We start from the raw sequence: 144,179 nt of genomic DNA on the forward strand, positions 1-144,179 counted from the left end.
CTTGGACTATGCTAGCATCAGTAGTGGAAGTGATGTGTTGGGTCGGGGTCTTTGCGAAACGGGCTTCCTTGCCATCCTGAAGTCTTGGACAATTTCTTTTGTAATGTCCGGGTTCACCACAATTGTAGCAAACCTGACCCATCTGTATGCCAGGAATCGAGGTGTTTGGCTGTGCAGGTGCCCTACAGCATCGTGTGGTGTGTCCTCGTCTATTGTAGTTTTCACATCGAAGTTCGCGGCACTTTCCTACGTGGTGGAACTTGCATTTCTCGCAACTTGGAAGCTTTCCAGCATACTGCCGCGCTAGCATTGGCACCGGTTGGGCGGATGTGGCGGTTGTAGAAGTTATCTCGAGTTGTCGTTTCTTGGCAAGTTTCTGAGACGACTTGTCCTTCCTCTCGGACCAAAATTTCCGCTTGGCGCTCTTAGGTTTGGGAGTTGGAATGTTCTCTTGGACAAACCCTTGCTGATTTCCTGGTGTGTTGTTACAGCTTGAGGTGTGGGAGTCCTTCCCATTCCCATTTAGGTTGTGAGTGTTAAGAACAGCTAGGGCGGCTGCTACGGCTGTGGTGACAGTAGCTTGGAACGTAGCTGATTCCATCTCGAGGATTGGTGCCTTACTGGTGGATTGGTTCTGCTTTTTCGAAGGCATGATCTGCTACATGTCAAGAAAAGAGTTTGTGAGCAACAATGGTTGCCTCTGGATGTATCTTAAATGTTTGTTTATGCATTGATATTTCCCGTTTTGCTAACTGACTCTCTTTGATACGACCCACATCCCCATGATGTGGTCTTAGCAAGGATAGAAAAGATTTGAGTACACAAGATCACATAAAATAAGTTTAAGAGTTCTTGTTTGCTCAGCCTATCGAGCTGGCTGAGTAACTCTCCCATTTCTTTGGCTCCAGATGAAATGAAGGGTTAGTTATAAGAGTAGTTACGGGTATCAAGTCGACACGGGATTCAACTTGACGCTCGGGAGAAATCCCTGGAATGTCTTTGGGGAAGATATCGGGAAAGTCGCGGACTTCGGAAATGCTCTCGGGGTCTTTAACTTTTTGCATCTTATCGACAACACGAGCCAGGAATGCATAACATTCCTTTCGTAGATGCTCCTAGGCTTTGACGCAGGAAATGATACGAAGGTTCGAACGATCTTATCACTGAAACTAGTGAGGACTCCGTCGGAGGGACGATCGAGACGAATTGTTTTCTCGAAGCAAGGATATTGGCACGATGTGAGGCTCATTCGTCCTATACCGATTACGACATTGAAGCTTTTCATGGATACTGGTATGAAATCGATAGGGAAATGGAATGATCGTCTAAGGTAAGATCACATCCTATGATGCATGATTTAGCTGAAATATGATTGTTGTCATCATAACTGAAACTGAGGTTACATATTCCAGAACTCAGGACCTAATAATAGGTCTAAGTCTTAATAATAAAGAGAAAATTTCGGTAATATGGAAGACAGAGATGTTTACGGGAAATAGCTACTCAGAACATAAACATGAAGGTTATTCCTTAGACGAGAAAGGAAGAACGAGTAGAGTGTTCCTCTATTGGCGACGGGCACTCCTCAAGTGGAATCCCTGATTCGGCCAGCTGTCGCTCTGCATAAAGCAGCCATCCTTCATACTCTGACTGGCGGGCTTGGAGTTTTACGACCTCGGCTCAAGTTATAGCTAACTCTCACTGCAGAGTTTCATTGTTTCTCGTAGTTCTCGCATGAGCAATCTCGAAGCAACGAATGCGGTTCGTGCTAGTGTTCGAATCAGCTTTGAGCTCCATAGTTTGCTGAAGGGTTACCATACATAGCTCCACATTACGAGCCACTCAGCGTATCAGGATTGGAAGAGCCCTGTCTGCGGGTCCTCCTTCATTCAGATTGTAGAAGTTGCGGTTTCCGTCGTATAGGAGGAGTTGGTCTTGCTCGTGGCTCCACCTATTCAACTCCCGGCCCACATGGGCGTTGGACCTTGGAATTCAACTCAAGAATTAGGATTCAGTATTGGAGCCACTGGGGAAGTTCTTGACTTCGGGTTCTGAGTTAGTCTCTTTAGGAAATTGTTCGGCAAAGCCATCGCGAAAGGGATTTCATGGTTTCCTTCTGGCTCTGGTTCGATCCATCCACCATCTCCTTGGTTGGGAGAATACGGGTCGCCAAGGAGATGGAATCCAGCCATGCTATCTACGCGCGGTGAGGGTAAAGGAATAGTCAATAGGCATCAAATCTAATAATACTTCCCATGTATCATGGCTACGTGCTTGATTCTTGAAGGATGGGTCCTTGGGTAAGTTTTCGGTTTAGTTGCTATAGCATCCTAAAATTCTCCTATAGTATTTTAATCCTTATGTTTGGCTCTAGAACTCCTCTAGTATCTAGGTAAGTTTTAGACTTGCTGTGACACCATAGTCACTCCCAAGCACATATTGTTCATGTCTCGAATGAATATAGTTGATCAGGCTATATTGATCCTAGACATGATTACATAACTGCCCAGGTTTAACCACAGTGTCCAACATCCAAATACTTTTGTTTCATCTACTTACGACACGGATTCTGATACTCGGGTACACTTATATACTTTTATAAAAATACTTGTATTTTTGAAAGTATACTTTTAGTTTAGAGCACTTAGGCCCCTTAATGTTCATAGTTGTATACCATGTAAGGTTCGGTATACTTAGTTCACTATAAACAATAGCTCTGATACCAATCTGTCACACCCCGGAACCGTATTGGCGGAAACATTCCGGGGCGGAGGACGTCATGCGTAGTATCACAACAATTGTATCACATCAAGCATAGTAAACACAACCAGACATTGAATACATACATGAAAAAGGTTTACATTGTTTTAATACATAGTTTTGTTCATATCAAAAACAAAATAGGAAGACGCGACTCTAACACTTTGACTTCTCCGAGCTCCTGGAAGTACCTGTCTACTAATTCCCTGAGAATACAAGCAGTTTTGAAGAATATCAGCATAAAGCTGGTGAGTTCATAAGCATTTAGTTTTGGAGGAAAGATGTTCTTTGATCCTTTTTTAAAGCGTTCCTTAAGAAAATCCTATATTTTCTTATTAAAAAAAACGTGTTTAAAACCCATTCCTTCCGTGACTTCCAGATTCGTACCATAGATGTACAATCCTAGGTGTCGCGGAGGGAATATGAATATCTATTAATTACATGTTGAACAATTTGATTTTTGAATAGCCGGGTTATCCCGGGAAAATCCTATATTTTCCCTTAAAGGTTGATAATTGATTATACATACGCGAGTATCTACCATACTCGGACAGCAGTTTTCTTTTCGAAACTCTGGTCACACCCAGAGGAGTATATTAGCCGTATTATCGAAACTCTGGTCACACCCAGAGGAGTATATTAGCCGTATTATCAAAACACTGGTCACACCCAGAGGAGTATATTAGCCGTATTACATAAATAAAAACTAATAAAATAGGAAGTGAACTAAGACCTAAGGGCGTTATGGACGCCCTTTAGTAATCAAATCGGATATTACTTTGAAGTTAGTTCACTCGTTTCATTATCACAAAAGTAAATTTTCGTTACCTAAGTTGTGAGTGCCATAATCGTACTTAGACTGGACAAGGCACGAAACGGGGGCGAATATCTTTTATGACTTTGTCACCCCTGAACCTAACGGTTCCGCTGTAGCTAGCAGCGAGGGTGTGGGATAGTCAGTCCCATATAGATCTATACACAATAGTCACGCTCTCCCTCCAAGAGATTCTGGTTATAAGTCGTAGTCCTCCACTCACGAATCCGAGGGAGTGTTACCAAGGACAAGTCTCAAAACTAATCCTAACAAATTTACAAGTAATAATATAGAAAATCCTGTTTTTCGTTTTGAATGAATCCTTTTGTAAAATATCACATTTTATGACAAGATTCACAAGTTCCTTGCTTTAGATTTGAAACTGTTTCTACGAGTTGATTTCTTAATCGATTGGTAAAATGGTTTTCTGAGTTAAAAGCATACTGAACATATAATTATTTTAAACAAAATAATATACTTGAGTACAAGTTTCCTTGTACTTTTGCTTGTATTCCCCCCCCCCCTGAAACGTGAAAAACTCAGAAAAAGCGTAGGGGTATGAACTCACTGTTTGACGTAGGATCTGGGTGAATGATCGGTTACGAATGTTGAGTGCTAGCCGGTGTTTCGTACGCAAGTGGATCCTATTAACATGTGATGACACATATACGTATTAGAATTAGAGTTTTTCATGACTAAACATGACGGGAAACCACCCTAAAGGCTCGGAAATGCTTGTCGGGACCGTATATGATCAAACAAGGGAGGTGTACGGCTATTTGAGTGGGTGTACGGCCAGGGTGTGCGGCCAGGCTGTGTGTGCGGTTGCACACAGGAGTTTACGGCCGTACAGAGGGTGTGTGTGGCCGTACACAGGAGTGTGCGGCCGTACACTCCTCATTTGTGCCCGAAATGTCGATTTTTAGGTATTCTTGTGCTAATACCAAGTCCTACTAGTGAATGAAGGCCAAACTCTTCACTTTGGAGAGCTTTAAGGTGTGTGTGGCCACCTTATGAAGGTGTGCGACCGTACACCTTCAAAGGATGAAGAACACGAAGAACACTATTAGTTTTAGGCTTAGATTCAGGTGTCTTACCACTATAACAAGTTGAATGATGGAGTAGTTCATGTTTTTTAGGCCTTTTGAGTGTTCTTGGACGAAGTTTGTAGAGAGAGAAAGTAGTAAGAGAAAGTAGAGTGCAGCCAAAAGGAAAGGAATGAGTGAAGGGGTCCCCTTATATATATAAGGGTGAGTGTGCGGCTGGAGGGTGGGTGTGCGGCCGCACACCCATGTGTACGGCCGTACACACCTCCCAAGAGGGTGTATGGCCCGGTTTTAGCCTCTATACGACTTGTTGGCTCATTCCGACTCTCGTTCCCAACTGTACTTAAGCTTAAAATACTTAAATGAACCCTCAAACAGTGCCAGAAGTCAACAAAACATGTTTAACTTTGATCGAATTGACTAAATGTGCGAGATAAAAGTTTTGGGATGTCACACTAGCTGTATTGTGTGTTCTTTCTTTGTCTAGTATGTATGTATGTTCTCTCTGTATGGTATTGTTTGTTTCTCATCATAGTATTCTCTATCTATATGTTATGTTCTCTCTGTATGGTATTGACTCAAGTATGAACTGACTCTTTGTATGTTTCATTGTTCTAGTAATAGTATTAGTATCTTCCTAAACTATACCTATTATAGATTACTAGTAATGTTGTTTGGATGTATGAGCATGTTTGTATACCTTTGCTACCCAAGGGTATTGAACTAAATGAAGGAACTTTTATATCTATATACATATACATAATATATAACTAGGATTCAAACGACCTTCGGACTAACAACCGATACCCTAAGTCCACAACCAAACAAGGAACAGGAAGTAAGGTGAGCTATCAGTCCTAAGTCCTTTCAATCCTACTTATATAACTATATCTATATAGATACACATTTAACAGAATATAAGTTTAAAAGAGTTTAATAAAAGTATTTGATATGTAAAAGAGTTTAATAAAACAGTTTGAAGTAGTTTTTTTGATAACACAGTTTGAAAAGTAAGAAATCCACTTGTTTGGTAGTTATTAATCACATGTGATTGATATAATAACTATAGATCAACTTGTATCCCCCCCCTAAAAGCATTTAAAATCATTTAAAAGGTTGATTAAGGGGTATGAACTCAACTGTAGTGAGTGGTTTGGATGAACGGGTGGTATAGGATGCTAAGTGTCAAGTGAAGACTTGAACACACACAAGGATCCTATTTAACATATAATAACACATATATGTATCCAATTATTCATTAAACAACTAATTAACCAAGTTAAGACATCCTAGGACATGATTAACGCTTTATTTAAGTGTTATAAGTACTAAGGATTGCATCTAAGGGTTGTAGGATCTTGCATTTGAGTTTAGGGTCCAAGGGTAAACTCTTTATGAGTTTACGGTTTTGGGACCAACTCCCTTGGAGTTTACGGTCGTAAACCCATGAGTTTACGGCCGTAAACTCATGGTACTTCTACCATTTTGTGTTTTGAAGCTTTAAAGGTCATAAGAAGCATTCCTACTTCAAGTCTAAGCCTTAGGAAGTGATTGGGGCAACATTTCACCCCTTTGTAGAGTTTACGGCCCATGGACCACTTCTCCATGAGTTTACGGCCGTAAAATCTAATGGTTCATGGTCTTTTTGATGTTTCAAGTCCTAAGCACTTCAAGGATATGATCTAGACTAGTACCCATGGCTTGGTAAGGGACTAGGGCACACAATGGCCCATTCATTAGGGTTTACGGTCCAAGAACAGGTTGGACAGTAAACACCTTTGATCTTGTGTTTCCTTGTGTTTTCTAGTTCATTAAGTAGTGTAACAAGCCTTATAACACACTAGGGTAAGAGTACTTACAATAAAGAAGCTTGAAAGGGTGTTAAAAGTCCAAGAACACTAGTGTGTGTTCTTGGTGTTCTTGGTGAAACTAAGAACACTTGAAGATCTACACAAATGGAATGATTTCACGGATGAAATCATGTAAGATCACTAGATTAAGTAAGATATCAACTATTTATGGCAAGAAACACTTACCAAGTTGAAGATCAATAAGGAAAATCGGATGATACTTGAGAGGATTTGAGTTCTAGTTCTTGAAAGTGTGAAAAAGTGTTAAAAATGACTAAGTGTCACTTTTATACCCCTTGGGGTTTACGGCCGTAAACACCATGTTTAGGCCGTAAACTCCAAACTCTTGGAGTTTTGGGACTTTATTGTTGCACAATAAACCCTAGGGCATCCTCTCTCCAGTTATGTCCTGAAGTACTAAGCTTTGAAACACTCAAACTGACTCTACACAGCTCAAAAGTTAGCAGAAACAGTTCTGACTTCTATTGAAGTGAATTGTTGTACAGAATAGAAATTTCGGGTTGTCACACCGAGCGAGACTTCGAGGGCGAAGTCTGATTCTAGTGGGGGAGAATTGTAACAGCCGGATTGCCAGGTATTCTATGTTATTCATTTATTTTGAGTTAGGAGGAGGGACTCGACGAGTTGACGCCTAGACTCGTCGAGTAGGATCGCGTTTTGCTGACTGGATTAATGAAGGGACTCGACGAGTCGATGGGTGGACTCGACGAGTCCGCGCTGTGGACAGGAACCCTAAATCTTTGGGCTTGTGCCCTATTTAAGGGTCCTTATAGCCCTCAATTGCGGCTACCAGTCCGGAGAGAGAAACCCTAGAGAGCTTGAACGAGTGGTATAAGAGACAGAGCCTTTTTGATCCTTATTAATGTGATTTTGCAAAGAAGAAGGTGTTTCCAGCAAGAGGAGGTCAAGGGGATTGCTATTCTGTGGATTTCCAGCTTGGATCTGCAACTTTGAGGTAGTAAATCGATCCCTTCTTCAGTTTAGTATGAGATCCTTGAATTTAGGGTTTTTCTATACCCTTTTATTGGCTTGAAATGATGAGTATATTGTCCCTTTGAGTGTTAGACTCTGGATCTGGACCTTTAGAGGTCCAAAGAGCCTTATCCAACCTACTTTATGTTGTTCCATGGAAGAAATGACCTTAGGTTGCCTTTTTAGAGATGATTTCACCAAAGAGAGCCATATGTGTGTTGCATGAGTGTAGACGTCGGACCTTTACGTGATTATTGTGAATGGGGAGGGCAGATCTATAAGTTAGAGAAGCGGATCTGACCTCAGAAGGTCATTTGAGTGTTGCCATGGTCGCTACTCGCCGAGTTCATAAGTGGACTCGACGAGTCGAGTCGAGGTTGCCCCGCGATTCGTGACGGGTGTAACCCGTCGAGTGAAGGGATGACTCGACGTGCCAAGTCAGGCTAAAAGGATTTTGCGGACCCGCATGGACTCGCCGAGTTGCCCATGTGCACTCGACGAGTCGGGTCAAAGTTTGACCGTTGACTTCAGTTGACCTTGGGGTTTTGGTCAAGCTGATTCATGAGAGTTCAGGGAGGGGTAGGATGGCCTTCTACCCAATCTTTAGAGATGAGGCTATGAGAGGTTATTGATCAGGGATGTTATTCGTATGATATGAGGAGGCTAGGTCGGGACGTCAAGCACGAGAGTTTATCCGACTTCGTACGAGGTCAGTCTTCTCACTATATTGTACCTAGAGTGGTACCTATGTGTGACCAGAAGGTCTTATATGCGATGAGATGTATGTGTTGTATGTTGTTATATGATATGTATGTGTTATGTATGTTATGAATGATAAGGACCGGAAGGTCATCATGATGTGGACTGGAAGGTCAGGATGATATGGACCGGAAAGTTATTACGGGTAGGGCTGGAAGGTCTACCAGGGTTGTGAGATGGAAGTCCTCTGAGACACAGTGATCGGAAGGTCTTATAGCCTTGAGTGGCGTATGTGCATATGTGGTATTTTGGGGAACTCACTAAGCATTTATGCTTACAGTTGTTGTGTTATGTGTTTCAGGTACTAGCGAGGATCGCGGGAAGGCGCCGGCATGATCCGTACACACTCATGGAGTTTATGTCTTGAGATTCTGGGATACGTTTTGTTATGATAACATTTGATACATTATGTTTTGATATTACCTTATGAATAAAAGTTTGTTTTAAAAATGAAAAATTATTTTGGAAATTTACGTTGTTACATAGAAGCTCAAAATCCTAATCATCGAACCATGCGATTGAAATCCATCTCTTCGCGACCACAATCAGCTTATTCTTCCTTTAAGTTTCCTTTCTTTTCTTCGATTCTCCAAAACATCAAAATGTAATTACATTACATCATGTATTAAGAATCTCCAAATAGGAACTTAATAGAGTTAGATATTGGAATTACCTGAAGTAGAGTCAAACCTTTTTGACTTTACCATCCTTATAATCTTTTAGGTAAATAGAGCAGCTTCGCAACCAATTCCCCTTCTCTTGGAAATAGGAAGATATGGACCTTTTGGGAATAGTATACTGGACTATATCAGACTTAGCCTTTCTCTTTACCATTTAGTCAATTGACTTTACCATGGCCGATCCCTTTCCATTGGTAAGTGAAAGCTTTTCCGGACTTCCAATGTTACCATTGTCAATGTCTATGGAAGTTTGGGGAGTAAACATTCCTATCAAATTTGCTTTACCAGTGCACCAAATCATTGTTGATTCAGCAGCAACAAGGAAATAGGTAAGATCGATAAGGGTCATGTCGTGGTCTGTCATATACTAGTTTTCAATGAACCCGCTATATGACTTAGGAGGTGATTGAAGACCCCAGTAAACATCCAACTTCCTTGAGACTTCGACACCCAACTCTACCAGCCTTTCAATATGTAACTTCATCTCCAAGATGTTGGCACATACAGACTTCCATCTTTGTGTTTGCTTGCCAATAGGGCTTGCGTGACCTTAAACTTTTCAAGTCGCTGAACTTGTGGGTTAGGGAGAATAAGTGACGGAGGTGGAGGAAGCGAAGTATGATTTCCAGTCCCATTAATGCACGTCAAAGGGATTAATCTTTCACCTTGATCGCCATGTGGGATATCATCTTCATTAGAAATCCTTTTTCTAAAAGGATAAGGAAGACCATAGTTGTCAGAACTAGACATCTATGAGGTAGAAATTCAAGTTAGTTGATTTAAGTCCTTAATATAACACCCAAAACGAAATATTAAGGATAAGATCCAACACAATATTCTACAATTGCGAAAAGGGATGTCGTAATCCAATTGTAGAATATTTGAAGGTAGGTAAATGACGATTTACCAATTTCCACCATGAAAAACGAAATAGATTATTAAGTTTTAATTGGATTTGAAATTCCTAGATCCTTTGAGATTCATTGAACTTTTCAATGGCATGTTTAAATCTCGATTGTGCCCTTCAAGTTTGTGACTGGGATGTCGAGGATCGCAAACAAGGCGTGTATAACCATGCAAATTAGCTTGGTACACCCAATGTTACAAATCACCTAATCAATGTGTCGGTTAAACACACACGCTCCATTGATCAATGATTAACATCAAGTTACCCTTTGCCACACATTGTTAGTCCCATATTAGTGTGCCGGTTAACCACACATGCTCCAATAACGACTTAACAAGGTGCAAAGTGTAATTTCATCGATTAGCACCAATTCCACATTTTTCCTAAAGTAACTATGATTGTGAATTTAATAAAAGTTTAGTTACTTTATATTTTTCATTATACTTTTAATGAGGGAGAATTTATGTCCTATCCTACCCGTTCGGCTAACAACCCTCCACCAGTCAAGGAAGCGGTGGGTGAGAGTGAACACCCATTAAACTGCCATTTTATAGGAAGTAACCTTATACCCCCCTTATAGAATGGCTTCGTGAATGAGACCTACTAATGGTAAGACTGACTTATTCTTATACATATAAGTATTAACTTTTAATATTATAATAGTATAAGGGTTGAATTTTAACTTTTAAAATTCTAGGGTTTGGAATTAAAGTATTCAAAAGGTGAGACTTTACAAATTCCAAAACTTGAGGGCAAGTTTTGAAACTTGTCAAAACTTTTGGAGTTCCATAACTTATGAGTTTAATGTGGTTTTTATGAAAAACTTTTCATGTTCCATAACTTGAGGACAAGTTATGGAAGACTTTTAAAAGACATTAAAATGACTCTTAAAAATGAGATCTTTCATTTTCCATAACTTATGAAAACTTACGAGTTTTTAATATTCATGAATGAGACTTTTCACATAACTTGAGGACAAGTTACAAAAACTCATATCATGAACAACTTTTTAGATCAATTTCAATCAAAACAATTATCACATAACTTTTCTATTAATCTAATCTAACTCATAGAAAGCAATTCACATCAAATACTACAAATAATCATCATATTATCTTAATATTTGACAATTGTCTTTTAAATGGATGATAATCATCATTACCAATTCAGAAAATACAATTTTTAGGTTTACAAAACAATTTGTAGTAATGACCCTATCCATTTCTGGCCAAAAACTAGAAAATCTGCACAGAGGGACACCAACTCGACGAGTTCATGAACTGGACTCGCCGAGTTCATATGTTACTGAGTGGACTCGTCGAGTCTGTTCATGGACTCGGCGAGTTTATCAGGAAGAATGCAGAAAATCGATTTTTAAAGCTTTGAAAATTAAGCAAGCATCAAATATAATAGAAAACAACCCATGGCTCTCATACCACTGTTGGGTTTTGGTATACTACAACATCCTATGGTGCACATACAACCCTATATGCATTGGATCTATTTTTTATCTAATTATACATGCAATATTGTTTCAAAGCATTAAGCCTACAAGTAGCATACAATTGACATATAAATCATAAACGACAAGTTAGAAGATTACCTCTTGTTGTAGCTTGTAGACATTGACCTTATAAGAGCTTAGTGCCTCAAGTGTTGCACCTGAAACAAGTCACAAACATCATGAACAATTGGAGAATATTGAGAGAGAAGTTATGAAGCACAAAATCGTCCATCTCTTGTCCGTTCACACTTATGTCGATTTTGGCTGAAGAAGGGTTATATTTATAGTGTGGGCTTCCTAAGGTTCAACAGGTAAACCCTAGTCCATTTACTTAAGCAATCCACTAATCCATATGATGGGCCTTATGGACTAACTCTTCATGGACTTCCACATAGAATTAGTCCATCCTAATCAATATGGATTATTGGTCCAAACTATAAATATTACTGATTGACTTAATCAGTCCCCGTTAATTTAATTAGTCTCTTTTGATCACCAAATAATTGATCAATACTAATTAAATAATATGATTCCTCAATTAATATATTATACTTATAATATATTAATAAATCACAAATAACTTCTTAATCTAATATCCATCCTATCAAATTGTCCTGATGAAGGCAACCCGAAATGGACTATGCTACTCTCGGGTCAAGTACATACCAATTATAGATATGAGCTTAGACACCTAATCCAACAGAAAGGACTCGTAGTATGAAGATAGTGCAGTCAGTTGTGAGTGTAGACGCATGGGTGTTTGGTCATTGAATATTCAAGAGAATTGTAATTCTCACATTGGTTGTATTCGGATAGAGTTTAGTGGTGCTGCAAGATTGGAAGTGGGAATGAGGATTCCTCAGCCAGAGTGAAGATTAAGACCTCCAGTAGTCATCATGGGAGGCGGATTGAAGTGTCAGACTGGACCAGATTTCAAGAGTACTCATCAAGGTTTCCGAGGATGGGCGATCTCAGGGTTTATCCGGTAAGTGATCGCTAGCTTTGGTAAGCACAGGTTGTCATCAGTGGGTTATTAGAAAGCAAGATGGATTGGAAAACCTTCAATTGTCACGTGTCGCGAAGACTTAGTCGAATTTAAGTGGGGGAGAACCGATCATGTATTCAGGAGCAGAAATAGGTGTGAGACTAGGATGAGTTTCGCATCCCCGTCATGGAGGAAGGCGGTCGAGTGGCCGTCTAGGTTGAGGATTGGGTAAGTTGGAAGTTTAGAAAATGTTCCAACTTTTGGTTCGTGTTTTTCCTTGGCAACAAATAGCAGGTTTCAGAATCCATGTTAGGGCTCCAATTAGGACTCAAGTTTAGTTGAGTGTTAGGTCGAGTGCATGGTCGACCCAGTATGGAAAGTGTTGTAAAACAACGGGGGTAGCCGTAGCATTCACTAACAGTCAGATAGTATGCAAAGTGTTGTAAGACTATGGGGGTAGCCGTAGCATTCACTAACAGTCAGATAGTGTGGAAAGTGTTGTAAGACTACGGGGGTAGTCGTAGCATTCACTAACAGACAGTTAGCATGGAAAGTATTGTAATACTGCGCGGGTAGCCGTAACATTCACTAGCGGTCAGATAGTGATAGAGTGTTGTAAGTCTGCGGGTGTAGTCATAGTATTCACTAGTTTGGTAGATAGCATGAATGCGTTTTTAGGATGCGGAAGGAACAGTATTACTCACCAGTTCGTGTGTAGCAGTGAGGGCGTGGTAAATCCACAGATTGTTTTATGGATTCCCCAGAGGAATTAGACCTGGTTGAGCCAGTGATAAGACTATAGGAACGCCACTACAGTCATGGGATCAGGGAAGCAATGGACCATACAAGATTGTTGTGATATAAGGCTACCATTGGTCAGGTAGCAATCACTTTTAACCTTTGGTTTGATGACGACAGGATTCGACGCATGGACCCGATCGGTTAGATCAGAAGGTTGTTAGAGCCACAGTAGCATGATAACTAGTGGCAACATACTGCTTCAGGCAGTTCAGTGTTCGGGCAGTTTCAGCGTTTGGACAGTATTAGTATTTGCATTTTAGGTTGCAAGTACGAACAGAATAACAAATTGCTTGGGTTATGCTAAGTGACCTGTAGGGATAATTGGGTTTGTGATCCTGTTTATAGTGGGAACCTCGAGCTATTAGAAGTTGATTAGTCAGTTGATGGATAAACAGACTGAATTCAACGATAATAATTCAGTATGAGTGGTCTGTCAGGGACTCAGACCATCTCGAGACAGTAAATTTCAGACTGAGTAACTGCGATTTTTGGAAGGGGTTCGTTTATTTTCGGGTTTTAGAAACCTGCGAGGGATGATTTGGATTGCCTTGGAAAGGCTAGGGTGTACCTAGGACTGTGGCCATGATACTTGAGTGATTTGGCGCGTAACGAATGGTAAGGAATGATTTCGAGGACAAAATCTAATTTATGTGGCGGAGAGTTGTAACACCCCGTTTATTAAATAAATAAATAAAATTAATGGATGAATAGTAGCCCTAAAATTCATAATGTTTATCGGGGTGTTGGTTTCGGGGAGTCGAATGGCATGATTTAGAGTTTCGGAGAATAAAGTGTAATTTCGAGATTTAATTTGTAAAGATTTTTAGAAGACATGGGGGTGCTTGGTAAATATTGGACTTATTATGAAAGTATTTGTAGAAGGAGGGGCTGTTGGGTAACTTTCGGACTTAATTTGAAGGGATTTTAGATGGCTGGGGTTAAAAGGGTAAGTTTTGGGTTTAAATTGAAAATATATGGTGGGGAGGGGCCGAACTTGGTAAAATGTAAAAAAATTTGAATGAACACGGGATTAAACCCGGTGTCATTCTTCTCTCTTGTGACTTCACCTAATATCTACTACAGTCGCCACAACAAGAAACTACCCCAACCGCCACCGCCGGTGTCGAGTCCGACCACCAATCCGCCGCCTGCAACCTCACCATCGGACGCCAGCCAACAACGCCTGCTGCCAATGACGTTGTGTGCAACCGGAGGTGTCGCTGAAGACTGAAGATTGGAGCTAGGGACGTCGTCGCGTGGGCCATGCGCGACCAGAAGGCTCTCGGTATCCCAGCAACACCTCATTCTTCGTACCTCCTTATGAATTCGACGTCAGGACCCGTCGTTATCGCCGGAAATGGCTTTCGGTCGCCACCTTAGCTCATTCCAGCGCCACCAACCGCCTAGTCGATGGCGCCGTTGAAGTGTTGTTAGGCAGAGGATCAAGAGGAAACGCCGCCACCACCGTGAGGTGGTGGCTATCATCGCAACCGCCGCTGCTACCACCGTTAACCGTTGCTGCCGCCATTCATGTGTATGCTATCGCCACCGTACGCCACCAGGTGGGTGGGTGGGTCTATTTGCAAACAATAAATCGTGTGTATGTGTATTTTTTCGGTAGTGTGTGTTGTGTGTGGGTGTTTATTTCGCCAGAAAAGCCACCATCACCACCGTGAGGTGGTGACTGCCACCACGTGCCACCGCCGGCCACTACTAGGGTGGTTGTGTGTGTGTGTTATTTGTGGTTTTGTTTTGTAGTACTGTAATCGTGTCGGAATAATAATAAAGAAACTCATAACCACCACCATGAGGTGGTGGCTGTCGCCTCCTTCTGCCACCAACTGCCGTGTTGGGTGGCGGTGTGCTTTTGCTTGAGTGTAGTTTCCTTTTGGATGCGTGGACAAAAATGGACTAGAACCCCTAACCACCATCGTGAGGTGGTGGCCGCCGTCGTGAGCCGCCGTTGACCACCACTACCCGAGGTGGTAGTGGGTGGTGCCCGACTAGTGAAACCCTAACGAGCCTATTGAAACCCTAGTGGGCCTATTGAAAGCCTAATTGATATAAAGATTTAGTTTTGGGCCTATTGGGCTATGATTGGGTTGGAAACCCTAATTAGGGTTCAGAAAACCCTAATTTTGGATATATTAGTTTGGACTTATCGGGACCTGCATTTCGGGCCATTGGAATGGAATTATGAATTACATCCAATCACACCATATAATTTATCTAGTAGAGTGACGGACTTAATGGATTAAGTCCTTAATGGGTTAAGTGAGAAACACTTAACCCTAATCGTCATTTTATGTGAAAACCCTAATTTCACTTGGGCCTTAAGTTGGGCCTTTCTATTGGGCTTTGATGATTGGTCCAGTAATGGGCCATCCAAGAACAATCATATGGACTAGAATAATTTAATGGCATTTAGGGTAGGGCCCATGTGAGGGGTTTGGGCCCAATTTGGAAAATTGGGCCATAGATGGGCCATAACTGGGCCTTTATGATTATGAGATATTAGGCCATTAGAAATGCCAAATGTTTGGACTAGACTAAATAGTTGGGACTTATAATAATACCATGTAAAGGTTTGGGCCCAATTTGCAAGATTGGGCCATATGTTGGGCTTTGACTAATAGTTGACTTTTGGGCCTTTGGATTGGGCCTTGGGCTTGAATCAAGCTAAGATAGGGGGAAAACAGTATTTTACCCCAAGCATGGACTTATGGGTATATGTTGGAACCCAATTGCTGATTGGGTTTTATTTTGATGATTGACAGTTCGAGAACCTGTCATCCAGTGGTTAGAGTTTTGTGTACGGGACTTCAGCAGTGTGAGGTGAGTTACCTTCCAGTAGAGGTGGGTCTAAGGCACCAATGACGGCCCACCAGTAGGTGATTATGAATGAGGTGATTGTCCTTGTGATAATTGTCTGTTTTGCCACTATCTGATATGCTTCATGTGCTAGGATGCTCTATTATATGTGTTAGTAGTACTAGGGGTGAAATAGTCCCTGGATACCGGTTGAAAGATACCGAAGGGGTCGTTAGAAACCATGCATGCCTAGCAGTATGTTTATGTTATGTTATTATGTGGTAGTGGTAGGGGTGAAATAGTCCCTGGTTACTGGTTGAAAGATACCGAAGGCATGCCTAACAGTATGTTTATGATATGTTATTATGTGATCAGTATGTTTACGATATGTTATTATGTGATCAGTATGTTTATGATATGATAGTGGTAAGGGTGAAATAGTCTCCGGTTACCAGTTGAAAGATACCGAAGGCAGTTACCGGTTGAAAGATACCGAAGGCAGATATCGGTTGAAAGATACCGAAGGCAGTTACTGGTTGGAAGATACCGAGGGTATTATGTTGTATGAGGTATAATGGGGGAACTCACTAAGCTTCGTGCTTACGGTTTACAATTTTAGTTTCAGGTACTAGTTTTCAAAGGAAAGGAGTCGGCTTGATCACAGCGCATCACACTATGTTTTCCGCACTTGAGATCCTTGGGATTACACTCTGATATTGTTTTATGTTACTATGTTTTGATTATTTACACATTGGTTTTTATATGGGGTGTTATTATGGAGGTTACTATACTAATTGGTTTTATAATAACTTAATTAAAAATGAAATTTTTGGTCTTCAATTTTGAGATGTTACATTTTGGCTAGAATGAAGCTGATAAGGAGGTGTAACCCATGCGATACCGCGTCACATTTACCAAATTACCGCGTCACTGTAAACCTTTTCCCCGAGGTCAATGGCTGCCATTTGAGTTCTGCATTGTGGCCATCTACTTGCGATATCATGGTGATCTTTCTCAAGGGCATCCTACTTTAGCCACCGCATCGTGGTGCCCATACACCGCGTCGTAGGGAAAAGTACATTTCCTTCTTTCTCTTATGAGAAACACTCGTCGTACCAAGAAGATCTATCCACTGTGTCGTTCTTCCAGTCTTGACAGCAGCCCTTGGCTGATTCTATTCCAACCTTGGGACAGTCTTCTTTAATCTTCAATCCTTCATAACTTCTTCGTTACTAACCCATTTTCTATGTTCTTTATATCCACATGAAGGTGGGAACATACTATACAAATTTTTTAAGTGATATGTTAGTGAATTATTACGAGTCTTAATATATAATGACACAAATTTGGCCTAAAAGCATAAAATTTCCCATTTTACCCTTTTGGTCAAAATGCCTCTTCTCGTGCATTCTTTCTCTTGAACTTACTCATCTAGCATCTTCTAAGTGACCTAAACTCTTTTTTTTGTCCATTTTTATGAAGTGACAACTTCATAATATCATCTCTTTCTGATAATTAACCATTTTACCCTTTTAGTCAATAGTTGATTAAAAATCAACTTTCTCTAAATTTCGGGTTTATACACTTTTGGTCCTGAATAGTGTTAGAAAGATGAAAAACATTAGGATAATAAAATCATGAAGCATTGAGCCAAATAAACTCATTGTTTTCATCTTTTTGAGGGACTCACTAAGATCCTCTTTAAAGCTCTTCCCTCGAGAAAAGAAATAGAACCAGGCACCACTACTACATATATGGAAAAAGTATTGCAACAAATCAAATTTGGGCACAACAAGAGAAGCCTGACACAGTAACTCAAATCAAATTATATTTGATACGAAATTTGGCTTCGGTTGGCACTTATGAATCCTATAAGCCTTGATAACTTGCCCAAGGAAGGGCGAAGGGGCAATCCTTAAACCCGCGTCAAAATAATAAAGATATAAGATGATCTTACTGGAAGGAAGATGATTGATTGTAGAAGTGTCACCAAGGATTACAACATTCATCCTCTTCAATAAGATGATACTTTTCTGAAATCTTAACCAATCGGTCGAGTCACTTTTGATGGAAAATAGGCATGGTGGATCACGACATACTTTTAAAGGAAATAGAGAAACAATGGTGAAATAGGATAACTTGAAATAGATAGAGGCACAACCGATGTGATGGACATTTACAAGAGCAAATAGGTGGGAATGTCGATTTATGACGAACCAATTGCACCTGTAGTTATGTGAGTGTATAAGCGTGTATAACCTACTTCGGACGGTTCATTCCCCGAGTACTTAAAGGATATTTAAAGCCCATTTATTCAAAATTGTTTAGCATCAACCTTTAACAATTAGGTTGAGGACTTAATGGTGTATATAGGTTAGCTTATACATAGAAGCAATATGTCAAGACTAATAAAGGTCTAACGAACACGATGAAACTACAACTTACCATCCCGACTACCTTTAGCAGCTCAAATCAACTGTAGATTTGGCAAGGCAATATTTTATAGCACGAAAGTCTTTCGTGCAAATACTTATACAACATCCTGGGAAACATGGAAAAGGAAATACTATTATATTAAAGGGCACTACCCTCGCAACCTTTGGGTAATGGTGTAGCTTGATTAATTATGCAAGGACCCAGACTCTTTCACGTGTATATGAAGACCACGACACACCTTGGTAAAGGCAAAACTTTTTTCTTAACAAGGAATTTAGCAACACTCACAATTGATATCTAACATAGGCATTAGAGAGCAATATCGGGGCTCCATCCGTTGGTATCGCTTTCTAACCTAGCATTTTCCTACTTTTGCAGTCGGGCTTCCAGTTGGAGCAATAGAAGAGGAGACAACCCGGACTACCAGGCATACAAGAGGCTACGTAGCAATAGGGGGTTCATTTTCTTTCGGTTAGACTAGATTATCATTGTATGTAAAGGTTTATTAGTCGATATTACTGATTATCAATTTATTTAGTTTGGTTTAATCAATTTTTTTACTTCTAAAATATTAACCAAAACCGAACCGAATAAGGTGCGGGTAAATCGGTTTTCAGTTTATTTTGTTCGGTTCTCGGTTAAATCCACATAACAAAAATCATCATATCAAATGTATTAAGAAATATTGATTTGTCCAAAAAAAAAGTTAACAAACAACGTCTAAGCCAGTCGTAGGTCAAAAAATACGAAAAAAATGATGAAAACTATAACATTGCATATATGCACATCTGTGCATATTCAAATGCACATATATACACATTACAAAAATGTTGTTTTTTTTACTATTATGGTGTTTCTTGCTTAAACCATACTCTAGGGGTGGTTTTTATGGTGTTGGTTTGACAAATTTTAGCCGAAAAAAGTTTTCAAGTTTTTATACAAATATTGGTTAAAAAAAATTGATTTTGTTCAAATTTATTCATTTTCATTTTTATACATTATATATTATCTATAACTTGTTGAAAGTTTTACATATTACTCTTATAACATGTACCAACCAGTCACAATGGTAAAATGTGAACCGGTTCAACAAGTTGGTTGGTAAGTAATGTATAAAAATAATAATAATAGAACAAAATAAAAAATTCTTTACATTCTTAAGTCATTTTCGTGTGAAAAATTCCTTAGATGAGTCTGTCAGATACCATGTTGCTCAAGTGGCTTTATAAAATATTTATAATTTAATAGCTTAAGACTATCTGATGAGGGTCGAGTGTAAATTATTCAATAGTCTTTTTTTCTTCTAGTAAATATAAAATGAACTTTTGTGATTGAAAACAAAGGTATTAACTACAACGTCAATATTCTCTTGTTTTTAAATAAATAGTCCTTTTTTCGACCAAGATATTGTAAAACAGAGAACTTCATACTGATGTGATTATTTTTATTTTCTTGGAGTGGTGGTATCTTTGAACATGCAAGACTAGAAAGCGACTAGGTCAAAAAGAATGTATATCGAAGTAAACAAAACCTATAAAAAAATCAAGTAGAAGAGATTCACTAGAAATTAATTTAGAACTTGCGTTACACTACGTAAACCTCATATAATCGCTTTTTTCACCTGAAAATAATGACTTTATGTAGACTTATTGACCAATAATTGTCCCCTTAAATATTTAGGAAAAAAAACAATCAATAGTTAATTATATAATTTTAGAAAAGTTCTACTTTGAAGTAATAGTCCTTTCCAATTCAAAGAATCTTAGCCGACAATCTCTGCAAGTGCTGCAATGACGTGTGATTATAATATCATAGAAAGAATTCGGAAAGAAAAAGAAATAAATAATAAATAATAAATAAATAATTATAGAAAGTATATGATAAAAAGCAGTGGCCTTGAATGACATTTGATGATGGTGTGAAAGATTCGCCATGCATTCCAGGAAAATGTAAGAACAACCGTAGACACTAAATTTGTTTCTTTACAAAAAGAACATGATATGCATTACTTTAAACAGTAGCTTAACTCTAGCTTAACTCTAGTTATTTGAGCCTGTAAAACTTAATCAAGAAGATATATCATATATGATAAATAGATGATTAAGCCACTTATTTAAGTGCATGTTACATACATGTAGAACGTCATCGACGTAATATGGATACATATATATGTATGAATAAAACCGCCATGCAACCTAAACAACACTTCAAATTACATACAACTTTCATACCACTCCATCTTGTCATTCACATGTATATATACTTACCTGTACATTCTTTATATACTAATCACAATAATATATATATATATATATATATATATATATATATATATATATATATATATATATATATATAGGCCTAAGTAATTCTATTCTAACTAATTATTGTGTTATCGTATTAATGATTGTGGGCCAATCATTATATATATATATATATATATATATATATATATATATATATATATATATATATATATATATATATATATATATAGGCCTAAGTAATTCTATTTTAACTAATTATTGTGTTATCGTATTAATGATTGTGGGCCAATCATTTTACTTATTTTAAGAAAGTGGTTATTATATATTATTGAATTAAATATAATTGAAAAATACCATCTAATTTAACTATAAGAGTATTTTAGTCAGTTAATATAAATTTAATAAAGGAAATTTGCATATTTTAAGGAAAATTGCATATTTTAAGGAAAAATAGATTCTATTAATTTTGAAAATCTGATTGTATGGATGATAATTCTCCTAATTCGGAAATTCTGACGGAATATGTTTATCAATATATAGAAAAACAACAAAAATTATTGAACCATACAAGAATACACATTCTGATATAATATATATTTTGATTTAATGAACTTCTTGAAAAATAACAAAATTTTGGATACAAGTTAAAAAAATTTTCATTACATTCTTAGAAAAGAAAAAAAATTATATACTATTCTATGAAAATGTTACACTTATTAATAACAAAGAAATACAAATATATAAATCATTCTACCAGAATATACTATTATTCTGCTAGAATAATCCAATCTTTTTGGACGACTGGTGGTCATTGTTCATCTTCATCCCGTAGAATAACTCATTCGATGTCCCCTCTTCCCTCTATATTTTCCTGTCAAAAATCAAAATCAAACACCAAATCCTCCCAATGATTTATGTTCAAACAATAAAAAAAATAAATAAATGTAGCAGCTAATCAAATAAAATATAACAGCTAAAGCATAGAATTATTCCAAGTTTCACTATGACCAAAATAACACTCAAATTCTGTTTCTCCTATTGTTCCTTCCATTGCATCCATTCTACCTCCTGAACATTCAATAAAAGATTAAACTCAAATAAAATCAACACTCCATTCTAAAATAATATATACAAGGATAAAAACTTTTTGTGAGATATGGATGATCAAGAAACACCCATCAATTAACTGTAAAACATCAACACCAAATATCCATTCCTTCATCAGTTTGTGTCAAAAGAAACAAGGAAAAAGGAATTTTCATTGTTCTTCTGTTCCTCTCTATCAATTTCTGTCAAATACAAATCTAAACATCCATCTTTATCCTACATTGATTCCTATCCCAAAAAAAAAAAAAAAAAAAAAACGAGGCTGCTAAAGCAAACCCCATGCTCATCTGTTTCACTGATATTTCAATGGAGCTATTGCTAGATCAAGAAAAAAAAGAGAGAAAAAGAATAGGGGAGCTGCCGTAGCAGCCCCCGTCTACGCACCATTCAACCACCGAGAGCAAAACCTACCGAAGTGGGTGTTTCCCCGGAGCAAAATTAGTCGGCGACAACCCCCTCTGATCCCTCGACCTCTTTCCTACCGCGACGATGCTACTGCCCTACCCCATCCCGTTCTTCCATTCGGCACGTCGAACCCAGGAGACCACATCGCTGCTTTTTCACGTCTTCGATGCTTCGGCCTCATCAAGCCCCAGAGTCGGCGATCCTCCTCCTGATGGATCGACTAGTTCCTACCGGGGGGGGGGGGGGGTTTAGGTTAAAATCAAAACTTTGGATCGTGGTGGTAATTAAAAGGGGATAAATTAGGTTAAAATCAACAAGCATAATTATAGGAAAGTATTTGGGGAAGTTGTTTATAAAATTACCTAATTACCCTTATTTATTTATTTAATTATTTATTTATATTTTAAATTTTGATTGGCCCACATTTATACATACAATAACACAATAAATACTTTAAACAAATGAATCTAGCTCTCTCTCTATATATATATATATATATATATATATATATATATATATATATATATATATATATATATATATATATATATATATATATAGAGAGAGAGAGAGAGAGTGAGAGAGAGAGAGAGAAAGAGAAAGAAAGATTAAAAAAAATTCAATAAATAACTATTATTAATCAAGGAACCAATTTAAAACGTTAGATTTTAAAACGATCAACGACAAAAGGAAAGGTTGTAACAAACCTCACTTCCTTTTTTTTAAGCCATGTTTTTATCGAAAAAACCGAATATACTATTGTTCATGATTTTTAGTCCTTTTTTCATAGAGATCTATATTTATATATACAAAAAAATGATTTTTTTTTTCAAAAAAGTCCAATTCATTTATTTGTTTTTTGAAAAGTTAAGTTCTATTTATTATCGAAAAAGTTTAATAAATATATCAAAATTCATATTTTTTTGTTAGATTCATACTGATTTAAAAAAAAATTCTATTCAAATTGGCATTGCGAATCTAGTTAGATTCACATTGTGAATAATAGTAACTCAGATTCACATTATGAATTCTGAAAACTAAATTCTAAATAGTTCAGATTCACAATATGAATAAATACATTTGTTGATTTTACAAAACTAATTTATTAATAATTAAAACGTTAAAAATATTATAAAATTACATGAAAATATATTTCGACTCATATGTAAATTTCAATAAATTAATTTATGAATGATCAAATATTTGAAATAGTAAATCAGATTCACATTATAAATGTTAAAATTGAAATATCACAGTTCATATTCACAGTGTGAATCTGAACTGACCGAGGTTTTTTATTAATCGGTTGATATTAATTAATAGAGGACAAAGTTTTGAGACTTTTGGTATAGTTAGTTTTATTTGGATAAACAAACATAAATATTGAAAAAAAAAACAACAAAATGAAGTGTGTCTTTTCGGAAAAAAAAAACTTGTTTTTTAATATACCAACATGAATCTTTATGGAAAAATGACGAAAAATTGTGAACAACGGTATATTCGTTGTTTTTTTCGATAAAAAACATGGACTAAAAAAATATTAATCAAAAAAAGAGGTGGGATTTGGTAAAGAAATCACGTTTTTTTGTATAATCAAATGTATGTGTCAAATATACAAGTATACATCTATTCACTTGGTCATTAATCATTATTATTTCTCTATTGAAGATCACCCTTTATATATATATATATATATATATATATATATATATATATATATATATATATACACACACACTAGGTGAATCATCGCACCTTGCGCGCGAATATAACTATTTAATTAAAATAATAACTTTTAACAAATTGTGATTTAATATTTATAAATGAAAACCAATGTTAGTAGCAAAACAAAAACCTATAGTTAACCTATTAGTTTTATTATTTGTAATAAGTTTATATCATTGGTTATTTATACTATTAATTAATGACTTTATAGATTGTTTCATGTTGTGTAAATTGTATATCAAACATCCATTGATTTCTATTTGTAACAAATGCAAAGTTGTATGAAAAAAAATAAATATTACAACTTTTAATGATTTTATATACCGCTTTAAATTGTGTAAATTATATATAAAATATAAGTTGATTTGTATATAAAACAAATAACAAATAGTATTGAAAAATACTACAACTTCTAATAACCGTTGATAGGACATAATTCATTTTTTCAACTCTTTCATATTTGAATCACAAATATTTTCAAACATAGGATTTTATTTATCAAAACTTACTTATATACTACTAATATAGCTAAAATATATATAAATAAGTCGAAAATAAAAAGGAACTACATATTAATAACCATAAGTTATTTTTTGTAATGTAGTGGAAACTAAAAAGACATGACTAATTACATTAAATTTGAAATCATAACTACATTTAAATTAGAAAACCCCTTGAGATGTAATGAGAGTTTCGAACTCTTGAGTTGTGCACAATAATGTGATATGCATACTTATAATTATATGTTATAATAACAATATTATCGACATTTATCATTGAAATAATGATTTTTATACTAAGTTGCAACTAATATTATATATTAGTCTAAAATAAGATAGATATATAATAAGTTGTGTTTGAATTGAATTAAATAAAGTTTTTGATTTAACATTTTTTCAATTATAAATATTTTAATTAATTTAGAAATAATTTATTTGAATATTTTTTATTTCATTAAGTATTATTATATTATTTCAAATTACAATCATTTTTATAATATAATCTATTTTTTAGTTTTATATTATCTTAAACTATTATTATTTTTAATTAATTAAAACCAACATATATTATTATTTTTAATTAATTAAAACCAACATGTTTGAAAAAAATTCATTATTATTATTATTATTATTATATATATATATATATATATATATATATATATATATATATATATATATTATCGATTTTAGTATTGTATTTTTATTTTTGTCCTTCAAAGCTATAGTAATTGTTAAGTATTAAGACAAATCTTAAAAAAAAATGTTAAAAATCGGTTAGCGGAAAGTGGAAGTGTTACATTTGAGTTATATTTTTATTACTTATATTTTTCTTATAAAGTATTAATATTTTATTTATTTTACTTTTTCTTTACGGTCAAAAACTAGTAGGGAAAAATGAAATTGATAAATGTAGTAAGATATAATAGATCATTTATTTTTTATTACTATAAAACATTTAAATAATTGGTATATCCATATTAATTTTAAGAGAACATAAAGAATGTATTTTATAAACCCTAAAATATCCCTTGATTTTCAACAATAAATTCATATCATATTTTACTTTTTCTTTACGATGAAAACGAATAGGAAAAAATCGAAACTGATAAATGTAATTAGATATAGTAGATTACTTATTTTTATTACTATAAAAATATTTAAAAAATTGGTACATCCATATCAGTTTTGCGAGCACACAAAGAATGTATTTTTATAAAACATAAATAATCATTGGTTTTCAGCAATAAAGTTATATCATATTTAAAATCATTCGTTTTAATTAGTCATTATCACAAATTACTTGGAATAATAATTGTAAACTCATTTTATAAAATAATTATAAAAAATTCTATTGATGTTATTTACAACAAAATAAGTGATAGAAAATAACATAACATATAATTAATAGCATAAAATACTTGTTGAATAATGTTATCTTGGATAGAAAGATAGATTGTTTTAACATAAAGATAAAGACAACATAATTATACATACATGTTAACAACGTTAATTGTTCTAACCGGTAAATAGTTGCAACTTCTCTTTACATGCACCCAACTTAAATTTACTTGCATTTACATTTGAAAACATTACAATTGTTTTCTTACATCCATGAAACCACTCACATAACTCTTCAAACCCTAGCAAAAAAATCTATCATTTTGTGTTGACACACACACAATATGAAAGCTACAATGTTCTTATATAGGCGAAATATTTCATTTAACGCATCAATCAAATACAATGATTTGAAGAGTTTTGGGAGTTATAAAGCACAACATTTCAATTAATCATAAATTAAATTGTATAAGTTGAATAGTCTTAGGAGTTTCAAATACATGAGGTTCAAGAAAAAATGCTTGCTTTATAATATATATATATATATATATATATATATATATATATATATATATATATATATATATATGTGTGTGTGTGTGTCTGTATGTGTGTGTGTATGTGTGTCAATAGTTATGTGAAGTTAAATGTATTCACAAAACCAAACAAAAAAATTATCTTAGTCATTCTCACAGTATAACACTGTCCATACAACGACACAATAGATGTTTATCCACGTATGCACCTAACACACACACACACACACACTCTCTGTCTCTCCCTTTGTGTGTATCTCTCTCTCTCTCTCTCTCTCTCTCTATATATATATATATATATATATATATATATATATATATATATATATATATATATATATGGGTATGTTTAAATATAGATAAACATCTATTGCGTGGACGTGTGTCGAAAGTGTCATTGTATGAGAATGACTAAGAGAATAGTTTGTTTTGTAATATGAATATGTTCAACCTCACACAACTATCGACATTATCATGCATTCTCACTAATTCTTATTTATTTTTTGTTCTCACACATAATTTTTCACTCATTTTCATTCTTAAATAATATGATTACTAATAACATATTCTAACAACATTTTGACAGAATGAAAATCATAAGACAAGTTTTAATACCTTAAAGACGATTTAATTATTGAGAACGCAAGATAATGACAATAGTTATGTGAGGTTGACTGTATTCATATTACCAAACAACATATCTTATTACTCATTCTAACAAAATAGCCTTGTCACATGTCTGCACAATAGATATTCATCCACATATCTCAATTTTTTAACATTTTCGGATTTTTTATAGTCGTTAATTAAAAGAAGCCATTTTCTCCATTTTTGTTATAGCTACTGCAGCTACTAAAACTACTATTTTACTCGCTATTGTTTCATCTATTTATCGTAGCAAATAATCAACTCGTATAAATGAATCGAATTTTTTGAATAAGTAATATTATCACATAAATTAGAATTTTCATAAATTAATAATTAATTCGAATTAGCATGTCTGCCACGTAAGATATCCTAATGTTATCACAAACATACGAAATCAATATATTTTGGTGTTGTTAATCAAGAAGTATATTAATAAAAAGAAAACTAGGGGAACTCATCGATTCATCTAGTATTTAAATATATAATTCATTTATTAATTTACTAGATTGAAACCTTCTCACATTCAAAAATAGACAGATCCAATGTCACATTCAATAAAGATTTATGATATATGTATCGGGTGTACTCAATGTGTCCGAGCCTGTCCCACAGATGTACTAGAAATGATTCCTTGGGACGGATGTAAAGCCAAACAAATAGCTTTCGCTCCAAGAGTAGAGGTTTATGTCAGTTGTAAGAAATATGAATCTGCCTGACCAATAGATTTCTTGATTGTTCGAGTTTATTCATGGCATGAAACAACCCGTAGCATGGGTAGAGCTTATTAATACGTTACATAAAACCCTACTTAAGCCCATTTTTACCGCCAAAACATGTGCTAAAATATATCTTATTTTTGGGCATAGGTTTTTCTGGTCCAAGTGTATCTTGTCTTTGCCACGAACAAGTTTCCTTGTTAACAATAATTGAAGTTTTACCAATATTTACGTGTTCCTTTATTTTATTTCTTCCACATAAAGGAAATAGGGTCATTATGTGGTATACTACATGTATACACATATTAGAACTTCTTCTATCAACCTATGCGTTTTGTTATCATTTTCAATTGGACGATCCATTAATCCAACTAGTAGATAATTATATAAATGGATCAATTTTTTTTATTTCCGTTGGAAATTAGGAACATAAGGACTTTCTATAGGACTCGTTTTTATTAACAGGATTTGCTGCTACTTTAGCAACCTGCCTATTACTCGGGATTCTCGATTATTCCATTTCTTGATATTAGCAATGTAGAGTGGTTAAATTGGATCATTTTATTCTCAGGACCTTTTACTTTTCATAATGTGGGACTTAGAATTAATTCTTGTTTATCTACTTCTATCCATGTGGGGAGGAAAGAAATGTCTCTAGTCAGCCACAAAAAAAAATTGTACACGGTGGGAGGTTCCATTTTTTTCTTAATTGGGAGTTCTGGATGTCAGTTTATATGTTTCTAATTAACCAACATTAAATTTTGAAACATCAGTGAATCAGTCGTATCCTGTGGTTTTGGAAATAATATTCTACATTGGACTTATTTTTTGCTATCAAATTGCCAATTCTACCCCTACATACGTGGTTACCAGATACCCACAAAGAGGTACATTATAGTACTTGTATGCTTTTAGCCGGAATATTATTAAAAATGGGAGAGTATGGATTGATTCAGATTAATATGGAATTATTAGCACACGTTCGTTCTATATTTTCACCTTGGTTGATGATAGTAGGTAAAATACAATTAATCTATGCAGCTTCAACATCTCCCGACCAATGCAATTTAAAAAAAAAAAAAAATAACCTATTCCTCCGTATCACATATGGGTTTCATACTTATAGGTATTGCTTCTATAACCGATACGAGACTCAATGGAGATAGTTTACAAATAATCTCTCATGAGTTTATTGGTGCTGCACTTTTTTTCTTGGCAGGAACGAGTTATAATAGAATACGTCTTGTTTATCTCGACCAAATGGGCGGAATAACTATCCCCATGCCAACAATATTTACGATGTTCACTAGTTTTTCCAGGGTTTCTCTTTCATTACCAGGTATTAGTGGTTTTGTTGCAGAAGCGTTAGTATTTTTAGAAATAATTACCAGTCAAAAATATCACTTAATGCCTAAAATTACCATCACTTTGTAATGGCAATTGGAATGATATTAACTCCTATTCATTCAATATCTTTGTTACGCCAGATGTTCTATGGATTTAAGTTATTTAATACTCCAAACTCTTATATTTTTTATTCCGGACCGCGCGAGTTATTTGTTTCGCTCTCCATTTTTCTACCTGTAATAGGTATTGTTATGTATCCGGAGTTTGTTCTTTCGGTATCAATTGACAATGTTGAAGGTATTCTATCTAATTATTTGTATACATAGTTTTGTTAAATAAAGAAATTCCTATGATTATTAAGAGTTGGTTGACTAATGAATAGAAAAAAGAAGAAGGATATTTATTCTCTTTAATCTTAAATAAAGTAAAAAAAAATATGAATTTGAATTTTCACCAATAACTTGGTCTTTGTTGGAAACAGAATATGATGTATATAAAACACCTTGCATCAACTGATAACAACCGTGTGAATCACTACACTACTTGACTTGATTCACACGGTTGTTATCAATTGATGCAAGGTGTTTTATATACATCATATTCCGTTTGTATTCATAAGAATTTTTTTGGAATTTAACTAGAGGTTAACGTAAATGAACCATAATTATGTAGCCCTATATTTAATGCAAAAATAACATATCCAAATTATAAGAAAGCCTAGAGTAGCTATAATTGAGGAATTTGTCTCTTGAAAATTTTTATTTGTTCGAATATACAAATAAATTGTTGATACATTCCAAGTAATAAAGGCTCAAGTTTCCTTTGGATCCCAACTCCAATATGATCCCCATGCTTCATTAGCCCATACTGCTCAAGATATGGTTAAAAATATAAATCCTAAGCTAATCACACGATTACTCCAATAATCTAATTGTTGAATCAATTGGGCCTTGTAGCGTTTAAGCCATATTCTAAACTCAAAAAATGGTTTGACGATTTTTTTTGAAAAATGTTCTTATAAATATGCATTCACACATATATATGAATCAACAATCATATAGGCATTTGCAGTACATAAGACTACCGACACTTAGTTCTCAAAATTTTCACAAATCTTTAAATATTTACAATAACTCAGCTATATATATATATATATATATATATATATATATATATATATATATATATATATATATATATATATATATATAGATATTGTTAGGGTGCAAAGTCACTCTTAGATGTAGTATTTTAGGCTTATCCTCTTGTATGTGTAAATGGGTTGCGTCTTTCCTATAAATAGGAAGTGAGTGACTCCCATTATGTAAGGAACAATTTGGAGTGTTAGACTAGAAAGAGAAACTTTGTACAAACCCATTTGTATATTCTTTCTAGATCTAATATGAGCTTACACAGATTTATTTACTCCTTGTGTTCTTGATTTTACATGATGATTCACTAGATCTTTCTAATTCCGCACATGTCATCACAATCAACACTACTACAATTGGTATCAGAGCGGGTGTTCTTGATTGGATCAAGAATTGATCCTTGATGGCTTTCTAGATTTGGTGATTCATTTTTTGATCTTTGATCTTCATGTTTTAGAGAGTTTTTGGATTCTAGAAATCGAATTCATCTTTGATTCTATTCATAATTCGATTTTCTTCACTAGAATTCAAGTGATTTTTACTTTCTCTCTCTAGAAAACCCATTCAAAATCACTTTCTCTCTCTAGAAATCTTCAAGTTTTTGTGATCATGGTGAATTTGCCATACAATTCTTGGATTGTGATCGTTGAAGGTATCAAATACAAAGTCAATAAAGATCAATATTATGGGTTAGTGTTAAGCAGTTTGATTTTTTTTGGGAAACTATGGTTTCTTATGGAGGATTGAAGGATTATCATGGAAGCTTGATATTTCAACCACTTTGTGAGATCAAATGGTTGGCTGATATTACATGGTCCATATCATCACGTAGTAGTGATAAGATTGGAGAAGAAAAATATTTGTTCAAAAAGAAATATGTTTCTCTTATTGAAGACCCACATGATCTTCGTTCTCTTAAGGTTGTTGAAGTTGTTGACAATGGAGTTCAATGTGATGTTCTTGATGTTCTTGAAGTTCATGATAAGAATATTCAAGTTGATTCTCAAGATGAAAAAGTTTTTTGCTCGATTAGAGTTCAAACCGATGATATTTTGTGTTCTTGTGATTCGTTTGAAGGGATGATTCCTTATCGGAAGCCGGTGATCCAAGAAATTCACAAGTATCAAACTCCAAAAGATTTGATTCAAACTCATAAAGTTGAAGTTGTGGAAAGTGGGTTTGTTCATGAAATCAAGTCTTCAAGATGCAAACAGATGAGAAAGAAAAAGAAGAAGAAGATTAATCGGAAAAACAAGCGGGTTTACTCACAAAAATTGTCAAATATTGTGAAGCCGAAATCCGTGAAGCAAATTTGGGTTCCAAAGCAACAATCTCCAAGTGTTGCATTGAATTTGAAGTCAAAACCCAAAAGTGTTGGTGGTTCTTTTGAAGATGTTCTTGGATCGTTGAAGAACACGAAGAACACGAAGAACGAGTTGTACATCTCGCATAGTGGGTGGTACAATCTTCGATTTGGAGATTTTCGCATTCCAACAAAAGAACCAAGATCTTCTACATTTGATTCGTTTGTTGAAAATGGAACTCGATTCGTCAAAAAGGTATCTCAAATTCTCAAATGGATTCCAAAACATCCATGATTTCATATCGTACTTTTCGTTTTTCATTTTTGATCGATTTGCCTCATTGGACTAATCAGTTTCAACCCCATAGTTGATCCAATTATTTTTGTTTAGATTGAAAATTCAAAAATCAAAATCATTTTAACAAACTACGAAATTCACTGTTCATCATTTATTTTAATTTGAAAGTCACTGTTCATGAACTAATCTTTGAACCCCAAACTCAATTTTGATCCATTACTGTTCTTTTATTCATTTGAGTCCCTTTACATAATTTGATTCATACGAGATTGTTCCTGGTGAAGCCCAAAAGAATAAACACTTTGATCGATCCTCATCACATGCTTCAAGTGTTTGTACTCTCAACTATTTTGACTGTGTTCATACGAGTTTTGATTCGTATCGTAATTCTTAGCAGTCAATGTTTGTTTCTTGTGGAATTCTCTTGTGAATCGATTATGTTTGGATTGTACAGCCATAAAATCGATTATGATCAAGATGTCAATAATTGATTCAATTGAAAGTCAACCGAGTTTTTGTTAAAGTCAAAATTGAAATTGATTTTGGTTCATTATTCGACTGATTTCGAATGGAAATCAAGTATGATGGTCAAGGATTGATTACGAACAGATGAAGAACATTGATTGTTGATTTCGAAAGTTGTAGGAATCGATTGCTGGATTTATTTGGTATAGACAGTCGATGTGTGTTGGAGTCGATCGATGCTCGCTTCGATGGCTTGGGGAATCAGACTGTATTTGGAATTCAAATGGATTCAACAGATTTTTAATCTTGAAATCGAAATTTGTGTTAGAAGAATTGGCGATGTGAAATCGATTTTGCGATGTTGCTGTTATGGAGTCTTGAGTAGAAATTGAATTCGAGACTGATATTGTTCTTCTTTTGTCAACTGGGAAAATATTAGGATCGAATGGATTTGGTTTGATTTCGAATCCTTACAGGTTGATAGTCGAGAGTCGATTGTGGGTATTGGAAGTCGATTGTTCAATGGTCGATGGTATTTGTGTTCATAACTGAAAAGCGAAGAATGAAAGTTTGGAGTTTGGATTCGTTGATTTGGAAACGAAATAGAATGGTTGATTTGTTGAAAGAGAAGACTTGGATTCGTTGGTCATTACTTAGGTTGAGATCGATTTTGGAGTTGATTTGATTTTGAATGAAGCCTTGAATTTGAATGAAGTTGAATTTAAGATGTACAGTTGATTTCTAATGTTAGTGTTGAATCGGAGAAAATTGTTGTGGAATGAACGATGAATTGATAAAGGATCTGTTATTCGATTTTGGGTTTGGTGAACTGGAAAACGAACGAAAAACGATGAACTGTAAGAACGAAAATTTGATTTTGGGTTGAATGTACAAAGTGAGATAATTCGATTCAGAGGTTGGATGATTAAGAGGTTACTGTTCATTAAGAGGCTTTTAATGCCTTCGAATTCGTGAATATGGTTATGGATTTGGTGCTATGATCATACGAAGAGGAGAGAAAAAAGTTTGGGGGAAGATGATTTTCGTACGAAGGGGAGAAAGAAGGAAAAATTTTCGTATGTTTGGACGTAAAATTTTTGTATGTTTGGAATGGAAAAGTAAAATTTTCGAATGTAGTCCCTCAAGTTTCGAATGATTGACAAATGGAAAAAGGCTTCGTATGAATGATCAATATTTCGTATGTTTTGATCAAAAAGCAGAATTTTCGAATTCAGCCCCTGTACCTTCGAATATTTGTCGCCTCCACAATTAATTGAAGTTTCGAATGTTTGACACTTTTCACCCAAATTCGAAAATTTTCTGAATTTTCGAATGTTTGGGACAACTCTTCGTATGTTTGGAACACAAATGGCAGAATTTTCGAAAATAGTCCCTGAGGCTTTGAATGTTTGGCGGTTCATACCCATTTTCGAAAAAGGACTGTTTTTGCTGAAAATTGAAGAAAATGCATTTCAGGTCCCTGCAGTTTGTGTAAATTGACGCTTTGTACCCAACTTTGAAAAAGGGGGAGAGTTTTGCATATTTGGCTGTTTTGGGCGCAACGGGTCCCTGCAGAATTTTATTAGTGACGATTTTTACCTGGTTTTTGAAAAATCTTGCAACTTTCACCCTAAAAGTCAAAATTTTTCATAAATTGGAAAATTTTTGTGGCTTTTTCGTGATTGTTTTTCCGTACAAGATTTTTGGTGATTCATTTTTGGTACACATCAAGGGGGAGTATCGTGAAGACTATTCCTCGTGTGCTTCTCACCCTTAGTGGGTTTTATAATAATTTTTTGATTATAAAAAGGGGGAGAATGATGGGTATTCGAGGCTTCTCGGGTTTTTCGAATATTCATTTGCGGATTTGAAGACCGGTGTTACTTCGAGGGGGAGTTTGGTCTTGATCGCGCTAGCTCGTTGGAGACTGAAGCCGGGACATCCAATCCTAACTTTGAGGGGGAGAATGTTAGGGTGCAAAGTCACTCTTGGATGTAGTATTTTAGGCTGACCCTCTTGTATGTGTAAATGGGTTGAGTCTTTCCTATAAATAGGAAGTGAGTGACTCCCATTATGTAAGGAACAATTTGGAGTGTTAGACTAGAGAGAGAAACTTTGTACAAACCCATTTGTATATTCTTTCTAGATCTAATATGCGCTTACACAGATTTATTTACTCCTTGTGTTCTTGATTTTATATGATGATTCACTAGATCTTTTTTAATTCCGCACATGCCATCATAATCAACACTACTACAGATATATATATACATATATATATATATATATATATATATATATACATATATATATATATATATACATATATATATATATATATATATATATATATATATATATATATATATATATATATATATATTCTCTAAGTCATTCTCACAGAACAACATTGTCCACACGTCCGCACAACAAATTTTTATCCATATATGAACCTAACTCTCTCTCTCTCTCTCTCTCTATATATATATATATATATATATATATATATATATATATATATATATATATACATATATATATATATATATATATATATATATATATATATATATATATATATATATATATATATATATATATATATATATATATATATATATATATATATATATAAGACCCTCTCAGTCAAGTGTAACGTCCCAAAAATAAGACCCAAAAATTTCATTTTTAAATTGATAAAAATAGTAATCCAAACTTGTCATACAACTCAAGAAGACCACAGTGTGTCACTGCATCATATCATATCATAGTAAATCTCAAAATGCGGAAAAAGGTGGTGTGTGCTATGCAATCATGCCGACCTCTTCCCTTTCGATCCTAAAGTACCTGAAACATAAAGTTAAAACCGTAAGCCCAAAACTTAGTGAGTTCCTCAAAATACCACATACCTTACACAAATAAACACATACTGGCCCCCCTCCCCACATCGGGCCTCGCCCGATAACGAGTCCTACTCGACCTCAGGCCCCACCCGACATCCAACCGTGCTCGGATTATAGATTTGTCATTCATTAGGCCCCGCCCGATACACATAATAAGCATATAAACATATAATCATGCTAACACATGCAATAATCACAAACCAATAGCTTACAATACAGTCATTGGGCCTCGCCCGACATCGAACCTCGCTCGATATACCAGCTCATACACATGCAAGAGTCATGCAGACATCTAGCATCCTATCATAATAATCATGGTTCGGCATTGGTGCCTTCGACCCGCTAAAAACAGCGAGGAAACTCACCTCACACTACTGAATATCGCAGATAAATCCCTAGCTGGTAGCCCACTAAACTCCACGCGCTATCCATCACAAAATAACATCCAATAAATAATTGGATACCGACTCACACTAAGAGTCCAAACTAGGATAAAAGACCTTTTTACTCTTAACCCAACATGGCCAAAGGCCAAAGCCAATTCCAATTTTCCAAAAGCCCAAATTCCATAATGATCACCCAAAGCGAAAATATGGCCCAATTTTCCAAATTAGGCCCAAATCCTTTTCATGGGCCTCCAACCAAAGAGTCTAACAAAATATCATCAGCCCAAAATAATATTCTGATAGCCTAAAAAAATCCTAGACTCCAAAGGTCCAACATAGGCCCAAAACCGAAAAACCCGAAGTTCCGAAACCCATCTGCTGAGTACGCATGACGTACTCAACTTTTACACTCAGTGTACACACTTTAGGGGTTGTACGTGCAACGTACCGGCTTGTACGCCCAACGTACTCCCAGTTGGCCAACTTTCTTCATTCAGCCCTTAATCGGTTAAGACTTCAATCCATCTTTCAGATCTGACTTCCTAAAGGTGGTTTATCACGTAAAGTTGGCAACTTTACGTGCATGCATAGCTTAATTGGGTTCTAAAGCTCAAAAGAACTTAATAAAGGGTCTTAACACTTGCAAAAGTCCATAAACACCTCAAATCTTGCATTTTTATGGACAAAGGGACCAAAAGGACCCTAGATCTACCATCAACCACTTTTGGAGTGAATCAAGATGCTCAACAATCATTCCAAGGACTCAAAAAGCACAAAATGGCACCACCACTAGATCTAGCATCATAGAATGGGAAGATGGAAGCTTTTTACCTTACAAGGATAGAAAATGATAAACAAATCTCATATCTTCAAGCTCCATGCACAACTCCAAATGGCTCACTTCCTCTTCTCCTTCACAAAGCACCAACCAAAACACTTTAAGGCCCAAACTCTCAAGATCTCACTAGGGTTTCGATTTTATGGACAAGAGGGGATGGAGGTTGTCTAAACATAACCAAATGAGGCCATCATAAGGCTTAAATAGGGTACAATACCCTAAAAATTAGGGTTTCAGTAATCCCACTTACGCCATGCGTACACAATGTACACCCCGCGTATGTGGTCCGAAGGCGTGATCCAAAATGGGCTAGTATGCTAAGCGTACCACCCTGTACGCCTCACGTACTAGCTTAAGGACCAATGTAGCAAAATCTTTAGATTAGGGATTGAATATGAAACTTACAAATTTTGAAGTGTTACAATTCTCCCTCACTTGAATCAAACTTCTTCCTTAAAGTTCGATGCACTAAATAGCTATAGATAGTGCTCCGTCATCTCATATTCTGGATCCCACGTCCATTCAGAACCCTTGCGATGCTGCCACTGAACTTTCACCAAGTGAACAAGCTTGTTCCTCAAGGTTTTCATCTTTCGGGCAAGAATCGTCATCGGTCTCTCAATATAATTCAAACAGTCATCCACCTGAATATCCCCTAATGAGACCACTACAGAATCGTCCACTAAGCACTTCCGTAGCTGAGAGACATGAAATGTGCTATGAATCTAGCTGAGCTCATCGGGAAGATCCAAGCGATATGCAACCCGGCCCACCCAGGACAAAACCTTAAAAGGACGGATATACAATGGGCCTAACTTGCCCCTCTTCCTGAATCGGATGGCACCTTTCCAAGGTGACACCTTCAAGAGAACCATATCCCCCACCTGGAACTCTAGATCTGATCGGCATCTATGAGAATAACTTTTCTGCCGAATCTGAGCTGTCTGAAGCCTACTCCGAACCTGTTGGATCAACTCAGTGGTCTTGAGTACCACGTCGGTACTCCCCATAACCCGTTGACTGACCTCGCCCCAACAAATCAGGGTTCTGTATTTCCTCCCATAGAGCATCTCTAAAGGTGGTCGATAAATGCTGGCGTGATACCTGTTGTTATACGAAAATTTCGCTAACGGAAGATACGTATCCCAACACCCACCAAATTCCAAAACACACGCCCGAAGCATATCCTCTAATGTCTGAATCATCCGCTCTCTCTGACCATCGGTCTGCAGACGGAGTGTTGTGCTGAAATGGAGACGAATGCCCAACTCGTCATGGAACCTATTCCAAAACCTGGAAGTAAACCGGACATCCCTGTCTGAAACCACTGAAACCGGCACCCATAACGTGCCACAACCTCTTTGATATAAACCTCAGCCAATTTCTCTGCACACATACTCTCCGTAATCGGTATGAAATACACGCTCTTGTTCAACCAATCCACGATGACCCATATTGAATCCACTATGTGCGTAGTCCTGGGTAGCTTTGTGATGAAATCCATGGTAATATTCTCCCATTTCCATACGAGAATCTCCAACGGCTACATCTTGTCGTGAGGTCGCTGGTGTTCGGCCTTGACTTTCCTGTAAGTCAAGCACCGCTCCACATACCAAGCCACATCCCGCTTCATGCAGGGCCATCAATAATGAGGACGAAGATCCCTATACATCTTCGTCACCCCAGGATGACTGGAAAACCTAGACTTATGCGCCTCCTCTATCAGAACCTGACACACACCACCCCAATACGGGACCCAAACCCACCGATGATGAGTCAACAACCCTCGGCTATCATAATCGAAGGAAGCCACCTGACCCACAATACGCTCACTCTTCCGATGCTCTTCCTTCATAGCCTCGATCTGAGCCTCCTGAATCCGCTCCAACAATGGATTAATCACGGTCATCCTCAAACATATATCCATGATCGGAGCCACGAACGCCTTCCCACTGAGAGCACCGGCCACCGCATTGGCCTTCCATGGGTGATAAAGTATCTCACAATCATAATCCTTCACCACATCTAACCATCGACGCTGCCTCATATTTAGATTTGGCTGATCCATAAGAAGAAGGGTTTTGAGCATCATAACAACCTTAAGGTGCACACACAACCCTAAATTCTTTGTATCTATGTTTTCTCTAATTATACATGCAAAATGATTTTCCAAAGCATTGTCCTAACTAGCATACAATCATGGGTACTCATATTACAAAAATCTAGTTAGAATACATACCTTTTCTTGTAGCTTGATTCCTTGGACCTTTAAGAGCCTAGCACCCCAAATGTGATGCCTCAAATGCTTCACACAACACCACCAACAATGGAGGACTTTGAGAGACAATACTTGCACTCTAAAATCGGCTATAGCTCTTCCAAGAGCACTAAGGTGCCAATTTTAGGAGCTTATGGGTTTCTTATATAGTGTGGCAAAACTAGGGTTACACCATGTAAACCCTAATGGGCATGACCTTCCATATTCCTTATGCTCCATGGGTTTAAACCCCCATGGATCATCCATGGGTTGTCACATGGGTTTAGCCTAACCTAAGGAATCATGGATCATTGGCCCACACCATAAGAATGAATGATTTACCAAATCAACCCCTTATATTTAATTAGTCTCTTTTGATCACAAAATTAATTCCAAATTAATTCTTGATCAATACTAATTAAATGATATGATTTCATATTAATATATTAGAACCTATAATATATTAATAAATCATGAATATCCTGTTCTCAAAAGTCCATCCTTACAAATTGTTTTGGTGCCATGCAACCCAAATGGACCATGCTACTCTTGGGTCAAATACATACCAATTATAGTTATTGGCTTAGACACTAAATCCAACAGTCTCCCACTTGGAAAAGTCTAATAACTATAACTACAAGTACGACTTAAAACACCGACTAGGAATTGTAGCTCTTAAAAGCCTCTATCGAACTGTGACGCTCCATTTTAGATAAGTGATCATATAATCCTCTGGTCTCAAAATATCAGCCAGACAAATAAATGGAACAATGTCGTACTTATTGTCTAGCAGTTTGTTTCCCGATTTCCGATTTGTTTGACATAGAACTTAATCGAACACATCAATTTAGTTCTGACCGGGCCCGACACATAAGTCAAAACAAAAGCATCGAGGGGCCCAAGATACCGCTTTCAATCCTCTAAGGACTAAAAGGAACAGATAAACTTCGCCTCATATGCTTGTACTAACTATTCATCATGTAACATCCGGATTCCCAAGTATCTTATTTTAGTTATTTATTTTGGGTTTTATGGAGGGACTCGGCGAGTAGACGCTCAGACTCGCCAAGTAGGATTGCGAGTTCTTGACTGGATTAATGACCGGACTCGACGAGTAGATACGTGGACTCGGCGAGTCCGCGCTATAAAGTGAAACCCTAAATCCCCAGGCCTGTGCCCTATTTAAAGGCCTTTATGGCCTCCATTTGCACCCAATGCACCCCAGAGAAACCCTAGAGAGAGCAGTGAGAGAGTTGAGAGCAAGAAGAGACTAATACATCACTTTTGGTGTAGTTTTGCTAGAAGGAAGAAGGAAACACCCATCTAGAGCACGAAGGGAGCTTGGATCTAGGCTAATCATCTTGAGAGTTCATCTCTGGAGGTATAATCCCTTCTATTTCGTGTTGATATGATAGATTTCATGATTTTAGGGTTTTTACCTCCATTTTATGTAAGATCTAGTGAGTATGAGGCCCCCTTTGTGTTAATAGCATCAGATCTGGACCATGAGAGGTCCATAGAGTCACTATCCCTCAGCTTTATGCAAGAAAATGAAAGATTGGGGACTAGGTTGCCATTTTAGAGTTATTTATCCATTTATGACTTGTTGTGGGTTGCATGCACGTAAAGGTTGCACCTTTACGTGACATTTGAACATTTGAAGGGTAGATCTGATAGTTAGGGAAGCAGATATGACCTTAGGAGGTCATTTGAGGACGAACATGGAGGCAACTCACCGAGTCCATAAGTGGACTCGACGAGTCGAGTCGGGGTTGCCCCGCGATTCGTGACAGGTGTAACCCGTCGAGTGGAAGGATGACTCGACGAGCCAAGAAAAGCTGAAAGGATTCAGAGGACCCGCATGGACTCGCCGAGTCGCCCTTGTGCACTCGAAGAGTCGGGTCAAAGTTGACCGTTAACTTTTGTTGACTTTAGGGTTGTGGTCAAGACTGATTCAGGAGAGTTCAGGGAAGGGTAGAATCGCCTTCTACCCAATCTGTAGAGATGAGATCATGAGTGAATATTGATCGGGGATGTTATCTGAATAATAGGAGCAGGCTAAGTCGGGACGTTGAGCTCGAGAGTTTATCCGATTTCATTGAGGTGAGTCTTCTCACTATACATTACCTCGAGTGGTATTTATGTGTAGACCAGAGGGTCTTGTATGCTACGTGTATATATATATGAGTTATGTGCATTGTGTTATATGTATGCCATGTGTTGAATAGACCGGGCCGGAGGGCCCAATGATATAGACCGGACCGAAGGGTCCAACGACACAGACTGGACCGAAGGGTCCGACGAGCTATGACCGGACCAGAGGGTCCAACGAGCTACGGGACTAGAGGGTCCCGCTGAGACACATCGACCGGAGGGTCGTATTGTAGCCTTGAGTGGCGTATGTGTTGCATGTGGTATTTTGGGGAACTCACTAAGCATTTATGCTTACAGTTGTTGTGTTATGTGTTTCAGGTACTAGCGAGGATCGCGGGAAGGCGCCGACATGATCCGTACACACTGAGAGGATTTATGTATTTGAGGATCTTGGGATTTGTTTAGTGAGATAACATGTGTTACATTGGATTACTATGATATTTTATGAATGAGAGTATGTTTTTAAAATGAAAAATTGTTTTGGAAATTTACGTTGTTACAAGTTGGTATCAGAGCCTTGGTTTGAGAGACTCGAATACACCTCCGGGTGTATCTGAACTCAAACTGAGGATTTGAGAGAGTTTTTCATAAAAGAAACAATTTTTCCAAAAGAGTAAAGGACTTTTGAGAAAAGCGGAACGGAGCAGTGTGTACGATCAGCCAGCGCCCGAACGGTGATTTCCCAAAATACCCTTGCATTATGTGTTATGAGATATTATGTGATATGTTATGCATGCTAGAGTAGGCTAGGTATTGCCTTAGCCTAGGAGTTACTGCTACTATGAGATACTTCGAGAGTAAGTAGGTAGCAGCGAGGAACTTATGAGTGGTCTACCAGAGGGTAGCCTGAGTTTAGTGAGATATAGAGTACTTGTGATCTGGGATCCTAGGAGGAGGACTTGGGGTGAATACCGATGCGTTGTGGAAGGTAGTATAAGGGCCCGTACTACTAGAAACACCGGATCGGTGAGCAGTCCAAGTAAGAATCGTCAGGGTACTAAAGAACAAGTAGGGTTGAGTATCGAGTGCGAGTATACTCGAACGAGTCTCTGATTCTTTTGTGTTGTACTTCAAAGACATCATGGTTGGGACGCGCCACCACCCAGGAGGCAGTGGTACCAGTGGTACCAGCGTTGAGGAGATTCGTAGGTTGATTCACGAGGAGGTGGCTGCGGCCATTCGAGCTGAGATACCAGAGATGTTCGGGTCTATCAAGACCACGCTGATCGAGAATTTTGATGAGCGGTACACTGCTCTTACTGAGGCTGCTGTTCCTGCGGCCACCGCAGCTATCGCTGCTGCCAGGCCCCAGGGAGTTGACTCGTTGCTGTACTGAGAGTTCAGCAACACGAAGCCACCAGAGTTTGATGGGACGTAGGACCCGATTTCTGCGATGAGGTGGATTTCTGACATCGAGGGATTCTTCTACACCTGCTCGTGTCCGGAGCATCTGAGGGTTAGGTTTGCGCTTAACCAGCTTCGCTTGGGAGCGAAGGATTGGTGGAAGTTTGTGACGGCAGACTTCACTAAGGCAGATCTTACTGCGGTGACCTGGGAGAGGTTCACCATGATGTTTCGAGATGAGTATGTTCCCCCTGTGGAGAGGGAACGTCTAGCCCAGGAGTTCTTATCCTTCAAGCAGGGAACTGAGTCTGTGATGGTGATTACGAGGATGTTTCACGAGAGGGCGTTGTTTTTCCCTGAGCACGTGTCGACTGAGCAGGCACGTATGAGCCGGTACTTGAGCATACTGAGCAGGGATATCCGTGAGTTCGTGGCGAACTCGTCATACCGGACATTTGCCGAGCTTCAGGCAAATGCCCGGAAGAGAGAGATTGAGTTGGAGACTCAAGTCAGGGAGGAGGCCGAGTCTCAGAGGAGGGACAAACGACCGACACAGGCGCAGCCGGCAACCAAGCGGGCAAAGCCCGCTGATTCGAGATTTGGAGGTCCGAAGGGCCGCACTTGTGGGAAGTGTGGCAAGAGTCACGAGGGGGTGTGCAGAGCTGGGGTGTGTTACAAGTGTGGGAAGGAGGGGCATTTCGCGAGGGATTGCCCCAAGGGATTCTCGGTTTGCTTTCATTGCAACCAGACCGACCATCGAAAGGCCGAGTGCCCTCAGCTACTACAGGGATCAGCACAGGGTTCTACACCTGCTGCTAGAGCTCTCGACGTCCGGCCAGCGAAGGCCGAGGTACCGAAGGCTCGCGGGAGAGCCTTCCAGTTGACAGCGGAGGAGGTCCGCGCAGCGCCCGATGTCGTGGCCGGTATGTATTCTTTTACTTACCTATTTTTGAGTTTGAGATTTTGTGCTTATATTGTGTTATGCTTAGGTACTTTCCTTGTGAGTTCTGTACCTGCGTTGGTGTTATTCGACTCGGGTGCGAGTCGATCTTTCGTGTTATTAGCATTTAGTCAGCACATCAGTGTTCAACGAGAGGCGTTGAGTCGACCTCTAAGTGTTTCTATAGCCGACGAGCGAGCGGTGTATGCTACTGATGTGATCCGAGGATGTGTACTCGAGATCTTCGGCGTTGAGTTTCCGATTGATTTGGTCCCGATTGCGATGGGAGATGTCTGTGTCATCGTGGGCATGGACTGGTTGAGCAGGTTTGGAGCGGTTATCGACTGCGAGCGACAGTTGGTGACCATACGAGACCCTAGTGGGGGAGTTCTTACGGTGTACGACGAGGGTACCCATTCAGGGTCAGCATTCTGTTCGGCTGCTAGAGCGAGGCAGAGTCTACACCAGGGTTGTAGTGGGTTTGTGGCCTACGTGATGGACACACGAGTAGCAGCGGAGAGGCCTAGTTCTGTTGATGATGTGCCGATAGTGCGTGAGTTCCCGGATGTTTTCCCCGAGGAGTTGCCGGGTGTGCCTCCCGAGAGGCAGGTGGAGTTTCGCATTGATTTGGTTCCAGGAGCGGCACCTATCACCAAGGCGCCCTATCGCCTTGCGCCAGCAGAGATGCAGGAGTTATCATCACAGCTTCAGGAGTTGTTGGGGAATGGATTTATCAGACTGAGTAGCTCGCCGTGGGGAGCGCCGATCCTTTTTGTCAAGAAAAAGGATGGTTCAGACCGGATGTGCATTGATTACCGGGAGTTGAACAAGTTAACGGTCAAGAACCATTACCCACTGCCGAGGATTGATGATCTGTTTGATCAGTTGCAGGGAGCGTCTTGGTTCTCCAAGATTGATCTGAGGTCTGGATATCATCAGATGAGAGTGCGTGATGAGGATGTCCAGAAGACGGCGTTCAGGACTCGTTACGGGCATTACGAGTTCGTGGTGATGCCTTTCGGGCTCACCAATGCACCGGCAGCGTTCATGGATCTCATGAACAGGGTGTGTAGGCCGATGTTGGATCGATCGGTGATCGTGTTCATCGATGAGATATTGGTGTATTCGAGATCCATAGAGCAGCATGAGGAGCATTTGAGGGAGATCCTCGGAGTTCTGAGATCGGAGAGGCTTTACGCCAAATTCTCCAAGCGTGATTTCTGGTTACGAGAGGTCCAGTTCCTGGGACATCTCGTTAATCAGAATGGGATATTGGTCGATCTGACCAAGATTGAGGTGGTGATGAGTTGGGAGGTGCCGAGATCCCCCACCGAGATCAGGAGTTTCCTGGGGTTGGCCGGCTATTATAGGAGATTTATTAAAGATTTCTCCAAGATCGCCGTGCCTCTCACCAGGTTGACCCGGAAGGGCGTTACTTTTTCGTGGGGTCCTGAGCACCAGGACTCGTTTGAGACTCTTCGCCAGAGGTTGTGCGAAGCCCCGGTGTTATCCCTTCCAGAGGGAATGGACGATTTTGTGGTGTACTGCGACGCATCGATATCAGGGTTGGGTGTGGTGCTTATGCAGAGAGGGCATGTGATAGCGTATGCATCGAGGTAGCTGAAGCCTCATGAGACGAGGTATCCCACCCACGATCTGGAGTTGGGGGCGGTGGTGTTCGCCCTCAAGATCTGGCGCCATTACCTGTATGGGGTTCGGTGTACCATATACACGGACCACAAGAGTTTGAAGTATCTAATGGATCAGCCCAACCTGAATATGCGCCAGAGGAGATGGTTGGACGTGGTAAAGGATTACGATTGTGAGATCCTGTACCACCCGGGCAAAGCTAATGTTGTAGCTGATGCGCTGAGTCGTAGGGTGGAGAGTGCGCCGATTCGAGACACTTGTATGCGATTGACAGTGATGACTCCGGTGTTGGACACCATTCAGGAGGCCCAGGCAGAGGCCATGAGACCGGAGAGCCGCAATAGAGAGCGGGTGATTGGGCAGGTACCTGAGTTTGTTACCGATAGTTATGGGCTGATGGCCTTTCATGGTCGGATTTGGGTGCCGTATGCAGGCGGGACGCGCACCACTTTGATGGAGGAGGCGCACCGATCGAGGTTCTCGATCCATCCCTGAGCCACTCAGATGTATTTGGACCTGAAGAGGGACTATTGGTGGCCCTGTATGAAGAGGGATGTAGCATGGTTTGTTGAGAGGTGCTTGACCTGTCGCAGGGTTAAGGCCGAGCACCAGCGTCCGCATGGCAATTTGCAGCCACTTGAGGTTCCCCAATGGAAGTGGGAATAGATTTCTATGGATTTCATCACCAAATTGCCAAGGACCGCACGGGGTGTCGATGCAATTTGGGTGATCGTCGACCGGCTGACAAAGAGCGCGCATTTTCTTGCTATCAGTGAGAGCTCTTCTGCTGAGAGGCTGGCAGAGTTATATGTGAGGGAGGTGGTATCGCGGCATGGGGTGCCGATCTCGATTGTGTCAGATCGAGATGTACGTTTCACTTCTAGGTTCTGGAAGAAGTTCCACGAGGATTTGGGTACGAGGTTGCATTTCAGTACCGCCTACCACCCCCAGACGGACGGACAGAGTGAGCGGACGATTCAGACACTCGAGGACATGCTTCGAGCATGTGTGTTGGACTTCGGGGGAAGTTGGGACACGTACTTGCCGTTGGCTGAGTTTTCCTACAACAACAGCCACCATTCGAGTATTGGTATGCCTCCCTTCGAGTTGTTGTATGGGAGGAGGTGTCGGACTCCCATTTGTTGGGGAGAGGTAGGGCAGCGTGTGATGGGTAGCACCGAGATAGTGCTTCAAACGACAGAGTAGATACAGCAGGTTAGACAGAGGTTATTGACGGCACAGAGTCATCGGAAGAGTTATGAGGATAGGCGACGATCCGAGCTTGAGTTCCAGGTGGGAGACTTCGTACTCCTAAAGGTGTCTCCTTGGAAAGGAGTGATTTGGTTGAGGAAGAGGGGCAAGCTGGGGCCCCGGTACATCGGTCCGTTCAAAGTGACCGCGAGAGTGGGCAGGGTAGCGTATCGTTTGGAGCTACCTGCGGAGTTGAGCCAGATTCATGATACCTTACATGTGTCTTAGTTGAGGAAGTGTATAGCCGATGAGTCAGCGATAGTGCCGCTGGAGGACATTCAGGTAGATGCGAGGTTGAATTATGTTGAGGAACCGATCGCGATTTTGGATCGGAAGATCAAGGTTTTGAGGAATAAGGAGGTGCCGGTGGTTCAGGTCCAGTGGCAACATCGGAGAGGGTCCGAGCTGACTTGGGAGCCGGAGTTGGAGATGCGGGAGCAGCATCCAGAGTTGTTTGCGGGGGAAGACTTCGAGGGCGAAGTCTGATTCTAGTGGGGGAGAATTGTAACATTCGGATTCCCAGGTATCTTATTTTAGTTATTTATTTTGGGTTTTATGGAGGGACTCGGCGAGTAGACGCTCAGACTCGCTGAGTAGGATCACGAGTTCTTGACTGGATTAATGACCGGACTCGACGAGTAGATACGTGGACTCGGCGAGTCCGCGCTGTAAAGTGAAACCCTAAATCCCCGGGCCTATGCGCTATTTAAAGGCCTTTATGGCCTCCATTTGCGGCCAATGCACCCCAGAGAAACCCTAGAGAGAGTAGTGAGAGAGTTGAGAGCAAGAAGAGACTAATACATCACTTTTGGTGTAGTTTTGCTAGAAGGAAGAAGGAAACACCCATCTAGAGCGCGAAGGGAGCTTGGATCTAGGCTAATCATCTTGAGAGTTCATCTCTGGAGGTATAATCCCTTCTATTTCGTGTTGATATGATAGATTTCATGATTTTAGGGTTTTTACCTCCATTTTATGTAAGATCTAGTGAGTATGAGGCCCCCTTTGTGTTAATAGCATCAGATCTGGACCATGAGAGGTCCATAGAGTCACTATCCCTCAGCTTTATGCAAGCAAATGAAAGATTGGGGACTAGGTTGCCATTTGTAGAGTTATTTCTCCATTTATGACTTGTTGTGGGTTGCATGCACGTAAAGGTTGCACCTTTACGTGACATTTGAACATTTGAAGGGTAGCTCTGATAGTTAGGGAAGCAGATCTGACCTTAGGAGGTCATTTGAGGATGAACATGGAGGCAACTCGCCGAGTCCATAAGTGGACTCAACGAGTCTAGTCGGGGTTGCCCCGCGATTCGTGACAGGTGTAACCCGTCGAGTGGAAGGATGACTCGATGAGCCAAGAGAGGCTGAAAGGATTCAGAGGACCCTCATGGACTCGCCGAGTCGCCCTTGTGCACTCGACGAGTCGTGTCAAAGTTGACCGTTGACTTTCGTTGACTTTAGGGTTCTGGTCAAGACTGATTCAGGGGAGTTCAGGGAAGGGTAGAATGGCCTTCTACCCAATCTGTAGAGATGAGATCATGAGTGAATATTGATCGGGGATGTTATCTGAATAATAGGAGGGGCTAAGTCGGGACGTTGAGCTCGAGAGTTTATCCGATTTCATTGAGGTGAGTCTTCTCACTATACATTACCTGGAGTGGTATTTATGTGTAGACCAGAGGGTCTTGTATGTTATGTGTATATATATGAGTTATGTGCATTGTGTTATATGTATGCTATGTGTTGAATAGACCGGGCCGGAGGGCCCAACGATATGACCGGACCAGAGGGTCCAACGGGCTACGGGACTGGAGGGTCCCGCTGAGACACATCGACCAGAGGGTCGTATTGTAGCCTCGAGTGGCGTATGTGTTGCATGTGGTATTTTGGGGAACTCACTAAGCATTTATGCTTACAGTTGTTGTGTTATGTGTTTCAGGTACTAGCGAGGATCGCGGGAAGGCACCGGCATGATCCGTACACACTGAGAGGATTTATGTATTTGAGGATCTTGGGATTTGTTTATTGAGATAACATGTGTTACATTGGATTACTATGATATTTTATGAATGAGAGTATGTTTTTAAAATGGAAAATTGTTTTGGAAATTTACGTTGTTACACATCAAATTGTACACAACATCACGTTTTATAGCATCAAGTTAATGAAGCGGTTTCGTACTATCAATGTACAACCAAAACACAGTCAACAACTCATATCTCTAGGTTTGAAGACTTATATAATGTTATCGTCTCACGATCACTCGAGATAAATTCCATGAAGTGATACAAGTGAGCGTGGGTTTAATCCAATACTGAGACCTTATGAGCACTCATGAATGTTGTAGCAAACTTTGCTATGTCTAATACAATTCAGAAATCTACAAGCCAAATTCATGACAGTCTTGCCTCAATACCTACTTCCAACGTATGATCGACTGTGGATAGTTTGAATAATATAATTATTCTGGAAGTCAAAACATGCAAAGTGAAACAATAGTAAATGATTGACACAATATAGTAACACTACTTATAAATAAAAATCACCTTTTATTTAAATATTCAAATGTCAATTACATGTCAACTATTACAAGTTTCAAAATCTATCTAATCATTAAAACTAATATCATCCTTCAGCCCGATGCGGCTCGCATGATGTAAGTGCTTAACCCTACTCAGTCCCTTCGTGAGGGGATCTGTTGGGTTCTCCTCTGACGATACCCTCTTTTCTACGAGGAGTCCTTCTTCTATCCGATGTCTTATGTCACACCCCCAAACCGAGACGGAGGAAACGTTTGGGGGAGGAGGACGTCATGTACAATATCATCACAAATGAATAGTAGTAATCAAACCAACAACAACCATTCTATTGATAATATAGTGTTTACATTGTATTTCAAACATACCTTGAATGACTTCCAAATGTATATAGTAAAAACTAAGACTAGAAGCTATTATGCTCCGTCTTCTTGAAAACCTGCGCGTGTACCTGCGTACTGGTTTTCTGAGAATACAAGTAATTTTGAAAGTGTATCAACATTTAAGTTGGTGAGTTCATAGTTATTTTGTTTTAGAAAATAAGTTCTTTGTTCCTTGAAAATGTTCTTTGTTCGTCCAGAAAATCCTATATTTTCTTAGTAAAATGGAATGTAGTCTTAGTCCCTTCGGACCAAAATGTATAAATGTTATTGTATGCTTGAGTGGTAATATTACGTAGGTTTTTAAATCTGTATAAAAACCATTTGGATGCATGATTTCTGAAATGAAAGTTGTTTTGTACTTGAAAACGGTGCAAAGTAGCTTTATAATGATGCAACCCTTAGTAAACATAGAGTGAGTCCTATCATACAAGCATTAGTTGAGTTTACCGGTTTGACTCGTTGACATAGTTTGACTTTAATTTGACCAGAAATTGACGGTTGTCACATGTTATGAAGTGATATTTTTTGTCGATGTGCCTCGATCTGCCATGGTCCCTTGGTTCCTTGGCTAAGGCAAATGCACTCTCGCTGTCACAGAAAATCTCCATAGGCTCCTTAATAGCTGGTACAACTCCAAGGTCTCCGATTAAGTTCTTCATCCATATTGACTCCTTCGACGCCTCTCTTGCTGCTATGTACTCTGATTCACATGTTGAATCAGCTATTGTCTCCTGCTTGGAAATTTTCCAAGTTATTGCTCCTCCATTCAGGGTAAAGACCCAGCCCGAATGAGAGCGGAAATTACCTATGTTGGTCTGAAAGCTGGCGTCAGTATACCCCACTACTCTCAAGTCATCACTCCCACTGAGGGTAAGGACCCAGTCCTTAGTCCTCCGCAGGTACTTGAGAATGTTCTTTACTGCAGTCCAGTGAGCCTTACCAGGATTCCCTTGATATCTGCTGACCATGCTCAAAGCAAAGGCCACATCAGGGCGAGTACAAGTCATAGCATACATGATCGAGCCAACAGCGGAAGCATATGGTATTCGACTAATCTCAGCTATCTCGGCCTCTGTACTCGGACACTGAGTTTTACTCAGTTTGGCATTGCTCTGGATCGGTAAGTCACCTTTCTTGGAATCCTGGATGCTGAATCTTTTCAGCACCTTATCCAAGTAGGTACTTTGACTAAGTCCAATTAGTCTTTTACTTTTGTCTCTCAATATCCTTATCCCCAGAATATAGGCATCTTCTCCGAGGTCCTTCATAGAGAAACACTTCCCAGGCCAGGACTTAAACTCCTGCAAGGTTGGGATGTCATTTCCTATGAGTAGTATGTCATCCACATACAACACCAGAAAGCTAACTATGCTCCTACTAGTCTTGACATATACACAATACTCATCCTCGCTTCTCGAAAAACCAAACTATTTGACTTTCTCATTGAAACAAAGATTCCATCTGCGAGATACTTGTTTCAATCCATAAATGGATTTCTTAAGCTTACACACTCTGTTAGGGTACTCTGCATTGACAAAACCCTCTGGATGACTCATGTAAACATCCTTAGCCAACTTTCCATTAAGGAAAGTGGTTTTGAAATCCATTTGCCATGTTTCGTAATCATGAAATGCAGCTATGGCTAACATAACCCTAATAGACTTAATCTTCGCTACTGGTGAGAAGATCTCATCATAGTAAACTCCCGAAGTTTAAGTAAAGCCCTTCGCATCCAGTCACGCCTTATAAGTGTGTAACTTTCCATCCATGTCGGTCTTCTTCTTGAAGATCCATTTGCACCTGACTGTCTTACGACCCGGTACATTGTCAACCAAATTCCAAACTTGATTGTCATACATGGACTGAATCTCGCTATCCATCGCCTCTTTCCATTTAGCAGACTCGGGGCCTGCCATGGCTTCCTTGTAGTTGTTAGGTCCATCCAAATTTATCAGTGTGCTATCACTAATAAATGTATCACCCTCAGATGTTATATGAAAACCATATAACACAGGTGGAACACTAACTCTACTGGAACGCCTCAGAGGTGCGGACTCGTCAATCGGGTCAACAGGAGTTTCCTCCTTAGGTTGATCGCAAGTGTTTGAGGTTCCTTCACCGCTTGACTCTTGAAGTTATTTAAGGTCAATTTGCCTCCCACTGTCTCCTTGGCCTATGAGCTCTCTCTCGCGAAAGATGTTGGATTAGGTGTCTAAGCCCATAACTATAATTGGTATGTACTTGAATTGACAGCAGCACAGTCCTTTTGGGTTGCCCTCAACCTAGCAACTGGACAAGGAAATTATGAAAAGAGAGATATTAATTTATAAGATTAATAAATTAATATATATATATAAATGATTTATTAATATGTTAATGGATTAATATATTAATTAGAAATCATTATGTTTAATTAATTGTTAGCCAGAAATTAATCAGAATTGATTTTGGGGTTAAAAGAATTAATTATAAGGTGCAGGGACTAGTTTGCAATTATCTAATAGTTGAGTGGAAGGCTCTAGAACCCCCTTGGAAGAGGGTGGACGAAATCTTTAGGGGAAACCCTAATAATTTCTTCCATAGGGGCTTGGATAAGGCCCTTGGGTTTGCTTAGGCCCTAAGCAAAGGATAACTAGGGTTTCCCTTAAACCCTAGATCCCTCAGCTATATAAGGAGCCTCCTGGTTCATGTTTTTGGTCACTCTTTCTTTTGAAGAAACCCTAAGGCCGAGATTTTGCATACTCCCTCCCCTCTCTCTTCTTCTACTTTCCTTCTTGCTAGTTTGGGTGTGATTCCATTAGAGGCATTACACTTGTGGTGCTAAAGCTTCCAAGAAGATCAAGATCAAGATCAAGAGGATTGTCAATTGTTTGCTATAACAATTGAAAGGTATGTAAACCCTAAACCCTAGTTTACTATTTTCGAAAATAGCCTCTCTCCTCTAGGGTTCTTGTTTTGCAATTCAAAGTTGTATGTTCAATAGTTAAAACATAGATCCAAAGTAGGTTCCATGTGAACTTAGGAATTGTTTTTCTAGGTTATTTGTTTTACCTAAAACCCATCAGTGGTATCAGAGACATTGTTGTTTTAAATTGAACTGCTAAAATTGTTGAATTGCAAATTAGGGTTTATAGCTATTAAACCCTAAAGGCCAAATTTTCGATTTCTAGGGTTTTGGATCAAAGGGTTTTTTCGAAAACCCTAGCCTCCAAAGAACCCTAATCGAAATTAGGGTTAGGGTTTTGAAAACCCTAGCCTCCTCCCTTGTAAATTTCGAAATATGCTAGAGGATAACTAGGGTTTCTTGTTTTTGGATAATTGTTACTTAATTAGATTAATTGGATAATTATCCTTACCCTATTTTTCGAAATTAGAGGGATAAGGATTAGGATTAAATTAATTGATGAATTTAATTAGATAATCCTTACAAGATTTAATAATTTGATTAATAGTTAATTAATAGATAAATATTAAATCTAGTTAATTGGTTTATTTAAATTTGAATTTAATAGCTTAAATTTCGAAATTTATATAAACCCTTGATGTTTTAAAAAAAGTTTTAAAACACACCTTATATATATATATATATTATAATTAAAGGTTTAATATTATATGTATAAGAATATGGTCAGTCAAATCGCTAGTATGCCTCATTCACGAAGCTAATCTATAAGGGGGGTATAAGGAAACTGCCTATAAAATGGTAGTTGAATGGGTGTCCACTCTCACCCACCGCTTCCTTGATTAGTGGAGGGTCGTTAGCAGAATGGATTTGATAGGACAACTACTTCTCATTAAAAGTATAATGATATTAAAGAAAGTACTAGAACATTATTTTCAAAATCCCAACTCTAGTTACTTTAGGAAAAATGTGAAAAGTATGCTAATCCATGAAATTGCACATTATGCTTTATTGATCGTTAGTGGAGCGTGTGTGGTTAACCAGCACACTAAAAGGCACTAATAAAGAGTAGTAATGGGTATCTCATAATTGTCATTTTGATGGAGCGTGTGTGGTTTACCAGCACATCAATAGTTAATGATAAAGACAATGAGGTTACCAAGCACATTTGCATGGTTATTCACATCTTGTTTGTGATCCTCGGCATCCCAGTCACAAATAGAAGAGCATAATCTGAGATTAAAACATGCCATTGAATAGTTTCAATGTATCTCAAAAGAATTAGGAATTTCACTTCGTTTGTTTCGTCTAATGGTGGAATTGGTGAATCGTCATTCACCTACCTTTATGAAATTTGCACTTGGATCTCGGCATCCCATTTCTAAGTTGTGAATCTTCATAGTTGGATCCTAACCTTGATACTATATCTTTGGGTTATTCTATTAAGGTATCTTGAAATCTAACTAAAACTTTCTTTCTTTTCAGATGTCTACTCCTGGAAACACTTCTGCTTCGTCCTCCTCCAACCAAAACTTCTCTTTGCTCAATATATGCTCCAAAGTCGTTATGGATGGCTCAAACTATAACGATTGGATGCGCAACATCAAGATGGCTCTTCGCTTCGAGAACAAAGAATATGTTCTTGAAAAGGAGCTCAAAGAGCTTGATGAGAATGAAGCTACTCCTGAAGATCTTGCTGCCTACAAGAAACATTACGATGATGCTACCAAAGTGGCATGCATCATGGTGGCAACTATGTCCCCAGAACTGCAGAGGTACTATGAGGACTACTGGCCTTTCGAGATGAACAAGGACCTTATGGAAAAGTACCATAAGCGAGCTCGTCAAGAAAAGTTCGAAGTAGTCAAGTCACTCATGGCTTGCAAGATGAAAGATGGGGAGTCAGTTGTGTCACATGTGCAAAGAATGCAACGCTACATAGAGCGTTTGGTCAAGCTCAATATTCACTTTGATGAGGAATTGGCCATTGACATGGTCTTGAACTCACTTCCTGAATGTTATGGTCAGTTTATTCTAACTTACCATTTGAAATGAATAGTAGTAATCAAACCAACAATGGCCAATTCCAGACCTTGGCCCAATTGCACAACTTGTTGCAGACAGCTGAGGCAGGGATGAAAGGTAAAAGTATACCCTCCACACCTGCTAGTGCCCCTGTTTTGGCTATTGGACAGGGAAAGGGGAAAAAGAGGAAAGGTCCTCCCAAGCAAAACTGGAAGAGCAAGGCTCAAGCTGGGTCATCTAGTAATGGCCCAAAGGCTAAGCCCAATGGTTCCACTCCCCATGTTTCTGATCCAAAAGAGGCAGTTTGCTTTTACTGCAACCAAAAGGGGCATTGGAAGAGATCTTGCCCACAGTATCTGCAAGATATCAAGGATGGCAAAGTGAAGCCATCTTCGGCAGGTATTTAGACTATTTCTGCTAATAACTCATTATCTTCTCGTTCATGGGTCCTTGATACAGGATGTGGTTTTCATATCTGTTCTGATTTGCAGGGTCTAAAGGAAAGTGAGGAGATAGAGCGAGGAAGGATAAACCTGATCATGGGAAACAGAAAGTCTTCACCAGTAACCAAGATCGGAGTTTATCAGCTTCTGCTTAGTAATGATGTTAGATTAGATTTAATAAATTGTTGCTATTCGTCTGAGATGACGAGAAACATTATTTCATTTCATGCATTGTTCAGACAAGGTTTTACATATTCTTTTAATGATTTGAATGGTTCAATTTCTGTTTATAAGAATGGTGTTTTTATGTTTGAAGCTTTGCCTTGTAATGGTGTGTATGAAACAGTGACTTGTGTTGATAGCCTAGGAAATAGTGTACTTAATATTGACTTGTCTAATAGTGTAGACAAGGCATTCTTGTGGCATTGTCGTCTTGGACACATTAACAAGAAACGCATAGCCCAACTCCAAAAGGATGGAGTGTTGGAATCATTTGACCTAAAGTCAGATGATATGTGTGAGTCTTGTCTTTTGGGAAAGATGACAAAATCACCATTCACAGGGTCTTGTGAAAGAGGTGAAGGTCTGTTGGATCTCATACACACGGATGTGTGTGGACCCTTCAGATCAACTACAAGAGATGCTAATCGATTCTATGTGACCTTCACTGACGATTATAGCAGATATGGATATATCTACTTGATCAAGCATAAGTCAGAAACTTTTGAAAAGTTCAAAGAGATTAAGCATGAAGTCGAAAATCAATTGGGCAGAAAGATAAAGATACTTAGATCCGATAGAGGCGGGGAGTATCTTAGTATCGAGTTTAACGACTATCTGAAAGAATGTGGGATAGTCTCACAATTGACTCCTCCTAGGACACCACAGTTAAATGGTGTAGCTGAGAGGCGCAATCGAACCTTGTTAGACATGGTTCGTTCTATGATGAGTCGGGCTTCGCTTCCTATTCACTTCTGGGGGTATGCCTTAGAGACAGCCGCCCACATCCTCAATCTTGTCCCTACAAAGAAGGTTGCCAAAACACCTCACGAAATGTGGACAGGGAAAGTTCCCTCGTTAGGACATATTAAAGTCTGGGGTTGTGAAGCTTTCGTAAGACGAGAGACTCACGACAAGCTAGCAGCTAGAAGTGAGAAATGTGTTTTCATTGGTTACCCAAAGCAGTCTTTTGGATATTTGTTCTACAGGCCTAGTGAGAACGTGGTCTTTGTAGCACGAAGAGGAGTCTTTCTTGAAAGAGAGCTCATATTCAAAGAGGACAGTGGGAGCACTATTGACCTTGAAGAAATTCAAGAGTCAGCCAATGAAGGAACCTTAGATGACACTAGCACTCAACCAGAGGAAACAGTTCCTGTTGAACCAATTGATAACTCATTACCTCTTAGAAGATCCACTAGGGTGAGTGTGCCACCTGAGTTGTATGGTTTTCATATTACTTCAGATGGTGACACATTCATAAGTGACAGAACACTGGTAAACTTAGATGAACCAGTCACTTATAAGGAAGCAATGGCAGGCCCAGAGGCTTCCAAGTGGAAAGAGGCAATGGACAGCGAGATTAAGTCCATGTATGACAACCAAGTTTGGAATTTGGTTGATAGTGCACCAGGTCGCAAGACAGTTGGGTGCAAATGGATCTTCAAGAAGAAGACAGACATGGATGGGAATGTGCATACATTCAAGGCTCGACTGGTTGCAAAAGGTTTTACTCAAACCCCAGGGGTTGACTATGATGAGACTTTTTCGCCAGTGGCTAAGATTAAATCTATTAGGATATTGCTCGCCATAGCTGCCTTTCATGATTATGAAATCTGGCAGATGGATGTCAAAACTGCTTTCCTTAATGGGAAGTTGGCTGAAGATGTTTACATGAGTCAGCCAGAGGGTTTTGTTGATGCAAAGTTTCCCAATAGAGTGTGCAAGCTTGAGAAATCCATTTATGGATTGAAACAAGCATCTCGCAGTTGGAATCTTTGCTTCCATGAGAAAGTCAAAGAGTTTGGTTTCTCTAGAAGTGAAGATGAGTTTTGTGTGTATATCAAGGCTAGTGGGAGTATAGTAACTTTTCTGGTGTTATATGTCGATGACATATTACTCATTGGTAACGACGTTCCAACCTTGAAAGAGGTTAAGTCTTGGCTTGGAAAGTGTTTTGCAATGAAAGACTTTGGAGAAGCTGCCTATATTCTTGGGATTAGAATATTGAGAGATAGAAAGAAGAGACTAATTGGACTTAGTCAGAGCACATACTTGGATAAGGTACTAAAGAGGTTTAGTATGGAAAATTCCAAGAAGGGAGAGCTACCTATCCAGAGCAATACCAAATTGAGTAAGACTCAATGCCCGAGTACAGATGTTGAAATAGATGACATGAGTCGTGTACCTTATGCTTCCGCTGTCGGATCGATCATGTACGCTATGACATGTACTCGCCCTGATGTGGCATTTGCTTTGAGCATGGTCAGTCGCTATCAGGGAAACCCAGGTAGAGCTCATTGGATAGCAGTTAAGAATATACTCAAGTATTTGTGAAGGACAAAGGACTGGGTTCTTGTGCTTGGTGGCAGTGATACTTTGAGAGTAGATGGTTACAGTGATGCCAGCTTTCAGACGGATAGAGATAACTTCCGTTCTCAGTCGGGCTGGGTATTTTTTCTGAATGGAGGAGCAGTTACTTGGAAGAGTTCCAAGCAAAATACGGTGGCTGATTCTACTTGTGAATCAGAGTACATTGCACCAAGTGAAGCGTCGAAAGAAGCAGCTTGGTTGAGGAACTTCATCGGGGATCTCGGAGTTGTTCCAACCATCCAGGAGCCTATGGAACTCTTCTGCGATAATGAAGGAGCGGTTGCCTTGACAAAGGAACCGAGAGATCATGGTAAGACCAGACATATCGACAGAAAGTACCATTTCATCAGACATAGAGTTGAAGAAGGCCATCTTATAGTAAAGAGGGGGTCATCTGAAGATAACCCAGCAGATCCCCTCACAAAGGGTCTGAGTAGGGCTAAGCATATTCAGCATGCTCGGAGCATAGGACTGAAAGATGATATTAGTTTTAGTAGTTAGATTAGTTTTTGAAACTTGTAACAAAGTAAATGTAATTGACCTTTGGTGATTAAATAATAAAGTATTATTTATAAGTTTGGCTACTACCTTTTGTCGATTGTTTATTATTGTGTTTCATTTTTGCATGTTTTACTTCCTGAATAATGAGATTATTCAAACTCCACAGTCGCTCGTACTCTTGGAAGTAAGTAGTGAATTAAGACTGTCATGAATCGGATTGCAGATTGTCTAAGGATAGACATGGCAATAGAATTGCTGCAACGTTCATGAGTACTCAGAAATTGAGATTTGAGTATTGGATAAACCCTCGCTCAGAGTATTACTTCATGGAATTCATCACGAGTAATACTGAGACGATAATATCTTATAATCTTGAAACGAAGATATATGAGTTGTAATTTACAAGTCGGTTGTGCATTGGTGATACGAAAACGCATCAGTAACTTGGTGTTATAAAACGTATTGTCATGCATAATTTGATGAGTAAAAGATACAAGCATATGAGTCAACGTTTATTCGTTCCTTTTGCCCTAACAGGAAAAGCGATATCTGTGGGCCCCTCGATGATTTGGTGTTGACTTATGTGCTGGGCCCAGCCAGGACTAAATTGATGTGTTCGATTAGAAGTCCTACATCATCACAAATCAGGAATCGGGAAACATAGATTCTGGACAAAGAGATTGATTACATTCCATGTCTTTTGTCTGGGGATATCAAGCAGAACGAAGGGTTATATGATCACTTATCTTAGGACACGTAACTGACTGGGTCAGAGTTCGGCAGCAGCTTTTGGAAGCTACAATTTGCTGGTCAAATTTAGAAGGCATACTAGCAATTATAGTTACAGACTTATCCAAGTGGGAGACTGTTGGATTAGGTGTCTAAGCCCATAACTATAATTGGTATGTACTTGAATTGACAGCAGCACAGTCCTTTTGGGTTGCCCTCAACCTAGCAACTGGACAAGGAAATTATGAAAGGAGAGATATTAATTTATAAGATTAATAAATTAATATATATATATATATATAAATGATTTATTAATATGTTAATGGATTAATATATTAATTAGAAATCATTATGTTTAATTAATTGTTAGCCAGAAATTAATCAGAATTGATTTTGGGGTTAAAAGAATTAATTATAAGGTGCAGGGACTAGTTTGCAATTATCTAATAGTTGAGTGGAAGGCTCTAGAACCCCCTTGGAAGAGGGTGGACGAAATCTTTAGGGGAAACCCTAATAATTTCGTCCATAGGGGCTTGGATAAGGCCCTTGGGTTTGCTTAGGCCCTAAGCAAAGGATAACTAGGGTTTCCCTTAAACCCTAGATCCCTCAGCTATATAAGGAGCCTCCTGGTTCATGTTTTTGGTCACTCTTTCTTTTGAAGAAACCCTAAGGCCGAGATTTTGCATACTCCCTCCCCTCTCTCTTCTTCTACTTTCCTTCTTGCTAGTTTGGGTGTGATTCCATTAGAGGCATTACACTTGTGGTGCTAAAGCTTCCAAGAAGATCAAGATCAAGATCAAGAGGATTGTCAATTGTTTGCTATAACAATTGAAAGGTATGTAAACCCTAAACCCTAGTTTACTATTTTCGAAAATAGCCTCTCTCCTCTAGGGTTCTTGTTTTGCAATTCAAAGTTGTATGTTCAATAGTTAAAACATAGATCCAAAGTAGGTTCCATGTGAACTTAGGAATTGTTTTTCTAGGTTATTTCTTTTACCTAAAACCCATCAAAAGAGTCATCTCCTCGCAACGAAGACAACATTGTCACTCGGTCTATAGAAGAGATAACCAAAGGATTTTTGTGGGTAGCCGATGAAAATACACCGCTCACTCCGAGGTTCGAGCTTGTCGTGAGTCTCGCATCTCATGGAGGTCTCGCAACCCCAAACCTTGATGTGGTCTAACGATGGAGCTTTCCCTGTCCACATCTCGTGTGGTGTTTTGGCAACCATTTTAGTTGGGACTAGATTAAGGATATGGGGGGAAGTCTCTAACGCATACCCCCAGAATGAGATAGGTAACGAAGCTCGACTCATCATGGAACGAACCATGTCCCACAAGGTTCGATTGCGCCTCTCATCCACACCATTAAGTTGTGGTGTCCTAGGTGGCATCAATTGTGAAACAATCCCACATTCCTTAAAATAGTCTAGGAACTCGATACTAAGATACTCACCACCCCGATCGGATCGGAGCATCTTTATGTTCCTGCCCAGCTGATTCTCCACTTCTTGTTTAAACACTTTGAATTTCTCAAAGGTTTCTGACTTATGCTTGATTAAGTAGACATAGCCATATCTATTGTAATCATCAGTAAAAGTCACATAGAAGCGGTTAGCATCCCTTGTGGCGGTTGTGAAGGGTCCACACACATCGGTGTATATGAGATCCAACAAACCGTCACCCCTTTTGGAGTTGGCCTATGCGCTTCTTGCTGACATGTCGAGGACGACAATGCCACAATCATGCCTTATCCAATTCATTGGAAGAATCAATATGCAACACATTATTTCCTAAGTTGTCTACAACCATCACAGTTTCATATACACCATTACAAGTAATGCTTTAAAATAAAAAACACCATTATAATAAGAATTAATAGCTCCAATTTCATTATCAAATGAAAAACTAAAGCCTTGTTTGTACAAACGATGAAAGGAAATAATATTTCTCGCCATTTCAGATGTGTAGCAACAATTATTCAAATCTATTTCTAACCCACTACTAAGCAATAAAGAGTGAAATCCAATCTTGGTGATAGGTGAAACCTTCCTATTCCCCATGATCAAGTTTATCTTCCCGTGCTCCGCATCCTTACTTCCTTTTAGGCCCTACACATCAGAATAAATGTGAAATCCACGACCTGTGTCAAGAACCCAAGAGTTAGAATGTGATGAGTTTTTAGATAGAATAATATACATACATGCATGGGTGGGTTTAACCTTTCCATCCTTGACATCGCTTCCAGTGCCCTTTCTCATGACAATAGAAACACTCTGCTTCTTTAGGAATGGAAGAGGGAGCAACAGAACCAGCCTTGGTCCCACTTGAAGAGGATCCATCAAGAGACTTTCCCTTGCGGCTCTTTCAGGGAGCCTTCCTCTACTTCCCTTTCCCTTGTCCAATTGTCAGTACAGGGGCAGTTGTGGTAGGAGTAGAAACAACATTTTTACATTTGAGACCACTTTCGGCAGTCCTCAAAAGCCCTTGAAGTTTGCTAAGTGTGACTTCCTCCTTGTTCATATGATAGGTCATGCGGAACTGATCATAACATGGAGGTAAGGAGTGTAGAATGATATCTATAGCCAACTCCTCAGGAAAGTTCACATTCAACTTTAGCAATCGGTCCTCAAACCTTTGCATTTTTTGCAAGTGGCCTGTGATGGGTTCACCATACTTCATCTTAATTGTTATCATGGAAGAGATGATTTCATACCTCTCTTGACGAGCACTCTGATGGTATCTTTCCATCAGGTACTGGTGCATCTCAAAAGGTAGAAGTCCTCATAGGACTTTTGGAATTCAGTTGTCATGGTGGCCAACATGATACAAGACACCTTGGTGGCATTCTTCTCATGAGTCCTAAACTCAACGATCTCCTCAGGAGTAGCGGAAGACTCATCGATTTCCATAAGCTCCTTGTCTAGGACATATTCCTTGTCCTCATAGCGAGTGACCATCCTGATGTTCCTAATCCAGTCATTGAAGTTGGAACCATCAATGATGACTCTTCCACACAAGTTCATGAGAGAGAAGGAGCCAGTAGGGTTTGAGCCAGAAGCAGTGTTGGAAGACATCTGAAAAGAAAGAAAGACAAAGTTTAGATTAGATAAAGAGTCCTTAATATAACACCCAAAATGAAATATTAAGGCTAGAACCCAACACAATATTTTACAATTTGGAAGAGGGATGCCGTAATCCAACTTGCAAAATATTTGAAGGTTGGTAAATGACGATTTACCAATTTCCACCATGAAAAACGAAATTGTTATTAAGTTTTAATTGGATTGAAATTCCTGACATGTCGAGGACGACAATGCCACAATCATGCCTTATCCAATTCATTGGAAGAATCAATATGCAACACATTATTTCCTAAGTTGTCTACAACCATCACAGTTTCATATACACCATTACAAGTAATGCTTTAAAATAAAAAACACCATTATAATAAGAATTAATAGCTCCAATTTCATTATCAAATGAAAAACTAAAGCCTTGTTTGTACAAACGATGAAAGGAAATAATATTTCTCGCCATTTCAGATGTGTAGCAACAATTATTCAAATCTATTTCTAACCCACTACTAAGCAATAAAGAGTGAAATCCAATCTTGGTGATAGGTGAAACCTTCCTATTCCCCATGATCAAGTTTATCTTCCCGTGCTCCGCATCCTTACTTCCTTTTAGGCCCTACACATCAGAATAAATGTGAAATCCACGACCTGTGTCAAGAACCCAAGAGTTAGAATGTGATGAGTTTTTAGATAGAATAATATACATACATGCATGGGTGGGTTTAACCTTTCCATCCTTGACATCGCTTCCAGTGCCCTTTCTCATGACAATAGAAACACTCTGCTTCTTTAGGAATGGAAGAGGGAGCAACAGAACCAGCCTTGGTCCCACTTGAAGAGGATCCATCAAGAGACTTTCCCTTGCGGCTCTTTCAGGGAGCCTTCCTCTACTTCCCTTTCCCTTGTCCAATTGTCAGTACAGGGGCAGTTGTGGTAGGAGTAGAAACAACATTTTTACATTTGAGACCACTTTCGGCAGTCCTCAAAAGCCCTTGAAGTTTGCTAAGTGTGACTTCCTCCTTGTTCATATGATAGGTCATGCGGAACTGATCATAACATGGAGGTAAGGAGTGTAGAATGATATCTATAGCCAACTCCTCAGGAAAGTTCACATTCAACTTTAGCAATCGGTCCTCAAACCTTTGCATTTTTTGCAAGTGGCCTGTGATGGGTTCACCATACTTCATCTTAATTGTTATCATGGAAGAGATGATTTCATACCTCTCTTGACGAGCACTCTGATGGTATCTTTCCATCAGGTACTGGTGCATCTCAAAAGGTAGAAGTCCTCATAGGACTTTTGGAATTCAGTTGTCATGGTGGCCAACATGATACAAGACACCTTGGTGGCATTCTTCTCATGAGTCCTAAACTCAACGATCTCCTCAGGAGTAGCGGAAGACTCATCGATTTCCATAAGCTCCTTGTCTAGGACATATTCCTTGTCCTCATAGCGAGTGACCATCCTGATGTTCCTAATCCAGTCATTGAAGTTGGAACCATCAATGATGACTCTTCCACACAAGTTCATGAGAGAGAAGGAGCCAGTAGGGTTTGAGCCAGAAGCAGTGTTGGAAGACATCTGAAAAGAAAGAAAGACAAAGTTTAGATTAGATAAAGAGTCCTTAATATAACACCCAAAATGAAATATTAAGGCTAGAACCCAACACAATATTTTACAATTTGGAAGAGGGATGCCGTAATCCAACTTGCAAAATATTTGAAGGTTGGTAAATGACGATTTACCAATTTCCACCATGAAAAACGAAATTGTTATTAAGTTTTAATTGGATTGAAATTCCTGACATGTCGAGGACGACAATGCCACAATCATGCCTTATCCAATTCATTGGAAGAATCAATATGCAACACATTATTTCCTAAGTTGTCTACAACCATCACAGTTTCATATACACCATTACAAGTAATGCTTTAAAATAAAAAACACCATTATAATAAGAATTAATAGCTCCAATTTCATTATCAAATGAAAAACTAAAGCCTTGTTTGTACAAACGATGAAAGGAAATAATATTTCTCGCCATTTCAGATGTGTAGCAACAATTATTCAAATCTATTTCTAACCCACTACTAAGCAATAAAGAGTGAAATCCAATCTTGGTGATAGGTGAAACCTTCCTATTCCCCATGATCAAGTTTATCTTCCCGTGCTCCGCATCCTTACTTCCTTTTAGGCCCTACACATCAGAATAAATGTGAAATCCACGACCTGTGTCAAGAACCCAAGAGTTAGAATGTGATGAGTTTTTAGATAGAATAATATACATACATGCATGGGTGGGTTTAACCTTTCCATCCTTGACATCGCTTCCAGTGCCCTTTCTCATGACAATAGAAACACTCTGCTTCTTTAGGAATGGAAGAGGGAGCAACAGAACCAGCCTTGGTCCCACTTGAAGAGGATCCATCAAGAGACTTTCCCTTGCGGCTCTTTCAGGGAGCCTTCCTCTACTTCCCTTTCCCTTGTCCAATTGTCAGTACAGGGGCAGTTGTGGTAGGAGTAGAAACAACATTTTTACATTTGAGACCACTTTCGGCAGTCCTCAAAAGCCCTTGAAGTTTGCTAAGTGTGACTTCCTCCTTGTTCATATGATAGGTCATGCGGAACTGATCATAACATGGAGGTAAGGAGTGTAGAATGATATCTATAGCCAACTCCTCAGGAAAGTTCACATTCAACTTTAGCAATCGGTCCTCAAACCTTTGCATTTTTTGCAAGTGGCCTGTGATGGGTTCACCATACTTCATCTTAATTGTTATCATGGAAGAGATGATTTCATACCTCTCTTGACGAGCACTCTGATGGTATCTTTCCATCAGGTACTGGTGCATCTCAAAAGGTAGAAGTCCTCATAGGACTTTTGGAATTCAGTTGTCATGGTGGCCAACATGATACAAGACACCTTGGTGGCATTCTTCTCATGAGTCCTAAACTCAACGATCTCCTCAGGAGTAGCGGAAGACTCATCGATTTCCATAAGCTCCTTGTCTAGGACATATTCCTTGTCCTCATAGCGAGTGACCATCCTGATGTTCCTAATCCAGTCATTGAAGTTGGAACCATCAATGATGACTCTTCCACACAAGTTCATGAGAGAGAAGGAGCCAGTAGGGTTTGAGCCAGAAGCAGTGTTGGAAGACATCTGAAAAGAAAGAAAGACAAAGTTTAGATTAGATAAAGAGTCCTTAATATAACACCCAAAATGAAATATTAAGGCTAGAACCCAACACAATATTTTACAATTTGGAAGAGGGATGCCGTAATCCAACTTGCAAAATATTTGAAGGTTGGTAAATGACGATTTACCAATTTCCACCATGAAAAACGAAATTGTTATTAAGTTTTAATTGGATTGAAATTCCTAGATCCATTGAGATTCATTGAATAATTCAACGGCATGTTTAAATCTCGATTATGCCCTTCAGGTTTGTGACTGGGATACCAAGGATCACAGACAATGTGTGAATAACCATGAAAAATGTGCTTGGTATTCTCGATGTCATTTATCACCCAATCAATGTGCCGGTTAACCACACACGCTCCATTGATCTTATGATAATCATCGAGCCACCCTTTCCCACCGTTACTAGTCCAAGTTAATGTGCCGATTAACCACATACGCTCCACTAACGACTTGGCAAGGTGCAAAGTGCAATTTTCATGGATTAGCATCAATTTCACATTTTCCTAAAGTAACTAAGATTGGGAATTTTAATAAAACATTTAGTTACTTTATTATTATTATTATTATACTTTTAATGATAATTATAGTCCTATCCTACCCGTTCGGCTAACGACCCTCCACCAGTCAAGGAAGCGGTGGGTGAGAGTGGACACCCATTAAACCACCATTTTATAGGTAGTAACCTTATACCCCCCTTATAGACCGGCTTCGTGCATGAGGCCTACTAACGGTAAGACTGACTTGATCTTATACATATATATATATATATATATATATATATATATATATATATATATATATATATATATATATATATCTCTATATATATATATATATATATATATATATATATTATTAAGCTTATAATACTATAAATTATAAGGGTTGAGTTTTAAACTCTTAAAATTCTAGGGTTTGGAATTAAAGTATTCTGAAGTGACTTTACAAATTCCAAAACTTGAGGGCAAGTTTTGAAACTATTCAAAACCTTTCATTTCTCTAACTTACTAGTTTTAATGACTTTTAAAGAAAAGTCTTTTGGTTTTCCATAAATTGAGGACAAGTTATGGAATCCATTAAAAGGCTTTTAGATCAACAATTAAACTAACAAGAAGTATCAAATAATATCAATGAACTAGCAAAACTCATAAGCAAAGATAATTCACATCAACAATTTTCAAGAAATCATATAAACTAATACAGATCTTGAAACTTTGACAATTATCTTTTAATTCGCCAAGCATGGTCATTACCTTATGAAAAAACAAGTTTCATGGTTCCAAAAACAGTTTTGGGTAATGATCCTAATCCAATTTCTTGCCAAAAGTCGAAATTCTGCCCCCTGGAGCACCAACTCGGCGAGTACATGAATTGGACTCGTCGAGTTGGTCATTTTAAAAAGGGACTCTGCGAGTCACCCAGTGGACTCGGCGAGTTCACTGGGCAGAGGCAGAAAGTCAATTTTTTTTCACTTTGAAAATCAATATAACATCAAGTATAATAGAAAACAAACATGGCTCTGATACCACTGAAGGGTTTTGGCATCCTAACAACCTTAAAGTGCACATACAACCCTAAATGCTTTGGATCTATGTTTTCTCTAATTATGCATGCAAAATGATTTTCCAAAGCATTGTCCTAACTACCATACAATCATGGGTACTTGTATAACAAAAATCTAGTTAGAATGCATACCTTTTCTTGTAGCTTGATTCCTTGGACCTTTAAGATCCTACTACCCCAAATGTGATGCCTCAAATGCTTCACACAACACCATCAACAATGGAGGACTTTGAGAGAGAATACTTGCACTCTAAAATCGACTATAGCTCTTCCAAGAGCACTAGGGTGCCGATTTTAGGAGCTTATGGGTTTCTTATACAGTGTGGCAAAACTAGGGTTACACCATGTAAACCCTAATGGGCATGACCTTCCATATTCCTTATTCTCCATGGGTTTAAACCCCCATGGATCATCCATGGGTTTAGCCCAACCTAATGAATCATGGATCATTGGCCCACACCATAAAAATGAATGATTTACCAAATCAACCCCTTATATTTAAATAGTCTCTTTTGATCACAAAATTAATTCCAAATTAATTCTTGATCAATACTAATTAAATGATATGATTTCATATTAATATATTAGAACTTATAATATATTAATAAATCATGAATATCCTCTTCTAAAAAGTCCATCCTTACAAATTGTTCCGGTGCCATGCAACCCAAATGGACCATGCTACTCTCGGGTCAAATACATACCAATTATAGTTATGGGCTTAGACACTAAATCCAACATAAGATACCTCAGGCTCTTGTGATCCATGTAAATAGTACAACGAACCCCGTATAGGTAATGCCGCCAAGTCTTAAGGGCGAAAATCACAACCCCCAACTCCAGATCATGAATCGGATAATTCGCCTCATGATGCTTCAACTGCCTCGAAGCGTTAGTGATCACGCCACCCCTCTGCATCAACACTTCCCCCAAACCCATGATCGATACATCAAAGTAAACTACAAAATCCTCAACACGCTACGATAGGGTTAAAATTGGTGCCTCACACAACCGTTGTCTCAAGGTCTCAAAAGATACCTGCTGCTTAGGCCCCCAGTGAAATGTAACCGTCTTCTTTGTCTACCGAGTCAGAGGAACAATTATCTTCGAGAAATCCTGGATAAACCTCTGATAATAACCTGTTAGACCAAGCAAACTCCGAATCTCATATGGAGACCTCGGAAGATCCCACCGTATCACGGCCTTGACCTTGGCCGGATTGACCAGAATACCATTCTGATTGACAAGGTGGCCCAAAAACTGCACCTCACGCAACCAGAACTAAGACTTGGGGAACTTTACAGAAAGTCTCTCCCTTAAGTCTCCAGCACTTCGCTCAAGTGCTTCAAATCCTGCTCTTGGGTCTTGGAATAGACCAAGATATCATCGATAAATACAATCACAGGCTGATCTAGCATCGGATTGCACACACGGTTCATGAGATCCATGAACGTGGTTGTTGCATTGGTGAGACCAAAAGGCATCACCACAAACTCGTAATGACCATAACGAGTCCGAAAATCTGTCTTCTGCACATCATCATCTCTGACCCTCATCTGATGATAACCTGATCGCAAATCAATCTTGGAGAACAAAGATGCACCCTGAAGCTGGTCAAACATATCATTAATCCTTGGAAGTCGATAACGGTTCTTCACCGTTACCTTATTCAGCTCCCGTTAGTCGATACACATACGATGGGACCCATCCTTCTTCTTCATAAACAAGATCGGTGCTCCCCATGGAAAACTGCTCGTTCGAATGAATCCCTTGTCTAACAGCTCCTCAAGTTGTATAGACAACTCCTGCATCTCGGGAGGATCCAAGTGATATTGTGCTTTGGATATCGGAGCCGCACCTAGAACCGGATCAATCCTGAACTCAACCTCCCTCTCCAGAGGCACCCTAGGCAAATCCTCTGGAAACACATCAGGATATTCCCACACAATCGACACATCATCCACGGTCGCCTTACCCTTATCTCGGGTATCCAGAACATAGGCGAAAAACCTGGAACAACCCTTCTGAATATAACGCCAGGCCCTCGCTACTGAACACAAATGCGGCCCAGTCTAAACTCTCTCTCCCTGCACCAATAACTCTCCCCCACTTGGGGTTCGAATCTGAATTAAATGTTGCTCATAATCGATCACTACCCCATTAGGACTCAACCAATCCATACCAAAAATAACCTTGCCCTCCCCCCCCCCCCCGCAAAGGAATGGGAACCAAATCAATCGGATAGTGTTCGCTAAACATCTGAAGTGTACATACCGATGAACCCTCGCTACCCGTACAGATCGATCATCTGCAATCTCGAAATCTAAAGGATAATCAGCTCCCCCGAAGCTCCAGCAAACCTCTTGCTAAGCACAAGCGATACAAAGGATCGGGTAGCCCCCGATTCAAACAATACCAAAGCAGAAATACAGTTCACGAGGAACGATCCTAAAATAAAACATATAAACACTAAGCAACAATTTAATATAAATAAAGAGATAAGGAGAATATACATACCAGTCACCACATCAACTGTCGCACGAGCCTCCTCGGCCGTCAACTAAAAAGCCCTGCTCTTCACCGCAGGTGCAATCGCCCGACACTGGCAGTCGTCAGTGATCTGAAGAGTCGCATGAGCGGGTGCTGACACCAAACCTGTTACAGCCAAACTCGGATATTGAGCCTTCTTGTGGCCCCTCTGATTGCAATGAAAGCTAATCAGATCAGATCCTAGGATGGCGGTGGTAGCAGTACAATCTCTACTATAATGACCCATCCGACCGCACTTGAAGCAGCCCTAACCACCCACCCTGCACGGTCCCTCGTGCACCTTGTCGCACTTCCCACATCGGCTCCGACCCTGCTAGCCTCTATCTCGAATCCTAAACCTTAGGCCTCTTGCCCGATCCCCCTAAAACCTGAGCCTGATCCGACTTCCTTTACCTCTCCATCTCAATATCAATCTCCCTCTCTCGAGCTCTTGCTATCATTTCCTCCAGTGTCTTGCAACTGGATCAGCTAACAAAGTGCCGAATATCACTCCTCAACATCTTGTGATACCTCGCCTTCTTCATCTCTTCGTCTGCCACACACTGCAGAACCAAAAGTTCCCTATTCCAAAACATTGCAGTGATCTCGGCGACCGACTCAATAGTCTGGCGGAGATCCTGAAACTCTCGCGCTAACTGCTCCACCTCAATCACTGGTGCAAACTCGACCCTGAACCTGGTAACAAAATCATCCAATGACATGGAATCAACAACCTCATCACTAATGGATTGCCCAACCTTCTCCCACCAATCTCGTGCCTATCCTTCAGAAGACAAGATGCAAGTCTGAACTTTGCCCCTTTAGGGCAACTGCTGGTGCGGAAAGCATTAACAACATCTGCTAACCATCACTTGCTCGCTATCGGGTCATTCTCCCCGAAGTACTTAGGATCCCCACATGCCCGAAACTCCATGAAGGTCAAAGAACGCGCCCTTACCAAGGCTACCATCTCAGAACGAAATGAGCTCAACCGCTCATACAAAATCTCTAGAATTCCCTCCTTCGCCGTAGCAAAGATCACAAGAGTCTGCTCAAGAATGTGTCACACCCCAAAACCGGAACGGCGGAAACGTTCTGGGGTGGAGGACGTCATGTCAAGTATCACAACACATGCAGTATAGTAATCAAAGTACAACAACCACTGCATTAATAGTATAAGTTTTTACATAGGTTACATTTAGCAACAACATCAAAAGTAGAGATAGAGAATAACATAAGGTGCAACTCGGTACAAGGCTGGCTTCGCAAAAGCTCCCGGAGTGTACCTGTCTACTGACGACCTGAGAATACAAGTTATTTTGAAAGAGAGGATCAACATTTTAATGCTGGTGAGTTCATATGTATTTTAATGATATTGATATAAATACATGTTTTCCTCGAAATAATCTCATTAGATGAACGTGATAAAAGTTTCTAAAGTATTTGAATTCCTTTCCAGAAAATCCTATATTTTCTAATAAAAGTAGTCTTCTACCAAGACTCGACTGTTTCATGTTTAAAAGAATGAATTTCTCCACTAAAAGCAGTCTTCTACCAAGACTCGACTGTTTCTTGTTTGAAGGAATGAATTTCTCTACTTAAAGTAGTCTTCTACCAAGACTCGACTGTTTTATGTTTAAAAGAATGTTTTTCCCAAATGTTACTATCATTATCAAAATATAGTTTTACATTAACGTTTTAAGTAAAAAACGTTCCAAGTTTAATGTATTAGGGAAAATATTATCGTACCTTAGTTTTATATGTAGAAACTACCGTGGTACTAATTACCTTATGGCCATGAATTATAAGGTAAATGTGAAAATACTCGTAACCATACTGATTGATGGATGTAAACACAATGACCTGCTGGCGTCGGAGTAAATGTGACATTTGTCACCCCTTGGCTTGGTCGGCCGGGATTGTAGCTAACAGTCAGGATGTGGTATGGTCTGTCCCTTATAGATCTATACACACAATGCCCGCTCTCCCTCCAGGAGACTCTGGTTACCAACTCGACAACGGTGAAATACGCGTCACGAGGATGTATCTCATGCTCTGATTGCTATATACGTTTCTTTTTACTAAAAGTACAGGTTTTAGAATATTGATATAGCTAGTTCTCTTCATAAAAGTTATTGTTGAGTTCTAAACTATACCTACTATAGTTTACTTGAGAGGTTATCTAGGTACCTTTACTACCCGAAGGCGCTGAATTGAAGTAACGTTTAAAAGACTTTAATAAAAGTTTAGATTTCTAAACTACACCTACTATAGTATACTTGAGAGGTTATCTAGGTACCTTTACTACCCAAAGGCACTGAATTGAAGTAACGTTTAAAAGACTTTAATAAAAGTTTAGTAATTTAAGAAGGAGATTTAGTACTTTAACAGCGATTTGTAAACAAGATTTGAAAACCTTTAGCTTGATAAAGTCGTTTTAACATGCAAAAATCTATTTGATTGACAGTTATTAACCACATGCGATTGATATAATAACTTAACGGTTAAACTTGTATTCCCCCCCTATAAAAGCATTTAAAATCGTTTCAATGGTTGATTAAGGGGTATGAACTCACCTGTAGTGAGTGGTTTGGATGAAAGTGTCGGATAGGATGCTAAGTGTCAAGTGAGGACTTGAGCACCCTAGGACATGGAAAACACTTTGATTCAAGTGTTAGAAGTACAAAGGGTTGCATCTAAGGGTTGTAGGGCTTTGCTTTTGAGTTTACGGTCCAAGAGTAAACTCTCCATGAGTTTACGGCCTAGGGTTTGCGGCCCCAATGGGTTTACGACCGTAAACCCATGGTAACTTCTACCATTTTGATGTTCAAGGTCCTATACTCCTCATGGAAGTGATCTAGACTTGGTTCCAAGGCTCTAGAAGGGACTAGGGCTCATAATGGCCCCCTTATTAGGGTTTACGGCCCAAGGACCAATTCCCATGGAGTTTACGGCCTAGGATTTACGGCCCTAGTGGGTTTACGGCCGTAAACCCATGGTAACTCCTATCATTTCGTGGTTTAAGGTCCTTAGCTCATGCATGAAAGGTTCTAGTCCAATATCCAAGCCCTAGGAAGTAATGGTGGCACATATGCACCACCTAATGGTGTTTACGGCCCAAGAAGATTGCCTTGGCCGTAAACCCATGTGTTCTTGGGAGTTCTTGGTGTTTTTCAATGGTTTAACAAGTACTCTAAGCATATAACTAGTTAAGAGGGGTGTACTTACTTATAGGAAGCTTGTAAGAGTGTTTAAGGTCCAAAAACACTAGTGTGTGTTCTTGGTGTTCTTGGTGAAATGAAGAACACTTGAAGATCTATGAAAAAGAGAAGATCTCATGGATGAAATCATGTATAACTACTAGATGAAGTGTTGTATCAACAAATCAAGAGAAGAAACACTTACATTTTTGAAAGATTTGGAAGAAGATCTTATGATACTTGAGAGAGAATGTGGGTGTTCTTGATCTTGGAAGTGAGAAATGAGGAAGGAAAGGAGTAAACTCATGCCTTAAGCATGAGTTCACGGCCAAAGGGGAGTTCACGGCCCAAACCCGTCATGTTTGGCCGTGAACACCTCATTAAGGTGTTAATTGTTTTATTTGTTACACAATAATCCTAGAAAATACTTCCTTTCATTTGTTCTCTCGAAGAATTAATATTAATATACTCAAACGGATTTTAAACCGAGCTAGAAATTAGCAGAAATGAATTTGACTTTTACTTGAAGTGCTTGACTTAAGGGTTTGTACAAATGGAAATTTCGGGTTGTCACATCATCCCCCCGTTAGAGGGAATTTCGTCCCGAAATTAGAATCTTTACGAACACTCAAGAATGGATACGAAAGATGTGGATACTTCATGTTCTAGCTGATCCGTCCGTTCCTTAGGGGAATCAGGTCCATACTGAGTTTTAGCGAATTTTTGTTACGAGATGTAGTTTCTTCTTTGATTTCTGGGCCACACGGGATAAGGTTTCATCGGTTCCCTTTTTCTGAGCTCGAATTCTCCCGTTTGCTTTAGTAAACGTGGCTCTGGTCTCCGTGGTTCAAATTGAGAAAAGTGGTGAGAGTTTTTTCGGGTACTACCGGTTCATTCGCTGAGACGTGGACAGGTTAGGGTGGAATTTATGGAATCCCTAAAGCAGTCTGGGTCTGACGGATACTGAACCAATTCTTATCAAGAATCTCTGATGGTCTTAAGTTGTTAGGCAAATAGAACGTTTTAGTACCTAGAACATAAGGTACTTCCATGGTGAGATCATCACTTGGCGTGATCGCCATTCTGAAGTTCCAAAAGTTTTCTCTTACTGGAGGTGTAGTCCTTCTGATTGGTTCTTAGGAGGCTCAAGTCTTCTTCGGATTCGTATTTCCTACTGGTTGGCTTTTGGAGGTTTTCTGGATCATTGAAGGTGCTGACTATATGCTGGCATCTATTGGTTGCATGGCGTCTACCTCAGCCCAGTGCAGAAAGGACCTGCACTTTCGACTCATGAGGTGTTTCTAACGGAATAACTCAACGTCAGGATGATATAGGGTTTTACCAGATGATGCTTAGATCATTCCAATTTTCATCATAGCTTAATAGATGCTTTCACAGCATGATCCCTAATCGGAAGGAATCGTTCTCCCATTCGGTTCTCTGTTTCATGGATAGCAGTCTCTGATCAGGGCTAGCTTCGCCCTTAGAGATTTTCTGAAGTGATTGACTATTTCGGGGGGGGGGGGGTGGTTCTATTATCTCATTGTGACCTGGGTTATAACACTTTACGCAACTTGTTGTCTACTTTACTCAAGTATTCCTGGTCGCGGAGGTAATCATGCGGTTCTTAGCATCCTAGTATTAAGTTTGGTGAATGCAGACTATCATCTATAGGGCGACGGTAACTTTCTCACATGACGAGGTATCATCACAACTCTTACCGACCCAGGCACTTCTCGTCTGTATCTGGATGAACGAAGTGCTTGAGTAGTGCGAGCATCCCTTGCAGCTACTCTTTCGATGTTACTGAGTTTCTCTATCTAGATTAAATCTAGATGGCATAAGACTCTGCCACTCAGAACCTCTAATTTCCCCATCCATTATTCTCAGAGTTTAACTTGTCACAACTTTCCAGGTTTCTTGGCTCACTACTGAGATGCTTAATTTGTGGGATCTGGCGTGAATGGATAGTCGTAGTCAATGTTTTTGACTCTTACGACTTGAGTTACTTTTCCTAACTGAGGGTGTCAGCTACTATGTTGGCTTAACCCGGGATGACAACAAATTTCGAATTTGTAGTCATTTTAGTAGCCCAACCCACAATTGTTTTCTTGACTTCAGCTCCTTTCCTATGGGTATATGATGAAGGATTTTATTTTAAGGTTCGTGATAGACCTCATACTCGGCTCAATCACTATTACTCAGTGTATATAAGTCGTATATAATTGAGATTGACAGGATGTTCAGATGTGTGGCCCCACCCCGAACCCACAACCAACAAGGAACAGGGAATAGGGCGGAAGCACACATCTTAAATCTTATCGACCTAAATTATATACCACTCTAATGCATATACTCAGTAGTAGCAAGTTAATCCCATGAGTTCTTCCTCTTGATTCACGAACTAGATCGTGCGGTGCAAGTGGTCTTTGTAGAGGATCTACTGAGTAGGCCTCGGGCGGTTATTGTCTTTCAGAATATCTACAGTGCCTTTCGCTTCTGGTTTTTAATGTCTAATGGGGTTGGTTAACAGCGCGTGGTACCCCTCTCCTGGGTACTTCTGAAGGTGGGATGAGAGAGACAACAGATGGTTCTCATTAGGTTTTCTATTAGGTTCGAAATGATTTTATTTGACGCTTAGGATAAGGTGGAAGTTCTTTTTACACAGCACTAGAAATTCTCGCATGGTCGAACCAAGTCGAACCATGGTTGTCGGTAGTGTCGAAATTAACGAACATCGACAAGATGTAGAATGAAGATTGATAGGACCATGTGTTGAACAGAGCACACAAGATCTTAGCGTTTCGGGTTCGTCCATGGTATTACTACCGCGAATACTTGGACCGACATGATTGACGCTGAACGCTAGGGTTCCTGATACTTTGGGAAGATGTACTTTTCATGAATAGATTTCTCACGAGGCCTCTCTATAATCGCCTAGTACACACTAGTCATGTATAATTAAGATTAAAAGGACTGTTGACTGAGCGACTCCACCCTAAATCCACAACCAAACAAGGAACAGGAGATAAGTCCGCATCACTCACTCGAGGTCTATCAATCCTAATTATAAATGGCCTCAACGTATATACCAAGCCATCATAGCTTTACCTGATGGGTTTTTAAGTTTTACAACAGTGCTGCGACTTTTGCCTTAACGAGGGAGTAATTACAATTAGAAATGATTATTTAAAGTTTTCGATTAGCTACTTAAGGTTGAGAGGCGTACCAAAATTTTACCGGGTTCCTTGATGTTCCCCTAGGTATTAGGGTTAAACTCCTCCTGCGTCTTTGTCATTTCTTTCAGTTGGGCAGTCCCTCTTGAGATGCCCAATTTCACCACATAGGTGGCATATTGGACTGGTCCCAACATTGGTGGTTGATGTAATGAACTCAACCGGGGTTCTGCAGTTGCGAGCGGTATGCCCCTTCATGTTGCACCTAACAGAAAAGGGTTCTCGACAGGCTCCATAATGATGGTAGTTACACTTGCTGCAGTGGGGAAAGTTTCCTAGGTATGGTCTTCTTCGTGCCGAGACAGGCGGGTTGACAGGGGTATTGTCTACCTCAGCTTGCTGCCCTTCGGAAGGTCCTTGAGCCGAGGTACTCCCCTTCTCGTTCTCAAACTTTCTTTTTAGTGGAATAGATTGGAGTTCTTGGGTGGCTTTACACACCGGTGCTGGTTGCTTCTGTCCATTGCTATGATCGGGATTCCCGATAATGCTCCTGCTAACATTTGCATCGTTAGCATTCAGGTGAGCCATGACAGCTGCTACGGCTGCTGTGACTGCAGGTTGGAACGTAGCTTCATCGATCTAAAGAGTCGGTGTCTTGCTAGCGCGTTGGTTACGTTTCTTCGGAGGAATGGTTTTTCCTACACGATGACGAACACAAACTGATGAGAGACGATGGTTACCCCTAGACGTATCTTTCTTTACTATAATAGACATAAAAATTTTCTCGCGCTTTGAGCTATGGTTCTCTAAGTGTCGACCTACATCCCTATGATGCAGTCCTGGTAACAAGGTAGAAGTAAGTGTATCGGAAAGACATAAAATGGGTGTCGTTCCAACTAAGTTATCTTTATATTGGAGAGGTTCACTCTCCGATTTTGAAAAGATTCGGAAGAACTTCGGAACGAAGATTACACAAGAAAAAGACTCATGAAAGTTTAGGGCTAAACACTCTCAATCGAGGTTTTGTGATCCGATCTATTTATATTAATCGCGACAGGAAAGACGATTGGCCTAACACATAGTGTGAGTAGTGTAATCACTAGTTCACTAAGTTGTATTATTTTACGGGTTATTAGCGTGACGTTAAAGAGGTAGACACACTTCTCGGGTTTCATGCATTGGCTCCCTCTGTTCACCGCTTATTCTTGGCTGAAATGAACTTTGGTTTTCTCCGGGTATTTTTATGGGGTTCTCTTCTCCTGTAGATATATTGAATTTCCGCTCCGCCTTACTTCCGATCCTGACTCTGATCGTCATCACTTCATAATGGATGACTGGAATCTCGGAAGTTCAGGCGAATTTCCCACCGACGTCTCTAAAAGGGTATAGGCACATGGCGATTTCAATAGTCTCATCACTGTTCATTTATTTCCTACTTGGAAATCTTCTCAATGAACCTCTTCCAGGTCTTTATCGACTCCTCTGTCGATTACTGAAGTGGATAAAGTTTTCTAAAGGGGTTTATGCGAGAATGGGAATGTCTAAAGAATCTCAAGAGATTATTAAAACATTTTAATGTGTGATCCATATCGAGTCCTTCTACAATTTCAGAGTGTACAGAAATCATATATAACTTAGATCTAATAGGCCTTCGAATATGTGATACTACTCTATATCCAAACAAGGAAAAGGAAGTAGAGCGAAACCGCACATTCTTAGTCTATGAGGTCCTCACTATATATAACCTTGAGAGCATAGACTCTGTAATCATGGATCCATCAATGAAGGTCTTTTTAGTTTTCACGCAAGGTTATTTATGGTTCCTAAAATACTCCTATAGCATTTTAATTACATGTTGGATTCTAGAATTTCTGAACATGCTTTTAGGTTTATTGTCAGTCTTTTAGTATCATAAAATACTCCTATAGTATTTTAAACTTTATGTTCGGCTCTAGCATTCCTATATGGTAAGTTTCAGATTCATTGCAACACCACCATCACTCCCAAACACACGTTGGTCGCATCTCGAATAAATATAGTTGATCAGGCTATATTTATTCCAGCTACGATTACATAACTGCCCAGGTTTGACGGTAATGCCCAGGTTTGACGGTAATGCTCAACATCCAAAGCTCCCGGAGTGTACCTGTCTACTGACGACCTGAGAATACAAGTTATTTTGAAAGAGAGGATCAACATTTTAATGCTTGTGAGTTCATATGTATTTTAATGATATTGATATAAATACATGTTTTTCCTCGAAATAATCTCATTAGATGAGCGTGATAAAAGTTTCTAAAGTATTTGAATTCCTTTCCAGAAAATCCTATATTTTCTAATAAAAGTAGTCTTCTACCAAGACTCGACTGTTTCATGTTTAAAAGAATGAATTTCTCCACTAAAAGCAGTCTTCTACCAAGACTCGACTGTTTCATGTTTAAAGGAATGAATTTCTCTACTAAAACCAGTCTTCTACCAAGACTCGACTGTTTTATGTTTAAAAGAATGTTTTTCCCAAATGTTACTATCGTTATCAAAATATAGTTTTACATTAACGTTTTAAGTCAAAAACGTTCCAAGTTTAATGTATTAGGGAAAATATTATGGTACCTTAGTTTTATATGTAGAAACTACCATGGTACTAATTACCTTATGGCCATGAATTATAAGGTAAATGTGAAAATACTCGTAACCATACTGATTGACGGATGTAAACACGACGACCTGCTAGCGTCGAAGTAAATGTGACATTTGTCACCCCTTAGCTTGGTCGGCCGGGACTGTAGCTAACAGTCAGGATGTGGGATGGTCTGTCCCGTATAGATCTATACACACAATGTCCGCTCTCCCTCCAGGAGACACTGGTTACCAACTCGACAACGGTGAAATCCGCGTCACGAGGATGTATCTCATGCTCTGATTGCTATATATGTTTCTTTTTACTAAAAGTACAGGTTTTAGAATATTGATATAGCTAGTTCTCTTCATAAAAGTTATTGTTGATTTCTAAACTATACCTACTATAGTTTACTTGAGAGGTTATCTAGGTACCTTTACTACCCAAAGGCGCTGAATTGAACTAATGTTTAAAAGACTTTAATAAAAGTTTAGATTTCTAAACTATACCTACTATAGTTTACTTGAGAGGTTATCTAGGTACCTTTACTACCCAAAGGCGCTGAATTGAAGTAACGTTTAAAAGACTTTAATAAAAGTTTAGTAATTTAAAAAGGAGATTTAGTACTTTAACAACGATTTCTAAACAAGATTTGAAAACCTTTAGCTTGATAAAGCCGTTTTAACATGCAAAAATCTATTTGATTGACAGTTATTAACCACATGCGATTGATATAATAACTTAACGGTTCAAATTGTATTCCCCCCATAAAAGCATTTAAAATCGTTTCAAAGTTTGATTAAGGGGTATGAACTCACCTGTAGTGAGTGGTTTCGATGAAAGTGCCGGATAGGATGCTAAGTGTCAAGTGAGGACTTGAGCACGCACGGATCCTATGTACATATAATGACACATATATATATCTAATTAGTGTTTAAGCAACTAATTATGCAAGCAAAGACACCCTAGGACATGGAAAACACTTTGATTCAAGTGTTGGAAGTACAAAGGGTTGCATCTAAGGGTTGTAGGGCTTTGCTTTTGAGTTTACGGTCCAAGAGTAAACTCTCCATGAGTTTACGGCCTAGGGTTTGCGGCCCCAGTGGGTTTACTGCCGTAAACCCATGGTAACTTCTACCATTTTGATGTTCAAGGTCCTATACTCCTCATGGAAGTGATCTAGAGTTGGTTCCAAGGCTTTAGAAGGGACTAGGGCTCATAATGGCCCCCTTATTAGGGTTTACGGCCCAAGGACCAATTCCCATGGAGTTTACAGCCTAGGGTTTACGGCCGTAAACCCATGGTACCTCCTATCATTTCGTGGTTTAAGGTCCTTAGCTCATGCATGAAAGGTTCTAGTCCAATATCCAAGCCCTAGGAAGTAATGGTGGCACATATGCACCACCTAATGGTGTTTACGGCCCAAGGAGATTTCCTTGGCCGTAAACCCATGTGTTCTTGGGAGTTCTTAGTTTTTTTCAATGGTTTAACAAGTAATCTAAGCACATAACTAGTTAAGAGGGGTGTACTTACTTATAGGAAGCCTGTAAGAGTGTTTTAGGTCCAAAACACTAGTGTGTGTTCTTGGTGTTCTTGGTGAAATGAAGAACACTTGAAGATCTATGAAAAAGAGAAGATTTCATGGATGAAATCATGTATAACTACTAGATGAAGTGTTGTATCAACAAATCAAGAGAATGTGGGTGTTCTTGATCTTGGAAGTTAGAAATGAGGAAGGAAAGGAGTAAACTCATGCCTTAAGCATGAGTTCACGGCCAAAGGGGAGTTCACGGCCCAAACCCCTCATGTTTGGCCGTGAACACCTCATTAAGGTGTTAATTGTTTTATTTGTTACACAATAATCCTAGAAAACACTTCCTTTCATTTGTTCTCTCGAAGAATTAATATTAAAATACTCAAACGGATTTTAAACCGAGCTAGAAATTAGCAGAAATGAATTTGACTTTTAATTGAAGTGCTTGCCTTAAGGGTTTGTACAAATGGAAATTTCGGGTTGTCACCGAATGCAACCCATAATCTCAGCCGGAATGAACTCCCTCGTATGTTCATCCAACTCTGAGTCCGAGCCATCCCCAGCACCAGAAGTGCCAACTGATCTGCCTCGCAGAGTCACCATGCTGAAAATAGACCATATAAACCATTAGAATACACCTCAAAATATATCGAGGGATCACAAACTCTACAAGCTTCCAGGTTTCATCACAACTCTCCCTGACTCGAGTACGGATCCTCTGCTTTTAGTAGTATGGGCCCATACTACCTTCCACATCTATTTATATCCATACAATTAACCCTCAGCAAGGTAAGGCTCCCAACACTACATCTCTTTCTAGGTTTCCTAGGGAAAACTCCACACCACTCTCCGCCATCAGCTGCAGAAGGAACTCCTGCTAATTTCCTCTAACTAGCTCACGAATACATTTATATATCACCCAAACTAGATAATTCTTTGAATGAGAGGTATTAAACTACTACGGTTGGACTCACACAAGAGTTGCGCAATAGAGTTAAAATGTAACCTTCTAAGATTATCTAGTTACAAGAATATGTAACTTAACATATTCGCTTACTAGTTATCTGAAACTAGTGAGAACTCCTAAAATAACAAAGCAAGCAGCATTCGAGCATCAAGTAATCAGAACCAAGCATAAACTAATCAGACCATCCTACCACTGACTGATCAGTACTAGCATGGAAGTCTACAAGCTCATACAATAGGCATACGAATGCATCTCTCGTAGCGTTCTATCGTGCAAATATTAAGCAGATCCTTAGCCCTAACTAGCATGCGATTCACAGATTCACAAATCAAATAATATCAGATAACATGTATGGGTATCTTGGGAAAACTTACTTGAGTTTGACCGATTGTATCACCACACCCTTTCTTTTATTAGAAAACCCTTTTCTTTAAAAACATTTATTTTTGAAAAACTTTACCAAACCCTCAGTTTGAGTTCGGACACTCACAAGAGTATGCCTGAATCCCTTAAACCATTAAAACCAAGGCACTTATACCAACTTGTAAAGTCCTGAAAATAAGACCCAAAAATTTCATGTTTAATTTTATAAAAACAGTAATCCAAACATTGCCATACAACTCAAGAAGACCAAAGTGTGTCACTACATCTTATCATATAAGAGTAAATCTCAAAATGCGGAAAAAGGTGGTGTGTGCTCTGCAATCATCCTGGCCTCTTCCCTTTCGATCCTAAAGTACTTGAAACATAAACTGAAACCCGTAAGCCCAAAGCTTAGTGAGTTCCCCAAAATACCACATACCAAACATAAATAAACACATATTGGGCCCCCGCCCCACATCGAGTCTCGCTCGGTATCGAGTCCCACTCGGCCTCGGGCCCCGCCCGACATCGAGCCCCACTCGGATTACAAATATGTCATTCATTAGGCCCCGCCTGACTTCGGGCCCCGCCTCACTTCGGGCCCCGCCCGATACACAATATAAGCATATAAACATATAATAATGCTAACACATGCAATAATCGCAAACCAATAACATACAATATAGTCATCTGACCTCGCCCGACATCGAGCCTCGCTTGGTATACCAGCTCATACACATGCAAGAGTCATGCAGACATCTAGCATCATATCATAATAATCATGGGCCAGAATTGGTGCCTTCGACCCCCCTCAACAAAGTGAGGAAACTCGCCTCAAGCTGCTAAATCTTGTAGATAAATCCCTGGCTATTGGCCCGCTAAAATCCTCGCACTATCAATCACAAAATAACATCGAATTAACAATTGGATCCCGACTCAAACTAAGAGTTCAAAATATGGTAAAAGCTTTTTACCCATTACCCAAATTGGCCCAAGGCCAACGCCCATTCCAATTTTCCAAAACCCCAAATTCCAAATTAATCACCCAAAGCCCAAATATGGCCCAATTTTCCAAATTGGGCCTAAATCTTGTTCATGGGCCTCCAACCAAAGAGTCCAATAAAATAGGATCAACCCAAAATAATATTCTGATAGCCCAACAAAGCCCTAGACTCTAAATGTCCAACATGGGCCCATACCGAAAACCCCAAAGTTCCGAAGCCCATCTACTGAGTACGCATGGCGTACTCAGCTTATACGCTCAGCGTACACGCTTTCGGGCTTGTATGCACCTCGTACCAGCTTCTACGCAAAACGTACTCCCCAGTTGGCAAAATTTCTTGATTCAACCCTTAATCGGTTAAGACTTTAATCCATCTTTCATATCTGACTTCCTAAAGGTGGTTTATCACGTAAAGTTGTCAACTTTACGCGCATGCATGGCTTAGTGGGGTTCTATAGCTCAAAAAACTTAATAAAGGGTCGTAACATATGTAAAAAGTCCATAAACACCTCAAAGCTTGCATTTTTATGGACAGAGGGACCAAAAGGACCCTAGATCTACCATCAACCACTTCTGGAGTGAATCATGAGGCTCAACAATCATTCCAAGGACTCAAAAAGCACAAAATGGCACCAGAAATAGATCTAGCATCATAGAATGGCAAGATGGAAGCTTTTTACCTCACAAGGTAATGACGAACAAATCTCAGATCTTCAAGCTCCAAGCACAACTCCAAATTGATCACTTCCTCTTCTCCTTCACAAAGTACGAACCAACACACTTTAAGGCCTATACTCTCAAGATCTCACTAGGGTCTCGATTTTCTAGACAATAGGGGATGGAGGCTGTCTAAACATAACTAAATGAGGCCATCATAAAGCTTAAATAGGGTACAATACCTTAAAAATTATGGTTTCACTAATCCCACGTACGCCATGCATACACAACGTACGCCCCGCGTATGTGGTCCGAAGGCACGATCCAAATCTGGAAAGTATGCTAAGCGTGGCACCCTGTATGCTCCACGTACTAGCTTAAGAACGAATCTAGCAAACTTTTTAGATTAGGTATTAAATATGAAACTTACAAATTTTCAAGTGTCACACTAAGCCTGCTTCCATCGATCCCGACCATTGCGATCAATATTAATCTTCCCAATTTTCATTTCAATTATCCCGACCATTCTGATTTTTTTTATGGAGGAGCGTCTTCCATTTATGTTTGAAGATACTCTTACTCCAATTGAGCATAAATTCATCAATAAATCAAGCAAAGTCACAAATTGAGGATGTCAAATTGTCATTCTGATTCATTACTGAAATCTCGTTTCCTTAATCTCGATGTCTTCTACTCCTTCAATGTATAATGGTCCTTCAAATTTAATTTTACTCAGGTATGTTACCTTTCCAATTAGATTAAGGGACTTTTATAGGGGATTTTGGTATACTAATTTACATGCGGAATAGTTCCAGTGATAGGAAGGTGAAGTCTTATTCCATTTCAGTTCAAAACCTGACTTTCTATGTTTTCTTGTTAATACTATTCATCGAATTAACCATAAATTTGAATAGTAGCAATTGAGAAGGCATGTTTATGAGTTAAATTTCGTAAATAGAAACCTGATTCATAAGTCCATATGTCTATTCAATGGTTTCAGGATTTATAATTTTTTTTTCACATAAAGTAATGTAACATATTTGATTTACCTAATACATGTTATTTTAAACCTGTAAATTCTTTCAGAATTTTGGTCAAGCAATATCCTTTCAGAATGAGGAAGACTTCAGAATAAGGATGACCAATATTCTTTCAGAAGGAGGAAGGCCAATATTCTTTCCGAATTAGGAAGGGCGATGTTCTTCACGTGTAAACCTGCAAATTGATCAGACCCAAATAACCAGAAGAGGATGGAAGGTTCAGTTTTATTCTTTAAGAATATCTATTATTTTTTAATACTTTTTATTTAAGAATGAACTTGAATTTTTGATAGAAACAAGTTACATGGGTGCCACCTTTGATGCTCTTGCTGGTGTTGGATTTCGTGGAGTAGGGGCATGCATGACACTAATGGCCATTAGTAATCTCTTGTTCTTGTATGTTCATTCTATCAGAATAGGTATTTTTTATTGTATGTTGATACTTGTATGCTCATTATTTTTGTTGGTTGTTGAAGTTATGCATGTTTAATGTTGGTTCGTCAAGTTATGTATGTTCATTCCTGTAAGAATGCATCTCCAAAAAAGTTTTGATTCATGAGTAAATTCATGTTATTGTATATTCATTATGTCAGAATAGGGATTTTATTTTTTTTGTACATTCGTTCTTTGATTTATGACGTTCATTCTTGCAATAATGCATAATAAAAAAAGTTATGTATTATTCTTTATCAACTTTTTACTCCATAATCTTGATAATCAATTTTAAATCGTGAATTTATAGAAATTAGGTGTGATTGTTTGGTTAGTAACAAGAATATCTCGCATTCCTTATTTTATTGTTAACCAAATTGACATAACTACCTCACAACCATTTTGAGTTTATTATTTTATACATCCTCACCTATTGTAATATCGTACACCTTAAATCACCTTAAATCACATATATATATATATATATATATATATATATATGAAATTTTTTTCAAAAACCAAAAGATTTGCGAGAAGTTGAGTACTCATAATCCGCTCATCATTTCAAAATTAAAACCTTCAATATTAACGAAATATAGCGTTCAAGTCATATCTAAACTCAAAAAATGATTTGATGCTTTTAAAAAAAAAATGTTGTAAAAAATGTGCATTCGCGCATATATATGAGTCAAAAGTCATATATGCGTCCGTAGAGTATATGCCTGTTGATATATATATATATATATATATATATATATATATATATATATATATATATATATACACACACACATAACCCTTAAGTAGATTGATAAAAATTATGTTGGGTCTAAATTTGGTTTATACTTTGTTTTTCTAGGAAAATATATTTTTATGTAATGTTGTATGTGTTTGCGGTTTGTGTGTACGGCCGTACACCCGTGTACGGCCCATATCTCATATATATAGAGTGAGGAGTGTGTAGAGGAGTGTAAGGCTAGAGAAGAGGAGCATGTTCTAGAGAGAGAAACTAGAGAGAAGAGCTAGTGTGTGTGAACTATGTGTATGGAGCATCATTCTATTCATTGAATACATCATAGATTCACTTATTATTCTTCTTCTTCTCTTCTATTTTGATATGGCATCATCCGTTTGATTGGGATTCCGCACCATCAAACGGATCTGATTGATACACAAGCAGATTTGGGACTTACAAGTGGTATCAGAGCTTGGATTGTATCAATCAATTTTGTCATATCTGGAGCTTATTTGACCTTATTTTTAAAGGATTTTTGCGTTTTTGGATAGATCTCTGAAAATTAGGGGGGTTTGTTCTTCGCGTTTTTCATAAAAGCAAGTTTTGATCGAGTTTTGGAGCAAAAAGGGTAAAAAACGTCGTTTTTTCTCCGTATCGGAGTGTGCGGCTCGGAGTATGGCTCGGTGTACGGGTCAACAGCCTCTCACGTGTACGGCTCGGTGGTTTGCGGTCCTCGCCTCGGATTCGTGGTTAGCCTCGCATAGGGTCCGAAGTTCGCATCCTAGCACAGCGTCTAATTAAAAAAAAGGGGGGAAGCGATTTTGCATTCGCCAAGAATCGAACCCGGATCATCCGCCTCCTTTCCCCTCCACCTTACCAGTTGAACCAACCTGTCACATGCTATAAACCTTCGAAATTTAATTGAAAATGATTCCTTTCTCGGTCCATATTTTCGCAAATTTGACATTTTTAGCCCAAAATTCAAATTTCTTTTATTTTGAAATTCTATTTTCTTCCAAAAATTTTAGCTTTTAATTTTTAAATTTCTAAATTGACCTTTGACCTCAAATTTTGACTTTGACTTAAAAGTTTGACCTTTGACTTTAAACTTTGACTTTCTCGTTTGACTTTCAAATTTTCAAATTTAGCTTTTCGGTTTGACTTTGAAGTTTGACTTTTAAGTTTGACTTTTTAGGTTGACTTTTGAGTTTTCAAGTCAAAGGGCATTTTTGGTAAACAATGAGTTCTTCAAAAATCAATATCAATGAAATTTCCTTGGAAAATTTACGTGAACACTATGAATTATTACGTAGAGAGAATGAGGACCTAATATATGAGAGGTACACTATTAGGAAAGAACAGAAGCCCTTAAAAGCACAATTACAAACCAAAACAAAAGTTTTTAGTAAACTTCAAGAAGAATATGTATGGGTCAAAAATGTTGTAATTAGTCGAAGTATATTTTGCACTCTTCGAATGTTTTGTAATTTATTTTACTAAGGCGCTTTTATTCGAAGCTTAAGTGTCTATGCCTTAGTATATTTTTTGTACGGTTTCTGATTCCTATAAAATGGGATATTTACTAGAGTTAGATAAGAGTTTTTACAGACCTGTCTTTGTACTCTGTAAACATTCAAAAGCGTAATAGAGCTGAAACAAGATCATATTTACATCCGTTGTTCAATCTCACATTCTTAATTCAATTTTAACTCTGATTCATTTTATACTCGATTCATTGGTTCATCAATTGGTATCAGAGCAGGAATCACATCTGTGATATGATTTTCACCTATTCAAAAAGTTTTTGAATCAACTTTTTGGTTCAAAAGTTTCCGCACTTTTTGATAGTGAAAATTTTGACTAGATTTTAGTTTGTGATTCGATTCTACATTTGAATTGTTGAATCGAGTGTTCTTCTTGTAATTCCGATTTGATTCACCTAGTTTGCTTTGAGATTTCCAAATTTTATTCAAAATTCTCAAAATCATCTTCCGTACAACAATCGCGAGCTTCAATCTCAATTTGATGACCTCATTTTCTCATCTATTAGGATCATCAACCAAAATTCCAATGCTGATCCATGAATACTATGATCAGTGGGCTGATCGTATGCAGGATTATCTGAATGGTCTTGATGAAGAATTATGGTCATTTATCACTGGAAATGTCAATGCTCCGGTGAATGTTCAAGCAATTGGATCATCTTCTGCAAGTTCTGTTGTTGAAAATCAAACTGATCGTCTGAAGAAACTGGAGAAGAGATGTATGAGGGAATTGCGAGGAGTTTTACCTCCAGTTGTGTACAATTACGTAAGGAGTTGTACAACTGCTAAGGAGATATGGAACAATCTGAAAGAAAAGTTTCAAGGAAGCGAAAAGACGAAAATCAATTCAGTCAAACAGTGCTTGGTTGAGCTGAAAGATTTCAGAAAAAAAGAAGGTGAAACAATTGAAGTGTACTATGATCGTCTGAATGAGTTAATCTACCGTTGCAATCGCTATGGAATCACCAGGACTTCAATGGAATTCAATCGCATCTTTGTGATGGGTCTTCGAAAATAATGGAGAAGCATGCATGATGGTGAAGAATCAGCAAAGTTTTGATACATCATCTCTCAATGATATGTACAATCAGTTGAAGACACACGAAAGTGAGGTTAATGAAATGGCTGAGGAATCGAAGCTGAATTTGGGAGGTCCATTGGCACTTGTGTCCAAGATATCTGAGAAAGAAGCTGAAAAAGGTGATTCAGAGGAAGAAGAGGGATTCATCATGAATTCGGATGATGAGGCAATAGCATTTTACTCAAATAATCGTGTTAAGAAGTTTTTCAAAAAGCCATTCAATCCGAAGGCTAAGCTAGCTGAGGTGAAAGGAAGTGCTGTGAGTAAAGTTGTTGTTGAGGAGAAAAAGAAGGTTGAGAAGAAAGATTCGAAGGTGTCTGAAGGGAAGAGTGAGAAGAAACTGAAAGGTGATGCTGGAATAGATTGTCGTTATTGCAATGGATCCAATCATATTGCGAATGATTGTATGCTTCCGAAGAAGGATGAGAGGAAGAATAAAGTAAAAGATGAGGCTTATTACGCAGAGAGGCTTGAGGAGGTTCGTGCGAAAGCAAAGAATTTGTCGCTGGTCGCAAGGGGTGAACAGGAGGAAGATGGAACTTATCAAATCTGCTCATCTGGATCAGACGATGAAGAAATGAGGAATCCAACACATGGAGCAATGTATGCGAAGATGGAGGAGGACTCAGATGAAGAGGAATTCGAAGTGAAAGGTAGATGCTTCGTATCCAAGGCAGCAGACAAATCTCCAATGACAACAAAGGTACGTAATATTCTCGAATCTTTTAATATTCCTACACATGCTTATGACTCTGAACTAATATCTTTTGATGAGACTGTTACTTCTTTTGATTCAATTTTTGTGTCTGCTGGCAATGAGGCCAACAAGTTGTCCATAGAGTTATTAGAGACCAAAAAGCGATTAGACATGAAAATAAGTAAAGTTGATTGTTTAGAATTACAGATAACGAATATTATGTGTGATAGGGATACTTTATCAAATGAAGTCAAACTTTTGCTAGCACAAAGAAACATACACTGTAATTCTGCTAAGAGACTATATGGCAAATTAACTGATTTACATCATTCATGTGAAATAAGTAAAGAGCAACATAGAAAATTACTGCCTTTTCTAGCATACGAAAGAGCTAAGGTAGATAATGTTTCGTATGATTGTGAGAAGATAATAGCTGAATTTGACAAAGTTCCTGATGATAGATATAAATATGGAATTGTCAAAATTGATGAATGTCTCGATGCGAATGAATTAGTTAACATAGTGAATGATACTTTAACTAAATCTGAACAAATCCAAATTTTGAAAAAGACTGAGTTCAACATCTGATTCTCAATCTAATTTTGCTGATATTGAAGATAATTCTGACAATATTAGTGAAATTAGTGATCTTGAGGATGTTGATTGTTCCCAGTTGTCTATTGTTAATGTTGCATCAACATCTAAAGGGAAAGAAAAAGTTAAGGACTTGATGGTTAAGATAGAAACTAATAAACCCTCAACTTCGAAAGTTTGTGATTTGGACTTCGTGGACATCAGAGATAGTCAAACTGATGATAGCGATGATGAAAATGAAGAGAAAATTTCGAAGAAAAAGAAATCTTCAAGGCAAGACAAAATTCCTCAAATTGTGGTTGATCAAGTGTATGGTGATACACAAAAGTTTGAAAAAATGTTGAATGAACAAGGTGCTCACTTTCTTGAAACGAATACTGTGGTTTATCCAAATTTCAAGTGTACAGATGATGTCATATTTCCAAATCAAGTATTCGTAACTACTGGAAATGTTGAGAATATCAAACCAGAATTAAAGAAGTTAGTTGAAGAAGATAATTTGAAAACAACTGATGAAGGTTTCTTCGCAAATCAAAGCACAGTTTAAAATAACCTAACAAAGAATTCGTATGTTTTTCAACGTCAAAAACCACAAAGAAAATGGGTTGAAAAATCAAAAATTGAAAAAGAGAATTCAAAACCAGTTGTAGGGGAAAATGAAAATGTTGTCAAACTAAACTCCAAGGATTTCAAAGATCAAATGACAAATTTTTGAAAGAAAATAACATTTCAAAAAGACAAGCAATGAAGAAAATATTTTGGCAGACTATTGAGTCTCAAAAGATGTCAGATGAAACGACAAAAACTGATTCAACAACTTTTTCAGACAAAAAGAAAAAACCCGCTCAAACAAATAAATATGTGTGTGAATCACATTCACTCAAAAATGTTTTCAACGCTAAAAATTCATCTTTTTCAACAAATAAACAACCTTCATCTCAATCAAATCATTCAAGGTCTGAAGTGAATAATCGACCAATGTTTTCGAAAGTTTCAAAAACAACTATTCCAAGGAAATTTTCAAAATTAATCAAAACCACCACAGATATTCTCTCAATGTCAACATTTTAAATCGATTGTTGATACATCTTATGCTCAATCTTTTCTAACAAAACCAAAAGTTGATTTCGTTCCTCAAAAGCCAAATTTTCCTAATCACACGAAGAAACAAAATTTGAAAATTTCACATGAAAAAGGGAAAACTTCAAGGAAGAATATTGATCATTGGCTTGAAGGCAAAGGAAAAATGTATCAGTCGAATACATTTTCAAAGGAGCAAATTCACGAAGCCTATGAGAAGTATGTGAATACTTCATCAAACGGAAGTTCATCTTCTAAGGATTCGAACATAACAGTCAAAGCATGGAAACCAGTAGTGAAAGCAAAGAATGAACAATCACAAACTCAGAATACGAAGGGTAATATCAGTGAACATCCGAAACCATCAAAATCTTATGTTTCGGTTCCTTTAAATGATGATGTGACCTTAATTGATAGTCTCAAAATCAAAGTTTGTGATTGGGTTAAAAGTTCTTCATTGCATTCAACATTGAAATCTAATTTCCAAGGACCCAAAAAGTCTTGGGTACCTAAATTTTTTCATTGATTGCAGGTACTATGTGACAAGCAATACGATAACAAGTGGTATATTGATAGTGGTTCCTCTCGTCACATGGCTGGGAAAAAGGAGAATTTATGAGATTTTCGAAGCCTAAAGAATGTTGGAGTTGTGAAATTTTGTAACAATCAAAAATGCCAAGTCAAAGGATATGGGAAGATCACAAACGGACAATTCACAGTGAATCGTGTTGCTTATGTTGAAGGTCTTCAACATAACTTGATAAGTGTTTCACAACTTGTTGTGGGCACTGGCAATCAAGTTCTTTTCAATGAAGAGGGAAGCATCATTTCGAATGTCAACACAAAAGAAGTTTTGCTAAAATCAAAAAGGAAAGGTGACATGTTCACTTTGGACATCAATCAGATAATAGGAAAACCTGTTGTATGTCTTCTTTTGAAACATCAACAAAATTGTTGTACAAGATCTGATAAGAGGTTTACCTATACTTAAATTTGATAATAATTCTTTATGTGGAGCTTGTGAAGTTGGCAAGCAACATAAACAAGGTCATCCGATAATGATAGATTCGAAAATTGTCGAACCACGGGAGCTCTTACATATTGATTTGTGTGGTCCATCGATAGTTTCAACACTCAACAAGAAATGGTACATTTTAGTAATTGTTGATGATTTTTCAAGATTCACGTGGGTTTACTTTCTTAGGCTTAAATCCAAGGTTGCACAAATCATGATTGATTTTATCAAAAAGATGGAAACAACGTTGAAGAAGAATGTTCGAAAAATTAAGAATGATCATGGAACTGAATTTAAGAACAATGTTCTTGATTCATTTTTGGTGGACAAAGGAATTTCGCATAATTTTTCGTCTCCATACACACCACAACAAAATGGTGTCGTTGAACGAAGAAATAGATCTCTATGCGAAGCAGCAAGGACTATGTTGGCATATGTGAATCTTCCACAATACCTTTGGGCTGAAGCAGTATCCACCGTATATTTTACTCAAAACAGATCTTTCATCCATAGGCGTTTTAACATCACTCGATACGAAATTCTCAACAATCGAAAACCTAATGTGAAATTTTTCCATGTTTTCGGATGCAGGTGCTTCATTATGAATCTCAAGGACAATCTTACGAAATTTCAAGCAAAAGCAGATGAAGGAATTTTCTTGGGATATTCGCATAATTCAGTCGCATATCGTGTGTTGAACAAAAGAACACGAAAAGTGGAAGAAACTTATAATCTTACTTTTGATGATAACTATGTTAAACAAACTGAAACGCATTATGAAAATCATCCTATTCTAAAAGAAATACAAGATGAATCTGAACTTTCGCACTTGTTGTATATTGATTATGATTTAATTTTTGGTATTTCAGATCATGCTGTTGATGCTGAAATTAATGCAAATGATAATCATCTTCCTAAATTAACGAAGGTTACTGATGATTCAACATCAACTTCTCAAGAGATAGGCGAAAGTATGCAAAATAATCCAGTGGAGGGGGAGCACTTGGATTCGAACACTCTAGTTGAGGGGGGGCATTCTATAGAGGGGGAGAATGAGAGATTGAATGCTGATGTTGAGGGGGAGAATTTAGAAAACAATGAAAATAATAATGATTTTGATGATGTTTGTTCGATTGCAGGTTCAGAGAATAATGATTTATATGAAGATGCACCTTTGGACTTTGATCCAGCTTATCCGCCAATGGAAAAGTGGACAAGAGATCATCCGAAGGATCAAGTAATTGGGAATCCGCAAGAGGGTGTTTTAACAAGAGCTCAAATTCGTGCAAAGAATGAGGTATTGAATACTCATCAAGAATTTTGCATGTTCAATGTTTTCATTTCTAAAATTGAACCAAAGACGGTTAACGTTGCAATGGAACACTCAGATTGGGTTGTTGCGATGCAATCTAAATTGTCTGAATTTGAACGAAACAAGGTTTGGAGATTAATTCCTAAACCTGAAAATGTTTCGATTGTCGGGTTAAAATGGATTTTCAAAAACAAAACTGACAAAGATGGAAATATCGTTCGAAACAAAGCCAGACTTGTTGTTAAAGGGTATTCACAACAAGAAGGAATTGACTATGAAGAAACTTTTGCCCCTGTCGCAAGACTCGAGGCTGTTCGTATATTTCTAGCTTATGCAGCTCACAAAGACTTTGATGTTTATCAAATGGACGTGAAGTGTGCATTTTTAAATAGAGAGCTTGAAGAAACAGTTTACGTGGAACAACCCCCAGGTTTTTGTCACACCCCAAAACCAGAATGGCGGAAACGTTCTAGGGTGGAGGACGTCATGTCAAGTATCACAACACATGCAGTATAGTAATCAAAGTACAACAACCATTGCATTAATAGTATAAGTTTTTACATAGGTTACATTTAGCAACAACATCAAAAGTAGATATAGAGAATAACATAAGATGCAGCTCGGTACAAGGCTGACTTCGCAAAAGCTCCCGGACTGTACCTGTCTACTGACGACCTGAGAATACAAGTTATTTTGAAAGAGAGGATCAACATTTTAATGCTGGTGAGTTCATAAGTATTTTAATGACATTGATATAAATACATGTTTTTCCTCAAAATAATCTCATTAGATGATGGTAATAAAAGTTTAATTAGTATTTGAATTCTTTCCAGAAAATCCTATATTTTCTACATCAAGTAGTCGTCTACCGAGACTCGACTGTTTCATGTTTTAAAAGAATGAGTTTCTCTACTAAAAGTAGTCTTCTACCAAGACCCGACTGTTTTGTGGTTAAAGGAATGAGTTTCTCTACTGAAAGCAGTCTTCTACCAAGACTCGACTGTTTTGTGTTTAAAGAGTATTTTTCCTAAATGTTACTATCATTATAAAAATATAGTTTTACATTATCGTTTTATATTAAAAACGTTCCAAGTTAATGTATTAGGGAAAATATTATATTACCGTAGTTTTATATGTAGAAACTACCATGGTACTAATTACCTTAAGACCATGAATTATAAGGTAAATGTGAAGATACTCGTAATCATACTGATTGACGGATGTAAACACGACGACCTGCTGGCGTCGAAATAAATGTGACATTTGTCACCCCTTGGCTTCGTCGGCCGGGACTGTAGCTAGCAGTCAGGATGTGGGATGGTCTGTTCCGTATAGATCTATACACACAATGCCCGCTCTCCCTCTAGGAGACTCTGGTTACCAACTCGACAATGGTGAAATCCGCGTCGTGAGGATGTATCTCGTGTTTTGATTGCTATATACGTTTCTTTTTACTAAAAGTACATGTTTTAGAATATTGATATAGCTAGTTTCTCTTCATAAAACTTATGGTTGGTTTCTAAACTATACCTATTATAGTTTACTTGAGAGGTTATCTAGGTACCTTTGCTACCCAAAGGTGCTGAACTGGAGCAAGAGTTTTAATATCTAAATAGATATACATAATATATAACTAGGACTTCAACGACACTCGGACAAATAACCGGATACTCTAAGTCCACAAACAAACAAGGAACATGAAATAAAGCGGCTAGCAGTCCTAAGTCCTTCAAACCCTACTTATATAACTATATCTATATAGACATGAGTCTAACAGGAATATAAGTTTAAAAGACTTTGAAAACAAGATTTGAAAACCTTTAGCTAGATAAAACAGTTTAACATGCAAAAATCTATTTGCTTGACAGTTATTAATCACATGTGATTGATATAATAACTTAATAGTTCAACTTGTATCCCCCCCATAAAAGCATTTAAAATCATTTCAAAGGTTGATTAAGGGGTATGAACTCACCTGAAGTGAGTGATGCAAATGTAAGATCGGGAAAAGGATGCGAAGTCTTAAGTGAAGACTTGAGCACACACGGATCCTAATTAGCATATAAACACACATACATGAATACAATTAGTGTATATTCAACTAATTAAGAAGGATAACACCCTTATAGTCTAGGAAACACTTATATGGAAGTGTTATAATCACAAATGATTGCATAAAAGGAGTGTATGGTCACCAAATGGAGCTTTCGGTCCAAGTGGTATGTTCCTAGGAGCTTTCGATCCTAATGGTATTCTCGGTCCGAATGGTTCTCTGTCCGAATGGTTCTCGGTCTGAATGGTTGGCCGAAAATTCACGATGTTTGGTGATTTTTAAGGGCTTTCCACAATCAATGAAGTGTTCTAGACTCAATACTAAGTAGTAGGAAAGGCTTAAAGTCATATTGCACTCTTCATAAGGGTTTTCGGTCTAAGGAGATGCACTAAACCGAAAACACCTTTTGTTCTTGGATAAATGATGATTTCAAGGCCTTAAACAAGAGTTTCAACTAGATAATAAGTATAGGAAAGTAATACTTACGATTTAGAGGCTGATAGAGTTGATTTTTGGACCAAAACACTAGTGTATGTTCTTGGTGTTCTTGGTGTTCTTGAAGATCTAACCCAAAAGAGATGATTTCATGGATGAAATCAAAGGGTTGTACTAGATAAAGCTTTGTAACAACAAATCAAATGGAAATAATTCTTACAATTTGAAGATCAAAGTGAAGAACTTGATGATACTTGAGAGAGAATGGATGTTTCTAGCTTTGAAAAGGAAGGAATGATCCAAATGATCATGAAATATATATGTAGGATGGGGTTTTCGGTCACCTTGAATGAAAACTCTAAGGTCTTGACCGAAAACTCCTTTTTGAGGAGGTTTTCGGTTTGCTTCATGACTAGAAATTCAACCAATTCATCCTAACACTGATTCCTTTGATGTACTAAGTTTAGAATACTCGTATTGACTCCAAATAGGGCTAAGAGTTAACAAAAATGAGTCTAACCTTGATTGAATTGATTAGTATATAAGATTAAAAATTTTGGGTTGTCACATCATCCCCCCGTTAGAGGGAATTTCGTCCCGAAATTAGAATCTTAACGAACACTTAAGGATGGATACGAAAGATGTGGATACTTCATGTTCTAGCTGATACGTCCGTTCCTTAGGGGAATCAGCTCCATACTGAGTTTTAGCGAATTTTTGTTACGAGCTATAGTTTCTTCTTCGATTTCTGGGCCACACGGGATAAGGTTTCATCGGTTCCCTTTTACTGAGCTAGATTTCTCCTATTTCTCTTAACGTACGTGACTCTGTTTTTTATGGATCTAGTCGAGAAAATGATGAGAGTTTTGTCGGGTACTACTGGTTCATTCGCTGAGTCGTCGACAGGTTAGGGTGGAATTTATGGAACCCCTAAAGCAGTCTGGGTCTGACGGACACTGGACCAATTCTATCAAGAATATCTGATGGTCCTCAGTTCTTTGGAAAATGGAACGTTTCAGTACCCAAAACATAATGTACTTCCATGGTGAGATTATCACTTGGCGTGATCACCATTCTGAAGTGTAGTCCTTTCGATTGGTTCCTAGGAGTCTCAGGTCGTCTTCGGATTCATATTTCCTACTGGTTGGCTTTCGGAGGTTTTCTGGATCGTTGAAGGTGCTGACTATATGCTGGCATCTATTGGTTGCGTGGTATCTACCTCAGCCCAGTGCAGAAAGGACCTGCACTTTCGACTCATGAGGTGTTCCTAACTGAATATCTCAGCGTCAGGATGATAGAGGGTTTTACCAGATGATGCTTAGATAACTCCAATTTTCATCATCATCTAATAGATGCTTTCACAGCATGATCCCTAATCGGAAGGAATCGTTCTCTCATTCGGTTCGCTGTTTCATTGATAGCAGTCTCTGATCAGGGCTAGCTTCGCCCTTATAGATTTTCTGAAGTGATTGACTATTTCGGGAGGTGGTTCTACTATCTCTTTAGAGATAATATTCCTTGGAAAACCTAGTAGTCTAACAATCTCTATGACATGCTCCATTAGGTTTTCCATTGTGTCTGCTTCCTCAAGTTTGTAGGGAGCGTGTGATCTTGTATAACCCGTCGACTAACACTTAGACTGGTGTCGAGTCCACAATCTCTTTATGGCCTCGGTTATAAAGCTTAACGCAACTTGCTGTCTACTTTACTCAAGTATTCCAGGTCGCGGAGGTAATCATATGGTTCTTAGCATCTTAGTATTAACTTTGGTGAATGCAGACTATCATCTATATGGAGACGGTAACTTTCTCGCATGACGAGGCACTATCACAACTCCTTCCGATGTTACCGAGTTTCTCTATCTAGATTAAATCTAGATGGCATAAGACTCTGCCACTCAGAACCTCTAATTTCCTCATCCATTCTTCTCAGAGTTTAACCTGTCACAGCTTCCCAGGTTTCTTGGCTCACTATTGAGATGCTTAATTTGTGGGATCAGTCGTGAATGGATGGTCGTAGTCAATGTTTTTGACTCTTACGACTTGAGTTACTTTTCCTAACCGAGGGTTTTAGCTACTATGTTGGCTTAACTGGGATGACAACAAATTTCGAATTTGTAGTCATTTTAGTAGCTCAACCCAGAATTTTTCTCTTGACTTCAGCTCCTTTCTTATGGGTATATGATGAAGGGTTTTATTTTAAGGTTCGTGGTAGACCTCATACTCGGCTCAATCACTATTACTCAGTGTATATAATTCGTATATAATTAAGATTGACAGGATGTTCAGATGTGTGGCCCCACCCCAAACCCACAACCAAACGAGGAACAGGGAGTAGGGCAGAAGCACACATCTAATATCTTATCGACCTAAATTATATACCACTCTAATGCATATAATCAGTAGTAGTAAGTTAATCCCATGAGTTCTTTCTCTTGATTCACGAACTAGAGCGTGCAGTGCAAGTGGTCTTTCTGGGGGATTTATTGAGTAGGCCTCGGGCGGTTATTGTCTTCCGGAATATCAGCAGTTCCTTTCACTTTAGGTTTTAATGTCTAATGGCGTTGGTTAACAACGCGCGGTACCCCTCTCCTGCGTACTTCTGATGGTTGGATGAGAGAGACAACAGATGGTTCGCATTAGGTTTTCTTATTAGGTTCGAAAAATACCTTTATTTGACGCTTAGGGTAAGGTGAAAGTTCTTTTGACACAGCACTAGGAATTCTCGCATGGTCGAACCAAGTCGAACCATGACTGACGGTAGTGTCGAATTTAATAACCATCGACACGATATAGAATGAAGGATAGGACCATGTGCTGAACTGGGCACACAAGTTCTTAGCGTTTCGGGTTCGTCAATGGTATTACTATCGCGAATACTTGGACCGACATGATTGACGCTGAACGCTAGGGGTCCTGATGCTTTGGAAAGATGTACTTTTCATGAATAGATTTCTCACAAGTCCTCTCTATAACCGCCTAGTATACACTAGTCATGTATAATTAAGATTAAATGGACTGTTGACTGAGCGACTCCGCCCTAAATCCACAACCAAACAAGGAACATGAGATAAGGCCGCATCACTCACTCGAGGTCTATCAATTCTAATTATAAATGGCCTTAACGTATATACTAAGCCATCATAGCTTTACCTGATGGGTTTTTAAGCTTTACGACAGTGCTGCGACTTTTGCCTTAACGAGGGAGTAATTAAAATTAGAATTGATTATTTATAATTTTCGATTAGCTACTTAAGGTTGAGAGGCGTACCAAAATTCTACCGGGTTCCTTGAAGTTTCCCCTACGTATTAGGGTTAAACTCCTCCTGCGTCTTTGTCATTTCTTTCAGTTGGGCAGTCCCTCTTGAGATGCCCAATTTCACCACATAAGTGGCATATTGGACTGGTCCCAACATTGGTGGTTGATGTAATGAACTCAACCGGAGTTCTACAGTTGCGAGCGGTATGCCACTTCATGTTGCACCTAACACAAAAGGGTTCACGACAGACTCCATAATGATGGTAGGTACACTTGCTGCATTGGGGGAAATTTCCTAGGTATGGTCTTCTTGGTGTCGAGACAGGTGGGTTGACAGGTGTATTGACTACCTCAGCTTGCTGCCCTTCGGAAGGTCCTTGAGTCGAGGTACTCCCCTTCTCGTTCCCAAACTTTCTTTTCAGGGGATTAGGTTGGAGTTTTTGGGTGTCTTCACATATCGGTGCTGGTTGCTGCTGTCCATTGCTATGATCGGGATTCCCGATAGTGCTCCTGCTAACATTTGCGTTGTTAGCATTCAGGTAATCCATGACAGCTGCTACGGCTGCTAAAACTGCAGCTTGGAACGTAATTCATCGATCTGAAGAGTCGGTGTCTTGCTAGCGGGTTGGTTACGTTTCTTCGGAGGCATGGTTTTTCCTGCACGATGAGGAACACAAACTGATGACAGACGATGGTTAACCTTAGACGTATCTTTCTTTATTATAATAGGCATAAATTTTTCCCACGCTTTAAGCTATGGTTATCCAAGTGTCGACCTACATCCCTACGATGCAGTTCTGGTGACAAGGTAGAAGTAAATGTATCGGAAAGCTATAAGATGGGTGTCGTTCCAACTAAGTTATCTTGATATTGGAGAGGTTCACTCTCCGGTTTTGAAAAGATCCGAAAGAACTTCGGAACGACGATTACTAAAGAGAAGATTCATGAATGCTAAGGGCTAATCACTCTCAATTGATATTTTGTGACCCGATCTATTTATCTTAGTCGCGACAGGAAAGACGATTTGCCTAACGCATAGTGTTAGTAGTGTAACCACTAACTCACTAAGTTGTATTAATTTAGGGGTTGTTAGCGTGACTTTATAGGGGTAGAACACTTCTCGGGTTTCATACATTGGATCCTTCTGTTCTCCGTTTACTCTTGACTGGAATAAACGTTGGTTTTCTTCGGGTACTTATTTAGGGTTCTCTTCTCCTATGCACATATTGAATTTCCGCTCCGCTTTACTTCCGATTCTGACTATGATCGTCATTACCTCATAATGGATGACTGGAATCTCAGAAGTTCAGGCGAATTTGTGACAACCCGGAATTTCTATTCTGTACAACCATTCACTTCAATAGAAGTCAGAACAGTTTCTGCTACCTTTTGAGTTGTGTAGAGTCAGTTTGAGTGTTCTAAAGCATAGTACTTCAGGAGATAACAGGAGAGAGGATGCCCGAGGGTTTATTGTGCAATAATAATGTCCCAAAACTCCAAGAGTTTGGAGTTTACGGCCTAAACAAGGTGTTTACGGCCGTAAACCCCATGGGGTATAAAAGTGACAATTAGTCATTTTTAACACTTTTTCACAATTTCAAAGCTAGAACTCAAATCCTCTCAAGTAATAATAAACCCTCGGGCATCCTCTCTCCTGTTATCTCCTGAAGTACTAGGCTTTAGAACACTCAAACTGACTCTACACAGCTCAAAAGGTAGCAGAAACAGTTCTGACTTCTATTGAAGTGAATGGTTGTACATAATAGAAATTTCGGGTTGTCACAAATTCGCCTGAACTTCTGAGATTCCAAGAGTTTGGAGTTTACGGCCTAAACAAGGTGTTTACGGCCGTAAACCCCAAGGGGTATAAAAGTGACACTTAGTCATTTTTAACACTTTTTCACAATTTCAAAGCTAGAACTCAAATCCTCTCAAGTATCATCCGATTTTCCTTCTTGATCTTCAACTTTGTAAGTGTTTCTTGCCCTAATAAGTTGATATCTTACTTAATCTAGTGACCTTACATGATTCCATGCGTGAAATCATTCCGTATGTGTAGATCTTCAAGTTTCACCAAGAACACCAATAACACACACTAGTGTTCTTGGACTTTTAACACCCTTTCAAGCTTCTACATAGTAAGTACTCTTACCTTGGCTTGTTATAAGGCTTGTTACACTTCTAAATCATCTAGGAAACACAAGGAAACAAACGATCAAAAGTGTTTACGGTCCAACATGTTCTTGGACCGTAAACCCTAATGAAGGGGCCAAAGTGTGCCCTAGTCCCTTACCAAGCCTTGGATACTAGTCTAGATACGATCCTTGATCTGCTTAGGACTTAAAACATCAAAGAGACCATAAACCATTTGGGTTTACGACCGTAAACCCAAGGAGAAATGGTCTAAGGACCGTAAATTCCACAAACGAGTGAAATGGTGCCCTAATCACTTCCAAAGGGTTAGACTTGAAGTAGGAATGCTTCTTATGACCTTACAAACTTCAAATCACAAAATGGTAAAAGTACCATGAGTTTACGGCCGTAAACTCATGGGTTTACGACCGTAAACTCCAATAGAGTTGGTCCCAAAATCGTAAACTCATAAAGAGTTTACCCTTGGACCCCAAACTCAATAGCCAAGTCCTACAACCCTTAGATGCAATCCTTAGTACTTATAGCACTTAAATCAAGTATTTTACATGGCTTAGGATGTCTTGACTTGGTTAATTAGTTGTTTAATGACTAATTGGATACATATATGTGTTATTTTATGTTAACTAGGATCCTTGTGTGTGTTCAAGTCTTCACTTGACACTTAGCATCCTATACTATCCGTTCATCCAAACCACTCACTACAGGTGAGTTCATACCCCTTAATCAATCTTTTAAATGATTTTAAATGCTTTTATGGGGGGGGGGGATACAAGTTGATCTTTTATAATTATTATATCAATCACATGTGATTAATAACTACCAAACAAGTGGATTTCTTACTTTCAAACTGTGTTATCAAACAAACTACTTTTCAAACTGTTTTGTCAAATTCTTTTACATGTCCAATACTTTTATCAAACTCATTTACATGTCAAATACTTTTATTTAATTTCCTTTACACTTATATTCTGTTAAATGTATATCTTTATAGATATAGTTATATAAGTAGGATTGAAAGGACTTAGGACTGATAACTCACCTTACCTCCTGTTCCTCGTTTGGTTGTGGACTTAGGTTATCGGTTATTTGTCCGAAGGTCGTTTGAATCCTAGTTATATATTATGTATATGTATATAGATATAAAAGTTCCTTCTTTCTATTCAATACCTTTGGGTAGCAAAGGTATACATATATGTTCATACATACAAATCACATTACTAGTAAGCTACAATAGGCGTAGTTTAGGAACTTACTAATACCATTACTAGAACAATGGAACATACAATAAGTCAGTTTATACATGAGTCTATACATTACAATACAACTAGTACATACTATACATTTTACAAGGAAACATACATGCTAGACAGAGAGAGAACATACATACATACTAGACAGGGAGAGAACATACAATACAGCTAGTACATACAATACATATACAAGTGCACTAATATAGTTATGTGAGCCACGTAACGGGGCATGACATCACCTGTCATGGCCCGTTTTGTATCCAGAATCTCCTTAAGTGGGGAGCGTATGAGTTTGTGTATAGATCTATACTGGATTGACTATCTTACACCTCGCTGCTCGCTACAGTGGGAGTTACAAGTCTACGGGTGCCAAACGTCATTTCTTCCGACATCTTACATTGTCGCGTTCGATAGTCGGTAGCAGGGTACATGCCGATCACATGGTACTTTAAATTACAATTGGTTTAAGGTAGTTAGTACAGTAGTAGTTACTTAATACAACACTACAGTACTATTTCATTTTCCCATTGCATTCACTTTGTGATGTTCACAAAATAAACTGTAATGTAGAAACTATATTTTTGGTAAATAATAGTCAGATTGGGAAAATACATACTCTTACAAGAGACACACACACAGATACTAGATGCCTTGGTAGAAGGCTACTTTTAGTAGGAAACATAGCGTTTTCTAGGAGATTCAAACCTTTTTACAAATTCACACATCACTTACTTACAAATACTTTCATACAAATACAGACACTAATATACTTATGATCTCACCAGCTTTAAAGTTGATACTCGCTTTCAAAATAACTTGTATTCTCAGGTCACCAGTAGACAGGTACCGGTGCCATGTTTTGAGAAGATGGAGCTCGTTCAAGACTCGTCTTTTATTTTGATTCATATTTTGGTGTCTATTTAACTTGACAGAGCACACTTATATTAAAATTATATTATTAATGCAATTGGTGATGTTGTTGCTTGTTTACTACTTTGCACTGTTGTGATACTGAACATGACGTCCTCCACCCCCGAACGATTCTGCCGTTCCGGTTTTGGGGTGTGACAGATTGGTATCAGAGCGTTGTTTATAGTGAATTGAGTATATCAACCCATAAAAGATATACAAACTATAAATACAATGGGATTAAAATACTCTGACTAAGAGTTTATACTTTTAAATAATAAAATATTTAACTAAGTATACATGCCTGCATTTATACTAAAATCAGTGTCACTAGGACAGAACAAAAGTATTACGATTGTTGGGCAGCACAAGTAGACTTAGAGACATATGGTCAACCCTGGGAAGATATAGCCTGATCAACTATATTATCTGAGGAGTGACTAGCATGTGCCTAAGTGTGGTTGTGAGGTTGCAACAAGTCTAAAACTTACCAACAATACCACAAGGAAAAAATAGAACAGAACATAAACCTAAAATACTATAGGGGTATTTTGTGTTACTATAAACTATTTATGTGCTAGATTCTTACATCCCTTTTCTCGCGTAGATAACATGGTTGGATTCCATCCCCACGACAACTTGTACTTCCCTAACCAAGGTAATGGAGGAGGGTTTGAAGCAGAGCCAGAAAATGATCACCCAATCCTTGTGGATGATCACAAGGCTGAAGGCTTTGCAGATGGTTCTGACTCCGAGCCTGAAGTTGAGAACCTACCCCCGGTGGCTCCTGTCCTAAATCCTAACCCTCGTCCGGCTTTTCAAGGCCCGACGCCTCTGTGGGTGGAAAGCTTGGAAACATGGAGCCAAGAGCAGGACCAGCCCATGCCATTGAATGGAGACCAAAGCTTTTATGACCTGAGTGAAGGAGGCTCAGCAGACAGAGTCTTACCAATCCTGGTCCACAGAGTGGCTCGAAACGAGATTCAGGGCAGAACAGCTCTCCATCGAATCACGGAAGTTGTCACCAATACGAGAATGCATACCATCTGCACCATTCGTCTGGAAGATGCTCGTGAGAGGTCTAGAGGAGACCATGAGACCCTGCAGCAAGAGCTAGCTGAAACTCGAGCTGAAGTTATAGAGCTCCGAGTACGCCAGAGGGTGTACGAAAGGTACGTATTTGATATGGAGCGTCAGCTGGCTGAATTGAGGGTTCACCCAAGGGATAACCATCACCAGTAGGAGATATTCTACCTTTCTTTCCTTGGTTGAAAGAATAGTCTTCCTAACTAGGCTCTAAGTACCACTTTTCTAGGTAACTAACTATGTACTGTAAGTACTTTCTAGTTAGACCAATATGCCGTCAAAACTTTTTCTACTTCGGATATGATGTAAGACCTACTTCAAGGTCATTTTTCCCAAATGTATTACATCTTAAATATCACTGATATTGACAGTCGGCTAAATTCTGTACCAATCCTTATTCAAATACTTTCATTTTGCTATCGTTAGGATCCTATCTAAACACTCACTCCGTCAAATTATTGAGCTATGGTGAATTAGCTCAAGGATTCCTTCCAATTCTTGTCGAAGGTTGGATAACAATTGTTTTACAACCATTCTATGAACTTACTTCTACACTTTACTAGGACTGCATCATAGGGATGTAGGTCAAACCCTCGAGAACTTACTCCTACTCTTTGAATGAATGGTCGAAATACATCTAGGTTCAACCATAATCACTCACGAACTCATTTTCGTTTGTATAGCAGAATCATGTCGTCATCCAGAAATAACCAGCCGAACGACGAAACCCCTATCCTTCATATCGATGCCGCTACATTCCAAGCTGTGGTAACAGCTGCCGTGGCAGCTGTCCTTGCAAACCTCAGCGCTAACAACACAAGCAAGGCTGGCAAGGGGGTTGACAATTCCGATCTTTGTATCGATTCGGGAAGCCAACAAATGATAACAGTCACAGACTTGCAAAGCCGAAAAAATGAGAACAGGAAACGAAAGCGTCAAGCCCAAAAGGAGCGCAAGCGATCCCAAAGACTTGCCATGCAACAGCAACAAGTGGCAACCCCTACCATCCCAGCACCGAGCAGACCATACGAGGGAAAACTTCCGAAGTGTGACAAGTGTAGCTTTCATCATAATGGGGCTTGCCATGAAATGCAATGCTGCAATTGCCACAAAATAGGGCACCATGCTCGTAGCTGTGGAGCACCGGCACGACCCATCACTCAAGTCCCTGACATCGGAGTCAACCAGGCTTGCTATGATTTCGGTGAAATCGGGGACTTTAAGAAGAATTGTTCGAAAAGGACGAACAACGAAAGCAACAGTGTCCACATGACTCCGACCCCAAAATTCACTTCCACCACTGATGTTGGTACAAGCCAGATATGTCATTTATGTGGTGAGATAGGGTATCTCAAAAAGGATTGTCCAATAACGAAGAACTCTGGCGCAGACGGGAAGATACTAAGGATCACAGCCGCAGGAGAGAGTACTCCAGATCCACGTTGAAATACTAGGGTGTTTCGTAATAGTAGACTTATAAACTGTTAAAAACTAGTGCAACTCTAGTCTTATCTTTTTGGCGAGACCCCGTCAGTCAAGGGACTCTCGTGCTGCGTGTACTTGCTTTTTGTAGTATACCCTGTTCGCAGCAGTAGTCTTATAGATAAAACTAAAGTACTTAAACTCTGTAAAAGTTGCACCGTGATGTTTTGTAACACCTTTATGATCTAGTCTAACGCCTTTTATTCCGAGTAGTCCGACATTATCGTTTAACTTGAGTAAATTCAACCCTCACAATGCCAGTTTCATGCATAAATTCTTTTCTCCGAAATCGCCTTTCTAGCGAAGCCGTCATTCCATGACTCCGAGGTGCTCATGCAGAGAGTACCTTATGATTCGTCTCCTTCCCGAAGACTCCGCAGCAAACCTCCCCGGAGTACCACTCGTACGACACGTCAAGCTCAACCCGAAGATCCATACGATTGATCTATCGCTGGAGAAGGTATACGCAAGGGTGGTATATAATCAAGGTTCTACAGGCTTAGAATTGATGATTCCGCTTTAACTTCTTTTCCTTGTTTGGCTGTGAGCTTAAAGAAGAATCATTTATTCGACTGCCTTTTCAGTCTTAATTATATACGACTCATATACACGAAGCTATGATGGATGAACCCAATATGACTTCTGATATGAACTTTAGGACGGAGACTGCCCAAGACTACGAGTGATCGTACTGCCATACGGATAATCTTAGAATCCAATCAAATGCCTTCTCGCCGACCGAGAAAATAGATTCAGTTAGAGCAGAACTTCTCCCGCATTGCGAAACCTCTTACAACACTGACCCGGAAGGGCGTGGCCTTTGACTGGGAAGAGAAGCAGGAGAGAGCGTTCCAAACGCTCAAGCGAGCCTTGTGCACCGCACCAATACTGTCCCTCCCCGAAGGGATAGAAGACTTCGTTGTCTATTGCGATGCGTCAAATCAAGGGCTCGGATGTGTTCTGATGCAGCGAGGTAAGGCCATCACCTATGCCTCGAGACAGCTGAAGACACACGAGGTCAACTACACCACACACGATCTTGAGCTAGGAGCACTTGGGTTTGCTCTAAAGATCTGGAGACACTACCTGTATGGTACAAAAAGCACTATCTTTACAGACCACAAAAGCCTACAACATATATTCGACCAGAAGGAACTCAACATGAGACAACGACGGTGGGTCGAGCTACTCAGTGATTACGAATGTGAAATTCGCTATCATCCCGGCAAGGCCAATGTAGTAGCTGACGCCCTAACTCGGAAAGAATACTCTGGTCGTAGAGTCAAATCATTGACTATGACTATCCATTCACACTTGTCCACACAAATTAAGGAGGCTCAGCTCGACGCTTTGAAACCTGAAAATGTGGTGGGTGAATCCCTGAGAGGGATGGATAAGAACTTGGAAGTCAAGGGTGGCAGAACTTATTATCTCTAGGATCAGATCTGGACCCCGAAACACGGTGGTTTCAGAGACTTGGTCATGAACGAGGTGCACACCACTCGTTATTCCGTCCACCCAGGTTCAGATAAGATGTATATGGATCTTAAAAAGCTATACTGGTGGCCTAACATGAAAGCAGAGATTGCTACCTTCATGAGTAAATGCCTTACTTGCGCCAAGGTCAAGGTCGAATACCAGAAACCCTCCGGCCTACTACAACATCCGGAGATACCGGAATGGAAGTGGGAGCGGATCACTATGGACTTCATAACCAAGTTACCCAAGACAACGGGTGGACTTGATACCATATGGGTCATCGTAGATAGATTGACCAAGTCCGCACACTTCCTGCATATCAAAGAAACAGACAAGATGGAGAAGCTTACAAGAACCTACATTCGGGAGATTGTACGACTGCACGGTGTTCCCATATCCATTATCTTGGACAGAGATAGTAGGTTCACTTCGAGGTTTTGGCAGTCGCTACAAAGTTCCCTAGGAACTAGGCTGGACATGAGTACAGCCTACCATCCACAGACCGACGGGCAAAGTGAGAGGACTATCCAAACCTTGGAAGATATGTTGCAAGCCTGTGTGATCGACTTTGGGAAAGCATGGGATACTCATTTACCCCTTGTCGATTTTTCCTACAACAACAATTATCACACGAGCATAAAGGCTGCTCCATTCGAGGCCCTCTATGGCCGAAAGTGCAGATCCCCTCTGTGCTGGGCTGAGGTGGGTGATACCCAGTTAGCTAAAGGACGAATTCCTGAAAGCACTCTCACGGGTCCGGAAATCATTCGAGAAACGACAGAGAAGATCGTTCAGATTCGTGAACGATTGAAAGCCTCTAGAGACCGACAGAAAAGCTACACTGATAAACGAAGGAAACCGTTGGAATTCCAGGTGGGCAACCGTGTTCTATTGAAGGTCTCACCCTGGAAGGGCTTAATACGCTTTGGAAAGCGTGGAAAGCTAAATCCAAGATACATAGGGCCTTTCGAGATTCTTGCCAGAATCGGCCCTGTAGCTTACAAACTTAACTTACCACACAAACTCAGTAACGTACATTCTACTTTCCACGTCTCGAACTTGAAAAAGTGTCTGTCCAACGAGACTCTTATAATTCCACTCGACGAGATCGAGATCAACAAGAGCCTCAACTTCGTGGAAGAACCTGTAGAGTTTATTGTGCAACAATAATGTCCCAAAACTCCAAGAGTTTGGAGTTTACGGCCTAAACAAGGTGTTTACGGCCGTAAACCCCAAGGGGTATAAAAGTGACACTTACTGTTCTTACATGATTCCGTCCGTGAAATCACTCCATATGTGTAGATCTTCAAGTTTCACGAAGAACACTAAGAACACACACTAGTGTTCTTGGACTTTTAACACCCTTTCAAGCTTCTACATAGTAAGTACTCTTACCTTGGCTTGTTATAAGGCTTGTTACACTTCTAAATCATCTAGGAAACACAAGGAAACACAAGATCAAAAGTGTTTACGGTCCAACATGTTCTTGGACCGTAAACCCTAATGAAGGGGCCAAAGTGTGACCTAGTCCCTTACCAAGCCATGGATACTAGTCTAGATACCATCCTTGATGTGCTTAGGACTTAAAACATCAAAAAGACCATAAACTATTTGGGTTTACGGCCGTAAACTCCACAAAGGAGTGAAATGGTGCCCTAATCACTTCCAAAGGCTTAGACTTGAAGTAGGAATGCTTCTTATGACCTTAGAAGCTTCAAATCACAAAATGGTAAAAGTACCATGAGTTTACGGCCGTAAACTCATGGGTTTACGACCGTAAACTCCAATGGAGTTGGTCCCAAAACCGTAAACTCATAAAGAGTTTACCCTTGGACCCCAAACTCAATAGCCAAGTCCTACAACCCTTAGATGCAATCCTTAGTAGTTATAGCACTTAAATCAAGTGTTTCACATGTCTTAGGATGTCTTGACTTGGTTAATTAGTTGTTTAATGACTAATTTGATACATATATGTGTTATTATATGTTAACTAGGATCCTTGTGTGTGTTCAAGTCTTCACTTGACACTTAGCATCCTATACTATCCGTTCATCCAAACCACTCACTACAGGTGAGTTCATACCCATTAATCAATCTTTTAAATGATTTTAAATGCTTTTATGGGGGGGGATACAAGTTGATCTTTTATAGTTATTGTTGGAAAATATTCTTTTATATCAGCTCAGATACCGATTGTTGGAAATATAAAAATCTGATCACCACAACAAAAGGCTCGGTTACCAGTTACTGTGTGACAGATATATGAGTTAAAGGTATAAGATATAGATATATATAAAGAATAATAATTGTGGATTAAGTATAAATATGAAAGCTATAAATGACTGAAAGCTATAATAATATAAATGATTGTATTTAAATGACGTAAAGCTATAAATAATATAAATGACAGTATTTAAATGACGTAAAGCTATAAATAATATAAATGGCTATATTTAAATGACATAAAGCTATAATAAAGTATATAAGTATATATAATATATATCAAGTAGGTTCGTCAATAAATTGACTGAATTCGACTGATGGAACGACTGGTCGATATTTGGACTCTTGGAACGACCGGTCGATATTTGGACTCTTGGAACGACTGGTCGATATTGGGACTCTTGCAACGACTGGTCGATATTTGTTCAAAGATCAATCCGGTATTTGATAAGTAACACAAAGTTCATTTTCATGTAAAATGGGTTGTTTACAAAACAGTGCAAAGTACACGGGTCATGTATTTGTATACGGGTATTGGGTGTTTTGAGGAGATTTGATGAGGTTGGAGTGGGGATTTGGAGGGTGTTAGGAGGTGGAATAAGGTTGTAATTTTGGTGGTGTAAGGCAGCAAAGATGGTGAAGTTGAAGGAGCTCTGGGTGGTGATGAATGTAGATTTTCGGAGTAAATCTCTCTGGATAGCCAATTCTCTCTCGCGTCTCTTTGGGGTTTCCCGTGGTCAAAATCGTCCACAAAAATTTCTAGATGTAGGTAAGGTTCTGAAGAATTGATGGTGAAAATCTCCCCAGTAGTATTTTGGATGTGTTGTGCCCAGTTTTTTATTTTCTAAAATGAAGATTCTGAACTCGAAAACATAAATCTCTCTGGATAGCCAATTCTCTCTCGCGTCTCTCTGGGGTTTCCCGTGGTCAAAATCGTCCACGAAAATTCCTAGATGTAGGTAAGGTTCTGAAGAATTTGTGGTGAAAATATCCCTAGTCTTTTTGTGCTTGTACTGAACCTAGTTTGCTTCGTTTCTGACTTGAAGATTCTGATGTCGTGAAAAACAGCAAGGTGGTGATGGTTGTGGTGATTTGAAAGGGTTTTTGGAGGAGGTTTAAGGAGGATATTTGAAGGGTGTTTGGAGAGTATTTTGAGGGTGTTTGGAAGGTATTTGGAGGTTGTTTTAGTTGTTCTTGAAGGTTGAAGTTGCAAGAGTTGTTCTTGAAGAGGGAGGTGGTGTTCTTGGTTGGGAGAGTTTTTTTGTCTATGGAGATGTAGCTGGAGGTATTAAAAAGAAAAAGAACACACACTAAACATTACATACACACGTATACATATATACATGAAACAAATATCTTCTTCTACTTGAGTTGTTGTGAAAGAGTAATGGCTGCAAGTTGTAGTAGGGGCTAGGATAAAAACATGGGTCTTCATTTGCTTATCATTTCCATGCATTGTTGACTTTTCTTTTGTTTGACTATCAACACACAACATACATATATACATATATATACATAGTACACATATATGTACATATATATGTGTGTGTGTGTATATATATATATCTATATGTATATATATATATATATGTATATATATGTATGTATGTATGTGTATTGTTGAAACTGTTTAGTCGCACAGCTAAATTTTCTCGTCTATGCGTTTTCTGTCATTCGCGTGTTTTCGAATTTTTCGTTTTGATCGCGCATTTATGCAACCTGAAATAACTGATAATATTTGTTAGATAATACAAAAATAGTTCGTCTTATTTCAGTGATGGTCACATACAAGGTCACATACAAAAACATTTTTCAACAATTTTCCCCTATGTGATCATTGCTGAAATAAGGACATGTATGATATAGTCATATTGACAGTTTTGAACTTTTGAAGATTCGAGATAAAAGATTTGTCAATAGATAAGATATATAAAACATAGTGATTGTTTTGAAAGTTTGTGACTTTGTTTAACATATCTTATGTAAAAGATTTTCAGAAATTTGTTTTCGAATCAAAGTCTCGGGTTCGGTTATCAAAGGGTAGCCATATATGTATCTAAAGAAATTTCCTAAGATTTTATAGCATTATTAATGACGACAAGTGGTCTAACAGGTCGATTCAGATGAACGCTCATAGGTATAGCTCACACTTCACTTGGGTGTTTGGTTGTTCTGGCAGCAGAACAAGTTAATGATCACTAAAAATGAGTGATATCTCTCTCTGACGACTCACACTCATATTGGAGGTGTTCAGCTATGCTTTTCCTGAAAGGTCACTTAGTCTCATTATTAGATAATCAATCACATAAGACTGGTTTCGGCATTACTCAGCGGGTTTCTTCATTTATGCCATTAACTTTCACTCTCTCTACGTCGGGAAATACATGTAGAGGGGTTTAGCAATTTGCATTGTGCAGTTTGCAACTAAGATTCTTTAGTGATGAAGGCTACAGTATCCCGGGAAATCCATTGTTGTTGTAGCTTCTTCTTTGATGGTACACTGTTTGTTGATCAATATCGATTTTTGTAAAAAGATATTTTGTTTTAGCATTGAGAACTTGCTACATTTGAGAAAATTGGGTTTTTGAGAGTATCTGTCTTGTGGGATTAAGATATTCTATTTTGTGAAAAATGGTTAAAAACAGATCACGGGATCTTATGATGTTTGTTTTGAAATAACCATTTGGTTGAAAAGTTTGTTTGAAAATACCAAATGTAGAATATTTTTGTTTTCTTTGGTATTTCTTCGGTGAATGATTTGGCCTTTTTTTGTTGATTTGTCTTTATCTTGATTCGTATTTGAAGATTGGATGTGGATAGATCTTCGTTTTTCTTTGATAAGTGATTGTTGAAATCCTTTTCGTTTCGACTTTTCTTGTTGATGGATCACGGGATCTCAAGACTTCATTTTTTGGTTGGCTTATATCTAGGTAGGGATTGGTGGCATAAAAGACAGTTTGGCTAGTATGTAAGAAATGAATGTATTGTCCCTGAGCATTTTGATATCTAAGAAAAAATGAGACTGTGACAAGGTATAATCGGTTATACCTTAAAAACATTAGTGACACACCTAAGCTCACAAGAAATGAATTCCACAGTGATACAGATTGACGAGGCACAAATTCTCACATGGGTTTTTGTTTTCATCTGAACCTCCTAACCTTATGTCCCTTGATTGTTTAAAATCGTCAATAATGAAATAAAATCGAAGGAAATAAAGTTATATACATTATGAAAAGTAGGAGATTTGAACCTTCACTCCAATTGAGAATCAATATGACTTAAAATCTTCATCGAGCATAAACATCTGAAAATTAAGTCAATAGACGATTAATCACAAGGTTCTATAAAAGCTTATTATGGTAAGTCTTTTATTATATTTTTGAAGATTTATTTTTCTTAATCTTTTTGGAAGTTTTGGTTATTTGAATGTTTTTGGTATTTTTGAAAAGAAAGCAATTTTTAATTGTTTTTGAATTTTCTTTTTGAATGAAAGTAAACACATTTTTGTACAAACAAAAAGTAAAAGTTTAAGGATGAATGTTATCTGGATTTAACATTCCTAGATGGCCTAGGAAGTATTGAAACTTTATTTCATCGAGAGCCTTAGTGAAGACATCGACAATTTGATCCTCGGAGTTGATGAAGTGTAGTTCGATATGACCCTTTTGAATGTTGTCTTTGATAAAGTGATATCGAATGTCGATGTGCTTTGTCATGGAATGGGGAATGTGATTGTGAGAAATGGCAATTGCACTGGTTGAGTCACAAAATATGGGAATTTGTGAGATTTTGAAGCCATAGTCACACAGTTGAGTTTGCATCCATATGACTTGTGAACAACAGCTGGCGGCAGCGACGTATTCAGCTTCTTCTATTGATGTGGAAACACAAGTCTGTTTCTTTGAAGTCCAACTCACTAGTCTACCTCCTAGGAATTGACAGCTACCAGATGTACTCTTCTTATCTAGCTTGCATCCTCCGTAGTCTGAGTCGGTGAAAGCGTTCAGCTGAAAATCGGATTTAGCTGGATACCAAAGGCCAAGTTTGGGAGTGCCTTTAAGGTATTTGAAGATGCGTTTCACAGCAACTATATGGGATTCCATAGGATTTGCTTAGTATCTGGCACACACACATGTAGAAAACATGATGTCAGGTCTGCTGGCAATGAGGTATAAGAGTGATCCGATCATTCCACGATATCTTTTCTGGTCAAACTCAATAGCCAAGTCCTACAACCCTTAGATGCAATCCTTAGTAGTTATAACACTTAAATCAAGTGTTTCACATGTCTTAGGATGTCTTGACTTGGTTAATTAGTTGTTTAATGACTAATTTGATACATATATGTGTTATTATATGTTAACTAGGATCCTTGTGTGTGTTCAAGTCTTCACTTGACACTTAGCATCCTATACTATCCGTTCATCCAAACCACTCACTACAGGTGAGTTCATACCCATTAATCAATCTTTTAAATGATTTTAAATGCTTTTATGGGGGGGATACAAGTTGATCTTTTATAGTTATTGTTGGAAAATATTCTTTTATATCAGCTCAGATACCGATTGTTGGAAATATAAAAATCTGATCACCACAACAAAAGGCTCGGTTACCAGTTACTGTGTGACAGATATATGAGTTAAAGGTATAAGATATAGATATATATAAAGAATAATAATTGTGGATTAAGTATAAATATGAAAGCTATAAATGACTGAAAGCTATAATAATATAAATGATTGTATTTAAATGACGTAAAGCTATAAATAATATAAATGACAGTATTTAAATGACGTAAAGCTATAAATAATATAAATGGCTATATTTAAATGACATAAAGCTATAATAAAGTATATAAGTATATATAATATATATCAAGTAGGTTCGTCAATAAATTGACTGAATTCGACTGATGGAACGACTGGTCGATATTTGGACTCTTGGAACGACCGGTCGATATTTGGACTCTTGGAACGACTGGTCGATATTGGGACTCTTGCAACGACTGGTCGATATTTGTTCAAAGATCAATCCGGTATTTGATAAGTAACACAAAGTTCATTTTCATGTAAAATGGGTTGTTTACAAAACAGTGCAAAGTACACGGGTCATGTATTTGTATACGGGTATTGGGTGTTTTGAGGAGATTTGATGAGGTTGGAGTGGGGATTTGGAGGGTGTTAGGAGGTGGAATAAGGTTGTAATTTTGGTGGTGTAAGGCAGCAAAGATGGTGAAGTTGAAGGAGCTCTGGGTGGTGATGAATGTAGATTTTCGGAGTAAATCTCTCTGGATAGCCAATTCTCTCTCGCGTCTCTTTGGGGTTTCCCGTGGTCAAAATCGTCCACAAAAATTTCTAGATGTAGGTAAGGTTCTGAAGAATTGATGGTGAAAATCTCCCCAGTAGTATTTTGGATGTGTTGTGCCCAGTTTTTTATTTTCTAAAATGAAGATTCTGAACTCGAAAACATAAATCTCTCTGGATAGCCAATTCTCTCTCGCGTCTCTCTGGGGTTTCCCGTGGTCAAAATCGTCCACGAAAATTCCTAGATGTAGGTAAGGTTCTGAAGAATTTGTGGTGAAAATATCCCTAGTCTTTTTGTGCTTGTACTGAACCTAGTTTGCTTCGTTTCTGACTTGAAGATTCTGATGTCGTGAAAAACAGCAAGGTGGTGATGGTTGTGGTGATTTGAAAGGGTTTTTGGAGGAGGTTTAAGGAGGATATTTGAAGGGTGTTTGGAGAGTATTTTGAGGGTGTTTGGAAGGTATTTGGAGGTTGTTTTAGTTGTTCTTGAAGGTTGAAGTTGCAAGAGTTGTTCTTGAAGAGGGAGGTGGTGTTCTTGGTTGGGAGAGTTTTTTTGTCTATGGAGATGTAGCTGGAGGTATTAAAAAGAAAAAGAACACACACTAAACATTACATACACACGTATACATATATACATGAAACAAATATCTTCTTCTACTTGAGTTGTTGTGAAAGAGTAATGGCTGCAAGTTGTAGTAGGGGCTAGGATAAAAACATGGGTCTTCATTTGCTTATCATTTCCATGCATTGTTGACTTTTCTTTTGTTTGACTATCAACACACAACATACATATATACATATATATACATAGTACACATATATGTACATATATATGTGTGTGTGTGTATATATATATATCTATATGTATATATATATATATATATATATATATATATATATATATATATATATATATATGTATATATATGTATGTATGTATGTGTATTGTTGAAACTGTTTAGTCGCACAGCTAAATTTTCTCGTCTATGCGTTTTCTGTCATTCGCGTGTTTTCGTATTTTTCGTTTTGATCGCGCATTTATGCAACCTGAAATAACTGATAATATTTGTTAGATAATACAAAAATAGTTCGTCTTATTTCAGTGATGGTCACATACAAGGTCACATACAAAAACATTTTTCAACAATTTTCCCCTATGTGATCATTGCTGAAATAAGGACATGTATGATATAGTCATATTGACAGTTTTGAACTTTTGAAGATTCGAGATAAAAGATTTGTCAATAGATAAGATATATAAAACATAGTGATTGTTTTGAAAGTTTGTGACTTTGTTTAACATATCTTATGTAAAAGATTTTCAGAAATTTGTTTTCGAATCAAAGTCTCGGGTTCGGTTATCAAAGGGTAGCCATATATGTATCTAAAGAAATTTCCTAAGATTTTATAGCATTATTAATGACGACAAGTGGTCTAACAGGTCGATTCAGATGAACGCTCATAGGTATAGCTCACACTTCACTTGGGTGTTTGGTTGTTCTGGCAGCAGAACAAGTTAATGATCACTAAAAATGAGTGATATCTCTCTCTGACGACTCACACTCATATTGGAGGTGTTCAGCTATGCTTTTCCTGAAAGGTCACTTAGTCTCATTATTAGATAATCAATCACATAAGACTGGTTTCGGCATTACTCAACGGGTTTCTTCATTTATGCCATTAACTTTCACTCTCTCTACGTCGGGAAATACATGTAGAGGGGTTTAGCAATTTGCATTGTGCAGTTTGCAACTAAGATTCTTTAGTGATGAAGGCTACAGTATCCCGGGAAATCCATTGTTGTTGTAGCTTCTTCTTTGATGGTACACTGTTTGTTGATCAATATCGATTTTTGTAAAAAGATATTTTGTTTTAGCATTGAGAACTTGCTACATTTGAGAAAATTGGGTTTTTGAGAGTATCTGTCTTGTGGGATTAAGATATTCTATTTTGTGAAAAATGGTTAAAAACAGATCACGGGATCTTATGATGTTTGTTTTGAAATAACCATTTGGTTGAAAAGTTTGTTTGAAAATACCAAATGTAGAATATTTTTGTTTTCTTTGGTATTTCTTCGGTGAATGATTTGGCCTTTTTTTGTTGATTTGTCTTTATCTTGATTCGTATTTGAAGATTGGATGTGGATAGATCTTCGTTTTTCTTTGATAAGTGATTGTTGAAATCCTTTTCGTTTCGACTTTTCTTGTTGATGGATCACGGGATCTCAAGACTTCATTTTTTGGTTGGCTTATATCTAGGTAGGGATTGGTGGCATAAAAGACAGTTTGGCTAGTATGTAAGAAATGAATGTATTGTCCCTGAGCATTTTGATATCTAAGAAAAAATGAGACTGTGACAAGGTATAATCGGTTATACCTTAAAAACATTAGTGACACACCTAAGCTCACAAGAAATGAATTCCACAGTGATACAGATTGACGAGGCACAAATTCTCACATGGGTTTTTGTTTTCATCTGAACCTCCTAACCTTATGTCCCTTGATTGTTTAAAATCGTCAATAATGAAATAAAATCGAAGGAAATAAAGTTATATACATTATGAAAAGTAGGAGATTTGAACCTTCACTCCAATTGAGAATCAATATGACTTAAAATCTTCATCGAGCATAAACATCTGAAAATTAAGTCAATAGACGATTAATCACAAGGTTCTATAAAAGCTTATTATGGTAAGTCTTTTATTATATTTTTGAAGATTTATTTTTCTTAATCTTTTTGGAAGTTTTGGTTATTTGAATGTTTTTGGTATTTTTGAAAAGAAAGCAATTTTTAATTGTTTTTGAATTTTCTTTTTGAATGAAAGTAAACACATTTTTGTACAAACAAAAAGTAAAAGTTTAAGGATGAATGTTATCTGGATTTAACATTCCTAGATGGCCTAGGAAGTATTGAAACTTTATTTCATCGAGAGCCTTAGTGAAGACATCGACAATTTGATCCTCGGAGTTGATGAAGTGTAGTTCGATATGACCCTTTTGAATGTTGTCTTTGATAAAGTGATATCGAATGTCGATGTGCTTTGTCATGGAATGGGGAATGTGATTGTGAGAAATGGCAATTGCACTGGTTGAGTCACAAAATATGGGAATTTGTGAGATTTTGAAGCCATAGTCACACAGTTGAGTTTGCATCCATATGACTTGTGAACAACAGCTGGCGGCAGCGACGTATTCAGCTTCTTCTATTGATGTGGAAACACAAGTCTGTTTCTTTGAAGTCCAACTCACTAGTCTACCTCCTAGGAATTGACAGCTACCAGATGTACTCTTCTTATCTAGCTTGCATCCTCCGTAGTCTGAGTCGGTGAAAGCGTTCAGCTGAAAATCGGATTTAGCTGGATACCAAAGGCCAAGTTTGGGAGTGCCTTTAAGGTATTTGAAGATGCGTTTCACAGCAACTATATGGGATTCCATAGGATTTGCTTAGTATCTGGCACACACACATGTAGAAAACATGATGTCAGGTCTGCTGGCAATGAGGTATAAGAGTGATCCGATCATTCCACGATATCTTTTCTGGTCAACGGGTTTGCCATTTAAGTCTGCATCGATTTTGTATCGAAAAGCCATTGGGGTTTTTGCGGTATTGGATTTGTCCAATGAAAAGCGAGTGAGTAGGTTTTTGACATAATTCCCTTGGTTGATGAAAATGCCATCAGTTGACTGTTTGATTTGAAGTCCGAGAAAAGTAGTCATCTCCCCAATCATGCTCATTTCAAATTTGCATTAGATCTGCAAACTTAACACTTAAAGATTCATCAGTAGAACCGAAAATAATGTCATCAACATATATTTGAACGATTAACAGATGTTTATTAAATATTTTACGAAAGAGGGTTTGATCGATTGAACCTCTTTTAAAACCAGATTCTTTGAGAAAGGTTGACAACGTCGCATACCAAGCTCGGGGTGCTTGTTTCAAGCCATAGACAGCTTTCTGCAATTTAAAGCTATGATCTGGAAATTTGGGATCTTCGAAACCTAGTGGTTGTTGGATGTATACTTCACGATCTATCTCTCCGTGTAAGAATGCACATTTAACGTCCATTTGGAATACTATGAAATTCTTATGTGCAACATATGCAAGAAATATGTGGATTGCTTCAATTCTGGCAACTGGAGCATATGTTTCATCGTAGTCGATTCCTTTTTGTTGTGAATATCCTTTGACTACAAGACGTGCCTTGTTTCGACAAATGATTCCTTGATCGTCAGTCTTGTTTCTGTATACCCATCTTGAACCTATAACAGTAACATCGGCTGGAGTAGGAACAAGATTCCATACGTCGTTTCTTTCAAATTCTGCTAGCTCTTCTTGCATAGCTTTTACACAGTCTGGATCTTTTATAGCAGAATGTATGGTTTTGGGTTCAGTCATGGATAAGAACGCTCCAAATAAACATTCATTTGTGGATGCGGCTCTAGTCTGAATGTCGGAGTTGGGATCTCCGATGATTTGGTCTGTAGGATGATTTCTGGTCCACTTTATTAAGCGATTCTCTTCCGCTATAATAATTGGAGTTTCAGTATCCCATTGTTCTTCTCTGGGTGTTTCATCTTGGAATAAGATTGAAGGTTCCCCCATAAATGATGCATCAGGATTGTTTTGGCTATTTGGGGATTGGGTGATCAAAGGAGGATTTGGTGTATGTTCCAAAGAGGAAGTATGTGTTGGTGGTTCCCCCTCAAATTGATCTGCATCATTTTGGTTTGTTTGTGGAATAACTTCACTGGGTGTTCCTATAGGGTCAATTGAAGTAGTTAGAAGTTCAGAATTGTAAGCGGTTTTTGGTTGTTCAAAAAGTAAATCAAGATCGATTTCAATGTCTATGTCAGGAGAAGGTGTTTGTTGAATTGGATTTTGAAAAATATTTTCAATCATTTTTGAACCAAAATGTTCACAATCCAATTTCCTGATATAAAATTCATCAAAATGCACATCGGTACTTTCTTCAATTACTCTAGTACGTTTGTTCAGTACTCGATAAGCAGCTGAAGAAAACAAGTAACCAAGGAAAATTCCTTCGTCCGACCTTGATTCAAATTTTGAAAGGTGATCTTTATTGTTCTTTACGAAGCATCGACAACCAAAAATATGGAAAAATTTGATGTTTGGTTTTCGGTTGTTAATGACTTCATATGGTGATTTATGAAGATGTTTATGGATTAAGGAACGATTTTGAGTGTAGCAAGCTGTGGCTATTGCTTCTGCCCAGAAGTATTGTGGCAGATCAGCGAAGATAAGCATTGATCTTGCAGCTTCACATAGAGTTCGGTTCCTTCTTTCGACAACACTGTTCTGTGGTGGAGTGTGTGGGGCTGAGAAGTTATGTTCAATTCCTTTGTCTTTGAGAACTGAATCTAGAGTCTTGTTTTTGAACTCTAAACCATTATCACTTCGGATTCTTCGAACAGGTCGTTTGAGCTTCAGTTCGATTTGTTTCATGAAGTTGATCATCTCTTCAGGTGCTTCTGATTTTGGTCTTAAGAAAAAGACCCAAGTAAAGCGCGAGAAACAATCAACGACAACAAGAATGTACTTCTTCCCTTGTATGGTTTGGGTTTTGGATGGGCCACAAAGGTCTATGTGCAACAACTCTAGTGGTTCAGATACACTAGATTCTGAGATGCTTTTGTGAGTGGATCTGGAAAGTTTTCATTTTTCACATGCAGCACAAAGACTTTCGTTATCAAGCTTCAGAAGTGGTAGCCCTCGAACAAGATCATCGTCGATTAATTTGTTGAGGTACCCAAAGTTTAGATGGGAAAGGCGGCGGTGTAATAACCAACTAATCTCTGTTGGGGCTTTAGATAGCCGATATATATCGGGTTTACCATAGATAAGATCCATGTCAAGTGGATACATATTTCCGGCACGGTTAGAATCAACTATAACATCTTTGGTTTTGGCGTCCATGATCAAGCTTCGTTGTTTGGTGAATAGAACTTCAAGATTGTTATCACACAGTTGAGAAACACTGATGAGGTTGTGTTTCAGGTCATCAACATAGGCAACTTTCTTTATGGTAAAATTACAATTTGTTATGTTTCCATAACCCTTGATTTTTGCTGTCATGTTGTTGCCGAAAGTAACATCTTGATTGGTTTGTGTAGGTTTGAAGTCATGTAAGTAGTTCAGGTTTCCTGTCATATGCTTGGAGCAGCCACTATCAATATACCATGTATCATCATTGGGTTCTCCATCATTAAGTACCTGCAATCAGACAGAAGGTTTAGGTACCCAAATCTGAATGGGTCCTGGTTTGTCAGTTGTTATTTTGCTTAATGAATTTCTATTAGCATTTAACTTCGTTTTGTTGTCAGAGTTTGGTTTATGAGGATGGAATGGTTGAGGTTTGATTTGATTTATCAAGTTTACCCAAAATGTGATTTGTTTTTGAAAACCTGTGGGTTGATAAGATCTGTGATTTGGTGAAAGATATCCTAGATGTGAAGGTTTGTTTGAAAAGTTTTCTTCATATCTGGGATGTGATGGGCGGTTTTGAAAAGCTTTTTGATGATGATGGTTTGAAACTTTCTGATGTGATCGTTTTTGAAAGTTCCTTGAACATTGAAAAGTGCTTTCTTGAAAGCGGTTTTCGAAAGGTTTTCGAAAAGGTTTTGGTTTTTCTTTGGAAACCTGCTTATGAGGTTTGACGTAGGGTTTAACTGGTTTCTTTGGTTGGTTTTCAAAAACGTTTGGCTTAACAAGTGGGGTTTTGGTGACTTGAATGGATTTTTTGATTGTTTGTTGTTTCTTGGAGTATTTTTGTCCCAGACTAGCTTTTCCAACAATTGATGAAGTCATTGTACGAAAAGCAGTTGGTACAGAAGTACTACCATCCTCATAAGAGGAATTTTCTCCATTCAAAAAGTATTTGAGTTTAGTGGTTCCGTCGGTATGTTTGATTTGGTGAGTTAAAGAACTTGCAGAGTCTGTTTCAGAATTTACAACTCTTTTGAAAGATTTTTTGAAAACAGTGAAAGCAGTATCATCTGGGCTACAGTTGATAACTGTTTCGTCATCTAAATCTTCCTCATTAACAGATGTGAAAAGATCTGGTAGAGTGGATTCAGAGTTTTCACAATTCGTCATGTTTTCCTGTTTTGCTGGTTCAATTTCAAAGGATTCTCTTCCAATTCATGGTCTATAATTCGTATCAATTTTTCCAGTTCCTAAGGTGTTTGCCTTGGTGAAAATATCATCACTTAGTTTTCTAGCAACTTTGATAGAATCCATATTCCATATCAGTCTTTTATTCTCAGTTTCAAGAGAATTGATTTGTTTTAAAGAATCAGTCAGTTTTTCATTTAAAATATTGTATTTTTCAGTTGATTCTTGAAAGTCTTGTTACAACTGAAGGATTTCCATTTCTATAACATCTTTTATTTCAGAAGAAATGACTGACTGATTTTTTTGTTCCAAATCCCTTTTCTGAATTAGTGTATGATTTAATTGTTCCAAGACGTGATTATAATCTTCCGATTTTCTTTCAACATCTCTTTCCAATTTGCTTTTTGTTCTTGTTGATTCTCCAAATTTGAGTTGCAAGGTTTGTAACTCAGATTTGCAAATATCAAAATTGACCATTGTGTCATGATATGTTTTGAGATCAGCTTCCAAACTAGTCTCAGTTTTGGTTATGTGGGACTCAAAAATTGTTTTGGAAAAACCAAGTTCAGAGATCATAGACCATACATGTTCTACGACGTTGGGAGCTCTTGAAGGTATATCAACACCAGCTACGAAGCAGAAGTTTGATTGTGCTTGTTCATTGTCAGCTTCGTCATCAGAAGTTGGCCAGTATTCCACGCTTGGTTCATGGATTACCATCAATGCTCTTTGGTTTACTTGGTTTTCCAGTTTCTTCAGTTCATCGGTACTTTGAGCATAGTATGCTGAGTCTTTGATTTTGCTTTTGTTTTTGGCTCGGCATTCTCTGGCATAGTGATTTGTTCCTTTGCAGTTGTGACATATGATCACTTCTTCATCACTGTCATCCTTTTGACTCTTAATCGGAAGTCTTTCAGGTGCTTGAGTTTGGGTTTGTTAGGAAGGTTGAGCATGGTTTTGTTGGAATCCAAAATTTTGGTTGTTTTGAAAACCATTGTTTTGATTGTTGTAACCTTGATTTTGGAAACCTCTGTTTTGATTTTGAAAACTGTTGTTTGGATTGTGATTATGACCTGAGTTGGGATCGTTTTGAAATCCCTGGTTTTGAAAACCTTGGTTTGAGTTATTTTGTCCAAAGTAAGGTCTAGGTTGAAAACCTGAGTTGTTTTGTCCAAAAGATGGTCTGTTTTGAAAGTTTGGTCTAAAATTTGATTGACCTTGATTTGGGAGAAATCTCTGGAGATTTATGTTTGCAACCAACGCACACTGTTGTTGATAGCCTGCTTCATCATTTGAATCAGACTGTAAGGCTTGGTTTTGAAAAGATATAGTCTGAATGATTAAAGTTTTGATCATTCAAAGGTGTTTGGTTTTGAGAAGATGTGGACACAAGAGCAAGTGGTCCTGCAAAAATTGTAGTGGTTGGTGGGTCAATCGAGGATTCATACGATTGAAGTTCTCCATACAGATTGTACAAAGTTTCAGTATGAATAGCTGGATTTCCCTGAATAATGAGTTTAACCATTTTCCAGCTTTCGAAAAGATTGTTTAAAAATTTGAGATTTATCTCATGTTGTGTCTTTTTGATACTCAAATTGTTCATTTTGACCATAATAAGATTGAACCTATCGTGAGCATCATGGATGGTTTCTGATGAAAGCATTTTGAAATTATCGAATTCATTTAAAACAAATGTTCTTTTGTTTCCGAGAATTCATTTATTTCTATAAAAACGATTTTTCAAATTCTCCCAAATTTGATTTGTGGTTAACAGTATAATGTCATCCATTTGACTTAGAATATTGTGAGGTATTCCAGAAACAAGTTCCTTTTTGGCTTGGAGTTCCAATTTTTTTTTGATTTCAGCTTGAGTGGCTTGATTTGTAGCAAGAGTAGCCATATTTTCTGGAGTAACATATGTTCCTTTACACACTTCCAAACATCTTCATTTATAGCGTTAAGATGAAGATTCATACGGCCAACCCACAAATTATACTCTTCAGGAATAAGTATGGGTGCCTGTGAACCAGATCCTAAGCTATTTGCAATGGAGACAGAGTTCATGTTGGAGTAATTAGCCAAAGACATTTTTTTTGAATTTTTTTACAGGATTTTGAACAAGTGATATTAAAATGAAATATTTAAAGAAAAGCTTATGGAAGGTTTATAAACGCTATAACCAAAAGTTTTTCGACAAAAATTTCAAGGTAAATCACACAAGCTCTGATACTAATTGTTGGAAAATATTCTTTTATATCAGCTCAGATACCGATTGTTGGAAATATAAAAATCTGATCACCACAACAAAAGGCTCGGTTACTAGTTACTGTGTGACAGATATATGAGTTAAAGGTATAAGATATAGATATATATAAAGAATAATAATTGCGGAATAAGTATAAATATGAAAGCTATAAATGACTGCAAGCTATAATAATATAAATGACTGTATTTAAATGACGTAAAGCTATAAATAATATAAATGATTGTATTTAAATGACATAAAGCTATAAATAATATAAATGACCATATTTAAATGACAAAAAGCTATAATAAAGTATAAAAGTATATAAAAATATATCAAGTAGGTTCGTCAATAAATAGACTGAACTGGACTGATGGAACGACTGGTCGATATTTGGACTCTCGGAACGACCGGTCGATATTTGGACTCTTGGAACGACCGGTCGATATTTGGACTCTTGGAACGACCGGTCGATATTTGGACTCTTGGAACGACCGGTCGATATTTGGACTCTTGGAACGACTGGTCTATATTGGGACTCTTGGAACGACTGGTCGATATTTGTTCAAAGATCAATCCGGTATTTGATAAGTAACACAAAGTTCATTTTCATGTAAAATGGGTTGTTTACAAAACAGTGCAAAGTACACGGGTCATGTATTTGTATACAGGTATTGGGTGTTTTGAGGAGATTTGATGAAGTTGGAGTAGGTATTTGGAGGGTGTTAGGAGGTGGAATAAGGTTGTAATTTTGGTGGTGTAAGGTAGCAAAGATGGTGAAGTTGAAGGAGCTTTAGGTGGTGATGAATGTAGATTTTCGGAGTAAATCTCTCTGGATAGCCAATCCTCTCTCGCGTCTCTTTGGGGTTTCCCTTGGCCAAAATCATCCACGAAAATTTCTAGATGTAGGTAAGGTTCTGAAGAATTGATGGTGAAAATATCCCTAGTAGTATTTTGGCTGTGTTGAGCCCAGTTTTTTATTTTCTAACATGAAGATTCTGAAATCGAAAACAGAAATCTCTCTGGATAGCCAATTCTCTCTCATGTCTCTTTGGGGTTTCCCGTGGTCAAAATCGTCCACGAAAATTCCTAGATGTAGGTAAGGTTCTGAAGAATTTGTGGTGAAAATCTCCTTAGTCTTTTTGTGCTTGTACTGAGCCTAGTTTGCTTCGTTTCTGACTTGAAGATTCTGATGTCGTGAAAAACAGCAAGGTGGTGATGGTTGTGGTGATTTGAAAGGGTTTTTGGAGGAGGTTTAAGGAGGGTATTTGAAGGGTGTTTGGAGAGTATTTTGAGGGTGTTTGGAAGGTATTTGGAGGTTGTTTTAGTTGTTCTTGAAGGTTGAAGTTGCAAGAGTTGTTCTTGAAGAGGGAGGTAGTGTTCTTTGTTGGGAGAGTTTTTTTGTGTATGGAAATGTAGCTGGAGGTATTACAAAGAAAAAGAACACACACTAAACATTACATACACACATATACATATATACATCAAACAAATATCTTCTTCTACTTGAGTTGTTGTGAAAGAGTAATGGCTGCAAGTTGTAGTAGGGGCTAGGATAAAAACGTGGGTCTTCATTTGCTTCTCATTTCCATGCATTGTTGACTTTTCTTTTGTTTGACTATTCAACACGCAACATACATATATACATATATATACATAGTACATATATGTATGTGTGTATATATATATATATATATATATATATATATATACGTATGTATATATACATATATATATATATATATATATGTATATATATATATATATGTATATATATATATATATATATATATATATATATATATGTATATTGTTGAAACTGTTTAGTCGCACAGCTAAATTTTCTCGTCTATGCGTTTTCTGACATTCGCGTGTTTTCGTATTTTCCGTTTTGATCACGCATTTATGCAACCTGAAATAACTGATAATATTTGTTAGACAATAAAAAAATAGTTCGTCTTATTTCAGTGATGGTCCCATACAAGGTCACATACAAAAACATTTTTCAACAGTTATTATATCAATCACATGTGATTAATAACTACCAAACAAGTGGATTTCTTACTTTCAAACTGTGTTATCAAATAAACCACTTTTCAAACTGTTTTGTCAAACTCTTTTACATGTCCATTACTTTTATCAAACTCTTTTACTTGTCAAATACTTTTATTTAATTTCCTTTACACTTATATTCTGTTAAATGTATATCTTTATAGATATAGTTATATAAGTAGGATTGAAAGGACTTAGGACTGATAACTCACCTTACCTCATGTTCCTCGTTTGGTTGTTGACTTAGGGTATCGGTTATTTGTTCGAAGGTTGTTTGAATCCTAGTTATATATTATGTATATGTATATAGATATAAAAGTTCCTTCTTTCTATTCAATACCTTTGGGTAGCAAAGGTATACAGATATGTTTATACATACAAATCACATTACTAGTAAGCTACAATAGGCGTAGTTTAGGAAGCTACTAATACCATTACTAGAACAATGGAACATACAATGAGTCAGTTCATACATGAGTCTATACATTACAATACAGCTAGTACATACTATACATTTTATGAGGAAACATACATGCTAGACAGAGAGAGAACATAGATACATACTAGACAGGGAGAGAACATACAATACAACTAGTACATACAATACATATACAAGTGCACTAATACAGTTATGTGAGCCACGTAACGGGGCATGGCATCACCTGTCATGGCCCGTTTTGTATCCAGAATCTCCTTAAGTGGGGAGCGTATGAGTTTGTGTATAGATCTATACTAGTTTGACTATCCTACACCTCGCTGCTCGCTACAGTGGGACTTACAAGTCTACGGGTGCCAAACATCATTTCTTCCGACATCTTACATTGTCGCGTTCTATAGTCGGTAGCAGGGTACAGGCCGATCACATGGTACTTTAAATTACAATTGGTTTAAGGTAGTTGGTACAACAGTAGTTACTTAATACAACACTACAGTACTATTTCATTTTCCCATTGCATTCACTTTGTGATCTTCACACAATAAACAGTAATGTAGAAACTATATTTTTGGTAAATAATAGTCAGATTGGGAAAATACATACTCTTACAAGAGACACACACACAGATACTAGATGCCTTCGTAGAAGGCTACTTTTAGTAGGAAACATAGGGTTTTCTAGGAGATTCAAACCTTTTTACAAATTCACACATCACTTACTTACAAATACTTTCATACAAATACAGATACTAATATACTTATGATCTCACCAGCTTTAAAGCTGATACTCGCTTTCAAAATAACTTGTATTCTCAGGTTACCAGTAGACAGGTACCGGTGCCATTTTTTGAGAAGATGGAGCTCGTTCAAGACTCATCTTTTATTTTGATTCATATTTTGGTGTCTATTTAACTTGACAGAACACACTTGTATTAAAATTATATTATTAATGCAATGGATGATGTTGTTGCTTGTTTACTACTTTGCACTGTTGTGATACTGAACATGACGTCCTCCACCCCCGAACGATTCCGCCCTTCTGGTTTTGGGGTGTGACAGAATTTCCCACCGATCTCCCTAAAAGGTATAGGCATATGGCGATTTCAATAGTCTCATCACTTTTCATTTATATCCTAATTGGAAATCTTCTCAATGAACCTCTTCTGGGTCTGTATCGGCTCCTATGCCGATTATTGAAGTAGAATAGGTTTTCTAAAGGGGTTTATGCGAGAATGGGAATGTCTACAGAATCTCAAGAGATTATTAAAACATTTTACTTTGTGATCCTTATCGGATCCTTCTACAATTACATAGTGTACACAAATCATATATAACTTAGATCTGATAGACCTTCGAATATGTGATACTACTCTATATCCACATGCAAACAAGGAAAAGGAAATAGAGCGAATCCACACATTTTTAGTCTATGAGATCCTCACTATATATAACCTTGAGGGCATATACTCTGTAATCATAGATCTATCAATAAGGGCCTTTTTAGTTTTCACGCAAGGTTATTTAAGGTTCCTAAAATACTCCTATAGTATTTTAAACTTTATGTTCTGGACATGATTTCTGGTTTATTGTTAGTCTATAGTATCATAAAATACCCCTATAGTATTTTGAACTTTATGTTCGACTCTAGCATTCCTATATGGTAAGTTTCAGATTCATTGCAACACCACCATCACTCCCAAACACACGTTAGTCGCATCTCGAATAAATATAGTTGATCAGGCTATATTTATTCCAGCTACGATTACATAACTGCCCAGGTTTGACGGTAAAGCTCAACATCCAAAGACTTTTATTCTTGTTCTTCTTGTGATACTTGTTCGGGCTTTTATATTCTGGATGTATTTATACTTCTGTAAAATATGGTTATATTTTAAAGTATAACTCTTGGTCAGAGTGTTTTTATTCCATTGTATTTATAGGTTGTATATCTTTTATTATTTGATATACTGAGTTCACTATAAACAATGCTCTGATACCAATCTGTCACACCCCAAAACCGGAATGGCGGAAACGTTCTGGGGTGGAGGACGTCATGTCAAGTACGACAACACATGCAATATAGTAATCAAAGTACAACAACCATTGCATTAATAGTATAAGATTTTACATAGGTTACATTTAGCAACAACATCAAAAGTAGATATAGAGAATAACATAAGATGCAGCTCGATACAAAGCTGATTTCGCAAAAGCTCCCGGAGTGTAGCTGTCTACTTACGACCTGAGTATACAAGTTATTTTGAAAGAGAGGATCAGCATTTTAATGCTGGTGAGTTCATAAGTATTTTAATGACATTTATATAAATACATGTTTTTCCTCAAAATAATCTCATTAGATGATGGTGATAAAAGTTTAATTAGTATTTGAATTCCTTCTAGAAAATCATATATTTTCTACATAAAGTAGTCTTCTACCGAGACTCGACTGTTTCATGTTTTAAAAGAATGAGTTTTTCTACTAAAAGTAGTCTTCTACCAAGACCCGACTGTTTTGTGTTTAAAGGAATGAGTTTCTCTACTGAAAGCAGTCTTCTACCAAGACTCGACTGTTTTGTGTTTAAAGTGCACTTTTCCCAACTGTTTCTATCATTATAAAAATATAGTTTTATATCAAAAACGTTCCAAGTTAATGTATTAGGGAAATATTATATTACCGTAGTTTTAGTAGAAACTACCGTGGTACTAATTACCTTAAGACCATGAATTATAAGGTAAATGTGAAGATACTCGTAACCATACTGATTGACGGATGTAAACACGACGACCTGCTGGCGTCGAAATAAATGTGACATTTGTCACCCCTTGGCTTCGTCGGCCGGGATTGTAGCTAGCAGTCAGGATGTGGGATGGTCTGTCCCGTATAGATCTATACACACAATGCCCGCTCTCCCTCCAGGAGACTCTGGTTACCAACTCGACAACGGTGAAATCCACGTCATGAGGATGTATCTCGTATTTTGATTGCTATAAACGTTTCTTTTTACTAAAAGTACATGTTTTAGAATATTGATATAGCTAGTTTCTCTTCATAAAAGTTATGGTTGGTTTCTAAACTATACCTATTATAGTTTACTTGAGAGGTTATCTAGCTACCTTTGCTACCCAAAGGCGTTGAACTGGAGCAAGAGTTTTAATATCTAAACAGATATACAAAATAAATAACTAGGACTTCAACGACACTCGGACAAATAACCGAATACTCTAAGTCCACAACCAAACAAGGAACAGGAAATAAAGCGGCTATCAGTCCTAAGTCCTTCAAACCCTACTTATATAACTATATCTATATAGAAATGAATCTAACATAAATATAAGTTTAAAAGACTTTGATAAAAAGAGATTTTAGTATTTTAAAAGAGATTTGAAAACAAGATTTGAAAACCTTTAGCTGGATAAAACAGTTTAACATTCAAAAATCTATTTTCTTGACAGTTATTAATCACATGTGATTGATATAATAACTTAATAGTTCAACTTGTATTCCCCCCGCCCCCATAAAAGCATTTAAAATCATTTCAAAGGTTGATTAAGGGATATGAACTCACCTGAAGTGAGTGATGCGAATGTAAGATCGGAAAAAGGATGCTAAGTGTCAAGTGAAGACTTGAGCACACACGGATCCTATTTAGCATATAAACACACATATATGAATACAATTAGTGTATATTCAACTAATTAAGAAGGATAACACCCTTATAGTCTAGGAAACACTTATATGGAAGTGTTACAATCACAAATGATTGCATAAAAGGAGTGTATGGTCACCAAATGGAGCTTTCGGTCCAAGTGGTATGTTCCTAGGAGCTTTCGGTCCTAATGGTATTTTTGGTCCAAATGGTTCTCGGTCCGAATGGTTCTCAGTCCGAATGGTTCTCAGTCCGAATGGTTGGCCAAAAACTCATGATGTTTGGTGATTTTTAAGGGCTTTCCACAATGAATGAAGTGTTCTAGACTCAATACTAAGTATTAGGAAAGGCTTAAAGTAATATTGCACTCTTCATAAGGGTTTTCGGTCTAAGGAGATGCACTAGACCGAAAACACCTTTTGTTCTTTGATAAATGATGATTTCAAGGCCTTCAACAAGAGTTTCAACTAGATAATAAGTATAGGAAAGTAATACTTACGATTTAGAGGCTAATAGAGTTGATTTTTGGACCAAAACACTAGTGTGTGTTCTTGGTGTTCTTGGTGTTCTTGAAGATCTAACCCAAAAGAGATGATTTCATGGATGAAATCAAAGGGTTGTACTAGATAAAGCTTTGTAACAACAAATCAAATGGAAAGAATTCTTACAATTTTGAAGATCAAAGTGAAGAACTCGATGATACTTGAGAGAGAATGGATGTTTCTAGCTTTGAAAAGGAAGGAATTATCCAAATGATCATGAAATATATATGTAGGATGGGGTTTTCGGTCACCTTGACCGAAAACTCTAAGGTCTTGACCAAAAACTCCTTTTTGAGGAGGTTTTCGGTTTGCTTCATGACTAGAACTGTTGGGTTTTGAGCATTCTAACACTCCTAAGTGTACATGCAACCCTAAATACCTTGGATCTATGTTTTCTCTATTATACATGCAAATATGAACTTTCCAAGGTATTCATCCTAACTAGCATAATAACATTGATTCATATGAGTATATCAAGTTAGAATTACATACCTCTTTGATGTAGAATAACTTCATGAAGCTTGAGTGCCTAGTGCCCCAAGTATGACACCTCAAATGGTTCACACAACACCAAATACACTTGGAATAACTTGAGAGAATTGGAACACTTCATCAAATCGGCTAGCCCTTATCATCACACACTAGTGGCCGATTTTGGTGAATACTATGATGCTTATATAGTATGTTACAATTAGGGTTACACCATGTAAACCCTAATTGTCATGACCTTTCATTTCCATGACCCATGGGTTAAGTAACCTCCATGGAGCATCCATGGAGTATCCTATGGGTTTAACCCAACTTGATTATCCATGGAGCTTTGGCCCACTATATAAGTTATGGATTATTTACACAATCAACCCATATATTTAATTAGTCTTCTTTTGATCACATAATTAATTCTAAATTAATTCTTGATCAATACTAATTAAATATTATTATTCTTATTATTAATATATTAGAACCTATAATATATTAATAACCATAAGTGTCTTATTTCTCTCATTTAGTCTATCCAAGTGCATGATGCCATGCAACCCAAATGGACCATGCCTGGTCGGGTCAAGTACATACCAAATATAGTTATGGACTTAGACACTAATCCAACAGTCTCCTACTTGGATAAGTCTAAAACTATTATTTCGTATGACTTCAAGAACCAACTGGCAATCGTAGCTCTCAAAAGCCGATGTCGAACTCTGACCTTGTAACTGAACTCTGACCTTGTCAATGACTTGTCCATTAGATAAGGGATCATATATTCCTCCATTCTAGATATCATATGGACTGAGACATGGATTATAATCATTCTCTCTGTCCATTTGTTGTTTCCCGATTTCCGATTTATGACGATTGACTGATTGAACAAATCAAATCAGTCCTGGCTTGGCCAAGCACTCACATGTGTCATCACTAAAACATCGAGGGGCCCACAGATATCGCTTTTATCCCGAAGGTAAAAGGAATGGATAAACTTCGACTTATATGGCTTGTTCTGCTACCAATGCGTTTTCGTGCAATCATCTAATGCTTGTTCAAATTTATGTTGATGATATTATTTTTGGCTCAACTGACCCTGCCTTGTCTAGAGAATTCGAAGATCTGATGAAAAGTAAGTTCGAAATGATCATGATGGGAAAAATCAATAATTTTCTTGGACTGAATATACGTCAAAGCAGAGAAGAAATTTTTATTAATCAAGAAAAATATACGAAGAGTCTGCTAGACAAGTTTGGATTGATGAATAGCACACAGTTACGAGTTCCTATGGCAACTGGCATAAAGTTGACACCATCGTTAGATAAACCTGCAGTTGACCAAACTCTTTACAGAAGCATGATTGGTTCATTACTTTATCTTATAGCTAGTAGACCTGATATCATGTTCTCTGTGTGTAATTGTGCTAGGTATCAGTCAAATCCACGAGAACCACATCTCACTGTTGTGAAGAATATCTTTCGTTATCTGAAGGGAACAATTTCGTTGGGATTGTGGTATCCTTCGAAATCTGGGTTCTTTGTACAAGCTTATTCGGATGCAGACTTGGGTGGTTGTAATCTAGACAGAAAAAGCACAAGTGGCGGATGTCAATTTCTCGATGGCAAATTGGTGAGCTGGCAGTCGAAAAAGCAAACATGTGTATCAATTTCAACGGTTGAAGCAGAATATGTGGCTGCTGCTGCTTGCACATCACAAATTATATGGATCCAAAGTCAATTGCGTGATTATGCAATTAATATGAAAAAGATTCCATTATATTGTGATTCTCAAAGTGCACTAAGAATTTGTCATAATCCTGTGCAACATTCGAAGACTAAACATATAGCTCTTCGTTATCATTTCATCAAGGATCACGTGGAGGATGGAAATATTGAAGTACATTTCGTGAAAACAACTGATCAGTTAGCTGATATTTTCACGAAACCTTTAGATGAAAAATCTTTTGTAAAAATTTTAGAAGGAATTGGAATGATCGATGGAAATTATGTTCCATGCAAAAAAGGAGAATGATGGTTGACCAGGAATGACTAAGAGGCACTGAATAAAAGACAAAGCAAAGTCATTCAGCGTTCAGAGGTTACTATTCATAGTCAACGCTTCGACCCCTTCAAATTCGTAGATTTATCACATTTCAAGGGTTGATAAAATTTCGTGTATTTACAGCAAGTTCATTTCGTTTGTCATTTATTTTCGAAAAATCAAATATACAAAAAGATTTTAGTTTGTTTTGTCATTTAATTTTCGAAAAAAAAATTAAAAATCCAAAAAGATTTTCGTTTGTTTTGTCATTTAATTTGAAAAAAAAATTAAAAATCCAAAAAGATCTTCGTTTGTTTTGTCATTTAATTTTTGAAAAATTAAAAATCCAAAAAGATTTTTCTTTGTTTTGTCATTTAATTTTCGAAAAATTAAAAATCCAAAAAGATTTTTCTTTGTTTTGTCATTTTATTTACGAAAATTTCAAAATTCCAAAACTATTTTTGTTTGTTCTGTCTTTATTTTCGAAAAATCAAAAACATCAAAAAGATTTTCTCTTTATTTCGTTCTTTATTTTCGAAAAATCAAAACAACAAAAATATTTTTTTATTTCTTTTTAGTACTTTGTTGTAAATATTCATGATGCTACAAAGTGGATAATGCTTGCAGTTCTAGGGTCAGGTAAATCTATCATAAGAATCTTTAAATTTTTTAATATTTTGAAATAGTTAAGTTGTCCCTAGAAGCATGCTGCAACATGTTGTCCAAAGCCTCCATTGACTCAATGTGTGTGTACGAAAGCCTTAATGAAATATTTCATACGAAAATTTCTTCTTAATCATGCTTGTATTCACATTAGTCTCCTAAGCTACCTGACTCTTTTCACAATGTGTTAGGAGTTTACTGTTTTGTCCAAATATAACAGAGGTACATTTCGTGTCTTTCATCCATCTTTTTCATCCAAAAAGTTCTTACACGATCACACACGAAGACATATGTCCGAGAGGTCTCTGATCCCACCAATCGAGACTTAGACATATCAAAAATTTGTGTTCATGATCTGACATCATGAGACCGTGATGAAAGTGAAACCCAATTTTCTAAACTTTTAAGGAATTGACGAGGAACTATGTTCCAGATTTTCACGAAACCTTTGTTTCAGTACCGAAATTCGAAACTCCAAATCATATTCATTTCGTATGAGTGATCTTGACCAAACATTCGAAACCCATCATGTTTCTTACCCAACAAGATCCAACACAATTTTTTTTCATGAATATGCTTTCCGTGTGAGTTTCATTCGAAATCCAAAGTCACTTAAAATTTTTCAAAGCAAACTTGTCACTGACGACACTGGTCAAACAAGTACTTTCTGTTACAATTTATCACCTTATGTTTAGGATGATATGTAACGAAATTTTTATAGCTATCCATGAAACCTTATGAAAGAAGCCCTTCGATACTTCTCTTCAAGTATTCGATTGTATTTCACGGGAACATACACAAGCTGTTGATCATCTCTCTTGGTGATTAACGAAGCAATCTTTGCCCGGGGTTTTATTTGCCTTCGTGTCAAATTGATATTTTGACATCACAGTATCCCAAATTTTTCTTATTATTTGCTTCTTGTCTAAATTCTTTGGAACACTGCACTCACGAAATCCTTGAGGTTCTGAGTACTACCAACTTAGGCTGATGATTTCAAACATCTGGCATATGACTTTGCTTTTCATCCCAAAAATGAAAGAGCCTTTCCTCCATCCGAAGGGTGCTGACGGTTACTTTTCCTTGACGAGACACGAACAGACTGTGGGAGGAGACGTTTCCTTGTTTCAAGGAGATGTGACAGTTACTTTTTGACACCTGGAAATTTTTTGGCAGACTGATGCGACTTTTAAGGTGCCACGTCGGATATCATTAATTGCACATCCCGCTTCAAATTCAAATTCTACGGTTACATATAAAAGGGGATTCAAGGGTCTATTATCAGTTTACGCGTTCAAAGGAAAAATTCCCAATTCTCTCTGATCTTCAAAGCTTTCAAACCCTAACAATGGCGACTTCTGTTCATGTCGATGCTGACCCTTCTCAAACCACTGAAGATGTGACTTCATTACCGATTATGAAGATTCAAGGAACTAACGATCAATTGGAGGCCGATGTTTCTCAATACCCTGAAGAATTGAAGATGTTAGTTGTTGCTTTAAAGAGTTCTGTTCTGTCAAAGGCTATGTTTAGTTCGTTTTCCGTTCCGATGTCATAGCTTTCTCAAGCAGGATCAATGGCTACATACAACAAAGCTTTTGATGCCATTACTTTTAATTTGGTTAATGACAAAAAGGTCAGATTGTCCAAGAAACTCTTTTGCCAAATTCTTGACATTCCAAATTCACCACCGTATGTTGTTTTCTCGATAAAGGACGAATGGAGGTATATGTCATGGTTGCTGGGCTATACTATGACCCTCAAGTGGATTATTCTACACAATTGTTGAAGTAATTTCAAAAGAGTGTAGAACACACGGATGCTCTTCATGGTATTTCATGTGCGAGGTACTGGAGCTTGATTTTACATTATTTCTACAACAAGGAGGGGATTTTGGTACCCAATGATGAAGAAAAAGCTGTTTTTCAAACATATCACTATCCGAAGGATGTCACAGATAATGCTGAGGAATTTCCCTTTGTGGCTCGTATTCCTGATGCTATGCTCAAACGAGTTGATCCTACGAATTCAGTCTTGGTAGCTTGAAAAACATTGATTCTACTGTAGAAACTGGGAAATTATTGCCAAGAGAAGAGAAGAAATCCAAGCGTTCGAAGAAGAATGAATCTGGTTCTTCTGAAAAGAAAGTCAAGGAATTGCAATCTACGAAATCTTCAAAGAAGAAGCCAATTACATTTGAAGAGCCAGTGGTACACAAAGTGTCTGTTGCTGAGACTAAATCGATTGAGCCTGTTGTTGAAGATACTCAAGAGAAAGTGGTCATTCCTTCGAAGACCGGTATTTTTCGAAGAATCAAAATGACGTCTAAGCATATACGCAAGTCTCCAACACTTAACGTGGTACGAAAACCTCAGGTTACTCATCAAGGTGTCTTAATTCGTCAAGTACCAGCACCTGTTTCTCCATCGTCAAAGAAACGAAGGACTGAGGATATGGCCAAACATCTTTCACAGAAGAAGAAGAAGAAGAAGAAGAAGACACGAAAGCTTATTCTCTTCACTGAATCTACAGAAGATGAAGATGAACAAATTCCTGAAACACCAGAAGTAACTCTTTACAAAGAAAGTTCAACTCCTGAGCAGACAATAGTTATACCACCCGAAGATTCGGTTGCCAAATCAGTTTCTGAGGAGGTACGAACTTCAGGCATCATTGCAAACGTATCTGATACAGATGCAAATGTCAATATGGGTGAAGGAGATTCAAAGAAAGAAGATCAAGGTCATCCTACTTCTATTGTCTTCGAAAATATTGTTTATTTACCTCCACCAATCACTCTGATTACTTCAACCACTCATTCACCTACATTCGAAAATATTATCAATCAACCCTTTACTTCCATTTTTTCTTCTCAATCTACTGATACACCCAAACTTAATTCGCCTATTCAAGAAACCATTCTTATGGAAACCGAAACTGACAACGAAGGTTTTGGAGGAACGTTTGATGAATTAAAGTTTGATGACGAAGAAGAAGATTTTCTAGATCATGTGTTGATGACAATGAAACAGTTTAAAATTTTGAATACGAAGTTGAATTCCTTAATTCAATCTCAAGCTGATCCGGGGGGGGGGGGGGGGGTGGTTCGTCGGTTTCAAGTCTGGAAGTTGATACAATGTTGCAGATGTTCGAAGCCAAGGTTGTGAGTAAAGTCTCTGGGATGGTTAGAGACTCGAAGTCGAGAATTTTGGAGAAGGTTGATCATATTGATCAAAACAATGAGCTACGAATAAATTCTCACAATTCAAATTTTGTAGGCGACTTGAAAGAATTGAAGACAGTTGCCAAGGAAAGACATGTTCTCTATGTTCAGGAAGTTAAGAAAGTCAGGGAGGATGTTAATTTGCAGATTCGTGAACTTCACGAAGACATGCAAAAAGAGATTGCTAGTGTCCAACAGGATTATGCGTCTCTGAATCAGAAGATTGACATTATTTGTGATGCAGTCATGAAATTTGTCAAGTTGTACGAAAGGTTGAGTCCTCAACTTACTCAACTTTCTACACTGGAAAGTAAAAACTTTGTGGAAGTGATTACGTTGCTGAAGCAGTTAAAAGATCTATAGGTTAAGCCAGTTTCGTCTTCTCTGATTACTCCAGAATTCTTATCCCAGAAGTTCTCCCAATTCGAAGCTATTCTACACAAGAAACTGGCCCCTCTTTCTCGTATATCAAGCCTTCTACCAACAACAGATGCCCCACCTGTTTTTACAGGGGTGCAAGGGGGAGAAAGAAAAGTTGAAGATACGAAGGCTGGAGGTGAAGATGCGAAGGTTGTGGGAAAGGTATTTTCTTCGAAGATCCCATCAACGAAGCCAATTGTAGCATCTGTTGGGCCATTTACATCAACAGTTGTAACAACTATGCCAATTACAAGACCAATTTCAAAAGGAATTGTGATTGGTAAATCTGTTGATACTAGTGGGAGTGGTTCGAAAACAAAAGAAGTAATATATGATTCAGCTTTGAAAGATAAAGGGAAAACGATAGTTGTGGAAAAGTTGAAAGAAGAAAAGAAAGCTGAAGCAGAAGCTGAAATTGAAAGGCTAAGGTTGATTCAAAGCATAATGACTCAACGTGCGAGTGATCCTAAGGGTATAGACAAAGGTGATCCGTCCAAACACTACAATTACGAAACAACTAAAGCCAGGGTTGCATATAATCATATGTATTCGTTTGAGAAGAAACCAAAGCAGAGTTACATGGTTACGAATACTGATACACGTCTACTTGACTTTCCAGTGAATGAGATGATGTTCATCATGCCACAATTTAAAGCAGAAGGAAATTTCAAAGAAAAGGATGATGGTACTCACATGAAAATTAGATTTCATGCTGTTCTTGCAAAAGCCCCTGAGGAAGTTTGGTCTTTGGTGAAGATCAAGAAAGTTATCAGTATGAAAAAGGATGTGGTGTTCGGAAACACAGTCCAAAATATCAAGTACGTGGTGGCCATGGCAAATGGAAGTATTTGCGAATTTACAATTTCAAATTTTTCATTAATGAACTTGTATGATCTTATACAAGTTGCATTGATTCTGAAAGACAAATCTTTTTCATATCTTCAAAACACTGAATTTGATGAATTTAAGCTTGGGGTTGCTCCAATGGCAACTACGAAGACCCAAGCAGAATTGAAAAAGTATGCTGATGGTGAAATCTGCTTGAAGCCTTTTGGGTTAGTCTTCGCAGGAAAGGACAAGGCTGGAAAAGCAAAACGTTTCTTATTTCAGGCATGCGAAGTGGAGAGATATTCAACGTCTCAATATACAAACTTAATTGTTCGTATGAATCATTGTAAGAAGAACAATGAAGGAGATAAGAAAGAGCTAAAGAAGATAATTTCCTGGTACACAGAAATTCGAAGAGCGATGCTGTATTTCATCCAGCTTCTTACAAATTAAGAAGTTCGACTATGATTACAAAGGGAGAGATTGTAAGGGTCAAAAATGTTGTAATTAGTCGAAGTATATTTTGCACTCTTCGAATGTTTTGTAATTTATTTTACTAAGGCGCTTTTATTCGAAGCTTAAGTGTCTATGCCTTAGTATATTTTTTGTACGCTTTCTGATTCCTATAGATATGGATATTTATTAGAGTTAGATAAGAGTTTTTACAGACCTGTCTTTGTACTCTGTAAACATTCGAAAGCGTAATAGAGCTGAAACAAGATCATATTTACATCCGTTGTTCAATCTCGCATTCTTACTTCAATTTTAACTCTGATTCATTTTATACGATTCATTGGTTCATCAGAATACAGTAATAAGTGTGCAAACTATAGATTTATGACAGAACAACTTGCTGCTGTAACTGCCGAACTTGATGCATTAAAGGCTAAATTTAATGACGCTGAATTTAATTTTAAGAAATTTGATGTGTCAAGTGAGGTAGTTGTGTCCATGATTGATAATTGTTTGAAATTTAAAGATAACCAACAGAAGGGTCTACGGTATGAGAGTGTTCCTCCTCCTTTCAATCACACCTATCAGTATAACCCTTTGACAAAAGAGGAAATGGACAGAGAGCCACATCTCAGATATGGATTTATGTCTGGAGGTAGTATTAATGTTGAAAGTACTAATGTTTCTACTTCTTCTGCAGATCAACCACTAAGTCATTGCAAGCAAGCAGCTGAAGAGAGTGTGTCTCATAATGAAATTGTATCAAAGACTGATGACTTAAATTTTTTCGATATATTTGATGATATCTTTGACAATTCTGCCATGGATGTGGCAGAAAGTGTTGAGCTGAACGATTCTAATGCTTCTACTTCTTGCGCATGTAAAGTAACGGAAGATGAGAACAAGGAGAAAATTGTTGAACAAACCAATGTTTCCTTGAACTCTGAATCTGTTGCTTTGAACTCAGTTGCTTCTGATCAACCTGATGTTGAGAAGTACATGCCACCAAAACAAGCGAAAGAGAGTGCTTGCTGTAATTGTGCATGTGGGAACAATAAGAGACAAGGCATGGACACGCCACCAAGGGCAGGAAGAAACAACTTCGCAGTGAAGAAAAAGACTTGCGTTCACTGTCGAAAACCTGGACACATTGCCCGAAATTGTCCTAATCGAGCATATGTTCCCTATTATGCACAAGAGTGGTAAAACGCACCAAGAGGGAGATACCCCAAAAGAAACCCCTCAAGGTCACGTTCAAACAATGGCGACTGGAACGCGCAAAAGGCCAATAATCAAAATCCCAAGGGCAAGAAGGGAATGTCGGCCAAGAAGTCCAATCCAATAGATGCTCCAGTGAAATCAAGACCGGTTAGGTCAAAGTCATCTCGAAGATCGGCTTCAAGTTCAAAATCAAGTGTCGAAGCACCCATCCGCTTGAAAAAGAAAATGGGTTAAACTCGACTACAGATGGGTACCAAAGGTTCAATCTCCCAAATCACCCAATGACTCTAATATTTCTTCATATTCTTTTTGTGATAAACAGGATATGTCATGGGAGAGGGTACCTTGCACAGATGACAAAGGTCGACCCATTTTCAAAATGGTTTGGGTTCAGAAGACCAACTGATCCCGCTCTGTGCTGGAGCAGCTATGGAGGCATATCATCAGACTTCAGTTTGTTGGTAGTGGTTGTTTCTGGCACACGATAGGAGGCGTCTCTCAACTGTGCAACACTCAGAACTTTATTTGACAATATATGTCCTTTGCGGGAAGGGAAGAAAGGAAGGGATCACTCATGGGGTTAGTGCTTAACGATGTGAAGAATTTTCGGATCTGTTCTGAGATTATGCGTGTTGTTCTCATACCTTCTGGATGCAAATTCAATCGGTGACTTAGAGTTTGAGTTTTCTTCTCGATACTCCTGAGTTTATCCTACATTGATTCATTTCAAAGACAATTTTCTTTAATTTCCTTATATGTCTTTATTTAGTAGGTTGTTTTGGGAAGTGATATGAAGTCTAGTGCTAAAGGGCAATATGCAATTCGTGTAATGCACTAAAGCCAAATTGTCTGGACTTTGTATTCAATGTGCTGGTTGGCACAAAGGATTCAAAAGGACTAGACATTGATTGACTATGAAAGGACTTGACTAATATGAACTTAGATAGTTTCATTTGGACTGACCATACGACGCTCGGGTAGATTGAGCAGTGAGATAAACACGGGAACCTGCGAGATAACACTAAATTAATACGCATCTAGAACTGTGGCTTAACTCTTCCTTGATGTACAGACTTATGTACTTAATTCTGGTTCTGATAGGGCGACTGGGGGGTTCTGATAAAGTAGGTCTGTAGGAAATTATTTTCTTGCTTTCTATTTGTCAGTCACATGTTGTTTACTTTGCGTGATTGGAACATATCCGACCTGGAATGCAACATATGCAACTCTATTTCTATGCATTTCCATATCTATGAAATTCTTTCTATCTGTTAGCCATATGTTGTTCCCTCTGCGTGATCGGAAGATCTGACCTGGGACATAGCATATGCACTCTACTATCTCTCTAAACCCATATCTATGTTAGTCATATGTTGTTCCCTCTGTGTGATTGGAAGACATCCGACCTGGGATATAACATATGCACTTCTATATCTGACTTCTTTCTTAATGATTGAATACTCACCTAAACTAAGGAGTTCTTTGGAAGTTCTTTATTACCGGGGTATATCGGGAAGTGGGAAACATGTTCTAGTACATCTAAAATTGAACCATTTAATAGGTTGTATGTAGATCTTCCAGCTTAATTTAAGTGGACAACAGTATTCTTAGTCGTCGTCAGCTAAATGTCCATTTAGGAATATATATCACAATGACTTGTCACTTATAATCTGTCCAAATTGTTAACATCCTTTGTGTTTAAGTGGACCACAATACCGGTGATTGACCAGATCTAGACATGCAGGCTTGTGCTGATAAACGATATTGGATTGCTTGACAACTTTGATCCCAAATATTTTTGTTTTTGTTAAATTTGTTCATAGTTTTCCTCTATGCACAAATTTAGGGGGAGAATTAAAAAAAAACAACAAACAAAAATCAGAAAATTATAAATCCAAAAATAGTGTTATTTCTGTTTTATTTCTTGTTCAAAAAATCAAAATTCCAAAACTATTTTTGTTTATGTTTAATTTTTTTCAGAAAATATAAAAAAATCCATAAATATTGTGTGCTAAGTTTTCTTTTACTTTTGTTTTGTCTTAAAAGTGAATTCAGATGTAGATGCAACTCATGGAGTCTGTGTCGAAAATTTCTGAGCCAAGGCTTCATCTGTTAGCATCGAAAAATTCTCATTCGAAGGAGCAAGAAATGAAGATTATTCTTTCAACATTCAATCCTTCAACCCCAGAAGCAAGGTCAAGCTGTTCTTGAAGATTATGTGACAGATTGCATTGAAGACTCCTTAATCAGTCTGCTGCTATCTATGAACTTGCTGAAGTGATCCAGAAGATTGTTTCTCAAGCTGAAAGCGCTATCTTTCAAGAATCTTTTCAAGAAGCATCCTCACCCGACGAGCGTTCAACGTCAAATTTTGAAGAAAAGCCAAACTGCTCAAGATGAAGTCATTTATTGAAGATTCATCATGTTCATCTTGAAGTTGTGAAGAATTTGAAGATTAATGCTGAAGCCAAGCTCCCAACAAAGATTGACAAGAAAATCCAGCTACTTTTTAGGGGGATCTTGTTGGGTCAATTAGAAAAGAAAGCTATAAACCAAGGGGGAGATTGTTGGGTCTAAATTTGGTTTATACTTTGCTTTTCTAGGAAAATATATTTTTATGTAATGTTGTATGTGTTTGAGGTTTGTGTGTACGACAGTACACGGGTGTACGGCCGTACACCCGTGTACAGACCATATCTCAAATATATAGGGTGAGGTGTGTGTAAAGGCTATAAGGCTAGAGAAGAGGAGCACGTTCTAGAGAGAGAAACTAGAGAGAAGAATAGTGTGTGAGAGAATCTTGTGTAAGGAGGATCATTCATATCTTCAATACATTCAAGATTCACTTATTCTTGTTCTTCTTCTCTTCTATTTTGATCTGGCATCATCCGTTTGATTGGGATTCCGCACCATCAAACGGACCTGATTGATACACAAGCAGATTTGGGACTTACAAGTGGTATCAGAGCTTGGATTGTATCAGTATATTTTGTCAGATCTGGAGCTTATTTGACTTTATTTTTAAAGGATTTTTGCGTTTTTGGATAGATCTCTGAAAATTAGGGGGGTTTGTTCTTCGTGTTTTTTATAAAAAGGAGTTTTTGATCGAGTTTTGGAGCAAAAAGGGTGAAAAAAGTCGTTTTTTCTTTGCATCTGTTGAAGGTGTGCGGCCAGTTGAAGGTGTACGGCCGCACACGCGTGTACGGTCCTCGGTGTACGGCTCGGAGTGTACAGTCATCGTTGTACGGTTCGGAGTACGGCTCGGTGTACGGCTCAGCAGCCTCTCACGTGTACGGCTCGGTGGTTTGCGGTCCTCGCCTCGGATTCGTGGTCAGCCTCGCATAGGGTTCGAAGTTTGCATCCTAGCACAGCGTCTTATTAAAAAAAAAAGGCGGGGGAAGCGATTTTGCATTTGCCAAGAATCGAACCCGGATCATCCGCCTCCTTTCCCCTTCGCCTTACCAGTTGAACCAACCTGTCACATGCTATAAACCTTCGAAATTTAATTGAAAAGGATTCCTTTCTCAGTCCATATTTTCGCAAATTTGACATTTTTAGTCCAAAATTCAAATTTCTTTTATTTTTAAATTCTATTTTCTTCCAAAAATTTTAGCTTTTAATTTTCAAATTTCTAAATTGACCTTTGACCTCAAATTTTGACTTTGACTTTAAAGTTTGACCTTTGACTTTAAACTTTGACTTTCTCGTTTGACTTTCAAATTTTCAAATTTAGCTTTTCGGTTTGACTTTGAAGTTTGACTTTTCAAATTTGACTTTTAAGTTTGACTTTTTAAATTTGACTTTTAAGGTTGACTTTTGAGTTTTCAAGTCAAAGGGCATTTTTGGTAAATAATGAGTTCTTCAAAAATCAATATCAATGAAATGTCCTTGGAAAATTTACGTGAACAGTATAGATTATTACGTAGAGAGAATGAGGACCTAATATATGAGAGGTACACTATTAGGAAAGAACAGAAACCCTTAAAAGCACAATTAGAAACCAAAACAAAAGATTTTAGAAAACTTCAAGAAGAATACAGTAATATGTGTGCAAACTATAGATTTGTGACAGAACAACTTGCTGCCGTAACTACCGAACTTGATGCATTAAAGGCTAAATTTAATGATGCTGAATTTAATTTTAATAAATTTGATGTGTCAAGTGAGGTAGTTGTGTCCATGATTGACAATTGTTTGAAATTTAAAGATAACCAATAGAATGGTCTAGGGTATCAGAGTGTTCCTCCTCCTTTCAATCATAACTACTCTTATACCCCTCTGACTAAGGAAGAAGTTGAAAATGAAGCACACCTTCAGTATGGCCAACCCCCTGCTCCAGCTTCAGTTAAGTCTTAACAATCAGGGCCAACTGAGGGTGTTGAGATGAAAGACACTAATGTTTCTACCTCGTGTGCAGGTAAAGTAGTAAAGGATGAGGACAAGGAGAACAGAACTAATTCTGGTTCCTCAAAGTCTGATGACTTAAATATCTTCGATATTTTTTATGATTTGTTTGATAATCCTGATGTTCTTGTTCCTAGCACATCCACTCCACCCTCACCAGTCACACAACCTGCTGTCGATAAATACAGGCTACCAAAACAAGCGAAACCGACGACTTGTTGCAATTGTGCTTGTGGGAACAATAAGAAACAAGGCAAGGACACGCCACCAGGGGCAGGAAGAAACAATTTCCCAGTGAAGAAAAAGACTTGTTTTCACTGTGGAACACCTGGTCACATTGTCTGAAAATGTCCAAATCGTGCATACGTTCCCTACTATGTACACGGGTGGCAGAACGCACCAACAGGGAGATTTTCCAAAAGAAACCCTTTAAGGCCACGTTCAGACAATGACGACCGGAACGCGCAAAAGGCCAAGAATCAAAATCCCAAGGGCAAGAAGGGAATGTCGGCCAAGAAGTCCAATCCAAGAGATGCTCCAGTGAAGCCAAGACCGGTTAGGTCAAAGGCATCTCGACGATCGGCTTCATGTTCAAAGTCAAGTGTCGAGGCACCCATTCGCTCGAAATAGAAATGGGTTAAACCCGACTATAGATGGGTACCAAAGGTTCAATCTCCCAAATCACCCAATGACTCTAATATTTCTTCATCTTTTGTTTGTGATGAACATGATATGTCATGGGAGAGAGTACCGTGCAAGAATGACAAAGGTCAACCCAGTTTCAAAATGGACTGGGTTCCAAAGACCAATTGATCCCGCTCTGTGTCGGAGCAGCTATGGAGGAATATCATCAGACTTCGGTTTGTTGATAGTGGTTGTTCAAGGCACATGATAGGAGACATCTCTCAACTGTGCAACACTCAGAACTTTGTTTGAGAGTATGTGTCCTTTACGGGAAAGGAAGAAAGGAAGGGATATCACACGGGATTTGTTCTTAACGATGTGAAGAATTTTCGGATCTGTTCTGAGATTATGTGTGCTGTTCTCAGACCTTCTGGATGCAAATTCAATCGATGACTTACGGTTTGAGTTTTCTTCTCTATACTCCTGAGTTTATCTTACACTGTTTAATTTCAAAGACATTTTTCTTTAATTTCTTTATATGTCTTTCTTTAGTAGGCGTTTTTGGGAAGTGATATGAAGTATAGTGCTAAAGGGAAATTTATGATGCGTGTAATGCACTAAAGCCGAATTGTCTAGACTCTATATTCAATCTGCTGGTAGGCACAAAGGATTCAAAAGGACGAGACATTGATTGACCTTGAAAGGACTTGACTAATATAGACTT

This window comes from Lactuca virosa, chromosome 5, assembly GCF_052849685.1.
Source record: "Lactuca virosa cultivar CGN04683 chromosome 5, Lactuca_virosa_CGN04683_v6, whole genome shotgun sequence".
Lineage (NCBI taxonomy): Eukaryota > Viridiplantae > Streptophyta > Magnoliopsida > Asterales > Asteraceae > Lactuca > Lactuca virosa.